Below are 121,896 nucleotides of genomic sequence, written 5' to 3'. Positions count from 1 at the left end.
CTTACAGAATAACCTCTAAATTGTAATTAAACACGAATACACGCAAGTCAAAGTTATTATTCCTATCACAAAATGGTATATGTTATTTAATTATTTCTAATAGCTTTTCTTTGACGCCGTAGTGGCGCTGTCAGCGCAAGACGGTATCCGCAAACGTAAAACCCTATTCTAAAACTCTTCAGTCCTACGTGCCCCAACGCTAACACCCGCAAAGCTCTTTGGGGCCCCAAACTATTGGGGCCCCTATTCTAAAACTCCCTAATGTCTCCACCCTGAACGGAGCGGCGGGCGAGGAGGACATCGAGGCACTCTAGGCCGACAGTGTCGCGCGCGCCACCCCGCGGGTGCGACAGAAAGGGGCCAGGTGCCGCGGCGGAGTTTGACAGCTGAAAGTAATCTAGTAACGTTGAGTCTGCTCTGTGTCAATAATTACTCTGCAAGTTTGCCATCTTGATGTGATTAGTGCAATAAAAATAACCTGTTGTTACTCTTAATAGCTTGTTGCCTTTCCCGCTTCTTTGAATTCTTCCCCCAAGGTTCCAAGAACCAGCACACTTGGCCTGCTGCCAGCAGCCGTTCATGCATTCCCTTGTATGAAATAAATTTGATCTAGAAGCTCTTGCATCTTGAATATTTTTCTACTTGCAGATTTGCTGCTACTATATAGCTGATTAGTCTGCGGTATGAATGAATCGTAAAAGTAAGCTTTGCTTAAAATGTGCGCATGTGAACATTTGAAATGCGCTTAAATCTGTGTCTGCACCGCATGTATCGAAAACATGCAGCTGTTGTGAACGATGGTTAGAGATAAATGACGATAACGGTCACTGACATAACTGCAGGCACGACAGCTCTCTTGGCGACGATCATTAATCGGCTGGTTTCGGCAGCCAAAATGCGCTAAGTGTCCACCTTACGTGTGTGAAATTTTAAACACTCCTTAAAACATTTCTTGCTTTCTGACAGTGATAAGACAACTTCATATGCATGCTGAAAATCGTTGCACCGCGTTTTGTGGCAACGTACTGCGCGTTTGCGAGCGAACTTTGGAGCTGTTCGAGCCACGGGAGTATTTTATTTTGAGGAATCGAAGGCGGTCCTACCCCCTATTTGTATGTTCATGTGTGTGTTTATATATGCGTGTTTACATAGGTACATACGATGTTTCGGTTGGTTAGAAGCCCACCCCCTCCGACTGCACGAATGACTCGTTCGAGCGTAGCCTGTATTAAGAAGTGCCCTTTGCTAAGCGCCTGCGAACAATTGGCGCTTGTAGCTCGCGACCACTAGAGAAAAAAGGCGGAACATCGCGCGGCATTGGGCTCCTGCGCGCACGAGGAGTGGCTTCGCTGCAGAGCTGGATCACGACGGCGGACCTAGGCGCAACTTTGCTCCCTGCGGGAGCATATTAGAATAATGTCCTAGTGGCGCGAGCAAGAGGGAGGGACAATGCGCCGGCTGAAGCAAATGCCAGTAGCCGGCGTCGGTGGCGCTGCTGTGCTTTTTTCTAGCTGCTGGCGCGCGGTCGAGCCGGCTCAGACACGCTCTGCGGCTGTTTGCTCCGTGTGTTTTCCGAGCCGTGTTACGTTCAACGTGGCCATGCTTGTGAAAAACAATGGATGATTTGAAAAAAGAAGGCGTATCCCTGCATCTACTGCTGTACAGGAGGTTCTATGCCAAAAAGAAAGACGGACACCCATTTATACGTTCCGGGCTGCTACAGCGATTATCAGGGCGCTCCGAAAGCGTCATTGTTCGCCGCACCAACGGAAAATAAACTTCGTAAGAAATGGGAGAGCGCAATCTGTGAACAGCAGACAAGCATCTCACTGAATATTCAGCGGTATTTCATTAAAACCTCTCTGGGCGAGTTGGTGCACACTTGACAAAAAAATGCGTGCTTGTGTCTCGTCCTTGATACTTTGTGGTTGCATGTGCTTGCGCTGTTACAATTTTTTTTTATGTTCAGCGGTATGTGAGCGCCACTTTGAGCCTCGATACATTTGGTATTTGGGACTCGAGCATCCAGTGACAGCCGCCTAATTTTCTATATCGCTGGCTGTGGCGAGAAAGTGCATTTTAAAGACAGGCTGTGAAGCCTGCCTGAACTTACTACTGATCACAAAATGGGCAGCAGGAAATTTGAGGTTTGCAGAGTTTACCATATGAAAGACAACGGTGGTGTGTCATATCCTGCCTCCCCTCTGTACAAGTCTATGATCAATTTGGACAAAGACTTCATAGTTTGTTTTAGTCTTCTTAATTGAGTTGCACGCAGTGTTTTAGATGTTTTAGGTGCAGCATCAACTTGGCTGCCCTGATCACTTCGAATCCATCACAGCAGAACTCACTGCTTCTACATCACAACCAGGCTACATTTCTTCACAAAAAGCGTGAATAAGTGTAATGAAAGAAGGCGCCAGGCATAAAAATATATTAAGCTCAGTTGATGTTCCTAGAACTCCATGCTACAAGGTGTTTTTTGTTCATGTGTTTTAACAGTAATAGTTACTTATAATGGGATTAGATGCTCGGTATCTAGGGAAGGTACACTTTAGGGTTCCTTTATAGTTGTGCTATTTTCATTGTGAATAATTAAAAAGAAATACTAACCTGGATTTTTTTCGAGCGTCACTTTGACAGTATGTGCTGAAGATGCGGCGGATTTTTTAGGAGCTAAAATTTCGGGAAAAATTGTGAGGTTGTATGTGTGCAATTGCATAGCCAAAAATGAATTCATTCCGGGGTTCAGTGTGTAAACTCACTAAGATCTAATTATTAGGCACGCAGTAAAGGGGGGAGGGACACATGAATAATTTTGACCAACTGGGGTTTTATAACCGGCAACACGGACATGTTTGCATTTTCCCAGTATGAAAGTGCAGCCAACAAGTCCATTATTTAATCCTACGCCCTCGGGGTAAGCAGCGCCACGCCGAAGTCGCTACGAACTTTCCTGTCATTCGCGATAAGCACGCGATTTAAATGGAGTGGTAAATATAGCTCCATAGAAGCAAGGCAGGCCCAGATATATTGGCTTTCGAGCAGTAGATGAGCAACAAGAAGCTCAGTGAATTGCCAGCTGGCACAGGCGATACGACGAGCGCAATGAAAGCGTCGGACTGTGCGAGAATACGCTAGCAGACGACATTGTCGATACCATAGTCTCGATGTGGCCTTCAAAATCTTCCTTTACACAATACTTTGTTAAATACATTCCTTTTCTGTTATAATGAAAGAACCATGTCCGTAAAAAACGCTTAATAAGGCGGACCGCCTCAAAAGCAGCGAATATGAGAGCAGCCGGTCTGCTAGAAAAGGTCGCAGTGGCGACACCTGGTGGCGTCAACGGAAAGAGGCACGCGCGCCCCTTTCCGGTCGTGTCACTAGGTCATTCTAGTACACTATACCACTGAGCGCAACTGCCCCTGCCGGGCGCTGCCTCCTTTGCTGCCATGTGCGGCGAGCCCCCGATCCATTTCTCACCTCTTTCTCTCCTACTCCCCGTCTCCCCTATGACGCTGCGCCGTTTTGATGGGCTGCAGAATTTAAAAAAGCGTCTCTTTCCCCCTTCATAATCACCATATATATATATATATATATATATATATATATATATATATATATATATATATATATATATATATGTTGGTGTTAAATACAGGTGTCACACGTACTGCGCACTTTTGATCGCGATCAACCCCGATGCGAATCGAATTTCTCGGTCGTCATAGGCTACTTTGCGCAAGCTGCCCCAGGGAGCCAACCGCAGTCGAGAACTTCGATCCGGATCGAGCTTCATCGCGATCAAAATAAGTGGTAGTGTGAATCGATATTAGGTACAACCATTGGCGCAACGAATGATCTAAATTATAAGTAATTTTCCAAGGTCTGTATACAGGCCTTATGTTCGGTTATTAAAGGGTCCCTGAAACGGTTCGGACAAATTTGGTAGACGCGTAGGGTACAGCTTAAGTAGAACATTCGCACCACAATTTAAGTGAAGCGTTACGTATTAATGGAGCTACAAGCGATTACAAGTTACCCTCCTCCCTAGCCATGCTTTTCCTCCTCAAGTCGTTCGCCGAGCGATGGGGCTAAGCTCCGCCTTCACTGGTTCTGTGTCACGATGCGACGTCACACCGTCCATTTCCGGTTGTTTTGGAGCCCGCCCCCGCCCGCGAGAAACCTCTGCGCTAGCCGCTTGGCCGTCGACTCCAAGCGAGAGCTATCGAAGCAGCGCGCGTTGCGAGCATTCTGTCGTAGCGCCGAACGTGTCTCGTATTCCGGTAATCACACACTACCTGAATATTTCGACGGAACGATTGAGGCATAAACTCAAGTGGATGAAGGAACTTAGCGTAGACGTACGTGAGCTGCCTGATCGGTCTGCACGGTCCAGCCACCCGTTGGCGCACAGCCAAAGAATGAGCTATATTGCTCTAACCAAGCGCAAAACATTTTAAACATTTACGAAAACAACGTGTTAACGATTACGCTCCTGCCATAAATGTACACCAGCAACAAAGAAAATTACATTTTGTTACTGCTACTCCGTGTGGTTGAGCTCTATGCCACCAGGTGGCTGCACCGTGCAGACCATTCACATTTGCGCTTCTGTTCATCGCCTGAAACCACACGCAAGGGACACGGCCAGGCCCTGTCCCCTTGCACTTGCGTTTACTCTAATACCGGACTCGCGAAGCGCTATTGCGTTAGTAATCTTCCGGTGTAAAGTGACGGCCGCAATCGCACAAATCCTGTCGCCGATCGGATAGCGGCAGTCCGATGCGCTGCAGCCAGTCCGCTCGTCTACTTGCTTGCAGAGGGACACGATGTCGCAGCTTGACATATTGCCAGTCGCTACGTTTGCAGTCCACAACGCAACAAAAGTGGAATCATAGCGCTCGCGAAAAGACAAACCGACACTGACGGCGGAGCTCTTGGCAAAGACGGCGCACGTTGTAACACAAGCAGACGACACTGGCTGTGTGCCGGAAGTGCTTAAGTGTACTGAGAAATCGTTCTTGTGCATTCTCTTTATACCACTTTCTTTTTATAAAAACAGATTAACTACCATTCCAACTATTACGAAGATCATTTGTTTACCATAAAGTTGGAAAAATTATCGATCACGCACCCTGTTCAGCCAATCGGATAGCTCGCCCCACTGACGTCATATGGGTGATTTCGGTCATATGAGTAGGGGCGGCTTAAAATTCCGCCGAGCAGTGCGCTGCGATCGGCAGCGATGTGCATTTTTAAAAGCTTATAATAAATTACACGCTTTACGCAGAGCACTTAGATGTGTCAAATAATGATCAGAAGGACCTACTCTAACGACTCAGTACGTTTGTAGAAAATCGTCAAAAGCGTTTCAGGGTCCCTTTAATTAGCTTAAAGGGACCCTGAAACGATTTTGGCGATTTTCTACAAACGTACTGAGTCGTTAGAGTAGGTTCTTCTGATCATTAATTGATGCATCTAAGTGCTCTGCGTAAAGCGTGTAATTTATTATAAGGTTTTAAAAATACACATCGCTGCCGATCGCAGCGCACTGCTCGGCGGAATTTTAAGCCGCCCCTACCCATATGATGCAAATAACCCATATTACGTCACATGGGCGAGCTATCTGATTGGCTGACCAGGGCGCGTGGTCGATAATTTTTCCAACTGTATGGTGAACAAATGATGCTCGTAATAGTTGGAATGTTAGTTACTTTGTTTTTGTAAAAAGAAAATAACTTAAAGAGAATACACAAGAATAGTTTTTTAGTACACTTCAGCACTTCCGGCACGCAGCAAGTGTCGTCTGCTTGGGTTACAACGTACTACTCCATTTTGGCGAGAGCTCCGCGGTCAGAGTCGGTCTCAGTCTTTTCGCGAGCACAATGATTCGACTTTGTTGCCTTGTGGACTGTAAACCTAGCGACCTGCAAACCGCGAGTCCAGTATTAGGGCAAACGCAAGCGCAAGGGGACAGGGTCTGGCCGCTTGACTGTGCCGGGATGAGCCACGAGATGAGCAGAAGGGCAAATGTGAATGGTCTGCATGGTGCAGCCACCTGGTGGCATAGAGCACAACCGTACATAGTAGCAGCAACGAAGTGTATTCTTTGCTGCTGGTGTGTATTTTTCGCAGGAGTGTAATCATCAACACGTTGATTTATAAATGTTTAAAATGCTTTACACTTGGTTAGAGCAATATTATCGCTTTGTTTGACTGGTTAAGCGCTGCGCCAGCAAGTGTCTGGACCATGCAGACCGATCAGGCTGCTCACGTACGTCTACGCTAAAGTTCCTTCATCAGCTTGAGTTTATGCCTCCAGTCATTTGCCGAAATGACTAGCTTGCCTGTTTTTAGCGGAGTACCGGACACGTTCGGCGCTACGACAGAATGCTCGCAACGCACGCTGCTTCGATAGCTCTCGGTCGACTGCCAAGCGGCTAGCGGAGAGGTCTCGCGCGGGAGGGGGCGTGCTCCTAAACAACCGGAAGTGAGCGATGTGTCGTCGCATCGTGACGCTGAACCAGTGAAGGCGGAGCTTAGCGCCGCTCGTTCGGCGAGCGAGTTGAGGAGGAAAAGCATAGCTAGGGAGGAGGGTAACTTCTAATCGCTTGCAGCTCCATTAATACGTAACGCTTCACTTAAATTGTGGTGCGAATGTTCTACTTAAGCTTTACCCTACGCGCCTACAAAATTTGTCCGAACCGTTTCAGGGGCCCTTTAAGGCAGAAAGCTGGGCTAGTTGTTGGTTATTCTTATAAGTTAGTTCTTTATTGTACGGGGACATTGCACTAGTGCATAAAACAGGACACGGACAGGAACACGAAAGAGATACCGCTAATTAGGTGTGTCTTTCATGTTTAAAGAAACGTAAGAAAAAAAAAACTAGCGTTCAGTGTGTCTCTTTTCATGTTCCTGCCCGATTCCTTTTTTACGCGTGCGATGTGCAATATACGTCTTAGCAGTGCCTGCATAGAGGAGGCACTGGCAATGCCTCCTTTGCACTGGTATTAGCAACAAAACCGAAACTGGGGGTGCAGCATGGCGTCGCTGCGATTCTATGACCGCGACTTGTGAACGAAACTTGTTATTGCGCCCTGTAACAGGAGATCTATTCAATTTTTTCTCTCGCTTGATGTTTTCGACTTGTTCCGACTGCGGGACAGCGTCAGTGTATTGTATATGTGGTTTCGGTTCCGGTTTTGGGATCACCTGTCGCCAGAGGCACCAGTGTCGCTATGTGTATATATATGACTGTATGTGGCAATAAACTGGGAATTGTTTGGTTGCTAGCAGTTCGTGTACATCGGCGGCACCCGCCGCTACAACATGTATGTACTGCATTCCTTTTCCAAAGTGTGAGCGAATCGAAATTGCGAAGTTGTGTTCCCACTTCGGCCATGTGACAGTGTCCATGTCCGCATCTGTTCGTCTCAGCCGATACAGAAGCGGGATTCAATATGTGGTCATGTGGGAAGTACGCTCGCTCGCGAGTGATCCTCTCGTTGCACGACTTGTGCCACTGGAGGCGGTCCGTGTCTGATGTTCGAGTGCGGTTTGCGCCCAGCCCCACCGGCGAGATGCACCTGGGAAGCCTAAGGACAGCCCTCTACAATTACCTATTCGCAAAAAAGTACGGTGGAAAGTTTCTCCTCAGGATCGAGGACACGGATCAGCAGGTGACTTTTATTGTTCGTGACTATCCTTTGTCGGCGTTACGCCATAAAATTGGCTGTGCCTTCATCAGAGATTGGCGACTTTATTGCTAGCGATCGATCTGTCAGTAGTAGCGCATAAATGTTTATTATAGAACTTGTATAATGTTTATTAAAAAATGCAGCACATAGCGTCACATACCCATTGACACAAGTTGCAGTGAAATATGTTCATTGAAGAGCACCATGCACATACGTAGCAAATGATCCAAGTTGGTACAACGGTTGGTTTTGAATCCAGTTCTCTCGATCGGCAAAGCAGCCCGAGGCACTAACTGTTGGACTATAAACTGCCCATTGTAGTGCAGTTGTAACTTTGATCTAAGTTGGCGGGAAAGAAGTTAGGCGTGGACATACATATAGATACACAGAGAGATATCCGAAACGGGGGGAAATTCCCAAAACGTGCTAATAGCATTAAAACGCATTGCACGCTACCGATAATCCATGCGCGTTTCTTATGGCAGCACGACGGATGTGCCCGAGATTTCTCTCTCTTCTATCTATGGGTTGACATAAAAAAAGTGAAGAATGGTGCACAGTTAGCTCAGACAACCACCAATTGTAGTCACATCTGATCACTTCAAGGCACCGGAGAGGATATTTTATTCTTCTTATTCAAGAAATTAATGATCACACCATTTGGCTTGAAATGTCCGTGCAGAGACACTGTTGGTCTGTGGTAAATCCTAGAAAGTGATTTAAGTCGAGGCCCTTTCACGAACATGAATAACTATATGGCCTTACCCTAAGGTGCCTAATTAAACTTACACTTCACCTCAGGTCTGGACAGTGCATATGAAAAGCTCCGGTTGCTGAAACAAAAAGGAGTGTGTGCGAAACGTTGTGGTGTACGCTCCTGGCAGTGGAGTTTGCCAGCGAGGGCTGCACCAGCTATCGCAGCAGAAGTGCAACTGTGGGATGGACGGGGAATAGGCATCTTATAAGGCAGCACAGTTCACAGCTTTGAAAACAGTTAGGGCACAGCATGACATTGGCGTGTTTAATAGCAGAACAAATCTTTTTGCAGCACGGGAGCCGACGCTTACGCTTTTCAGTCCGCTTTGTGGACCTTGTTTAGTAGGCAGTCCTCAACTCATCATACACTACATTTTCAGTGCTCATGCATTTACATTCCTAATGGCATTGCCGGACGTTTGTGTCGTTCTTTTGCGTGGTCGAAGAGGCTTGGTAAAGATGTCCTCGTTGCCATGTTAGGGTGTGAAAATAGCTTAATAAACTGAGATTAAGGTAAAACATATCTTCTCTAGGTCGTTGCTATGGGTGATCTAATGGCTCGCCTAATTCTACAACTGATGCTTCATTGACTTCATCGCCTCTCTGCTCTTATGCTAGTGGCCACAGCAGGCTCCTGTCACTTCAGCATCCATTGAAGCACACCGCATGCGAGGTGTTGTTCACATGGAACGATGGTGTCTGGCAAACCGGACCTTTTCACCTGGATTCGCAACTCGAGACAAGTTAATTCCATTTATATATTTCAATTACCTTTGGTTAGTGTGATTGCCGTCACCGAGTTGCAATAACGCTGCAATGCACAGTAATAATGTGCCAGCAGTCCATCTGAGGTGGTCCGTATTATAGAAAATCCAAATTTATGTTTATCTGAACGTGCCCCTAAAGCTTATTTATCTATTTCGCTTTGTTCAAAGTGTGGCTGCAGTAACAGTGATCCAGCAAAATGCATTAACATTTCAGTGGCAGGAATTTTATGAGCACACTTCATCATTACCTCTGTGCATTAGCTTGAAAAGAGGCAGTCAATTTGAGCACGCTAAGTTAGCGAAAATTGAGGACTCGCAAGAGCATTGAAGCAATGGCACAGTATTGTGAACAGCTCAGATACCGAGCCGAGTCATGCTCGCAGACTGTTGAATTGCTATGTCACGGAATGACTTCGTGTATGTCATGGCAACATCTGAAGGAACACTTTGGGTGTTTCCATCACTTTGAATGTTGCTACTTCACCAAACACGCACACAAAAAAAGATGCGTTCTTTCAAGCTGAAAATGTGCCCAGCAGTGTACAACATTTGTCGTAGGTGGAAGCAAATAATTTTGCTATTGGCTTGAAGTAGCAAAGCAAAATTCATGAGATTTCTGTTGCTCTAAGCAAGAGTGACCATACAGTTTTGATGTGCACTGATAGTTCTTGCTCCGACTCGCCACCTGGGCAGTGTCAGGAGCCTATACAGCAATGAAACAGAAAATTTTGAATGCTAATATTGTACTTCTGTGAAGTAATGCTTAACAAAAATGTGCAGAGAACGGCTGTAAAGGTAGGTGTGCCTAGCTGACAATTTAAATAATTGAGTGTGCAGGAGAACCATGAAACGCCCTTCACGTGAAACCATTATTTCATTTATTCAATAGTTCTATCATACGTTAAACATTAGATGGGTACAGGCAGGTGAATGTCAGAATAACTGTAGTAATGGAATTAATTTTTTTTTTTTTTTGCTGTCTGTTGAGTGGCCAATAACGGTGATGACAGCATGTGGTGCCAGCATGAGCCAATTAAAACACCAAAAAGAATGGACCAGAAAAGTGAGTTCTATAAAATCTGGCCCATGGAGAACATTTAGCATATTTCAAAGGGGGTAGCTCACATTTTTTAGCATATGTGTGAATGCACATTCTGCCCTTATACCGTTTAGTATGAGGATGTATTGGCACATGAAGAGCTTGAAGCCAGAGTCATTGTTAGAATAGCAGGTCAAATTCCCTTGAACAAAATGACAAAATGCCTTGTCATTTATGTCACATTATGAAAAAAATGCTTTGCCATAATGTGAAAGAAAATTGCATGCTACCATGCCTGCACTAGTGAGTGAGAAATATTGTGCTGTCTGCATAAGCTTCACTGTTTCCTTGGTCATTGTTCCGACTGGCTGCTGTGAAAATTATGCCATTCAGCTCAATTGTTGTCCAAGAAAATAATGTTAGAATGCTAATTCAGCCAATTGTGCTTATTCAATCAAACCAATTATAACATGCCCAGGTACAGCAAATTATGTCAAAAATGCAAAACGTTGTTATCAATATCCATGCAAAAGGAATCCCTTAGAACAAACTTAAGTATACTGAACTTTGGCTTTGTTAAGTGTGTTGTAGAAGCAACCCCCCTCCACACACAACACACACGCTTTCCAAGCATTTTCTTAAAAATTATCATCATCATCATCATTATTATTTAGCTGAGCATCTTGGCAGCATGTTCAGTGGCTAATAGAGGTAACCATGTAATTTGCAATTTGACACATAAACCAGTAGAGAGCCAGATCCTATAGGGTTGTGGTGTTACTCTACATGTGCTGCTGCGAGAGTCAGCTCACCATGAGGTGTCCAAGCACTGTTGTACAGTTCTGGTCTATCGTGTGTGTAACAAACTCATATGTGCTCATTATACCAAATCTATATATAATGAAAGTAGTAACGTGTCAAACTGTATTCAAATGCATGAATTGGTTCATTATAACTGGGTTTGACTATAGAACAATGAATCGGTATATTGTTTTCATGCATAATTTACCCACTGAAAGCTTGCACGAAAAAGCGGATGAAATTTCTTAAAGTGACCTAACCTGACGAAAGACAAAGATTCAGATTGCCAGAGAAGGGTGCACATAGAATGCATTCCAGTCTGAATACATTGGCCCTTCTCTTTATGGATACCCCCACAGTGAATGTTTCTACACATGGACATACAACTTGTTTCAATTTTTTTCCTGGCCATTAGTGGCAAGGAGAAAACAAAATGTGAGCGCAGCACCCTCTGCTAACCAACAGGGAGGCCACACGCCACATTTGTGCACCCAGTAATATCAAGCTCTGTTTTAGCCATGTTGGACAGAAAGCCCGACTAACTGCTGTCCTTCGCTCCTTCTAATAAGTATCCTTTCCTGTATAAAGATGCCCAAAGTTTGCAAAAACCTTGTCCATCTTTTTTCACACTGAGCCAATACTTACAGCATAGTGTCTGGAACTAATTGTCTGTAATCACGAGGATAGACTGGAAATACTAATGCTATAGGTTCTACTTTTTCCTTTGAAGTCTGCACTGCTGTTCCATCAAAACTGATATTTTTCTAGCAGCCACTCACAGTTCATGATCGAAGGAAGTAAATTTGGGTTCTTCCGCAATTCTGTCTTCCTGCTGTATATGCTTTCAAGAAGCTTCGTTCCTTATACGTTCCTGTTACATATGTTTTCCCGGCGCCAACGTTCGCAATTGAGAACACAAAAAATGACCTAGTAAACTTACACTTATTTTTTACTGGTTCATACGTTCCCGGAAAACATAATTTGCAGCACCAATGTTCAGTATGTCGCCAAACTACGATCGTATGATACGTTTTCCGGCAGCTAAATGCTATGTAAACAAGATGTGCTAGGTGCACGCGATCGAGAACAGCTGCACGCTGCAGCAGCTTCACCGCAATACTCGCCCGCTCATCTCGTGTGAAAACGCCGGCGTGCGCTTAGTTTCTCATTTCGGTACTGGCAAATCTTCTCCGGGGTCATCGCACACGGCATTCGCAGCTTTCACCGCCCATCCTATTGCAATAAGCATCTTCGCCAATCCGTTTCACAGTGCGTGGTGCCATCAGAAGCGTAGAGCACGCTTTTGATAGGCGATAACCGAAATGCGCCGCCGTTTTCTGCTGCAGACTGCGATCGTATATGTTTTCCCACTGCTAGATTCCATGTGAACAACAAAAGGTGCGATGTGCATGCGATCGAGAACAATATGTAGCTGCGCGTCTTGCATGAAAATGATAGCGCTCACGGTTTCTTATTCCAGTACCAGCAAATCCCCGCCCGGGTCATCGCACGCCATGTTCACAGCTATCGCCGCCAAACCTATTGCAATAAGCACCTACGGCATAGTGCCATTGGTAGCGTGCTGCATGGTTTAGTGGGTGATAATCCAAACTCGCCGCAGTTCCCTGCTGCAGGCGGCGCTATGTGGGCATCACATTTTGCGTTGGCGGCATCCGGCTTCGCCCACCAGCTCGATGTGTGTCAGCGTCTTGTGCCCCAATGATCCACGAGACGCTTCACATTACATAGATATCAACAGTAGTTGAGTCTGTCAAATTTTTTTCAGCTACTTCGGATCATACGTTTTCCTGGTTAGTATGTTTTTCGTTCATTTTTTTCCAATACGTATGAACAAGGTTCTGCTGTACTACATGCATTGTCTCGCATGACGTAAGGATCAGTGCTTATCCACAAATATTTAAGATATTCTAAGCAGCTTTCTTTTATAACAGTCACGGGTAGTTGAATCTGGAGCGGCTGAGAGGATTGTGGACACGCTGTGCTGGGCTGGTCCCTGTCCCGATGAAGGACCTGGTCTGGGTGGCAGTGCAGGTCCTTATGTGCAGGTGAGCCCTTGCATACCACATCACCGACACTTCATGTGCATGTTATGTACACTGTACACCTAGGTGCAATGAGAGCAGTGAGCACAGGTGTCCTTTCATGTTGAAATGTGGCTGTGCAAGTCAATTGCGTGCAGTGGTGACACCACATAAGTTCTTCAGCAGTTTCCCTAAGTAAAATTGAAGCTTACCAGAAAACAAAGCTAACATCACATTTTCCAGGTGTGCCATCAGATGCTTGTACACACAACAGACTACAGGGTACAATGTCCAGTTACGAGTAATTCAGAATACAGCATTGTATGAATTGTGAGAGTAGTGTACGATTAATATCTGTTGTGTTTTCTAGTCTCAAAGGCTAAAGTTCTACCAAGAGTATGCACACAGACTCCTTGAGGGACGTATTCTTGCTTTGTACCTTTTGCTTGATAAATTAACCAACTGCTGTAAATGATAAGTGCTAATAAAATATGAATGCCAATGCACACTGGATCAAAAAAAAAACTGGCTTGGTAAAGTGTTGTGCTCTGCTCATGGCTACATTGAGTAGGCTCTGAGCCCCCCGCAGGGGCGTCTGCGTAAGCAGGCGTTTGGTGTGTTGCGGCACCACGTACCCGAGCACACGAGGGTTGGACCCTCCCGCGTGTAGCCGTGCACGGCTTAGCCGTGTCCGGGGAAAAGGGGATCGTGGGGGTTGAGCCAATGTCGGGTGTTTGGACCTTTATGGCCCCTCGGCGGCGACAACACACCCCTTTGGCCTCGGCTTCACGCAGACGGCACCCCCGGACTGACCCACCCGGGGGAAATCGGTAGTTGCCTTTTCCTGTCTCTCTCTCCCTCCAGCCTTCGTATTTCTCTCACTTTCCACCTTTCCTGTCTTCCCCTAGCTTCCGTTTACTTCCAATTTTTCCAGGCAGCACGGGTTAACCTTGTGTGAATAACCAACCTAGGTTATCTCATATTTGGTTATAGTGATAACGTACAGCTGGCGTTTGCAGGACCTGTTTTTACAGTCCCTGTAACGTCCCCTTGTAGGGCTCCACGGTGGGTGGTTGGCGTTATCGCCGAAAATTACATTTTTCTATGGCAAGTTCCTTTCCTCCAATTCCTGATCGCCCTCAAAAAAGAGGGCGCACCGAAGATGTATTCCAGTTCTTTGGCCATCAAAAACCGAACTTCCCACGGTACCATGTCATCCACTCTGAAAAATCCGATAAACAAGTACGAAATATCTCCCCTTTTCTAGTTTCCAAGTCCCTAACTGATGTCCTTGCTCCAGGCTACAAGGTATCAAGGCTGGCAAGTGGCGATCTCCTGTTAGAACTACATGACCAGAAACAATACGAAAAGTTGCCCAGTCTAGTGTCATTTGGGGATGTTCCATTGACAGTAACTCCTCACCGCACTCTGAACACCACCCGCGGCGTTGTGTCTGATGACGATTTGCTCCAGCTGACAGAAGCTGAGCTCTTGGAGGGCTTCAGTGAGCAGAACGTTGTCAATGTCAGAAGAATTAAGATCAGAAGGGATGGTAAAGAAATTCAAACGAAGCACCTAATACTCACATTCGGTTCAAGTATTCTGCCCGAGTCTGTAGAGGCCGGGTACATCAAGCTCCGTGTCAGACCATATGTAACGAATCCCCTAAGGTGTTTCAAATGCCAGCGTTTCGGCCACAGCTCGCAGAGCTGCCGAGGCCGCCAAACATGTGCGAAATGTAGTGCCCTTGAACACGCCACTGAAGCATGTAAAAACTCTCTCCACTGTGTAAACTGTGACGGGGATCACGCCGCGTACTCGCGGTCGTGCCCCTCATGGAAAAAGGAAAAAGAAATTGTAACTATAAAAGTAAAAGACAATATTTCGTTCAAAGAGGCACGAAGGCGGGTATCATACCTGCCCAAGAAAACCTTTGCCGATGTGGCGCGTCAGGGGGCAGCGTCACAACGGCCTCCGGCGGCTGTCTGACCCTCAAGCAGTGAGTCGGCAGTTACGTCATCTGCCCCCGCGGCGGTTGCAGCTAGCGCTGCTCCGTCAATCGAGGAGAAGGGATCATCGACCCTGAAGGTGGGCGCAGCCGAGGCTGCCTCAACCTCCCAGGTCCCTTCCAGCGCTGGCAACGGCCGGCGCAGCCAAATCTCCCAGGGAACCCCATCGACCTCCGGGCTGGTGGGCGCAGGGGTCTTGCCCTCCAAGGCGGGACTCTGCCTGGTAACTTCTCGCTCGCAAGAGCAGGTGTCCGGCGCCTCACAAGAGGCAATGGACACTACACCTATCCTCCAAGGGCGCCAAGCGCCTAAGGAGCGGCGAGGTTCACTCGAACGCTCCAGAAAGGGCAAGACCCCTATTACAGGGCCTCGAAAGAACTCTGTAATCTAATCTCTGAAATCTCTGTAAATAATAGTTCTGTTTCCGTACACACAGCACCTATTTACTCCAAATATGGATACACAGATAATACAATGGAACGTCAGAGGTCTTCTTAGAAACCTTGATGATGTGCAGGAACTCGTCCACAAATACAATCCAAAAGTGCTGTGTCTACAGGAAACACACCTAAAATCCAAACATACAAACTTTCTCCGACAGTACATAACTTATCGCAAAGATCGCGATGATGCTGTCGCATCATCGGGCGGTGTCGCCATTGTTATCCATAAGAGCATTGCGTGTCAATGTTTACAGCTACAAATGCCTCTCGAAGCAGTGGCGGTTCAAGCTGTTCTCCTAAACAAACTCATCACCATTAGTTCTCTTCACATACCCCCACATTACAAATTAACGAAACATGAATTTCAATCCTATATAGATCAATTGCCAGAACCTTATGTTGTTCTTGGCGATTTCAATGCGCCTAGCACCTTGTGGGGAGACTCTCGCATCGATGCGCGAAGTCGTCTCGTTGAACAGTTCCTTTTTTCTTCTGGAGCGTGCCTTCTAAATAAGAAAGAACCCACATATTACTCTCTTGCAAACAGATCCTTTTCGTCAATAGATCTTAGTATAGTTTCCGCGTCTATACTGCCTGAACTCAAATGGGAAGTTACGAGCAATCCTTACGGGAGCGATCACTTCCCCGTACTGCTAAGAACATCTAAAGAAAATGAATTTCCCCCACTAGTTCCTAGGTGGAAAATAAATACAGCCGACTGGGAGAAATTTCGAAATCTATCTAGAATCTCATGGGCTGATATGTCTTCCCTAGAAATCGATGCCGCTGTGGAGTATTTTACAGCGTTCATAATAGATGCCGCATCTAAATACATATCTGAAGGAAGTGGTTTGGCATGCAGACGGCGTGTCCCGTGGTGGAACGACGAATGTAGGATTTCTCGTAAGAAACAGAACAAAGCGTGGGGGTTGCTACGCGCTTCCCCCACTGCAGAGAATCTTATCAACTTTAAGAAAGTAAAATCGCAAGGCAGGAGAACCCGCAGGCAGGCCAGAAGAGAAAGTTGGCAGAACTTTTTATCAAGTATTAACACGTTTACAGATGAGGCGAAAGTCTGGAACCGTGTAAATCAGGGTGTCTACCAACCGGGAAAACCGGCAAAACCTGGAATCCTCAGGGAATTTGAACAGTCTGGAAAAACTCAGGGAAAACTCAGGGAATTGGTGCTCTTATCAGGGAAAACTAGCTGTAACTTTATTGAAAGGGAACGACAGTCATGTTAATGCTGGCTCCAATAACAGAGGAATTGCAACGAATCGTCATTGACGCCATGTCATCGGCACGATGTATTGCCAGAGTAGTTAACGGCCGATTTTCTAGACCCCGATAGTTCAGAAGCGTACGGTGAGGGGCTAGTTGGTAGGACATTATGGGAACAAAGAAAAACTGCGCAAAAAAGGACAAGACAGAGAAAGAACCACACGACACAGGTGCAGACTAACAACTGGTTTAATGCTCCAACGCCTCTTTCCTACCAACAACAGAACGCATGCGCACCAACCACAAAGACCAATGCCGCTATCATGTAGTCGAGCCTAGAAACGCCAACTCCTTGCGGTACAAATGTATGGAAGCCTCACTAACACATTTATCTGGCCCTAATCTCGCGATTTCTAAAGCTTCGATTACTTCACGCTCTCTTATCCCTTGTGCGTCCGACAATCTTAGTCCCGCCGAAAAGTGGGGTACAAACATTGCCGTCATGCCTGCAGGTCTTGCAATGCTTAGGAAGATGCTGTCCTCTAGAATCATCTAGGGAATTGGCATGTTCTAATAATCTAATATTAATGCAGCGGCCTGTTTGTCCAACGTACACGTTGCCACAACTCAGCGGAATCTCATAGATGACATTCGCACTACAAGGCACAAACTTGTTCCTGTGGTTAGTGCTGCACTCGATTTTCTTTTTCCTATCAGGTCTAACTAAATTGCACAGACTGGACAGCTTACAAGGTGCCGAAAAGAGAACCTGTATGCCGAATTTGTGTGTTGTGTTTGTGTCGTGTGGTTCTTTCTCTGTCTTGTCCTTTTTTGCGCAGTTTTTCTTTGTTCCCGATAGTTCGCACGGCTTTGCGGCACCACCACGTACTCCATATAGTCAATGTATATTGCCCTGACTGCAGATCTGAAATGGCATTAATCAAAGCCGCCACCGCCGCTCTTTTGATTATCTCGCCGCCTCGAACCGGCACTCTCGCCCGCAGATCCGCTGGCAGCCGTAACCACCACCGCGGCAACGTTAGGCCTAGCTGCTTCCTTCTACGTTCGCTATTAAGCTTCTTGCCGTGCGGTGCCGTGTTTTTCATTGAAAAAATTCGCCGCTATCACCAATGGCACCGACTGCGCCTTTGTAATCCTCGCGATTGGCTTTGAAACTCGCAGAGCACAGCGCCTTGCGTAATGCCAGTCTCTGGAAGTTAACTTCGCCTGAGTACAGTAGTGTTAGGCGGTGAAGCAAAACAAGTGTGGGAAGGGACAATTGTCAGGGGACACAGTATGTATTCCTTAAATATACACACGTGCACTCCCATCTCCTGTCACGGTACAAGCACCGATATTCCTAGTAAGTGTACTGGCAGGCCTTAAGAGCTTTTTCAGGCGTGCCTATGGCAATTTTAGCCCTTAAGGGCAGTTAAAGACAGGCATTCATTATCTTTGGACTGCCCGATTTTCGCATGGTTTTGCAGCCTCTAGGGAATCCAAAAAATTGGACGTTGACTGTACAACTGACCAAGAGGATGCTTCAAATGATCCATGTGGCGAAAGCGTGGTAGAAGGAGGGTGGGAACAGAAAGGACTGACGCACTGAGGAATTAACGGGAAAGGAAGTGTGCCGCCGTCTTTTTGAAGGAGCTTGAGCTAAAAAAACTAAGTGTTGGCTGACGCCGAGATACAGGTGTCTCTCATCCAAACCAAAATGAACTGTTTTAAGCAGTGAAACCCAACACTGAGATGTTATGTACGGGCTGAGAGTATGTCAGGACAGTTGAGGTTGACTTCCCAGCTGCTAAGAGAGAACCTTAGTTGTGACGAAGTTCAGGCCTCATACAGATGAGCTTGCTATCAGTTGATAGAAATAGCTCATATTAAAAAATATACTTATGTATGCATCTCCTTTTCATTCGTATTTGAAAATGTTTGACCCAATTTGGAATGGGTTTCACCATTTCTTTCGCTGTGCATTTTACTAACACCTTCCTTCTGTTTTCTTTTTAAATAAAATAGATATTATTCCTTACTATTCAAACTGGATGAAGTCATTTTTTTTTGTTTCAGCATGCTTACTACAGAGTGATAGCATCGGGCAACGTGGTGTCAGCCTGTCTTGACATAAAACAAAGTTCTGGCTCATTCAGGGAATTTCGCAAAGGTGCTCAGGGAAAACCTGGAAAGCTCAGGGAATTTGGAAATGTCAACTTGGTAGACACCCTGTAAATAGAATTAGAGGGCGGCAAACATATTCACTCCCTCTAGTAAATACACAGGGCGATACACTGAAAGATCAGGCCGACTCACTGGGGGAACACTTTGAGAGTGTATCAAGCTCAAATCATTATTCACAACCCTTCCTAAAATATAAACAAATACCAGAATGCAAGCCACTCATCAATAAATGCCGACAGAATGAACGGTACAATTGCCCTTTTAGTGCTGCCGAGTTGAAAGCTGCCTTGAGCGCATGCAAGACCTCTGCACCGGGATCCGATAGAATCATGTATGAAATGCTCAAAAACTTACACAATGACACGCAAGTAACACTACTTACACTCTCCAACACTATCTGGGACGCAGGGTACCTTCCAACAGCATGGAAAGAAGCCATTGTAGTCCCTGTTTTGAAACAAGGGAAAGACCCTTCTTCAGTGGCAAGTTACCGCCCGACAGCCCTCACAAGCTGCATGTGTAAGGTATTTGAAAAAATTACGAACCGGCGACTCATCCATTTCCTTGAACAAAACAAAATGCTTGATCCCTTTCAGTGTGGCTTCCGAGAAGGGCGCTGCACTACCGACCATCTTGTACGTATCGAAGGACATATTCGTGACGCGTTTGTACACAAACAGTTCTTCTTATCGATATTCCTCGATATGGAGAAGGCGTACGATACGACCTGGCGCTACGGAATCTTGAGAGATTTGTCAGAAATGGGCATTCATGGTAATATGCTAAACGTAATAAAAAGCTACTTGTCCAATCGTACTTTCCGGATGAAAGTAGGCAATGTGCTGTCACGTCCTTTTGCACAAGAAACCGGTGTACCCCAGGGTGGCATGCTCGGTTGCACACTCTTTATTGTTAAGATGACAACACTTCGTGCTTCCTTACCACCGGCCATATTGTATTCCGTCTATGTGGACGACATTCAAATAGGTTTCAAATCCTGTAACCTCGCAGTGTGCGGGAGACAGGTACAGCATGGTTTCAGGGTGTCTACCAACCGGGAAAACCGGGAATTCTCAGGGAATTTGAACAGTCTGGAAAAACTCAGGGAAAACTCGGGGAATTTGTGCTTCCATCAGGGAAAATTAGCTGCGACTTATTGAAAGGGAACGAAAGTCGTGTTAATGCTGGCTCCAGTAACAGAGGAATCGCAACGAATCGTCATTGACGCCGTGTCATCGGCACGATGTATTGCCAGAGTAGTTAACGACCGATTTTCTAGACGCCCGATTTTTCGGACATGCCCGATAATTTGCACGGTTTTGCGGCACCACCACGTACTCCATATAGTCAATGTATACTGCCCTGACTGCAGGTCTGAAATGGCATTAATCAAAGCCGCCACCGCCGCTATTTTGATTATCTCGCCGCCTCGAACCGGCACTCTCGCAGGCCGATCCGCTGGCAGCCGTAACCACCACCGCGGCAACGTTAGGCCTAGCTGCTTCTATGTTCGCTATTAAGCTTCTTGCCGTGCTGTGCCGTGTTTTTCATTGAAAGAATTCGCCGATATCACCAATGGCACCGACTCCGCCTTTATAATCCTAGCGATTGGCTTTGAAACTCGCAGAGCACAGCGCGTTGCGTAATGCCAGTCTCCGAGAGTTAGGTTCGCCTCAGTACACTAGTGTTAGGCGGTGAAGCATAACAAGCGTGGGAAGGGGGCAATTGTCACGGGACATAGTATGTATTCCTTAATTACACATGCGTGCACCCCGTCTGCTGTCGCAGTGCAAGCCCTGATATGCCTAATAAGCGTACTGGAAGGCCTTCAGAGCTTTTTCAGACTTGCCTGTGGTAATTTTAGCCCTTAAAGGCAGTTAAAGACATGCATTAATTTTTTTCAGACTGCCCGTTTTTTTTTTCGTTCTTTTTTTTGCGGCCCCTCGGAAATCCGAAAAATGAAATGTTGACTGTACAACTGACCAAGAGGATGCTTCAGATGATCCATGTGGTGAAAGCGTGGATCATCATCATGTGGTGAAAGGAGGATGAGAACAGAAAGGACCGACGCACTGAGGAATTAACGGGAAAGGAATTGCCGGCGACTTTTTGAAGGAGCTTGAGCTAAAATAACTAAGTGTTGGCTGACGCTGAGACACAGGTGACCCTCATCCAAACCAAAATAAATTGTTTAAGCAGTGAAACCCAACACTGAGATGTTGTGTACGGGCTGAGAGCATGTCAGGACAGTTGAGGTTGACTTTCGAGCTGCTGAGAGAAAACCTTAATAATTAGTTGTGACAAAGTTCAGGACTTCATACAGATGAGCTTGCTATCAGTTGATGGAAATAGCTGATATTAAAAAAATATTTACTTATGTATGCATCTTCTTTTCATTCGTATTTGAAAATGTTCGACTCAATTTGGAATGGGCTTTACCATTTCTTTCTCTGTGCATTTTACATCTTCCTTCTGTTTTCTTTTTAAATAAAATAGATATTACTCCTTGCTATTCAAACTGGATTAAGTCTTTTTTTTTGTTTCAGTATGCTTACTAGAGAGTGACAGCATCGGGCAACATGGTGTCGGCCTGTCTTGACATAAAACAAAGTTCTGGCTCATTCAGGGAATTTCGCAAAGGTGCTCAGGGAAAACCTGGAAAACTCAGGGAATTTGGAAATGTCAACTTGGTAGACACCTTGGGTTTGAACAAGGTGTCAGGGTGGGCAGAGAAAAATGGATTCAATATCAATCCTCATAAGCGTTCTTGTGTTTTGTTTACAAGGAAGAGAGGCCTGGTTCCGGATCCCTGCTTAGAAGTGTGTGGAAAACAGATACCTGTAAACAAAGAACACAAATTTCTAGGTGTCATACTTGACTACAGACTCACTTTCGTCCCCCACATTGAACATATTAAAGAAAAATGTCTGAAAACAATGAACATAATGAAACTTCTATTCCAGACTACGTGGGGTAGTGACAGGAAGTGTTTAATGAATCTATATAAAAGCCTCATTCGATCGCGACTAGACTATGGTGCCGTCATTTATCACTCTGCCGCCCCGAGCGCACTAAAGATGCTAGACCCTGTTCACCATCTGGGTATCCGTTTAGCCACTGGAGCTTTCAGAACGAGTCTCGTACAAAGTTTATATGCAGAATCGAATGAGTGGTCACTTCATATCCAGAGAACATACATCAGCCAAACATATTTTTTGAAAGTCCACTCTAATCCCGAACATCTCTGTTTTAACGCCATTAATGATATGACATATGCTACACTATTTCGTAATCGTCCTTCCGTAAGACAACCTTTCTCGCTGCGTGTGAGGGAGCTTAGTCATGAAATGCATGTTCCAGTCCTCGAACTTCGCCTAATGCATCCAGCCAAGCTGCTACCTCCTTGGGAGTGGCAGTTGATACAGTGCGATACATCTTTCATGGAAGTTACAAAAAACGCTCCAGAGATTGAAATCCAGATGCATTTCCGGGAACTCCAGCACAAACACTCCTGCACGGAGTTCTACACAGACGCATCGAAGTCACACAACGGGGTGTCCTACGCAGCCGTCGGGCCATCCTTCTCGGAAACCGATGTACTGCATGCGGAGACTAGTATCTTTACGGCTGAGGCCTACGCACTACTGTCGGCTGTGAAGCATATCAGGAAATCAAAACTCCAGAAAGCAGTAATATATACGGATTCCCTTAGTGTTGTGAAGGCCTTGATGGCATTCTCTAACCACAAAAATCCGGTAATTAACGAACTTTATTCTGCTCTGTGTAAAGCGTATATAGGTAATCGGCATGTCATCATATGCTGGGTGCCAGGTCATAGGGGCATCGAAGGTAACGTTCTTGCGGACCAGATGGCCACGTCAGTTGCATCGCATTCAGCTAATCCCACCGCTGCAGTTCCTGGCACAGACCTGAAGCCCTTCTTACGGAGGAAACTACGGAACCAGTGGCAACGGCTATGGGACGCGGAAACAAATAATAAGCTCCACGTGATAAAGCCACAGTTAGCATTCTCGCCTTCCGTAATAAAATCACGCTGGACAGATGTCCTATTCTGTCGTCTAAGAATAGGACACACATTTGGCACACATAACTTTTTACTCACCGGAAACGAGCCTCCAACCTGTGGTAGATGCGGGGAGAGGCTCACCGTCCTCCACGTCCTTCTGGAGTGTCGGAAAGCCGAATCTGAAAGAAACATTTTCCCTTAGCATACCGCCAGCACATCCCCCTTCATCCAGTAATGTTACTAGGCCCAGAACCGCTGTTTGACTCCAGCGCAGTCCTGGGCTTCCTGAAAGATGTTGTATTACATGTTATTAGCCCCACACACTCGTAGCGTCTCCTCTGTTTAGAGGATGCCGCTGTGATATCTGTTTCATATAGCACATGCCTCTAGGCCCTTGTGTTTCAAGGGCTCTGGCGAGGCAGTGGTGCTCCAGGTAATTTCACCATCTAATATATTTTCTGTATTGCATCACTCTTTCACGATGGATTTTATTACACATAGAACACGTCATTTGTCATCGACATAATCTTATTACATATAGATTTTACGCACTCTAGAGCGACTATATTTAAGGCCCCTATACAGCCACTTTACATTAACCCCATAGAACTCATAATTACATTGCGAACTTATCAACACTGCCTTGGCGCTCTTTGGCCACACTTGGCCCTTGCGCCAATAAACACTACATATCATCATAGGCTCTGAGCCATCCATGTATTCCTGCTTTATATTAGAAATTCATAAAGGTGTGCTTGGAGATTTGTGTGGGGTACCACTGTTAATTCCATCCGTCTGTGTACGTGTGCATGCATACACATTACTATCGTGCCATCTTAAGAGACATATTTTATATTTATTGTTTTGAGGAATTCGCTTGTCATAATACGGCATGGGCTTGGCTCATAAAATAGTGAAGATGCAGAGGTTGTGAAAGGGAACCTGTGGGTGTATTTCTCATCAGAATTATTGTCACATCACATCAGTAATCAAGCACGCTGAAACACGAGGGCAGCAGAAACATTGTGATGCAGTGAACTTCAGCGGCCACCGTGGGACACTATGCTGAGTGTTGCAGAGCACAAAAGTAAAATTTTCACCAGAATATGGGCAGTAGGAAGAACATCATACTGTGAGCAACTGTATGCACACTGTGTACACCCGGCAACAAAATATTGCCGGGCATGAGATCTAAGAAAAATCTGAATATCGGCATATTAGCGGCATCATGAAACTGCTGAAATGTAAAAGCGCGGGTGGCACAGAGTGGGGAAAACGAAACCTTTCAACTGCCCGTGTAGTTGTCGAGAATAACATCAATGAAATCTTTCTAAATATCAAATACAACTGGACAAATACCATTTTCTTTCACCTTCTAATGAAATTCAATGCTCTTTTGATTATGAATGGTTTAGTGCTAGCGACAGAATTATGAGGAGCACGCCTTCGTTATCATGCTAGTATTGTAATGTCCCGAGGGAGTACCTGATTGTGTCCTGCATTCACCTCAATTTCTCGATTGCTAATGCTCTGTGCTCAATAATGTTGATACCTTAGATGTTTTCGAGAATCAATCTGTCACTTTAGCTTAACTTAATGTTTACCTCTGGTGTCCCTTTAAAACATATGGAACTTGATATTAAGAAGTACGCAGCTGGCTGAATTCAGAAAGCTGCATGCTTTCACAGCAAACATATCTCTTCAGTGTGGCCTGGCACTGAACAGGTTTCTGTAACACTGTCTATGTGCATCCATAGTATTTGAACAATGCTGCCTCTGTATGCATTATGTGCATGGATACAATATCGAATGTATTTCAGGTCATATTGTTTTCAGCTGTGGGGAAACACTGTTGAGTGCCTTCATTATGTCACATTTCATGCCATTTTTCCGAGAACTCGTGAGAAGTGATTTCTCAAAATAATCTTGGTTAGTTACCTTCAATGTTAAGGGGCTGGCGAATATTCAGTACTATGGGTACTGGTTCAGTGGACACTTGCCAAAAGAAGGGAAAAATAATTCGTGGTACCCCGAAACATGGTGTCGAGGCTTATTAAGAAATTGTTTTCCTTAAGCGGTTGCCTAACCAATTCTTTCATCTCTCTAAGGACAGATCTATTGCAAATGTCAAAAGGGTAGCTTCTTTGTTCATTTAATGCTCTTGCTGAAGTTTCAAAATTAGTGATCTGTTTAACCCATGCTTCTGAGCTCCTAGTTCCCATGTGGTAACATCGTGACTGTGGTGTGGCCACTGTGGTGAATGTGTGTTGTAGACTGGCCATGCCTACTGGTGTTACTGCTTGGAGCTATGGCTGGAAATTCTCCAGAAGAATGCCCTACGAAATCAGGAGCTGCCCCGTTATGACAACCGGTGTCATTTGCTGGAAAAGAACCCACCAGGACAACAACCCTATGCGATTCGCCTAAAGGTCAGTGTTTGCCCTTTAGTACTAATCTCTCTATATCCTTTTACTGCACTTTTATGCAAATAAGTGCTTCACTTGTAGAAAAAAATGTCGTGTAAGAAACTTGGTGCATCAGACATGCTTTCAACTAATGGCCTACATGACTTGTACTTAAATTAAATATGTAGCTTTCTACATCAAAAAAGAAATTCAATGGATCTCTCATGTATATGGAAATGGGTTATACAAGCAAAGCTTTCTTTGATATTTACTGAAATGTTTTCACTTCTTCACTTCGATGTAGCTCAATGCTCCTTGATCAGTGCACACTCTGGCCCCATTTTGTTCTCTTAACCTTTCTCACCACACACAGCTGCTTTTGATGTCGACTTCTTCAATGCTCTTGGGCCATCTTCTCCAATTTTCTCCTACCAGCTTCATTTCTTGTCTCTTGTACTGCTTGTCTATTTGGGAACCTATGCAGTGGCACATACTGAATATCTGTAGGATACCATATTCCTCCATTAACCCTTTCAGACGCCACTTTACCCCGTTGATTGAAAAGTTGCTTTCACCACATCTCTTGCATCTTCAGGATCGTAGAAAGTGTACAGCTGCAGAAAAGATTAAGAATTTTCAATTGTTTAGTGAGTTTTGTCAAGTTTACAAAATTTCAACTCCATGCGAAAACTCACTACAGGAACACAAAATATGAGAACATGCACTATTTCGTGTTTTGAAAAGCACTTATCCAGCAACTTGAAAATTATGCCTGGTGCATGACATTGTAAAAAACAATGAAAAAGTGAACCCGCTACATACAACATACTGACACAGAGTAAAAACACCCAGCCGTCTACCTTCCCACTCATTTTACTAAAACATTCTGCATACTCTTCAAAATTGCGGCGCAGTTCCAATAATAAGTGTTTCAAGATGTATAAAACACATTTTAAATACCATTACTTTCGTCAGTGTTTTTGCTATTGATGCACTCTCCTGCTGTGCACAATTGTGTAGACAGCGTCTCAAAGGGTTAAAATAATCAAGGATGCTTTCTTTGTCTCTGGCCCCCCACTTTTCAGCTGTTGGCTGCTGCTACCTTGCCAGTTGTACACTTTGGCAAAGAGGCAAAGAAAGCTTCACTTTAATATTTCTGTGGAGCAACATGGTATAACACAGATACTATCAAATAAGTGTATGTAGATCTATTTGAGATACTCTTCTGAACAATTCATGATCTTATTACTTTAAATGGCAGAATTCACCACATGCGTGCATAACCAAAATATCCTATCTGAACCTAAATGTACTTCCTGTACTAACTTTGCATTTTAACTTAGTCTCTTAAAACTTGCGTAGAGCAACTTGTACTTACTTTTTCAGCTGAAAATTATTTATGTTTTTCACTGTCATCGTAGTTGTGAAAGTTTCAGTTTCAGCCAAAAGGCAGCATATTGATAGCGATAGCAAAGTATTAGACAACTAAGTAAGGTCCGTAGTTCTATCAGTTGTATAAATTGCCGTAAACATTTGTTTACTAATTGGATTAACAAGTAAGGTGTCACAAGCGCAGAGGCAAACATGAGCAGAGCTCACTCGGCGACTGCGGACACTCGCTGTCACAGTGCTGGTGTGATGTTGAGCGGCAAGAGTGGTCACGGCTCGCCCTCGCACCAACAGCACATGGTGCGCAGCCCCGATTTTATTGCACTTAGACTTTACATGAATCCTCACGGCGATGTTGATACCGAAAATTCGCGTGGAGTGTCCATATATTTGTTATCGTGATAAAAAAAATTGAATCCTTTTTTGGTACTGAAGAACTCAATAAATTTGATACCACAAACGAGGGGTTTCAAAAACTTTTGATTATATTGCATAATTTTTTTTTTTTCTTTATTGTTTGTTTCACGGATTCTCTCCGTGTAGGGGGCAGAGGTAAAGGCAAAATGCCTGACAGAGCCTCTGCGCCCCTACAGTTCAAGGCAGCATGGCATATCATTCACATACATATTTGTCGAACATATCATTTACAGCACACAGCAACGAAAAATTCAATTATTCAGAACACATGTCTCGAAAGCATTACTTTTGATTCAACGGGATAGATTTCGAAAAACCAGAAGATACATACGCAATAGGTATTACATAACAATAAAATTGGCTTACACCAGAAGTCAACAAAGAAAATAAAACCATAGAATCACTTGCTCGAAAATAAATAGCACATACAGTAAGTAGATCAGTACATAGAAACATTTCAGAAAAAAAAAACGAAGGTTTAGACTGATACACAATGTAAATGCCGAAACAATGGCAAACATGAGTTACAAGCGCTGAGAAAAATCTGTAACATAACTGAGGTTACATGTGTTATCAGGGATGAGCACAAGTTACTCAAAATGAAAATGCAATGTCACTGCCCACTAATAGGTTTTTACAGTCATTTTTGAACCTGTGGAAGGATTGTGTGTATTGTACATTAAAGTGATTACTGTTTAATATATTAATCGTTTGATAATTCAATGTTTGCTTTCCGTAATTAGTTCTTGTGGCGGGCTTTACATAGTGTGGTTTACGTATTGGGTATGAGGTGCAACTGTCGACAGGTATTGTGTGCAGCCTATTTTTATATATCCACTGCAGTAGTTTGAAATAATAAACTTGATCTACTTTAAGCATGCTATATTTAATGAAGAGCGGTTTTGTTCGGAGTCCTCGTTTGTCACCCACATAGTTTTCACACATTCTCAATATTTTCTTTTGTACAAGGATTAGTTTGTTGTAGTTTGAAGCTGACGTAGTTCCCCAAACTAAAATGCCATAACTGAGTTTTGAATAGAAAAGTGAGTAATATAATGTTTGTTTCAACCAGGTGGGTAGTATATTTTGTATTTTATACATGCAGCCACAAACTTAATAATTATAATAATAACATTAATAATTATAAGATTAGCGTGAATTAATTTTTGCCAGCTCGATTTAATCTCAACAGCAATGTGCAAATTGTTTGCACGGCGCTTCAAATGTTTACTGTTAGTCATACTATGCAGAGTCATATTGCCGGTATAGTTATTGAAGTCTATGTATGTAATAGTGTAATTACCATGCTAATATGTCTCTTACCTTTTTGCATGTGGTCGTAGAACTGGAAAAGTTTGAAGCACGCACCATTATAGTTTAAAGCCTATAGTGCCCAAAAATTCATGAGGAAATGAAGACTGTCTATAGTGACGATTGTCTCATCAGTTGCCACTGCTGTGAGGTGGAAAAGAAATTTCCAAACTGTTCGCATGTCTCTCACTGATAAACTTAGGAATTGCCAACCCTCTTTCACTGATAATGCGGCCACAGTGAGGAAAGAGGGAAGACTTAATTTTGCAAGATCGACACGCTACCATTCAAATGATAATGCAAAAATTATGCTTAAACTATGGTAGCATTTGTAACATAGTTCATTACAAATTGCATGTGTCTAAGGTGTTTGCACGTTGAGTACCTCAACTGCTAACTCCTCTTCGGAGGCAAACATGATTCAACCTGTCAAGGCAGATTCTCACTCTTTTGAAGCACCATGAAGAAGATTATTATTAGTCGTTTGGCAACTATAGATGAATGTTGTATCTGCCTATATGATCCAGAGACTAAAGAGATCAGCAAAGAGTGGAAGCACTCCAATTCCCATTTGCCCAAAAAGGCCAAGGTGCCAAACTCTAAATGAAGGTCATGTTGTCAGTATTCTTTGATTGTTGTGAAGTCATCTTGGTAGAGCTACTTCAATAACCATCTGACTATCAGCAGCCCATAATAATGCTCACTACTGCACAAACTTCTACATGCACTGAAGCAAAAACACCATGGTAGGCTTTTCGATGGTGCCCGTCTTCTAGCCAATAATGCACCCAAACACTCATCTCAATCGCTGCTGTGGAAGCAAAACAATCTGGGCTATGAAGTATTTCTTCGCCCACCTCTCAAGAGATCAATAGTCATTCAAGAGATCGATAGTCAGTCAAGAGATTGAACAGTGTTCTTTCATAAAATCTGAGACTTCTACAATAAAGGCCTACAGAGGATTAAAAAAGGCTGACAGAAATATGGTAACTACGCAGAGGTCTAACTACAACGAAGAAAAAAGTTCTGCATTTATTTATTTCTTGGGGATGATCAGAACATCTTGATATGGCCTCATATAACATACTTATTAATTACATAAACATCAAATGTTGTGATGTCAATTATTGCTATTATTTTATTTTTGGTAGAGGAAGTTCTTGTTCCCACATCTTAAAAGCTGCAATAGTTTTAGCCCATTGTATAAGAAAACAGTTTGCCCTCTCAGTATTTTATTATCTACTCAAGTAATATTAATTATTGACTACTAGGTATTACTCTTTTCCACTGCTTTTATGGCTAATGCACAATATATTCTGATTTGACATGCAGCTGACAGAAGGCAACCTGACATTTCAAGATGGTCAGCAACCCTAAATTTTCATGGGCCAGCAACCCTAAATTTGGCTCAAACGGAAGGAGATCCTGCGAGTAAGGACCGCATGCCTGCACCATACCGATTGTGTGTGCAGTACTTGGAACTCAAAGAAAATTGTAAAAATTCATACTGGTCCTTGACCTGGATAAATTTCTTGTCACTTGTCTAGCTTTTCTTTTTTGAGGTGCCTGTGTAACTTTAAGTTTCACATTGTATTCGGGTGGATGCCAACTTTAGCTATTATACAAATCTACCTGCCCCTTGCAGATCTCCAGCGAACTGATTCGGTCAGCACAATGGTGTGCTCACATTTGTATGTGTTTATCCAAGAGATATATAGTATCATACATCATGTGCACTTGGCGCAGTTGAGGACTTCCAGAATACAAGCTGCAATACTCATTTTCTATCTTATCAATATAAATGGGCTTCGAGCCTCTCGCACTAGCTCTGCATTGTTGTCTCTTGCTGCCTACTTGAGGTGCTAGCTGCTCTTTGGTGCAGATAACCTGGCCACCACTCTGCTTAGGACTAAGGTGTATGCAAGTCACTTTTAGTGTGACTGCAGCCAGAAGCTTGTAATGGGGCTTGCTCTGTCTGTCCATCCAGTTCAGTTATACCACGACATGTGCGACGTGCTGTCATTGTCATCATGCTGTTATCGTGCTACTATCATTCACACATTTTGGGGATTTTGCACAACATTGCAGGAGTTTCAGAAACAAGAGTTGTGGGGGAGTCAGGGAAGTGACTGTTGTTGCAGTGAATGAGTTCAGTACTACTGTAAAAATTGCTGAAGTCTGCTTGTTTTTCTCTTGCAACTCTCCGAAGATTTCGGCATTGTTCTCGTGCAGATAATAGCGCAGTGTACCCATTGAGTATCACTTACAAACTGTGTCTCCTTGATTTCTGTGTACGTGTGCAGGCCTGACCCTTTTCCTTAGCTTTCTTTTTGGCTGTGCAGCACTACCATCTCATAAATAACAGTGCAGATCAGTAATTGGACTGCCTCTTCTTGCTTGTCCGGGTTGGCTGCCGAAGTATCATCACACTGTACAGCGCAGCTGCATGCGAAGCTCGATTTCATCTCAAGAGCAATGTGCAAGTTGTGTACACATCGCTTCAAATGTTTACAGCCATACTATGCAGAGTCATACTGCAACACTGACTACACATCACATAGTATTACACAATACTATCATTGCTTTGCATTTAAGGTGAAACTGCTGGTTCGGTAGGGGAAAACAGAACTTTCCCAGTGAGAGGATTGTCTGAACTGCGATTAATGGCATAATTCCTGATGATGAGTGTAGCCAGTCTGACAAAGTTCCTGTAGGGAGGCCCACATCCGTGCCAAACTTCTACGATGTTTATTTGCATTTTGTTTGCTAAATTCGTGGAGTTCAATTTGTGCCAAAAGTTGCATGCCCTGACAATCGTCACTAGGGCTGCCACATGATACATGCCACATCATGTCATGTACAAGGAGATGAGTCATGACAATAACTTTGGGCTGTACTTAGCTTAAACGGCATGTTTGACATTTGTACACCCCCAGCAGGAGGACTCATGTTGTGGCAAAGATGGCTTTTAGTACGGTATTTTGTGACATGAGGGCAACCCCGAGTGCTGCTGCTAAATCTCATCGACCTAAAGTGGGTTGATGAGTGCGGCTTGTTTCAGCAAGCAAAGCAAGGGAGCCACAGTTATCTTGTTTTGGGTGAACAGGGGTGTTGTGAATCAGTCAACTTCAGTGAATGCTGACTGGCTAAGCCAGAAAGAGGCCTCGGAGTGCCCGCTGCTCCAATAGAATGTCGCATTGGAAGCCACATTAAGTAAAAGTGAAAGTATCTGCCAAAGGAGAGAAAGAGAGACGGAGACAAAAACATTCGCTCAAGAATACGGCGCCCGGTCTCGCCTCTGGCAGTATTGGCACTAAATGCTAGGGCAAGTGCAGTTAGTGCTTTTAAAGACTAAAGTATGGGTGGCATTTCTCAGCTCACAGAGCCTACATTGCGACGTGCTTGCAGCCCTCTTTGTTTTCATCTTATGTGCTGGGCTTCACGCGTGTTGTAGCCAAATGTGGACTTTGTTTCAGGTGGTGGTGGTAACAACTTTATTGAGATTCTGCTCAGTTATGTTCTGGCAGGCCCGAGTCCTAGGATGGCCCCTCACGAGGAGTGACCCTTTCGGCCCAGGCAACGAGGGCTTTTTGTACTTTTTCATCCGGCGTTCTGAGCAGCTCTTCCCACGTCTGTTGTGAGGGAGCTGGCAGGAGCGACCTGGGAGGAGGTAAGCCCTCGCACCCCCAAAGAATGTGATTTTGGGTAGCCAATGTTTGATTTGTGCAATTTTGACATATTGGGTTCCATTGCCCGTTGGTAATTGTGGCTAGCCAATGTGGGCTGGGGAACGATTTAGTTTGGATTCGACCCTGAAAAGCGATGCTTTCCCAACATACCACTTGGCATGTGTGGTGGATGACCGGATGATGAGGGTTACCGATGTGCTGCGAGATGGCGAGTGGAGGTCTCAACCCCCAAGCACCTGATGCTGTACAGTGCTCTTGGCTGGGGGCCGCCCCGCTTCTGGTACCTGCCTCTTCTACTTAACAAGTGCGTTCACTATGCTTCATCATAAGTTGGTTGCTTGTAGGAGAGCTGGTTAGCCAAGAGTAAACAATTTGGATATAATGTGGCTCCTGTGGGTCAGGTGCACAACCTTGTCTGCATTGGTGGATGCCTTGGATGTGATGCTTTTACTGGCAACCTATATGCAGAATGAGCAATACTGCAGATTCTCTTGAGCAGTACATTATTATAGTAGGGATGTGCCTCACTTGCGCAAAACATTAGTAGCTTACCATCATTTATGGCCTGATGTGCTTGCTTACAAGTCAGATCGCAGGTTCAAGCACTGCAGAGAAACATATAGATCACAAGTTTTCGATAAGCATCCTACTGTATAGCCATGAACGACACATGCAGAGTTCAGCTGTCAAACAACAGAGAAACTAAGTGGATGTAACATAACATTATGCTTAGTCTACTCAGTAACAGAGCAAAGGTTATGCTAGATTGCCCACTGCTGCCATGAGGCAATGTGTGCACTTGCAATGCTATTCTCATGCAGAGCTCGTGTGCACCTTGTATGAATGTATAAGCACCTAAGTGGAACAGACAATAAATGTTCCATCCAAAAGTTCATTATTGTAATTTAGGATGATGCTCCATGCATATGCAGCTTTTGCCCAAGGAAAGAAAAATGTGTCTGTGAATGCAGCTTACTGTGGATGTCTAGTCAGTCTCCTGTTGCATCTACACTGTACTCAAAGGCTCTAGATAGGCAGATGTATATTCTTACTCTCTGGAATTTTCTAGTGCCAAGAGTGTGCAGATATGGCGCAACGTTAGAATAATTCTGGAACAACCACGCCTCTACTAGCTTTGTTTCTTTTGACAGAAGCTGTACACTTATCGCCACTATGAAACAGAGCGTTTGATGTGTGTTCAAGCATCAATTTTTCCAAATTTGGGAGTTGGAGCCTCGTTCGCTGCTATTTTTTTGTAGAGGGTGTCCCAGCCAACATAAGCCCAAATTTCAAAAATATGTTGGCAAACTATTTAATGACATGACTAAAAGCCTTTTACTTCAGCACAACAACAAAGAAATCACAAGCTTTAAATACAAATCTGGTTTCCCTTTCATGTTGTTGCTTTCCGTAGCTGCCATAAATGATAAGGGAAGGTGCTTTTTATTCTAAAGCAACAGTTAGTTGTAACAGATCATGTGCAAAATTGATAAGTGAAAAAAATTTGTCACAGTGCAAATTGGCGCTGCTGTTATCACCCTTGTTTGTGAGTACCTAGCACATTTTGCTCAACTTTGATTGCGCTGAAAGTGCAGCGATTGCTACCTCGATGTGCGAGAAATCCTACTTACAGAATTTCGCATCCTCGAATGTGTTGTGAAACTATGGCACAGCGGTGCTGTATTTCAGCCCGTTAACATGCAGCCTTTCATGCAGATGAAGCATATGTGCATGCATAATTTTATTGAGGTGCTTAACTGGAAATGCATGTATAGAATATGAACTTTTCTTTTAACGATGTACATCTGACCTGTCACTTGCAGTTTGCTTGCAGTATTATGCTAGGTCATTCTGCTTTAATGTCTGAAAAGGTCAAAGCACAATTTGTGCAAGAAGACGGCAAAAGCTAAGTCAAGAAAAACAAGGAAACTTGAAAACGACCAATTTTATCCTCAGCATCTACCAATTGAACGGAAAGTACTTGTTTGGGGTCTCATGCTGTGTTAAAAAGTGCAAGCAGCCTTTCTTGCAGACGAAATCATTTCCACTGATGTTGCGCAGGGATGGCACCAAGCTTTCCAAGCGTCAAAACAACATCCGTGTGGAAAAATTGAGAGTGAGTTCTGTCTTGCACTTTTGCCATGCAACATGACGAGCCCTCTGTTTTCTGCTGAATGCGTGTTCATTTGTGAGAGCTGCTCGAAGTTCTGTTGTAGCTTGGACAGTGCTGCTGTCATGTCAAATGGATTTTGTAGCTTGTGAAATGTTAAGAACTGACCAACCCAACAACTATGATTGATAGCTCATAAATAATGAATTACGCAAATTGGTTTTGCAGTATCTGCACGAAACAAGCTACTGTGCTTATACAGTCGAACCCACTTAAAACAATATTCAAGTGCCAGAAAAACTCCATTATTATAACCGGGTTGCATGAAAAAATCAAAATTCAACAAGTTCCTCTCGTCGTCGTCGCTCTGGCGCTAAGCCTCGTTCGCCGCAGCCGCAAGCAGAGCGCTCACGCGAGCCGTCCACATGTGAATTCTGCAGCCGCGCGCCTCATCAGCATTCAGACTGCCCAGCCTGTCGCTCCACCTGCAACTTCTGCAAAAAGAAAGGCCACTTTGCCGTAGTATGCCGCTCGCGGAAGTTCAAGCAGAACAAGCTCAGCTCCATTCACCTGCACGCCGTCACGACACTCGCCGCATCAAAGTTCGTCGATGTCACCGTTGACGACTACACTGCGCAGTTCAAGGTTGACGCCGGAGCCGAAGTATCTGCCGTTCCCAGCGACTTTCCTACGTTGCTCGACAAACTCGACCAAGTCGACACTCTGCTCACTGGACCGGGAGAACAGCCACTGCGCATGCTAGGCTCGTATGTGGCACGACTTCAGTGGCAAGGGAAAACAAGCTGTCAGCACCTCTATGTGATCCAGTCTCTCACTGTGCCTCTTCTGGTACTGCCAGCACTCCAAGCCCTCCAAGTAGTTTGGTTTCTTGATCTACTCAAGACTTCAAAAGCGACGCTGCACGCCGAGCTCTTCAATGGATTGGGCACTCTCAAGGACGAATACAACATCCGGTTGAAACCTGATGCCGTACTTTTCTCGCTAAGCATACCTCGCAGGATCCCCATCCCGCTGCTCGAAATCGTCCGCCGCGAGCTGGACAAATTGGAAAGCGCAGGCGTGATCCGTAGGGTCGACAAACCAACATGGTGCTCGGGTCTCGTCATCGTCCGGAAAGGCGATGGTTCCTACCGCCTCTGCGTCGACTTGACACAACTGAACAAGATCGCCCTCCGGGAACGACATATTCTACCAAATGTCGAGCAAGTCCTTGGCCTCCTCGGCGATGCAACAGTTTTTTCGAAGCTGGACGCAACTGCAAGCTTCCACCAGGTGAAGCTCTCTAACGGCTCCCAAGAGCTTACGACATTCATCACCCCATATGGCCGATACTGCTGCTGCCGGCTCCCCTTTGGCATCACCTCCGCACCAGAATACTTCCAAAAGCAGATTGCAAGAATCCTGGAGGGCCAAGAAGGAGTCGCCAATATGATAGATGATATTTTGGTTTTTCGACGCACCCGCCAGGAACATGACGCCATACTGAGCCAAGTGCTATCTCGCCTTGCAAAAGCAGGTATCACATTGAACCAGGACAAGTGTCGTTTTGGGGTATCCAAGAGAGGTCTCCTTCCTCGGAGTTGTCGTCTCAGCACAGGGCATCAGGCCAGATCCGGGCAAGGTCGAAGTAGTCAAAGCCATGGAAGCTCCAACGGACGTCGCCGGCGTTAGAAGACTGCTCGGAATGGTGAATCATCTTGCCAGATTCTTGCCATACATCTCGGATGTCACAGCTCCCATCAGAGCCTTACTGAACAAGTCTGCAAGTTGGGTGTGGCAGCACGAGCAAAAGGCAGCATTCGAGAAAATCAAGGAACTCTTGACGTCAGACAGGTGCATGGCCAAATACCAACCGTCTTACGCTACTAAGGTATCTGCAGACGCAAGCGCATTCGGACTCGGCGCAGTTTTGCTACAGACGCAACCCTCAGGAGAGCGCCACCCAGTCGCGTTCGCTTCTAGGTCAATGACCGAGACCGAGCAGCGTTACAGCCAGACTGAAAAAGAAGCTTTGGCAACGACGTGGGCTATCCAAAGGTTTGACGAGTTCGTCCGTGGCATCCCCTTCGACGTTGAGAGTGATCACCTGCCACTCGTTCCACTTCTGGGCAAGATGGAACTGGACATGTTGCCGCCTCGTATTCAGAGACTATGGCTGTAGACCATGCAATGCCAGTTCCATATGCTGCACGTGCCAGGAAAGCTGCTAGCCACAGCCGACATGTCATGCATCACCTACAAGACACCCACTCCTCTAGACACTATTGAACTTTTTGCAACACAGGCAGTCGGCTGCACGTCGGAAGTCTTGCCACTCAGCCCTAAAGACGTGCGACAGGCACAAAAGTCTGATGGCGAGTGCAAGGCCCTCGCCTCCTACTGCCAGCATGGTTGGCCACAAAAGACCAAGATACCACTGCACCTCTCAAAGTACGCCTCTGTGGCAGACAAGCTCTCTGTCTGCGACGGTCTTCTGCTGAAAGGCGCCCGGATAGTCATCCCATCGTCCATTCGACCAGCGATCTTGACGCTGTTGCACGAAGGTCATCAGGGCATCAACAGGACCAAAGCCCTAGCTCAGGAGTCAGTTTGGTGGCCCAGTATCTTGACAGGCATCGCCCCTCTCGTTGCCAACTGTGAACTGTGTGCTTCCACCCGCGTGAACTTTGCTGAGCCCCTGCTCTCCACGGCGCTGCCTGGACATCCCTGGGAATTCCTTGGAATAGACTTGTTCCACCTCAACGGCCAGACGTTCATCCTGGTGGTGGACTATTACTCAAGGTTCCCTGAGGTGGTGACCCTGAGGAGCACGACAGCTCAGGCAGTCATTGACGCTCTCAAATCCATCTTTGCCCGCCATGGAATTCTGCAAGAAGTCAGATCAGACAATGGCCCACCGTTCTCGTCACAAGAGTTCGCGGCATTTGCAGCATCATACGGCTTTAAACAAGGGGCCAGCAGTCCACACTACGCTCAATTGAACGAAGAGGCAGAGAGGATGGTGCGTACAAACAAGGACCCGTTTCGCAAGTCAAAGGATCCTCATCTGGCTCTGCTCAGCTATCGGGATACTCCAGGAGTCGACGGCTTTAGTCCAGCCCAGCTGTTATAGGACGTCAGCTCAGAACCAGAGTCCCAAAGCAAGACTCCCAGCTACGTCCCAACTGGCTGCCAACGAAAAATGTCGTCGCCAAGGATGTGACTTACAAGCAGAAGCAGGCCGACAACTACAACAGGCATCATGAAGCTCGAGACTTACCACCACTCCAAACAGGTCAGCGTGTCGGGGTGCGACCTGATCAAGTGCAGGCTACAGTCCTCAGTCCAGGGCAAAGACCAAGAAGCTACGTGGTCGAAACAGAGCGAGGTGGCACCCTACAGCGCTACCGGCGTCACCCAGTGCCTTTTGGGCCTATTGCCTCCGGAGAGGAACCACCACCACTGCAGCAAGTTCGCTGTCAGAAACCTCAGCCTGCCAACATCTTGGAATCAGCGGTCCCCTTCGGACAATCTGTGCAACAGTCCCCTGCAGCCAGGGACCGCAGTGACGGTGTGACACGAACACGTTATGACCGGCCTATTGTTCTACCGCGCCGTTTGAACTTGTGAAACTTTTGACGCGTTTGGCTTCCAGAGTCCCTTCCATCTAACCTTCAATGCTCCAAGGGGGGACATGTAGAGGTCGCCACAGTTCAGCCCTGTTTGTTAGGCTGCCACCACAGTTTGGCGCCCCCTGTGACCTGTGTGTGTCTAAATATGTTCGAGCCCAATAAAGGAGGGCCATTCCCTTTCCGTCTAAGCAAGTGGCGGTACGCGTCGGTCCGTCCCTGCGTGCTCGTGCCCCGCGCGGCACTAACCACGCGACAGGGGAAGGCAGAGCTGATGTGAGAAAACTAATATGGTGGGGAGGCCAATGCCCCTCCTCATCCTCCGTCCATTTCCTCCATCCGGCTGCTGATTGTGTTCACTCTTTAACTGCTTCTTGGGTGCACCGATCGCATGCAACAAGCCGCGGCTGTCGGCGTTAGAGAATAGCACTGCTATAACAACTGCAAAGAGGTGTCACGGGTAGCAAGCAATATGCGAGCACCGCCGAGGCATCATGCTGGTGGCCCAAAAAGGGGCCTTTTAAAAATTGCGAGAAGGCTGCCGCGGCAGCCTGTCAGCTTGAGAAATCCAGAAGAAATGCTGAGGAGAGATCGCTGCAAGCATCTCGCCATGTACTTCTCACTGGCTTGCACGAGAAAGGCCTATGTCCGTCAGCCTTGCACGCTATACGTGAAGCTTGCCGACATCCTTCTCCAAGGCATCCAACTGCTCCACGTAGTGCAGCGGAAGGTTCCTCGCGAAAACTAAGCCCCAGAGGAACTGAATCATCTGCTGGGCCTCCTGTGAGGACAACACTGAGGCAGCCTGCCCTACCGCATCATCGCTACCATCATTGCTGTCGCTGTCTGATGTAAGCACGTTTGTAATTGCTGATGCTCGGCAGCGAGTCAAGCGAGGCTGAGAAACTGCGTGGCCAGGAATGACTTCAACGCAGCCAACTACAATGAATGTGAGTGATTAAGCTGTTCGCTGAACTGCGCTGAATGAGGAGAGACGTGGTTCTTGAGGGAAGGAGGAAAGGCTAGCGCTATCCTCTGCAACCCTTGTGGGAGCACGGCTCAGTGCCAGCATGGAGGCGGAGGGGGAGCACAGGGTACAGGATGAATGAGGAGCCTGCGAGCAACATGCGAGCAATCTGCATGCGGCGCATTTGGCGCAGTCCATTCGTGTTTGGGAGGGTGGGGTGGCGTAGAGGTATGGGCGCAGCTCATTCGTGTTTGGAGAGGTGGGAGGGCGACGGGAGAGAGCCGCGCGGAGATGGCTGGAAAATGAGCGCACGGCGGCTGTTGGAGCAGCAGCCCATCGTGCAGCAGCTCGAATTTCTCGTTTTCTTTTCTTTTTTTCTTTTCAAAGATTTCGCACCCGCCGTGGTTCAGTCGCTATGGTGTTGGGCTGCTGAGCACGAGGTCGCGGGGTCAAATCCTGGCCACGGCGGCCGCATTTCTATGGGGGCGAAATGCGAAAACACCCATGTACTTAGATTTAGGTGCGCGTTAAAGAACCCCAGGTGGTCGAAATTTCCGGAGTCCCCCACTACGGCTTGCCTCATAATCGGAAAGTGGTTTTGGCACGTAAAACCCCATAATTTTTTTTAAGAATTTCGCATTTCACTACCTTTCGGCTCGAGCACTCGGCAGCCAGACTTCATCGTTATAACCGATAATGCCGCATCAGGGCATTGTAGTAAGTGGGTTATTTCACCATGGAAAACATGCAAAAGTTGATGATGCAGCAGTTTCTCATTGCTATAACTGCATGATATATTGTTAAAACTGATATCGTTATAAGTGGGTTTGACTGTAATTGTACTTCCACATTATGCTGCATGGCAGCCAACTGCAGCCAGCAGTAGTAGAAATATAATGTTCTCGTAATGTGCTGAGCAGACAGAGAGAAAGGGTTTCACTTAAAAATGACCAGAACACTGTTGGTCAAAAATGTTCTCACTTGGCACTTTGAAGGAGTGTCCAAGGGGTATTCTTTTGTAAGATTTATTTTAAAAAAGTGCAGTAGTATACAGGGATAGAAGTGGTGCACCAATTGCGTCATCTTGCCAAACCATCAAGCTGTGCCAGGCTGTGCCAGAAAACTAATTTCGAATGAAGCTGTCAAATTTAGCAGAATGTGTGTGTTCAGTGGCAGTAGAATGTTTTAGTAGTGCCAAGTTACCGTAAGGTAAGTGTGGTAATACCGTACCGGCTGAGGACGGTGCATGCACGCACTTTACTCTACAGAAGGGCTTTCCACGTGGCATACTAGACGGTAACGAGTCGGTAAGGTTCGACTCGCACCATGTTACGCGAGCCGCACCAAGCCAAGACACAGTGAGAAACTGGCGTCGGCCGCAGAGTCCATGCCGTGCACGTCCGTGTCTCACGTGTATGTTTGACCATGGTAGTACCAAGGCACGAGTTAACTTTAATTCACCTTTTGTGACGCGACGAGGTAGCAGCAAGCATGGCAGACCTTCTAACCTGAAGGTAAACTTGAACTGAACTAGTGATCGTACCGTTCGTAACAGGTGATTAATATACTCGGGCCGAATGAGACAGAAAAAAAGAATAATAAAAAATCTTTAAAAAGCAAAAATCTTCTAAAATAAAAACAGATAACAAAAAGTGGCAAAAAAAAAAGAAAAGGCGCTTCGGAATGGTGGCGCTATCTAGTGTCGCAGAGTTTATTTAAAGGAGCTGCAGGGTTTTAGTATTCCACTAACTAACTATATTCTACTTATCTGCTGGTGTAAAGTGCCGGCAGCAGTGCAATTTACAACAAACAGTCCTTTTTTGTATATTGCTTAGACATGTGTTGTAGGACAAAGTGTCACAAGATGTTGCAGCCAGCCTTGTGACTCGCATCTACGTTTGCAGTCACCAGGTGGTTCCATAAAGAATAATATATGTATGGACAAGCTAATGCATTCTAGTATTCGCCAAAATGAATATTTCGCGCTCAACACATAGTTATTGTATTCAGCAAAGTCTCAGTGTTAGCCACTATCATCATTATCATGTTACCATACACATCGAGCCACACACGCAGCTAAAACGTTTTCAGTCATCGCATTAGGTTAGTACAGAATGGTAATACCGTACCTTATACCGCAGACGCCGTACCCTATTAAGGCATTGCTAAAACTCTCTAATTACCCAGCCGTAGACATCTGTTGGCTAGTGCTTAGCCCTGCAATCCAAGCCTAAGCAATACATTTTAGCATCGGCGTCTTTAGAGTGTGGGTGTGTTTGCTGGCATAATTGTCACTAGGCCACAAGAAAATGAAGACCGTTTTGTGCTCTACAATGCATTTAGAATCTTTTATAAAAGTGATACGCATTTGCATAAATGTAGACCAGCTAAAGGTAATTTGAACTGGCACTCATTTCATTGGGCAGTTGGGAAGGAAAGTCATTCTGAATTAGTAAGGTCGGTATAGTCTGCTCAGCGTGTAGCTCATTAGTTTCGTTATACATTTTAGCACACAGCCTTGTGCCGTATTCGTACATCTGCGTCGATTCATGGGTGAATGCTGTGCATATGACGTTCTAAATCTGTTTTGTTCGTGCACCACGTCCATTTACTGGAATGATAGATTGGTACGCCAACAAATAACTTGCTTGCTTTCATGAAACTTAGTCGGCAATATTCAATGGCAACCGCAATTGTCACTGAAATTGGCACTTGGGCTGCACTCTATTCTCTGGCCGGCCACACCACACAAAATGAGGCTCTTTGCCACCGCAGAATGGAAGCCAAAGATGTCATATTTATAGTCAACCTTGGTGGCCAAATTGTGGGCGTAATTTACCCACAATGGTTGCTTAGTGGCTTGGTGTTACGCTGCTAAAAATGAGGTCATGGGATCAAATTCAGGCCACGGTAGCTGGATTTCGATGGGAGCAATGGGAAGGAAGTGAGGCCGTGTACTTAGATTTAGCTGCACATTAAAGAATCCCAGATGGTCAAAATTAATTTGTAGTCCCCCACTATGGTGTGCCTCATAATTAGATTGATGTTTTGGCACATAAAACCACTTTTTTTTTTTTTTAAGCGAAGCCGTCTATAGCTAGGATCTGGCGGATCACATCCGCGCGAAGACCAACAATTTTTCATACGTGGGCCAATCCCAAAGATAGTGCAATACCAGGCTAACCCACAGCAGAAGGGAAGCACTCACCATGCGTAGGCTGATCCCAAAGATAGTGCAATGCCGGGCCGACCCGCGGCAGAGGTAAAGCAGACGTTAAGCACTCTCCATACGTGGGCCGATACCAAAGATAGTGCAATACCGGGCCAACCCATGGCAGAGGTGCAGTTCACCATTGTCATCCTTCTTTACAGAGTGGAAGGGCACTGAGTTCATTTTTTTTTTTGTCGTAATCAAACGTTAAGGGAAACCGCAAACATCCGAAATCTCGTTCGCAGCAACTATGTTCACAACACGACTTGTGCAGATAGAGTCCAAAAATTTAGTTTAAACATCTCTCAACGCACGAAATATTCATTGCCATTTAACACTGCCTTTATGGTGCCTGGGGCGGAACCGTGAATAAGCCCGATTAATCGAGCTTATTAAAAATATTGGTCAATGAGGCAGACCAGAAAGCCACGGAACAGTTTTATCTCTTTATTGTATTCAAAAATATCTTTGAGCTACATCTCAGCTAGTGATGTCAAATATTGGCAAACGTGCAATGACCAGTGTACCCATTTATTCTGTGTTATTCTGCTATCTTAATAGAAGGTCGCCAAAGATTAAAACTACCTGAGGGCACTACGGGAATGGCGTTCACTGTACCTTGATGGGCGTTGTTCATGGTGGCTGCTGTGAATATTTCTCGTTCATTGTGCACGAATACATTTAATTAACTAAATTTACGACTTTACCGAATCGATGAGATGGCAATGAAAAAGTTGTGAAGGATGTTGACAAATGCCCGACAACAGCATTTAAAACAACCTAGGATTCGGGGAATCTTTGACAAGAAAGAAAGCCCATGAAATAAACAAATCAAATATTAATAAATAAATAAAAACGCTGTGAACGTGACAGCGTTTCTATGCGCCAAAGATTGCACCAATCTTTACGCAAACCTGGTCAAATAGAGGCACTGGGAACAACTGGCCGTGCTTTTTTCTTGCCGCATCAGCAGTTTTTGGCACACATCTTCAGTCCCTATCAAATGCAAAGTGGAGTGGTCTTGAAATGGTTCACTTTCCAAACTGTTGCAAGACGATAGCCAGGTTTGCATGTTCATAATGTACGCAATGCACTGATGATGATGTTTACGTCTGAGACCACTCATATTACTCGTGCGGGGACGCGTTGTCACATAGATTTTTAAACAAATTTGCTGGCAGGAGCAGGATGGAGGAATTTTCTTGTTTTTCTTGTCAGAAAAAAGTTTAGGGACCTTTCTATGTGGACAGAAACATTAAACCCATGCTTATTTCCCTCCAGGAGCAAGGCTTCTCACCTGAAGCTGTGATCAACCTGCTGGTGTTGGCAGGAGGTGGGTTTGGCAAGCAGTACAAGGACCAGTTTCTTCTGCTCTCCGAAATGGTTGACAAGGTAGACTGCATTTCCTCCTCTTTTGCCGCTTTGTTTGTTGCATCCAGTAGTTCTAAGGCTGACCATTTTCATGGTAGTTCTTGCATTGTGTTCCTCTTCCTGAGCATTGCAAATCGCAGTCACATTTTTAAGTTTGGCCTCATTCAGGTTACTCAACAAAGAGGTTCAGTGACTGCGGCATTCTGCTGCTAAACATGAGGCTGCAAGTTTAATTCCTGGCTGTAGAAGCCACATTATAATGTGAAGGGAATACAAAAATGCTCATGTAGCGAGGTGATGGGTAATTTGACATTCATTACAGTGCATGAGCATTGTTGTGTTCCAACCCCACCAGAGTGTAGCCTGCTAACTGGCTGAGAATCAAGCCTGTGAGCTTGCGCGCAGCAGAAGTAGCACAGTTCCGGTCACTGAACAATCATGGTGAGTGTACCTGTCTGGTATCAGTAACTTCCACTGTAGGAACCACCTCAAATAGAGTGCTGAATGTCAGCACTATCGAAAGAATTTCATGAACTCAACCAGCAGCAACATTCACTTGCTTGTGGCAGCAATTTCCGCTTTTATCACAAGCACAGGTTGAAAGATCAGGGTGTCTACCAACCGGGAAAACCGGGAAAACCGGGAATTCTCAGGGATTTCGCGTAGTCTGGAAAAAGTCAGGGAAAACTCAGGGAATTTGGGCCTCTATCAGGGAAAATTAGCGGCAATTTTATTGAAAGGGTCGAAAGTCGCGGTAATGCTGGCTCGAGTAGCAGACAGGAATCGTAATGAATCGTCTTTGACGCCCTGTTGTTGGCAGGAGGAGTTGCCAGTGTACAGTCAACGAGCGACTTTCCTGATTCCCGATAATTTGGACGGCTTCGCGGTGCCACCTCGTACCCCATAGTGTCAACGTATCAGAACGTGTGAAATTTCCGACGCTAGAACTCTTTGCCGTCCGATTTTCCGGACGTTTTGCCGCGACCGCAGGTCCGAAACGGCATTAATCAAAGGCATCACCGCTGCCGTCTTGATTACTTCGCCGCCTCGAACTGGCACTCTCGCACGCAGATCCGCTGGCACCCGTTGCCACCACTGCGGCAACGCTAGGCCTAGCTGCTTCGACGTTCGCTATGAAGCTTCTTGCCAGTGGGTGCCGAACTTTTTATTGAAAGAATCCGCTGCTGTCAGTAATGGCACGGACTCCACCTTTGTGGTCCTCGCGATTGGCTTAGAAACCTGGAAAACACGGTGCGTTGCATAATGCCGGTTCGTGAAAGTCAGCTTCGCCTCTGTACAGAAATGTTACTCGGTAAAGCTTACGGAAAAGTATTGCAGTGAAGCATAACAAGCGTTGGAAGGGGCTATTGCCACGGAATACAGTATGTATATCTTAATTATGCACGCGGGCACCCGGCATTTCCTGTCGCAGTACGAGCACAGGTATGCCTAATACGTGTACCGACAGGCCTTCAGAGCGTTTTCGAACGTGCCTGTGGCGGTTTGAGCCCCTAAGGGCAGTAAATGACACGCATTTATTTTTTTTCCAACTGGCCGATTTTTCGGACGTTTTTGCGGCCCCTAGGGAGCTCGAAAAATCGGTCGTGGACTGTGCAACTGATCAAGATGCTTCAAATGGTCCTTGGGGCGAACGAGTGGCGGAAGGCGGACAAGAACAGAAGTGACCTACGCATTGAGGAATAAACGAGAAAGGAAGCTTGTTGCCGCCGTTTTGAAAGAGCTTGAGCTCAAAAAATAAAGTTTTGGCTGATGCCGAGATGCAGGTGTCCCTCATCCAAACCAAAATACACTCTTTGAAGCAGTGCAACACAACACTCGGGTGTCGTGCGCGGGCTGAGAGTATGTCAGGACTGTTGAGGTTGACTTACGAGCTGTTGAGAGAGAATCTCAATTGTGACAGAGTTCAGGCCTCATCCCACTGAGGTTGCGATCAGTTGATAGAAATAGCTCATATTAGAAAATATTTGCCTTTGTATGCATCTCCTTTTTATTCGTATTTGATAATGTCCGACCCTATTTGCAATTGTTTTCGAAGACACTTTATTTGCTGTGCATTTTACTAATCCCTGCCTTCTATTCTCTTTTTGAATAACATCAACACTGCTCCTTAGTATTCAAATTGGATTAAGTTGCTTTTTTTCATGTGCTTACTAGAGAGTGACAGCATCAGGTGATATGGTTTCAGCCCGTGTTGATATAAAACATAGTTCTGCATCACTCAGGGAAATTTGCAATGGCACTCAGGGAAAACCTGGAAAACTCAGGGAATTTGGAAATGTCAACTTGGTAGACACCCTGAAGATATGTGCTTCATGAGATTTTGGACCAAAAAGATCCATGTATGTGGTGGTGTAAGCATGGTGCCCGCTGTTGGCTTGGCTTGCAAAGAGATACTTGCTTATACCAGACACTAGTGTGTCATGTGAGCAGCTCTTTTCGGTGTCTGAAGAAATTGTCACTGCTCCCCAAACATGTTAGGCAGCTATTCTTTCTTCATGTCAACATTAAATAACTGCAGTTCTGATACTGCCAAGCAAAAGTGTTGTACTAGAGAATATTGTTGACCACATAGCATAATTCTCCTGTATGTAATTTGCTGTTTTTGTACGTCTGGTTCATACCTCTGACGAAAAAAAAAATTGTGTTTCTTTAAAACCAATAGTATTTGTATTAAAAAAATATTCAAGTATTTGATTTGATTTGCACTTGGTTTTCATTATTTGAATTCGCTTTGAATTTGCAAATTTGATATTCGCACACCCATAATATCTTAGTGTGCAAACCGTAGTGCAATACAAAAATCATAATAGTGACAACATTTAAACCAGGTATGACATCTGGCTCTCAGCTTGTCATATGCCTGGCTCTTAGAAAGTTAGGTATGTGAAAATAAAGCCTCTAGGGTAACATATGGGCACATTCTGTGGAAGCACACAGGGAAATACATTGAAATCAGATCTCCAGCAGGAAGAGTTTTTACTTACCGTATTCACACGATTGTAAGTCGACCCCCCCATATCGCGTGACCGGGAAATAAAAAAAAAATGAGAGCATACCCAAGGGCGCATTCGATAACGAAAATTTATTAGTAGCTGACATGTTCACTGGACTACTCGTCTTCACTAGTGCTGCCATCGTCATCGTTGCTGCGGTCCCACAGCGCGTCGTTGTCCAGCGAAATTTCAAATTTGGCAAACGATTGCACCAGGACATCTTGCAGAACAGCCGCCCACGCCAAATGCACTGAACTACATGCAGCCGTCAGGGAGGCTCTTTTGACAGGTCCGGTTGGCGTAATTTCGCAGTCTTCTGCCGCCAGCCACTCGTTGTACTCACGGCGGAGCAGAACCTCAAAATTAAGGCGAAGGTCCGGGCTTGTTTAATGACCACGTCGCACTTCACTGGCAGGGACGGATCACGCATTTCAGCGGCGTACGCCGCAAGCTTAGCCTACAGCTCCGGAAAGCGTCCAGATTTTGGCACGTCGGACATTTCTCACTTGTCATCTCAGGTGAAAATTTCGCTTCGCTGCAGTCGCCACTCTCGCACCACCCGTTTAGAAACATTGCTGTGCAGCGATTTGTTTCTTCGGCGTAAAGGATGGCAGCCCTCTTGAACGCTGCTGTGAACGAGTGCGGAACAATTAGTGGGCCTGGAGCACTCATGACGACTGGGGAAGCATAGAAGTAGCACGTAGCCAGCAGTCAAGTAGAACGCGTCAAACCAATACCATGTCAATACCAATGCCTTCAAACAGAGAAAGAGAAACCAGCAAGCGGTTATGGTGGCCCTCTAGCCACCATAGAGCGGTGTCTGCTCTTCCATGAACTACCGATACTCCCCGCAAGCGCCGCCGTTCTGAGGGTGCCGCCGCAAATGGGAACAGTGGCGCTTCCATCAACTATCGACCCCCCCCCCCCCCATGAGTGTTGCATGTACTGTAAAACTCTAAAAAATGTTGAAAAACCGTTCGGAAAAGCGAACAAACACGCGGGATAGCGAAAAGATACGGGTAGGGCCATAGAGCAAACATAAACCTTGTAGCTCCCGTTGGTATCGCCTTCTTTTTTTATTATTTTTTTGGCGGGGCCATGTTTCGGTTTAGATTGTAAGTCGACCCCCCAACTTCACACTTTCAAATTTAAAAACAAGGGGTCGACTTACTATCGTGTAAATACGGTATTTATTGTTTTCTTTCACTGTGTCTAACAACACATCGTGGTAGGTTATCCACGTCTACTGCATTCTTGGACATAGTCATTCTCTTTCATGATAAAGTCGCCGACCGATAACTCTGACACCAATAATCCGGACATGCTCGGTAATTCTGACACCTTTGCGGCACCGCCAATGGCCCCATAGACTTAATGTGTAAAGATGACTGATATTTCAGACAGCCACCAGCTCTACGTTCGATTATCTCGACTCCATTCGTAGGTTTAGCATGCGCCAACTCGGCTGCCATTATCTCCCCGAGGAACCTTGCCAAGACATCAAGTATGGCCTCAGAAATTGCAGGCTAGACGATAATTTGTGAGGTTTTGCCTTGATTACTGCTCTACGCCTCTGAGATTTACCTGCAACTGCCAATCTTGGAGGCTTTGCCTGAATTGTGGGGTCACATCAACATCTCGATCATCACATCCTTTTCCAGCATTGCCGCGCATGGCCACGAGACAGTCAGGCGTGAGTAAGAGCGGGCGCGAGAGAGAAAATGTGGGGGCTTTTGCTCCTTGAATATATGACTCTGCCAAGGCACTACGGAGGAGGTTTCTTAGCGCGTGTTGTATGCGTTTGTCCCTAGGCATGCCGGCATTGCGGAGTGGGGTCGAGTTTGTTTACGCTCGGATGCTTGCTGCTGCCACAGCGATATAGATGAAGCAGCAGGCACTGATGCCCAATTTGGCGACCACTGTGTCAGACAGTTTGTCTTGCACTTGTGTGGCTCGTGCTAAGTCAGTTGTGCCGGATCATAGCTTTCTCGTGCCTTACAGCAGTGTGCCGTGAAAATGACATCACAGATGTTTCCATGGGAGCAATAGGGACTGTAGTAGAGGCCAGGCCGCATATACTGAAGATGTAGTAGTCAGAGGGCCTTAGCACTCGCAGTTGAATGCAAGTAGCTGAAAGGCTGCCAGTGACGCTCAACCCCTCAAATGACTGTCTCATACACTCGACGCACCTTCAACCACTATGAGAATATGTCACGCTACCCTAACGCCTCTTACGCTAACCTAACCTAATGCTAACTAAACCTAACGTTAACCTAACCTAACATGGCCAAGACGCAAAGACAAAAATCCACGGCGTAACCACTGTGAGAATACGTCGCGCCCCTCTAACGTCTTTTAAGCTAACCTAAGGTAACCTAAACCTAAGCTAACCTAACCTAACGTGGGCAAGACACAAAGGCAATAATCCTCACAGTGTGACATCAGTCAATGGCATTCAGCTGCAGTTGCTAAGGCGCTGTGCGTTTATTTCATACAAAGGGGACTGCTCAAAAATGCTGCTGAAAAGTCGCAGACAGCAGCATACAAAGAGCCTGCCAAGAGCGAAGATGCTGCACCAGGAGAGCAGGCTGGGCCTCTACTACGACCCCTACTGCTCCCCCAGAAAAATTAGTGATGTTTTTTTGAAGGTAGAGCAGCGTAAGGGGCAAGAAAGGTTTAATCCGGCGTGAATGACTCAGCACCAGCGCCGCAGGCATGAGAAAGTCTGTCCAATGTACCTTCAGACACAGCTATCACCAAATGGGGCGTCCATGCCCACTGCCTCACCGTGCGGGCAGCCAGCGTTGGAGCGTAAACAAACTTGGCCCCACTCCGCAAAGCCAGCATGCCTAGGGGACAAACGCATACAATATGTGCTAAGAAACCTCCTCTGTAGTGCCTAGGCAGAGTCATATATTAAAGGAGAAAAAGCACCCAGATTTTCTCTCTCATGTCTGCTCTTTTGCATTCCAGACAGCACTCTGCAGGCTCCAACAAGTCTTTCTCACGAAAGTATAGATAGGCCACGTCAAATGACACCAACAATGCCTTCATAGTCCGACTCCAAATGAACCTCAAGTTGCAGTCCGAGTGAGCCCGACTCCTCAACTGAAGAGGCTGAACTGCCGTCTGCCATAACGAACTCAGATGCGGACATCATTGATGACCTGCCGGGCTGCAGTGTGACGATTCCTGCCACCGTTAGGTTTGAATCCTTTGCAGAAGTTGACAATGCGGTTTCGTTGTGTGCCGAACTGAATGATGTCGAAACAATTGAGCCAGTTCTCCCACCGTCAAACAGCGACTCTGACTCTGATGATGATGTGTCATGTGCTCCAGAGCCTTCCACATGTGGATCTGACGCAAACCTCTGCAGTCCTTGCATCGGTGTACAGCGAAACTCAAAATTGGCTGAAATACAGGCAGGTTTAGTTACACGTAAGCGGAAGTGTGTGCAGCAACGCATCGACCACTTGTTCCATGCACAGCAGACTTAAAACGTAAATAAAGTGAGCTTTTTTGGATACATTCGTTTTTTTGGGCATTCGATAGTTTGGACTTACCGTATTTACTCGCATAATGATCGCACTCGCGTAATGATCGCACCCCTGAATTTTGTCGTCAAAATTCGATTTTTTTTATTTCCCGTGTAATGATCGCACCCCGAACTTACCGCAGCGATATGTGGTGTTCCAAGTCTAGCTAACAATGATCGCGCTTACCATCTGTCGAATGCTACGCGAACGACTCGCCTGCACGCACCAAACATTCTTAAGTGGATGCCTCATTTCATTACGTTCATCACTTTACGCACTTCCATGACAAAAAGAGGTACCACCAAACTTGCCTTTATTATGGGTAGGCTTTATAATCGTTGTGGTCAACAAAAACAAAAGATGCGCCTTTCGATTCTTTTCATCTGCACTCGTGAGCACGCAACAAATCGCGCGTGGCAATGATAGTAGCCACGTTTACACGGATACATTAAAAGTGTACCCTATTCATACGCCGACGCTTGTAACACGGCTAAGATATTCGCCCACCCTTAGCGGAAACGTGCCGTGTTAGGAGAGTAGTGAAACCGGTGCCGCAGTTTCCGCAGCACACCGGCCATGCATTTCTGTCACTGGCAGCTAAGTGCGCCCATCTGTTTCTGTCCCCTCAAAGTGGACATGGCTACGTTATTGCCGCAAACTTGCCGATATTAACGATATTATTCATCACTGATACGGAAGAAACTATTTCAATGCACGTAATGTACTCACGAGAAGAAAAAAAAATCGCGTTTGGCGCGTTCGGCTTGCTCCGCCGGCCGCCATTTTTGTTTTGGTGTCCCGCACCCGCATCCCGCAGCAAACGCGGGACGAAAAAAAAATTTTTTTTTTCGTTGGAAATTTAACCCGCGTAATGATCGCACCCCTGAATTTGCGTCAATTTTTCTGGCGAAAAAAGTGCGATCATTATGCGAGTAAATACGGTACTTACGTTCCCTACGGAGTCCGAAGTATTGGTTGTAGACTGTACCTAAACAACTTAGCTTGCAAGGTGAGGTTAACTTCTACAGTATGTTTATGTACTGTGTATGTGCTGTGTGTCGCCTGTTACTTTTCTTATGCAAGTTCTACAGCTGTGGCGTCTTGTCTAATTGGACATCAATTTAACAAAGTTACATTTTCAGTTCAAAACTTTATTTGCATACTTGCAGCTGAAATTTTTCCTCCACCTTTGAAATTTTTAGTCTGTGTAGTTGCTGAGCTATTAATGCAACAGAAGTGAGGCCACTGTCATGAAAGTGAGACAGCCTTGTTGATACTGAAGCAAGATGCCTCTTGTCATTGGTACTATCGCTACAATTTTCAACAATCGGTAGGGCTTATCCACAATATAGAAAAGGTTAAGGGAGGAAGGGGGAATGCACACACAAGCTTATGCATTTATGTGTGCCACGTCTCGCCACTCTATGCAGTTTTCACCTGACGACTTGAAAGCGGCTCCTGTCATCAGGACACTGAGCGGCTTCAGTCTTTGAACAAGCTGCACCTGCATTCCTGCCTTGGCTCAGAGGATGGTACACAGATGCTTGTCGGGCAGTTGCAGCAGCTTCTCGCTGAGCAGCAAAGCTCTGCACTTAGCACATCCTTTACTGAGCATGACATCATCCATGTTCTGCACCAAACAAAGGTACCTTCCAGCTTTTCTTGAGCCTTGGGCTAAGCTTGTACTAGGTGGCAGAGTAAACTTTGGGAAAGCACACACACACACACACAGTTGTGGCTTGTACTCCATGCTGCACCTAATGCATAGAATACTGCAAGCACACTGCACAGGCATCAATTCTGCTAATGCCAGGTCATCTGCTATTGTGCTAAAGGGTGCTACAATTTGGTATGAAGAAGAGTATGCTCACACACACACGTGAAAAGCAACTCTCATTTGATTTCTGCACATATGCAATGTATCAACAGTATTCTTAGCAGTGGGTACATGTGGCCTTTATTGAAGTGTAAGCCATGCATTCAAAAGTTTGGTCTGCTAAAACTAGTTCCGCTGGAACATCGACGCTCCACCACTCACCGATTTCACGCGACCCCCGCATGGACAGTCCTTTCTCCATGGACGAGCTCGAAGCTTCACTGGCCTTGTGCAAGCATTCATCTTCACCAGGACCCGACGGTATAACCTACCGTGCCCTATGTAATCATGGCGAAGAGGTTCGGAAAGTGCTCCTGCTCTTGTTCAACAGCTCCTGGCAGACAGGTACGGTTCCCAGGAATGGAAGACCAGTTGCCTAATTCTACTGTTCAAGCCTGGCAAGTCGCCTGTAGACATTGCATCATACTGACCAATTGCGCTTGCCAGTTGCATCGGAAAACTAATGGAGAGGATGGTTCTAGCACGGCTAGAATGGTAGCTCGAACATTACCAGGTACAGTGGAATCTCGATGATATGAATCTCACAGGGTCACGGAAAATATTCGTATTAGCCGAAATTCGTATCATCCAAACAATTAAATCTAGCTAAATTAAAGAGTGAGAGGTGAATTCACTCAGGCACACTTACGTAAAAAGCATTTATTTCTTGAAGGAAAAGTCTCCGATGTCCTTCTGCTTCTTTTTCTTTGTCAAGTCAATTAGCAGACTTTGTTCAAATCTATAAAAACACGTACACGTGTCGTCGCTGATTTTATCCGCGGCCATAGCACGCCTCAGAACTTCGAGCGCATGCAGCGTTTCAGCCGCCCATGATGGTCCTTTGCCGTCGCCCACGTCAAAGTCAAGAACGCGGCTAGAAGCACAGCAGCCACTCCGTCCGATGGCACGCGGAAAAGGAGGAAAAGCACAAAAGCAACAAAAGTGCCACCGCTTCAAACTCTTCGCGGCCTCCGCGCTGTCCGGCGCCACGTCCGCGCCTCCGCACCAAAAGAGAGAGGGAGAAATCGCGTAACTGCGCGCTGTTCTCTTTCACTGTGGTCGGTGGGGCTCGCGGTCGTGTCCGTCCGTGCGCTGGAATGGTGCCAGCTGTGGCCTCTTCTCCACACAGCGGCGCAACCTCCTCCCCTCCTTAGCAACCGGCGCGCCGGACGGGGGCGCAGCTGCGCATAGCAACTGTGACGTCACACAGTAGTGGTAGAGCGAGCACGCGGGCGTCGGCAGTGGCAGCTGCACCGCTGCTCCTTCATCAGACGTCTCGTTGCAGTCGAGTGAGACCCGTAGCTCCGAAGCGGCCCAGTGATTGCGCGCCAAGCGGTTCTGTAAGCGGCAGCGGACGCCGGATTCCCCCAACATCAAACGCCAGAACAAGGAGCGAATGCGCGTGCGACGAATGAACATGTAACCAGATGGGAAAGCAAGGGAGGCAGAACGGAAACGCCAACCGCGACTGATTAGATCGCCGGATACTAAAGGCAGGGAAGCAGAACGCAAGCGGCAGCAGCGACAGGCGATATCGCCGAACACCAAAGTGAATGAATTGGAGCGCAGACGGCAGCAGCGTCTGGCCTTCGCCAAGCACACTTTCAAATTTCCAAAGTGTCTTCGGTAATATTCGTATCAACCGATGCGGGTCGTAAATTGATTCGTAACAACCGTTCTCTAGCACATTGGAAAGTAATGGGGCTCGACCGAGACCACAGAAAAATACATATCATCCAGAAATTCGTATTAGCCGTGATCGTATCATCGAGATTCCACTGTATATCCAGATGCGGTGGCCGGTTTCAGGCGTTGCCGTTCTTCCATAGACAATGTTATCGACTTGGTGACATACGTCGAGCACCAGAAGTGCTGCAAAAGATTGTCTGCGGGCCTGTTTCTGGGTGTTAAAGGAGCGTACGATAACGTAATGCACAAATCGATTTTCAACACGTTAGAGGCAGTAGGACTTGGCGGCAAAGTCTATTTCTGTATAAGTAGCTATCTACGTAAGAGATCCTTTTTCGTACTTGCCGAGAATGGCCCGACCTCCCAGCATTACAGTAACCGTGGCGTGCCTCAGGGCGGAGTACTCAGCCCAACGCTCTTCAGTCTAACACTCATTGGACTCGCCGACATCCTGCCAGGCACCATTAGGCTCTCCATCTATGCCGACGACATTTGCATTTGGACGTCAGCTGTGACGCGACTGCAGCTTCGCGTGTGACTTCAGAAGTCAGCCACTTTAACATCATCCTACCTTCGAGAACAAGGACTTTATATATCATACGAAAAGTGCGCAGTGGTGGCATTTACCAGGAAATCAATGTCTCCCTACGTGATATCCGTCGACAGACAACTGATCTCGTACAGCACGAGTCACAGATTTTTGGGGGCGGTCATTGACAAAAATCTCTCCTGGACCCCTCATGTGAATTATGTGAAAAAACGCCTGACAGGAATTTGCCATATGTTTAAGTTCCTTGCATGAAAGACCTGGGGAGTGCCGATACACTATGCTGCAACTGTACAGGGTACTCTTCATTGGATTCCTGCGGTACAGCCTACCGGTCATGTCCAACACCTGCAGAACTAACCTGAATATAATCCAAAGGATCCAAGCCCAAGCCCTCAAGATATGTCTTGGTCTACCGCGGAGTGCGTCAACGACTAAAGTTATTACAGTCGCTCAATATTCCACTATTAGAACACACATTAGCATTAAAACAATGCGTGTGCACATAAGACACTTCGCCCAGACCCCTACCCATCACCTAGCAAGTCTCCCAGTAGATAGGCCCCACACGACATTCAATGTGACTGTATTCGTGCACCGGGACTCTTTCAGGTCAGGTTACACACCTGCGGCAAGGCCTTTGATTCCTCCCTGGTGTATGCGCCGTACTCAATTGAACCTTACAATCCCAGGGCTTCCAAAAAAGTCGGACTTGCCATCAACAGCGCTCAAGCAACTAACTTTACTTCTCTTGTATGAGAAATACAGCGACTGCACACACGTCTACACTGATGGATCCGGTGGCGCTGTAGTTATACCAGCAATGAGAATAACCAAGCGGTTCTAGACTTTCCATGTCGCTACGTCTACAGCTGCAGAGCTCACGGCTCTCCACGACGTGCTTGAAGGGATAAATTCTGAAAGTCCTAGAAAATGGGCAGTCTTCTGCGATTCAAGGCCAGCCTTGCAATGCATGCAATCGTTTCTCCGACATGGAACTCACGATCAGCTTACATGCGAAATCGCAGAACTTGTCCATCACTTAAGAGAAAAAGGCCATGATATCTCTTTTCAGTGGATACCAGGTCATTGCGGTATCATTGAAAGTGATGACGCCGATAAGGCAGCTCAGACGTCAAACCAAGAAGACCGCTGCGTCCCCATTCCTCTCTCAAGGGCCGGCGCCGCGAGACAACTTGGCATTCTAGCACGCACAATCTCCTTAGCGGAGTGGAATACCGTACATACAAGGCGCACAAGACTGCACAGACTAAACCCGTCACTTCAACTCAGACCTCCAGCCGGTCTGCACCGACGTGAAGAGTCTTTTCTGTGTTGGTTATGGCTTGGAGTTGCCTTCACGAATGCCTACTCAGCACTAGTTGGAATGGCTGATAGTCCTGCATGTGATGTTTGCGGATGCGAGGAGAACATTGACCACTTATTGTGCCATTGTCCTCAATTTCAAGCACAAAGACAATCTTTGTCCAACACATTGAGGAAATTAGATGATCGTCCTCTGAGTGAACAGACAACACTAGAGCACCGTCCCGACCGATCATCGGCTCAGAAGGCAGTGAAGGCACTTTTGTGTTTTCTCAGAACTTCTGGTTTGCACGAGCGGCTTTAACTCAAGTGCTGTCCGTGCACATATCTACACCTTCTCTCTCTCTTCCCCTTCACCCATCCCCCAGCGTAGGGTAGCCAACTAGACTGTTGACTGGTTAACATCCCTGCCTTCCTGTATTCCTCTCTCTCTCCCTTTTGGTCTGCTTTGTACATAAACAGAGCATAATGTTGTGTGCTTTGGCTTGCTTGTACACGCAATGTGTATTGATGAATTCTAGGAGATTTGAAAATTTATGAAATCTTGAAGAGTTAAAAAAATAGTAATTGTGTGGACTTGACAGGCTTCTAATAGCTTTCATGTACAAAGAAAGCAAGCTCTTGTTGCCCAATGCTTTTAACAGCTTCTTGTCTGCAGTCGACCATTGTCTTTTACGGTGACAAAGTGCTTTAAGGGGCACTAAAGGGAAAGGCCAAGTCAGTTTGGACAGATTCTCTTCATGAATGTCGCAGTGGTAGGTTGATTATTAAAGAGAAAGTGAAGGTCAAAGTTCAAGTTCATTTTTATTTCCTGCCTACGCCATGGTGCTTTTGCATCGATGTGATGTCACGGATTTCAAAGTATTTTTTGGTATTTGGCCTGTTGTGGCTCGCTAAATGTTTCTGAAAATCTCTAATTTCAACGTTTGGCTTTGTTAGAATGCGATTTAGCCCATTTTTACTGATAAAAAATAAACTAGGCCCAAGCAGTTTCTGTCAAAATCTGTGACATCAGTCAGCTGATGTGAGAACTTCACAAGGTGTCGCATGTATTTCGCTTTTGAGTCTTTTCTGGCCTGCCAAGCTTCCTATCTTCTTGGTTATGCAGAAGCGTAATTTACTAATACATCTCGACCTATGTTTCTCTTTAATTAAGGTGAAATTAACACACATTCTGTTTACCACCTTGGAGCTGATGAGGGCAGCGTCATTATTGTCGAGTGCAAGCAAGCTACATTTGACAAACTAGTTTCTGGACGTAGTTGCCTTTTTTAACAGATTCAGCAGAGAAGGTAAAAAAATAACAGCACACACCATGATGAGGGTTGGTAAAATGCTGATACTCTCTTTGTCCCTAGGCTTTGATGAAATCTCACTCCGGTCACTATTTTTGGCAAGATTATATATTGACACGTGTACTTATCTTTATCGGGCGACCACGTTTCTCCGCTTAACAACTGTAATCGCACAGCGAGGGACACGCCTGAATGTATCCGATGTTTCTTGAAAGTTATCGATGCTTCTACCTGGCTGTCTGTTGTCGCCGAACCTTGTGTTATCTGATTCCATCGCGTAACGCGAATGGTGTAGAACTTTGTGGAAGGCACACGGGTCCGAACGATTAGTCTGGAACATTCGACGACTGCTCTATAAAAGCCGACGCACTTGACCCGCTGATCAGATTTTCGCCGATCGCCGACTGTGTTCGCCGCTATCGTTGTGCTTTAAGTGTATCCTGTTTTGTGGGCACAGGTTCGCCCAATAAAAGCTAGTTTTGTCTTTCACAGTACTGCTACTGTGTTCTTTCTTCACCGTCAGTACCACGTGACATCTGGTGGAGGTGCTAGTGCGTTCATGTACCGAACGCCCCCGCAAAGCCGCGATCCAAGCCCGAAGCCCGAGGACAAAACCGACACCGCCCAAGACCAGCGTGCTAGCCGCAGACTGCAAGGACTGCCCCCAGAGCACGGACTTCTACCTGAGGCAACAAAGAAGATCGTGGTCAAGACAACCTCAATGGCTGCCCCATCGTCCCCCGTTATCTTACAACAACCCCGGGACCCACCGACCTTCCATGGAGCAGCGACTGAAGACCCGGAATCCTGGCTGGAGACCTACGAGCGAATCGCGACATTCAACAACTGGGACTCCGACGACAAGCTGCGGCATGTCTACTTCGCCTTAGAAGACGCCGCCAGAACGTGGTTTGAGAACCGGGAGACGACCTTAACGACATGGGACCTCTTCCGTAGCGGCTTCCTGCGCACCTTTACGAGCGTCGTGCGCAAGGAAAAGGCCGAAGCCATGCTGGACGCCCGAGTGCAGCTACCGAACGAGAACGTTGCTATCTTCACGGAAGAAATGAAACGTCTCTTCTGCCACGCCGACCCGGATATGCCCGAAGAGAAGAAAGTCCGCCTTCTCATGCGTGGTGTGAAGGAAGAACTTTTCGGCGCAATGGTACGAAGCCCACCGAAGACCGTAGAAGAGTTCCTTCGCGAGGCAACCAGCATTGAGAAGACACTCGAAATGCGGAACCGGCAATTCAACCGCCGTACGAGCCCTACCCACTACGCAGGAATTCAATCACTGGCCACGGACGATCTGCGCGAGACCATCAGGGCCATTGTGCGCGAAGAACTGTGCAAAGTCTTGCCTTCGTCGCAGCCTCAAGTGGCCTCGATCGCCGACATCGTGAAAGAAGAGGTGCACCGATCCCTTGGAGTTCCTGAGGTGGAACCAGAATCACCGCAGCCGGAGGCAATGACCTACGCCGCCGCCGTCGCCCGCCGTCAAGGCCCCCCTGCGCGACGGCGCCAGGGTCCTGCAACGCCGCAATTCCGTCGTCCGCCGCCGCAGCCAGCACGCCAATACGTCGCCCAGCGCACCTACGCGAGGAAGACGGACATTTGGCGAGCCCCCGACCACCGCCCGCTCTGCTATCACTGCGGAGAAGCCGGCCATGTGTACCGCCGATGCCCATACCGCGACCTGGGACTGAGAGGGTTCGCCGTCAACGCGCCGCGTCCACAGCTTGGCGAGCGCCCACGTGAAATCGCCGATTACCTAGCTGCCACTCTCGACGACTATCCCGTTCACTGTCACCAGGCCGCTACCTGTCACCGCAGCGGCGACCGTACACTGGTCCAGCTCGGGGCCGCTCTGCGAGCCCATATCCGGAGAACTAAAAGCAGCAACCGATGGAGGTGCGGTTGCTGTTCGTCGAACTGACAAAGATCCTCTGCCGCCGCCGAAGTCGATGAAGAAACCATCTCGACGACCTAATGACGACACGCCGCCGTCCCGACGAAGTCAGCAAGCCAAGACTACACCGACGAAAGACGACTTGACGATGCGACGTTCCAGTTTCAGTTCAACACGACGCAGCCGTGATCCGACGCCAAGACCTAACTGCAACGCCAGACAAAGAACCACCGACCTCGACGTGCTTCTCGACGGCCACGCAGTTACCGCCTTAGTGGACACCGGTGCTGATTACTCCGTCATGAGTGGACACATCGCCGCCCAGTTGAAGAAGGTTAAGACTGCATGGGAAGGCCCTCAAATTCGCACCGCTGGAGGACATCTGATTACGCCGACTGGAATCTGCACAGCAAGGATAACCATTCATGACCGGACTTACCCTGCCACCTTCGTTATCCTCCAACAGTGTTCTCGAGACGTCATTCTCGGTATGGACTTCCTGAACCAACACGGCGCAGTCATCGACCTGAAGTTGAAGTCAATAACGATGTCGGAAGATAAAGCGATACCGCCGGAGAGCCCTCGTAGTCACCATGCCTTGAGTGTGCTCAAAGACCAAGTGAGCATCCCGCTCCGCATTGCTCCAGCATTGTTATTTCGGTCGGCACCGAAATACCCGCTGACTTAAAAGGTGTCATCGAAGGCGACCAACGCCTCCTGCTGGACCGTGAAATTTGCGTCGCAAGAGGGATCGCTCGACTGCACGGAGGGAAAACTGAAGTGTTGCTGACAAACTTCAGCCCGGAGTTCAAGCACATCAACAAGGGCACGACGATCGCGTACATCGAGGAAATTGTGGAAACCAGTAATGCGTTTGTCCTCTCGGATTCCGCCACATCTACCCCGACGACCACGGTTCCCGAACCAGACTACGACATTAATCCAAGTCTCCCGGTGATTAAGCAACAGCAGCTCAGAAGTCTGCTCCGACGATACAAAGACTGCTTTTCGACGACATCGAGGATTCGACAAACACCAGTCGCCAAGCATCGCATAATCACCGAGGAGTACGCTCGACCACTCCGCCAAAGCCCTTACCGAGTTTCACTGCGAGAACGCGAAGCTATAAGAGAACAAGTCGACGAAATGCTGCGCGATGACATCATCCAGCCGTCGAAAAGCCCGTGGGCATCCCCTGTTGTCCTGGTGAAGAAAAAGGACGGAACCCTACGTTTCTGGGTCGATTATTGTCGTCTGAACAAGATCACGAAGAAGGACGTATACCCCCTTCCACGGATAGACGACGCATTGGATCGGCTTTGCAACGCTAAGTACTTCTCCTCGATGGACCTCAAGTCTGGCTATTGGCAAATAGAAGTCGACGAAAGAGATCGCGAAAAGACCGCCTTCATCACCCCAGACGGCCTCTACGAGTTCAAGGTTATGCCATTTGGACTGTGCTCGGCGCCTGCAACGTTCCAGCGCGTGATGGACACGGTTTTAGCGGGATTGAAATGGCAGACCTGTCTCGTTTACTTGGATGACGTCGTTGTATTCGCCGGAAATTTCGACGATCACCTTAGGCGGCTTGCCACAGTACTAGAGGCCATCAAGTCATCAGGGCTCACTCTGAAGCCAGAAAAATGCCGCTTCGCTTACGACGAGCTTCCGTTCCTAGGCCACGTCATCAGTAAATCAGGAGTACACCCCGACCCGCAGAAAACAGCTGCCATCGCAAAGTTCCCGCAGCCCACCGACAAGAAGGCAGCGCGTAGATTCCTTGGCATGTGTGCCTACTACAGGCGCTTTGTCAAGGACTTTTCACGCATCGCCGAGCCGTTGACACGTCTAACTAAATGTGATGTTGAGTTCAAGTGGGCAACGCCGCAGGCCGACGCATTTGAAGAACTCAAACGACGCATGCAGTCGCCCCCGGTACTTGCGCACTTCGACGAGTACGCCGATACAGAAATCCATACTGACGCCAGTAGCCTAGGCCTCGGTGCCGTTCTAGTCCAGAGGAAAAACAGAGTCGAACAGGTGATATCTTACGCTAGCCGGTCGCTGTCAAAAGCGGAAGGCAACTATTCTACGACCGAAAAGGAATGCCTCGCCATCGTTTGGGCTACAGCTAAATTTCGCCCTTATCTTTATGGCAGGCCATTCAAAGTCGTCAGTGACCATCACGCTTTGTGTTGGCTAGCGAGTATAAGGGATCCTTCAGGACGACTGGCGCGGTGGAGCCTCAGACTACAAGAATACGACATCACTGTAACCTACAAGTCCGGACGAAAACACTCCGATGCCGATTGCCTATCACGTGCCCCCATTGACCCGCCGCCGCAAGATGACGAAGATGACGACGACTTCCTTGGCATGATAAGCGCAGAAGACTTCGCTGAGCAGCAACGGGCAGACCCGGAGCTAAAAGGCCTGGTGGAATATTTGGAAGGGCACACCGACGTCCCCAGGGCATTTAAGCGCGGACTATCTTCCTTCACGCTTCAAAACAATCTCCTCGTGAAGAAGAACTTTTCACCAGTCCGCGCCAACTACCTTCTTGTTGTCCCGTCAGGACTTCGTCCAGAAGTACCGTATTTACTCGCATAATGATCGCACTCGCGTAATGATCGCACCCCTGAATTTTGTCGTCAAAATTCGATTTTTTTATTTCCCGTATAATGATCGCACCCTGGACTTGCCGCAGCGATATGTCGTGTGCCAAGTCTAGCTAATAATGATCGCGCTTAACATCTGTCAAGTGCCACGCGAACGACTCGTCTGCACGCACCAAACATGCTTAAGTAGATGCCTCATTTCATTACTTTCATCACTTTCCGCACAACCAAACTTGCCTTTATTATGAGTAGGCTTTATAACGGTTGTAGTCAACAAAAACAATAAAGGCGCCTTTCGATTTTTTTCATCTGCACTCGTGAGCACGCAACAAATCGCGCGCAGCAATGATAGTAGCCACGTTTACACTGATACGTTAAAAGTGTACCCTGTTCATATGCCAACGCTTGTTACACAGCTAAGATATTCGCCCACCCTTAGCGGAAACGTGCCGTGTTAGGATAGTAGTGAAAACAGGTGCCGCAGTTTCCGCAGCACGCCGGCCATGGGTTTCTGTCACTGGCACCTAAGCGCGCCCATCTGTTTCTGTCCCCTCAAAGTGGACATGGCTACGTTATTGCCGCAAACTTGCTGATATTAACGATATTATTCATCACTGACATGGAAGAAACTGTTTCAATGCACGTAATGTACTCACGAGAAGAAAAAAAAAGATCGCGTTCGGCGCGTTCGGCTTGCTCCGCCGGCCGCCATTTTTGTTTTGGTGTCCCGCACCCGCATCCCGCAGCAAATGCGGGACGAAAAAAAAAATTTTTTTTTCTGCGGGAAATTTAACCCGCGTAATGATCGCACCCCTGAATTTGCGTCAATTTTTTCTGACAAAAAAGTGCGATCATTATGCGAGTAAATACGGTATTGCACGCCCTACATGACGATCTGACCGCTGGACACCTCGGTTTTTCCCGGACACTCTCGAGGATACAACAAAAGTATTATTGGCCGCGCCTGACCGCCGACGTCGCCCATTATGTCAGAACATGCCGAGACTGTCAGCGACGTAAGACACCGCCGACAAGGCCAGCCGGATTACTACAGCCAATCGAGCCTCCTTGCCGACCATTCCAGCAGATCGGGATGGACTTGCTGGGACCCTTTCCGACGTCAACAACCGGAAATAAGTGGATCGTCGTGGCGACAGACTACCTCACCCGCTTCGCTGAAACTAAAGCACTGCCGAAAGGTAGCGCAGCCGAAGTGGCGAAATTTTTTGTCGAAAACATCCTGCTTCGACATGGCGCCCCAGAAGTCCTCATCACCGACAGAGGAACGGCCTTTACAGCGGAGCTCACCCAAGCCATTCTGAAATACAGTCAGACAAGGCACAGGAGGACCACGGCCCACCACCCGCAGACGAATGGCCTTACGGAGCGGCTGAATAAGACCCTCGCCGACATGCTAGCGATGTACGTCGACGTCGAACACAAGACCTGGGATGCCGTCCTGCCGTACATAGCATTTGCTTACAACACGGCGGTGCAAGAAACAACACAGATCACGCCGTTTAAGCTGGTTTACGGCAGGAACCCGACGACGACGCTCGACGCCATGCTGCCCCACGTCACTGACGAAGAGAATGTTGACGTCGCTAGCTATCTCCAGTGCGCCGAAGAAGCCCGACAGCTCGCCCACCTACGGATCAAGAACCAACAGAGGACCGACAGCCGACACTACAACCTCCGACGACGCTTTGTTGAGTACCAGCCCGGCGACCGTGTTTGGGTTTGGACACCGATACGCCGACGAGGACTCAGTGAGAAACTACTTCGACGCTATTTCGGATCCTACAAGGTCATCCGACGTATTGGCGCTCTGGACTATGAGGTCGTGCCAGACGGCATTTCGCATTCACAGCGGCGCCGCGCACGATCTGAAGTGGTCCACGTGGTGCGCTTTAAACCCTTTTACGGACGCTGACGAAATTCCTTATTTTTTGTTGTTGTTTTCTTTGCTACGGGTGTTTTTATTTCGCTTGTATGTAGCATCGGGTCGATGCTTTTTAAGAGGGGGGTATTGACACGTGTACTTATCTTTATCGGGCGACCACGTTTCGCCGCTTAACAACTGTAATCGCACAGCGAGGGACACGCCTGAATGTATCCGATGTTTCTTGAAAGTTATCGATGCTTCTACCTGGCTGTCTGTTGTCGCCGAACCTTGTGTTATCTGATTCCATTGCGTAACGCGAATGGTGTAGAACTTTGTGGAAGGCACACGGGTCCGAACGATTAGTCGGAACATTCGACGACTGCTCTATAAAAGCCGACGCACTTGACCCGCTGATCAGATTTTCGACGATCGCCGACTGTGTTCGCCGCTATCGTTGTGCTTTAAGTGTATCCTGTTTTGTGTGCACAGGTTCGCCCAATAAAAGCTAGTTTTGTCTTTCACAGTACAGCTACTGTGTTCTTTCTTCACCGTCACTACCACGTGACAATATCCATGGATCAACTAATCTGTCTAACCTTGTTTATTTTACCTACATGATCTGTTAAGCTAACCTATCCGATCTGGAAACAAAATGTGGTGTATTCCAGGACTGTCCTTGCCGTAAGCTTTTTTATAGCCTACAGCCAAACAGTGGTACCCACCCAGCGCACCATGTCCCCGAGCACATCAGTCATGATTTTACTGTGTCGTGTATCATGCATGTCTTATACTCATGGAATGAAATGCGACCGGGAAATTTTTGTGTAGGCCACTCCATGTGTGCAATTACTCAAGAGTGCTATGTTAGATCGCTGAAAATCTGGTCACTAAAGTTGTTGTGAATTATGATCTACGTTAACAAGCGAAATTTACGCCAACATCGCACAAACTGGAGCCAGTGGAAATGTGAGTACAGCCGACTGCCGTTTATTCGAAACTGATCGAATTATTCAGCAGGTCGAATTAAACAAATGACCTAAAAAAACACCAAAACACGCTGGTAATTCACTTAGTAGTGTTTGCCTTTAAAGTTAGCTTCGCCGCAATAATGCGCGTTTTGCGGAGAAGCATATTGAGCGAGACCAGGTGCTGTTATTACGAGACATAAGGTCCGTTCGATTTACCTTGCACTCCGTGAACTAGTTCCTGGCAGTTCTGAAAAAGTGCCACACTCATGCAGCGCCAGTTCAGCAGTGCAGGCATAGCGCGACACTAGCACCAAACTGAAACGAATGCTGAAGTGCAGGTAGTGCAGGCCTTCTGCTGGTCTTGGCGCTTCTCCAGCTGCACGTCGACTTTTGTTCATGGATTGATCCAGCCTGCCCGCGGTTGAGGCGAAAGTGTTTTGAAGGGTGTACAGGCTGGTTGATACGGTGGAATGTGCTATGGATTGCGCTGTATCATCTGCAGCCATCGTTCAAACAGTTATTGAGCTGATGGACTCGGACAGTGAAGACGAGGACTTCGACGATGTTGTCACAATTCTAGCGCTGATGCTAATTAGGTTGCAACGCAATAGAATTCCTAAGTACTGTGAAGAGGTCGTGAGTCGCTACTTTGATTTTGAATTTAAAAGACTTTTCCGCCTATCGCGCGAGACTTTTGATAGACTTGCTACCGCATACATGGCGTCGCCGTTCTTCCCGAGCGCGACAAGAGGACGTCCAAGGGTTAGTGCCGAAAAGACATGCTTGGTGGTTTTGTGTTACTTGGGTGGACAGTGCAGTATGTACTCTTTGGCTGACCGCTTCGACCTTGCCGTGTCGACTGTACACAGCTGTGTCGTGCGAATGTTGGATTTCCTCAGCAGTATCAGTGAGGAGGTTATTGCGTGGCCTGGCCGGCAGGAGCAGGAGCGCAGCAAGGCGAGCTTCCTCGCAAAATCCGGTGGCAAGGGGCCCCAAAACACAGTAGGCTTTATTGATGGCTGCCACGTCGAGATCAACAAGCCGACGGAATCTCCTCATCCTTACTACAGCCGAAAGAAGTGGCCTTCAATTTTGCTGCAAGGCATTGTCAATGACAGAAACAAGTTCCTGGATGTATTTATTGGATTCCCTGGCTCGGCACACAACGCAAGGGTGCTGCGTGAAAGCCCTTTCTTTGAAGAAGCCGCGTTGAAATGCTGCAATGGATATATCCTTGGAGATTCAGCATATCCCCTCCTACCATGGCTGATGACGCCTTACCGAGACAGCGAGGCTACTTTCCCGTCGTGGAAGAAAAAGTTCAACGTGGTTCATTCGCAGCAAAGAGTTGCAGTTGAGAATGCTTTCGGATTGCTGAAGCAGCGCTTCAGGCGGCTGTATCTCGTCGATGCTGTAAGCATCAAACAGTGTGTACTTACTGTCATGGGTGCATGTGTTCTGAACAACTTGTGCAATGAAGAGAGAGATTTTTTTGACGAACTGCGGCAGCTGCCAGTGCAAGAAGAAGTTGTCAATGATGAAGACACCGATATCTTCATTGACCGTAGTGTGGCAGGATTCAGCGAGAGCTTGCGAGAAAATATTGCTCAGAATCAGTGCTGATGCTGTATACATTTGAGTGTACACATCAAGCATTTTTTGTCATGGGCATGTGTGCACAAGTGCCAGCAGCAAAGAACAGTGTATTGAATAGCACATCCATTTCTGGTACCTGCAGGGCTGATACACTGCCTTTATAGCTATTCTAACTACTCTTATAGTCACTGCAGCTATGTACAAGGTGTGGATGCACAGTTTTTGAATTTGAACGCTGCTGAAAGTTAATGCCATTCGCTATTGACCCTATAGAGAAAGTCAATAAATGGTTAATGCATGTTGGGGTGCTGTGTGCGATTATAGCCGAAATGGGGGCTGATGCAGGATGTGTTGCAAGACACATCGTTATAGCACATGCGTTAAATGAGGCTTGAGAACCACTGCCAAACATATGCTTGTAGTAAAGCATGTTTTAGTCATATCAGTGACTGGTGAGAAAGCAACATGACAATCAATGTTTTTGGCAATTTATTCGACCTGGGTAGCTTTAGCTTCAACTGCTGTAACAAGCCGCTCCAGCAAAGCCATCTTTTTTTCAAAGCGCTCGGCCCGATCTTTTTTGGCCTTTTGGAAAACATCCAGGAGGGTGTTGATGGAAGTGTCCCTGCGGCGCTGCTTGTGGAGTACATCATCCTGGGGCTGTTGCAATGGCCCTGCCTCGTTGTTGCAACTGGCCTCTGTGTCTGAAGGTGTACTGGAACAAGAATTTTAGGTTGAAAACACTTTTTGGAACTGCTCCATAATTAAGCTCAGGCAGTCTTACCATAAATCTTCAGCCTGTATTACTTTTCCTGGGGCTAAAAGGAATGGGGGTGCAATGTGATGCTCGCGCTCCAGTACCTCACCTAGCTCCCTAAAAAAATATGTTCAATACATTCATGAATGGCAGCTCAAGTAAATCCACAGTGGCAAGAACCGCAGAACATTTCATGATGCAGCACAAAAGGTGAAATGAGCAAGGGGTTTTTGGTGAGCCTCTGTCTGCTAACCAACATTCCAAGAAGTAGACTTGTCTGTCTTGGTGAAAACAAGTCCACTTGTTAAATGTTGGCTATCAGGCCAAGGCTCTCCTCTACCTCTTGTTCAGTTTGCTACGATTTTGACCTCCAGTAAATGTACTTACTCTTCATGGCTGCAGTTGACATGCGAATGGCCTGAGGAGTTGTTCTTTGTCTTTGCTCGTTTGTATGCCCTTTCTAAGCTCTTCCATTTATTTTCGGCCTGAATTGGGCTCACATTGCAATTAAAGCGTTTGTTTATTGCATTGGCAAGGGCTTGCCACAGTGCCTTCTTCGTCCTGAAAAGATGCAGAGCATAAAAATATATTTTTCCATTTAATAAAGCAAAAGTCAGCAACAGGGGTTTCTCAAAATGTCTGCAGACCAATAAAGACCACTGAGAGCATTTAGAGGCTCCTGCACTGGTGTGATGACCTCTAGGGTGACTTGCAAGGAGCAAGGAAAATGATCTCGTTCAGCACAGTTTCTGAAATTTCATTACTCTCAATGGCCAAATTGGCATTACATAGGGAAGGAAGCTTCATCAAAACATAGGTATATCAGCATGTTGTGATGATCATGATGTTACTAACAGGTTAATACCAGTTATTTAAACAGACGAGCCAAACCTACCAGTGCTGGCAGCATGATGAGAATAAACATACACATGAAGGAATATTTCAACAGCGCTAAAAAAGATGCACACATAGACAGGGTCAGGACGGGCACGCCGAACTCCAACTGGCTTTATTATTTTTTTGAAACAAGTAAAAACGAGAACTTTCTGTGCGGGCTTCACACTGACGGTAGGCATCCGAACCTGTATACATACGTACAAATGTGCATAGTAGCAGCTATATATATTGCATAACATATATGAAAAGAACCAGGGAATGAAGGAGGGAAATCGCTAAAATTATGGTCAGTAAGCTTGTCTAATCACTCAGTAGCTTGGCCAAGCATGATAGAACCCCACAAAGACCTTTAATAAAAAGCTTACCGGAAGCCCCCTTTTTGCCCAAGAAGAGCCTTCTTTTCCTTGTAGTCTGAAATCGGGAACCGTGTCCTGCTTTCAGACCACAGTTCAGTGGTATCTGATTCCGGCACGTCCCGTGCCACTTCTGCAGGTGCCTCCTGTGCCGCCGTTTCTGCTGCTGCTGGCGACTGGGTGCCGGTAGGCGGCTGCTTATCCGCAAACACTACAGACATAACTGCCCCGTCTGGATAAGAAGTAGAAAATTACTCAGTGCAACATAATAATCTAGTCTGTGGCTGTACAATGCCGGATGTACAAAAGCTAACAATTTGTTTTTGTCAAGAGCAGTATATCCCAACAACGTAAACACAACTGTTTAGACGCAAACGTACCGCACCCGATAGCTAGAACACCATTGAGTGCACATGCGGAATCAATATAAGTATAAAAAGTTACCTTTAAACGCTAACCTACGCACCGATATTGCACCCCGTTAGCACACACAAAGAGGTATTAGTGCTAATACACACAAATAGGTATCAGTTTACTACAGATAGTCGTGGGCCAAGGAAAGGTAAGCTGTCATACAGAAACTAACTCGCAGCAGTTAATGATGCGATTAGCGCTCTGACTACAGCGAAATATTTCTCGCGGGTATGACGTTACAAGCACAATGCTTCGTGCACCCACGTGTCTCATGCAACATGGAGCTGCGCCCAAACATGCCTTCTGTCCTGTACGCATAGCCGTTCTCTTGCCAAACACGGTTCCCATCTTCATTGACGATCGGTGTCAGCTTCGTTGCCACGCCATCTATTGCAACGCAAATGCTGCCGTCGTCTGCTGCCATGGCTGTAGCGCTTGTGCACGACCGGCACCACCTCCCAACACGGTGCAGGGTCTGCCTGAACTAGCCCTGCACGACGCCTGCACTTGTTTAAAACGAACGCCGTAGTTCAGAGGGTGCCACGTTGCACTGCCAAAACGAATGGCCGAGTGTGGCACTACATGAACTAGTTCAGGTAGTGCAGATAAATCGAACGGAGCTATAGCATGTGTTCTTTAATTTACACACACATATGCATGCGTCGCCTCCGGTCATAGTACGAGCACCGAGATGTGTAATAAGTTTACTGATAGGCCTTCAAAGTTTAGATAGATCCCTGTTCTTTTGTTGGCTTTAGACGTCCCCTCGACTTTCGAAGTTTTTTAAAATTTTACTGCATTGTTTTTAACTAGCTTTTCCAAAACACAGATGGTTTTTCTCCGCTTCTCGGTGCAGGGCATGTGCACATGCGCATAATTAAAGAACGCATACTAGGCCCCGTTAAGTCTTAAATACGAGACACGCGTGGCACATGCAAAATTAGGGTTCAAATTGCCACAGAAACAGCTCTGAATTGCTGCCAGCATTCTTAGTGGACGTCGAGGTGCTTGTACTGCGAGTGGAGACTATGCATGCGCACCTGTATAATTAAGAAACATGTACTATGTCATGTGACAGTGGACCCTTTCCATTCTTTGTATGTTTCACCGCAATAAGTCGCATAGGCTTCACAGGACAACGCTGCTGTATTGCGGCAAAAGCTTGCCAGTGAAGTTCGAATTATTGAGCAAAGGCCATTATTGAGATCGAAATAATGAAGGTTTGGGCCCATAGAAATGTATGTGCGCTAGCTGGGACCTTTGGTGAGGATCGAATTAATTCAAAATTTGAATTAACCGAACTAGAATTAACGGATGTCGACTGTATGTACTTAAGTTAGCCGTAAAGGATGCACTTCATTCAATTAGTACAGTATAAACATTGTCGCACCTCCTATCTTTCTTTTTATGAACAGCTGTAAACTTAACGATCTTCCCACCAGCATTATTGCACTATACTACACATTTCGAAACTACTGTGCATGTTAGAATAAGCACAGCACGAGAGACAGGGACAAACGAAAAAAGACACGCACAACGCTGATTTCCAACAATTTGTTCAATTTCTTTCTTTGTAATGTTGATTTTGCAGTCACTATGTTTTCTTGTTAAACCTTTTCTTGTTGCTTGCGTAAACCATTCACATATTCCTTAGAAGAGCAGAGAATTGGCCGAGTTGGTTAGCAGCAGTGCAAGGGATGAAGACGAAGAAAGTGAGACGATAAACAATGCTGAGCTAGCAACTGAAAACCACTTTCTTTTTTTAATTTCTATAATACAGTTGACTTTTGTTAATTCAACCTTGATGAAATTGTTTTACTCGAATTATCACTTTATTCAAAATTTCTTCCAGTCCCAACCCAAACGCATGCATTTCAAATCTGATTACTCAAAGCCAGGCAATAAGCTGCTCCGCTTAGAGCGAACTCCAAGTGCCTTTCACACAGGGCAAGCGAGTGACCCTCTCAGTCTCCAGTTATGCCGTCATGTTGACTGTGCACCCTTTTCCTCCTGGCTGCGTCCACGTGTTATCATTGAGGAACTTGCCACCATGGCAAGTTCCTCAATGATAAGTTGAGTTCCTCAAGTTTCTCAAGTTCCATGGTGCCGTGGAAGTTGTGCACAACAGAACAGGCAAATATTACTCCGTGCAGTCTTCCGTGCGCCGGAGGTCACCTGAACCAAGATGGGCTATGCGACACCAGCGTTAAACTTCTGTAGAATTGGGCTATTCCAGCTCTGTCTTAGCTTTTATGGAGTAGTTGCTTTTATTGAGTTACCACAGATATGAGATATTATAGTGCAAACACAACCTTAAATTATTCATTGCATTTGCATTGTACAGTATACATCCATTAATTACATTGTTAATTTGATCACCACTATGAGTCCCGGCTGGCACTTATGCATTTCCATGGGCCTAAACTTTCGTTACTTTGATCCTAAAATTGGCCTACACCGGATAATTCAAACTTGACCAATCAGTATGCACACGCGTGACCTCTATGGAAGACCCTAATGGCGACCCCTTTAGTGGCAGCATGCCTCAGTGGAGCATAGGGGACAGCAAATGTGTCCAACACAGATCATGCCCCATCTGAAAATGCCTATTTTCAGCCTGTTCTAGAAAGATTTGTCCGCAATAGCAAAAGCTCACAATGTTCGATTACAGTATTTACCCGATTCTGACATGCGCCCCTTAAAAAAAAATATATTGGACCAAAAATTGCATGCACCATGCAATTGCACACAAACTTGAAATTCCAGCATCAATGCATTGCGGCGAAGCTAACTTAATGGAACCGGCTCACTTGTATTCTTGCTAAAAAATCGGGTGCATGTTACATCTCTTTGGTTAGCAGCTTTGAAGTAATTTATACATTAGTTTTATACTTTGAAAACATGCAAATTTGATTTCGGGTAGTGTCAGAGTCAGACAAATATTGTCCAATGAATCAGTGGTGTGTTGTGGCACTTTTTCTGCGTCTTGTTTAACTCAACCTGCTGTACAATTCAATGAAATTTGTTGGTCCCATCATGGTCCAGTTAATGGAAGTCAACTGTATTCACGTCTGTTCAACAGCCCCTGCATGGTGCTCTGTCCTGCTTCGATGGAATGCCCAAACTACACTCTTTCAAGACATTAAAACAGACCTGCGTTTCTCCAATAGCAAGCCGTGTATGATTACTGTTTACAAAATAAAGCTACATTACATTACTTTGGTCGATGGGCGAGAGAAGAGAACAAGGTTGACCTTGTTGATGCGTGGAAGGTTTATCAAGGTGTCTGAGGCTCCTGTGTGCTTTCAACATGGTCTCCGTGGATATAAAACCTCCACCTCCACCAATATTGTTATGACGAGGTGTTCATTTGAAATGCAAGGATGAACGATAACGGAAGGCTAAGCTGAGGAGCCACTCAGTCAAAGTCAACCTTGTTCTCTTCTTTTACCTGTCGGCCAATGTAATTCAGCAATATCTTTAAAAGAAGAAATAAGAAACCAACTTATAAACAAGAGGAAGCATGGCACAACATAGAAAGCTGACAATAACAATTAACGATTTTCTTGCTAAACAAATGGTGCTTACATAAGTAAAGGAAGGAGTAGAAACATAAGATGAAGGCGGTGGCGCACCCAGAAATCCTCGTGTCTGTGTAAGTTGACCAAGGATAGACCGGTCAAACACAGAGGTAGTAAAGTCGCCATAGTATGGGCTGCATGGCGTTTCGGCACGGTGAGCTGTTGGGAGTTGGGTTTGACTACCAGGGCTCAGAACACTGGAATCCTGCAAAACATGCCTAAAGAAGTTGGATATTGCAGGCATCAAGTTCCATTAAGCTCACCTAATGCCAATGCCTTTCGCTTACAGGTTATACTATACACTGTTGCTAAACAGCACATATATACAGTAGAACTTCGTTGATCCGTTTTTCAAAGGACCGTAGAAAAAAAAATTTAACAACCGTGGAAACACCAATTAGGAAGGCTGCAAATCGCCACAGCAATGCCAGAAATGGCAGTGAATGCTTGCCAGTACATTTATTAGATGTCTCGGCACTCATACTGAGACGAGGGACAGCACATGCCTGCATGTATAATTCAGGGACACATGCAATTTTCTGCGACAGTGGCTCCTTTCAATGCTTGATATGCTTCACCGCATGACACGGCTATCCTGCAGCAAAGCTAACTAAAGAGATGCGGCAATTATGCAACACACGCATGGCCCTTGCTGACCCCAAAATAAATGTAGCCCTGTGTTTGGTAGATTTGGCCTGGAGACCTTCTTTCTTGCATTTGCTCAAGTGTCATGCACATACATGAGCAGCGAGAGAGACATCTGCGGGCTTTTTCTTCCCAGAATCTGCTCTCCCCTAGGTACTTCAGTACTACCACAGAAGACACACTTTGCTGCGTTTGTTTCTATAGCTGAGCTTCACTTTGTGACCGTTAATAAATACTCTAAGATAAGCTCGTTATATTGGTTTTTGACATTCATATGGTTTCAATTTAAAAATTCGACAGCTACTTGCTTACGTGTGGGAATGCAAAAGCATTGTAGTCGCTTTGGTGAAATTTTTTCACTTAGGTATCATCCCTCTGCCGTCCCGCACATTGTAAACATGCACGGCGTTCTTTTTGAGATGTGATGGCAGTCGTACACCTCATTTTATACACTCAAGATTTGGAGTCGAGGGTGTTGTTGTTTCCTGCCCTGTGTGTGGCTCATACCAACTATGGGGGATTGGCCAAAAATGGAAACGCGGAGCGCAGCAGTGCCATTTCTTATTGAAAGATCATTACTACGTGAGAGAAGACAATGACAACTGTTACCCACCAACCATCAAAAGTGTTGCACAGCGGTGCCATTTCGGATTGAAGGATCGTTAGTGCAGGATAGAAGATGATGATGACAGGGACCAGCACGCCATCAAAAGTGCTGTGTGAGCTTTGGCATATAGGGAAGATACGATGCGGGTTCTGTAAGATACAGTGAAAGTTGATGTCAATCTAACATTTTTTGTATATGTTATTGTCCTGGTGGAATTGTGTGGTGATTGTGACTCGGTGTTTTTCTAAACAGTGTTTCTACTCTTTGCGCTGTCGGCCATTTTTGGTACCATGTTTTGGTCACGCCACCACCGGATTTCTGTGTAATAGGGCATATAATGCTTTCGCATTTCAATGTGACTCGCCATTCTGACCCTGTGAAAGTGGATGTCCAGCGAAACTGATGAAAATCACCTATACAGCTGCTGAAGAGGGTATGCGGTGCTTCATTGCCTTAGGGTGATGGTAATTTAGAGGAATGAGAGTAATGGTAATTTTGGCAGCAAGACACCGCGGGTCATGTTGCTGTTTCTTTTTCCCTTTGCCGCTCCCTGTATTCACGCTCCTCCTCAGGAGTCCTTGCTGTGTGTTACGCACCGATAGCGGTGCTACAACAATGAAATCACTTGTTAGGCTGATTGTTTTCTATACGAAAGGCAAGTGACGTCACTCTCAACCTCACAAGCTACCGTCGCTGCAGAAGCTTACGCAGCATTATTCTTTACGCGCTACATGCTTTGCATTATCAGCTGTGCGTTATTATCAATCATGTGGTTCGGATGCTTGCTTGTGCTTGTTCTTGAAAGGAATGCTGCTTTGTATGTTTTATACGCAATTCCAAAGAATGTATGCGCTTTTCACTTCACTTTGCTGAGTGCTTGAAGCCTTTGCCTTACGGAGGTACAAACCACTGCTCCTGCCCTGCATTGCTGCCAGGATCAGCCCGCATTTTTGCTAACGGAGGCAGACATGGAAAATGCCAACTACTGAGAGGCTAACAGCTTTGCTGTAAAAGCACTTTTTTGTGGTGCTGCGCCAAAGCATTGAGCCAATGACAGGCAGGTTGTCGATTCGAATTGTGTGTGTGATACTGTTTTTTTAATTTCCTATAATATATCACTGCCATTTTCTACTTCTGTGGTAGTTGTTCTTTTCTTATGCTTCACCACCAGGCCTAACACAGAGGGTTCCTGCCAAGGGGAGCAAAGCGACCCAGCGCATAGCACTGGGGGTGGTGGGGGCTTACGTTAAACAATATGCGACCAGACATTATCCGAGGAATCTTTTTGGTTCAACATCGTCCTTGAGTGAGCTCTCTGTCCCACAGATACAAGGAAGAAAGTGTCGCACAAACGGCATAAATGTGAACACAGTACACTGGAAGTAGATGGGAACATCTGCCAGAGAGAAATGCAACAAAAGTGTGAAAACAGTGAATGAAGAACCGCCAGCATCTGTCATATCCGTGGTGATGGCTACTTCGGTGACTTCCACGATGATGACAACAACGGCGCGATTTAGGTTTTGGTTTAAAGTTTACTGGGATGAGGCAGCATCAATGGAAAGAGGCTTTTATTTTTATGTTTCAGTTGGTGCAGGCTTGGTGCAGGCTTGGTGCAGGCTTGGTGCAGTTTTCCACTAAAATGGCTCTTTGGAAGAAGACAGCGCATAGGACCGCTCCTGGCGCAATTGGCACAGGTGTTCCACCGCTGCGTTTGGATGAATGTTTAAGCAGTACCTATAAACCGTTTTTTCGTAGGCGCCGCCATATTGTGAGCGCAGTGGCGCTGCCTATGAGCAGCGCCATACTGGCTTGGGTGAAAGCGGTCTTTTGCATGGCAGGTATGCGCTCGGCGGTAGGTTCTGGCGTTTGTTTTCGCGGTCGTGCGGTCTGTTTAGTATGACGTGTGTCTTTTATGGGTAAACGGTTCTGTGAGACGTGCTGAAGTGGTTTAAGGCGTCATGGCCGGAATTTCTGCTGGCGTTGAAGTGGACGGAGCATGCAGTGCGATGTGTGCGCGCGCGCATGCATATTCGTGCCTACAATCAGCCTCGGAGATCACTTGTGTATTTCTGAATGTTCCAGTCACTAATGGGACCGTATTGCAATATTATCCTTTATTTCTCAGCTGCGGTTTAGGAGCCATGAAACATACGCGACGATCGTAACAGCGTGAGTGTGGGTACCGTTCTACTGCGATAGGAGCTGTGATGTTATACTTCGACAAGCGTTCAAACTGTTCGCGGCAGGTTACATTGCGTGACTATTTGGTTCGATGGATGAGGTTTCCGCCCCTGAATAAAATAGTTTTGGCAAGTGATAGCAGCATGCCTTACAGTCTGAATTACGCTTGTCCAGCAAAGGGACTGTTTACGAACTGCGCGAGCGTCCTAAGCAGTGGTAGGTGCTGGATTATATATATCTTTGTTCTACATATACCGCATGGTCCAAACATACCACATCAGCGGTTATACATTTATAAACGTGCGGCGTGACCATGCGAGGCCCTATTGCGGCGTTAGCCCGTTTTCTCTTGCTTTTTCGAGAAAGAGGATGATAACCGAATTTTTTTCGGTTGTGTTCGTTCCGTTCTCTACGACGCACACACACGTAGTACGGAAATTTTGTCCTCAAAAACAGGCATCGCATTCTTTTTATGCGATCCCTCGTATATTATGGCTGTATGCAGGCAAAAAAGGCAATGTCGAAGCGCACAGCTTGCATATGTACCGTGCTGGTTCACCAACCGCAGTGATCGCTGTGTTGACCAGCGCCGTCGGCCTCATGCAGGAATCAAGGCTACCGTAGACATATGGTAATTTGAAGCCTACTAGACTTGAAATGCGCGAGAACGATGCCGGTGCATCACAAATATTTGATTGCGCCTGCCGCTTAGATGTTTCGTGGTATCCTTAGGTTGGCCGTGCACGAGCATGCGCTCTTATGCTTTATGTTTTACTCCCTACGCGAAGCGATCAGATATTGAGCAGATTTGCCATTTCATGCTGCTAATACAGAGACACCGGTTTTCTTTGTTGAATTAAAACCGATATAAGCAATATAGTTCACAACACATACACACACCGCGACTGATAATGTGCGTACACCGCGGCTGACAAAACGCGTCACATTTTTGAGCCCCCAAAAGATATTTCCACCTACTGTACTTACCGATGCACCGAAAGGCTTCCCTGACGACCTTATATGAACGGACATGGCGTAAATTTCCCAAAGTAGCATCTTAAACATCTCAAAATCGTTCCGCAGCACGCGACAGCAATACTTTCAAGCAGCGCCGCGCCGGATCGCCCAAGCCAGAGAGGAGGAAAGGCTCTCCGCGCGCCCTATCCTCCTCGCCCGATGAAACGGTCTATATGGGAGCAAAGCGTGCCATATTGATATAGTACCAAGGCAAATGCACATTAAAAGCAAGAGTCCCCAGAACTCAGAAAAGTCTCAATCAAAAGTTCTCTCTTGCAACTTGTGCATGACGCTCGGGCAAGTATGAGGAACAAGCTGTCACGGTTCGGCCCAGTGTGTGCGGTTCACAGTAGGTTTTAACCATCGGGTGCTTCAGCAACTACTCTTTGCACATTTTCTCTTGATAGGCTTGTGCAGCGCCTGGCTTGTGCAACTTTGGTTGTGCGTTGAAACGTATAGACTGGCCGCACAACCAAATTTACGTGACCACCGCATTCAAACACAACCTAAGATGCAGGAACATTATAGACGGCAATGCATCAGAGGGGAACATAATTTATGGGAGACAATGGGATTTAGATTAAGACTGCTGAAATGTGACCTGTCAACCAGGAAAGCGCTACGGCAAAAAAATGTATCAATGGGGTTCCCCTGTTACAGGCTTCTTTTCATGCAGAACGCTTTCCTTTAATAGAAGCTGTCATACCTAGGTTCTTGCTGTTCTTGCAGATAGGCCACATGACTAGTGCATGTCAGCAGCAAGAAAATGTGACAATTATATTACTAATGGATAAAAATGTGCTAATTAATGTTTTAATTATTCACTTTAAAGGTACATGTAATTGCAAAATTTAAAACTGACAAGTAGTGAAGTCATGTCTTCTTAGTGGAAATCCTTAGAAATAGTGCCGCATTTAAGGTATGCTGCTTTAACATGTACCATTAACTTGATTCACATTCTACTTTCCCAAAACTGTGCCTCTTAGCAGTTGGGGACGAACTTAAGCAGAATGTCAAGGAATTTTTCAGAGGGCTTTAGGGATGAATATCTCCAAACTGGTAGTATTCTAAGGATTGCTAAGCAGACATGACTTGGCTGCTCCACAGCTTCAATTTTGCAATTATGTGTGCCTTAAAGTGACAAAAAGTTCATTACAATATTTACAAAAATCTAACGTGTATGTTTTTTTTTTGAGCAAATGGGTCTGAAATTTGCCCACTCATTCAATGGTTTGACAACGATGGCATGTTGGTGTTGGAGCTCATCTCTGCACTCCTGTGCAATCACCTGGCACCCGTGGGCTTCCTTAATTTGCACTATATCCCCTTCAATCATAAATTACGATTTACTGTCGATAAATGTGTGAAACTGACATAATTTTATGCCAAGGTGCTTGAGATTTTATAGAAAGCAAGTCAAGGTGGGATGAGATTCGCTCTGTGCATTTTATAGTGACCCATCATAATGACAAGGTAATTAAATATTCATTTGTTGTACAGTCAGTCATGCTGCATTTCTTCATTAAAAATATTGAATCACCCGGTCAAATTACATGCACCGATTAATAATTGGTTGCAAATTTGACAACAAGGGCAAAAAAAGAAAAATCTTGTGCAATGACTACCAAAACGCCCCAGTTCAAATGTCATGTCAAACATGGCAGTGCCTTCACCAAAGCGGTTGTCTGAAGCAATATATTTCACTCGGAAGTGAAATGGGTGTGCATGCGAAAGCAGAATGTTCGATTTTCTCAACGCTTAAAGTTCATTGTCTATTCCTTGCAACCACTGCATAGTAATGGCAAAAATAAGTCGCATCCACATATGTGTACACCGTGACAGGGGGAAAGATATCTGGTGTTTGTTTGCAACGGCTGGCTAATGGGGCCACCTCAACTTGCACTAAATCAGGTGTTTGTTTGCACTGGCTGGTGGCTTTTCAAGTTGCACCATCTCCTAGGTCGGCCTCCATTTTTTGGAGACAGCATTGGCATGTTCTTGCGCATGGTCTTGCTCTGACCTTGGATTTGGCTAGGCAAAGGAATCCTTTGCATTTAAAACAGTCCTGTTAATTTTGAGCACTCTTTTGTACAAGATGTCAACAAACAGACACAGGTGAAACAAGGAACTTAAACCATTCTCTACCTTGAAGTGGCCGTGCTCTGCCCTCAACTAGACGTACTTGTTGCCCAGCCACTTCTGCTAGAACTTCCAGACGTCAACACTGTGACCTACTGTAATGACATCCATTAGCGCCCCAATGCCAGCGTTATATATCTGCATGATACTTAATTTCCATGTAGTCTCACCCACCTAGAAAGTGTTCTGCTTCTGAATATTCTTTTGGATATGGTTCCCACACTGGTTAATTAATTGCACCAAGCAGGGTTACTGTACAGCCTTCAATAATTGCTCATTCTGTGCAGATCAAGTTCTGTATTTTTACCCAGACCTTAACGCAACATGTCATAGCGATATTTGCCATGTGGGCATCCCACCCAACCAAGTACCATATTTTCAGCACTGCAAACATGGCCGAAACACCACTTAGTTCTCCACTTCATACAGGAAACATTCATTCCTAGCTCGGCCTATTCCAAGCCCCAGGTCACATGGGCAAATGGTGCAACTTTTTGGAAATTTCCTGACACTAAAGCAGTGGCAGAGCCACATGCTAAAACATGCCTACGCAATAGATTTTTACCAAACCATTTCAAAAAGGCTATAAAATCCAGCAAAAAGAACAGGTAAAAGTAAATGCACTAACTGTTATTTGCAAAAAAAAAATGCAGAAACTCTCAAATGCATAAGCACTCGAGAATATTATAAACCACAAGCTTCACAATACATGTATACTTTTTTCTTTGTCATACAAGTCTTCCTAGCAAGTGCAATGTACGACAGCTACGTACAGTAGATGTGATGCTCATATTTCACTAAGCATGTTTCATAGGCATTAAAGTTTCAAGCCACGAGCTTTATAAGTACGAGTTGATACCATAAACACTTTACATATTACCCTATAATAGCTCATAATATCCTAGAAGTAGAAAAGAAAAAAAAAGAGAGAAGGTATGCATGGACCCAACATTTATTGCTCATACCCTAAAAGAAAACAGGAAAAAAATTGGCTAACGCCTGTTGGTGGGCTATACTTGCGGACAGCTGTGAAAGGAACTTTCCAAACCCCTAAAATAAACTTACCATTAACTTTTTCAGTGTTAGTTTAAGGAAAATTGCAATGTAATTTTGAAAATGTATTTCTTACCTTGCAGCTACATAGTGGCAAAATTTAACATTTGGGAGGGAACGTCACAAAAAACTCACAAAAGTTAACATTTACGATGTGAAAATTTTAAAATGCCACCGTTACTGGGTGCCAGAAGTGATACAAAACCCCTACTATTACCAATCAGCATCATAGCAAGGAGACACTGAACAAGAAATTCTCCTCGGTGCTTAGGTATGAACAGCATGCATACGTGGTTCAAAGATTCGCGTCATATCCACTTGCCACCAGACACCCATGTTTTCTGCTAAGGTGTCAATAGGCTGGTAATTAGACAGTTGAGTTATTGCTATCCCTGCAGCTTTGCCAAGTTTAATTGTATATACTATTAATTTATAACCGGCAAAACTTTTTGTTGGGCTAGTTGTTGCATTACTGAAGTACTATAGCGCCAAACAGACGACACAGCAAGCGCCCGTCCGTGTCTCTTCTTCCTGTGTCGTCTGTTTGGCGCTATAATACTTCAGTAATTTATAACCAATTACGCAAAAGTGAAATTTAATTGCAGATAGCTTTTAATAACAGTAACTATGTTTTGTATTAATGTAATATAAACATGCCACAGTTAAAGTCGCATATGGTTACAATTTGTAGCAAGTAATGCTGTGCTAAGTACTCAAATTGAGAGGAAACACTCCCCACTGCCGCACCTCTCAATCGAAGAAAACCAACCTGAAAGTTCCAAATTGGAAGCACAGAAAGAGAAACCCTTACGAGTCTGGGGCTTGAAGTCACAGACTGCAGGGCTTTGAAACTTGTTTCTTTTGGTACATGATTGGCTAGAAAAAAAATGTTTAATCTTTAGCATCATCACTGTAACAATTCACATGAACACGTCACCCGATATAATTGTCCAACAAAATGCTGCCAAGCAGAAAGGTAAGTGCGAATTGTTAGCGCACATGCGCTATATGGTTTGGCTAGACTTGAAACCAAATCACTGGCTTTGATATAGTATAGCAATTGGAGCAAGCAGATGACAAAAGCAAGATTCTTTTTCATTTAATTCGCAGGTTCATTCAGGGTCATTGCGAGCAGCTTGCTCACAGGATACACAAATCCCTTTCCACTTTGAGATTGACTCGTAAGCTGTCCCAGGACTATCTAAATACGACAGTGAAGAGCCCCGCACACTTTTGCACTGACACAAACTGCCGTCTTAAAATTATATACGTGGGTTCATGTGCCCTTCAATCTGTTCATGGCACATGCATGAAACAGTGCAACCTTGATGCGGGGAACACATGTGCTTCGCTTCTGCGTACCCCCGCTCTAGAAAAGCAAATCCTGGCTGTTCGGCGTGCCCGCGACCGGGTCAGTGGGCTAGACCTGCCGGTCCCAACGTGGGACTAGCCGGGTGCGCGACGAGTTCGCGTCCTCGCCGGACCTGCAATAAAGTTTCTTCACTCACTCACACATGTGTTTGCATTGGCATGTGCTGTTGCTGCATTCAACTGCGCTGTGCGATCAGCATGTGACACGAGGTGAAAACTATATTTGAAGGATTGGCTTTAGCGTTACGCAACGTAGCATGAAGTCGTGGGTTCAAATCCTGGCTGTGGTGGCTGCATTTCGAAAGGGCTAAATACAAAAATGCCTTGGTACCGTGCCTTGATGAAGAAAAATTAATCTGGAGTCCCCAAATACAGCCTGCCTCATAATCAAATTAGGGTTTCGGCAGGTAAATTCCCAGTACAAGGAGAACATTGTATTCTTGAGCTGTAAAACTAAGAATTGAATTGAACTCCGGGGCCTTGCATCGTATAGCGTACGCTATACCATTGCGTACGCTAAAAAATAGCGGGCGTACACAACGCAAACGAGTTAGCGTTTTTGCGTGGTTTGCGTAAACATGGCGGCGGTCCCGGCTGCCCGCTTCGAATTGAATTTGGCGTTGCTTTTGTAAAATGCACTTCGTAGCTAATGTCTGTGTAAACGGTTTTCGCTTAGTCTCAAGCAGCTTCGACGACAGAGTATTATGGATAATCTCGTGGTTTTTTCGAGATCGCTTCTCGTTTCGAACGAGTCGAAGCCTAACGAAAGACACGTTCGAGATGTCAGCGCCACCAGTCGCTAAAAGCGCGAAATAGCCGCAACGACGGCATATGGCCTCTGAGATCCGAAGATATCGCCGGCCAACTAAAATTGTAGAAAACGTGCGCTGCTTGGCGTACGAATGAGCGACTCCATGAACACCAACGTGCCCCCAATGCACGGGACACCGGCCTTTTTGCATTCCGCCCGCATCAATGTGCGGCCACCGCAGCTGGGATTTGATGCCAGACCTCGTGCTCAGCAGCGTCACACCATAGCAGCTAAGCCGCAGCGGTGGGTAATCTGCAAAACTCTAGCTTAGCTGTTTGCTTGTCAGCACCAGTTTACCCAACATAAAGCACTTCTTTAAAGCTAATCCTTCGAACTGCATGCTACAGTACTAGCGTTATCTAAACAAAGAATCTCACACACCTTTGATGAATCACTATCTTTAAAAATATAAGAAACAAACACTGACACCAAGGACAACATAGGGGAAATTACTTGAACTTAATGAATGTAACAAAGAAACGATAAATTAATGGAAATTTAAGTGGATGAAGAAACAACTTGCCGCAGGTGGGAACCGAGCCCACAACCTTCGCATTTCGCGTGTGATGCTCTACCGATTGAGCTACCGCGGCGCTGTTTTCCCTTCCACTTTCTTGGGTATTTATGTGTCCTAGTAGAACCCTGGGAGTGTTAGCCAGCGCCACCACTCGCAGACCTTGGCGGCGCACGTGGAACGTCCTTTCTGCCGCAGGCGTTACGAGAACGTGATCTTTTTGGGTGAAGGCGACTGGTCAATAAACCCACATATGCTACCTGCTGGCATCAATGTTGCCGGATTCGAGACCCTCGTTATGTAATAAACGAAAAGAAAGGGAGTTAACCGAGGGGCCCGATTTTTATTAGTCGTATCATAAGAAGCCAACAAACACTGACACCAAGGACAACATAGGGGAAATTACTTGAGCCTAATAAATGAAACAAAGAGACTATAAATTAATGGAAATTGAAGTGGATGAAAAAACTTGTCGCAGGTGGGAACCGAACCTACAACTTTCGCATTTCGCATAGAAATAAAAAATAATGGCAGTTCCTAGAATGATAACACAAACAGCATAATGTACACAGCTGCCTTGAGAAATTGAAAATATTGAATTGTAATTTGTTGGTTAGTTACTTATGGTAATTACGAAATTTTATATAGTCATTCCTGGGGATAAGCTTATTTGATAAAGTTGCACAGTAATATAAGAAAATTGCTGATTAGTACTGCCTCTATGTGGTGCCCCTCTGCCTCCTCATCGCCTGTCCGCTCAGCGTGTGATGCACACTCACCAATTCCTCCCAGTGTGAGGCGTACATCTCCACAGTCACATTTTGTGCATGTCTCCTTTTCCATCAAGCGCCATCAACAGTTTTTCTGTTTGAAATAACTTCTCCCTCTCTTGGACACATGGTATGTGTTATGCCAGATTATGGCAAGCCAGTGCAATAGATATATGGCCATTTCCAGGAAAAACAATGCAATTTTAACGCATATCTTGTAAACACATGGCCTCGGAGTAAAATAAACAGGAGAGCCGGCTTATTTGATAACAGCGTTATCTTCTTATTGCAGCTAGGGGTACCTTCACCACTTGTACAAATAGCGACACTCTGTATTAATTAGTGCCAGCTGCTGGATTTGGCTCGTTTCTTTCGCTGCTCAAACAACAAATGAAACGCTACAGTATATTGTGACAACTACGTAGCATGACAGCAACTTAAGACAAGGCAGTATCAAATGAAAGTAATTGATTGAAGTTTGCAACCCTCATCAAACAACCGAGCAATGCAAAGTGCATTTTTGCAATCAGACAGGGACATGCAGCTTTATTCTATTGTCTGCTTGTCTGCTACATGGCCCCGCTTCAGCCGTATAAGAGTCAGTTCTCAAGCTGGGCTGTTTGTTATCCAACTTCATGGGCACATGGCATGTTGAATCAGTGCTGGAAGCCTAGAAAAGAGGAGGAGAGCAGAAGCACTAGCAAAGTTGTCGTGGAGGGAGAGCAATTGAGGTAGAAAGAATGGTGACCAGTTGCAAGCGGAGAGGGAGAGAAGCTTTGCTGGATTGTTAAGCATACAGAGTGAATGCATCGGCGAGTGCCAACGAATCTGCACTCCTGCATATCTTACTCCATGCACATTCACAAGCAAAATTGGCTGAGTGCCAACTATAGGGCGGTGCTCCGCAGATCACTGAGAGCAAATAATGAATATATGAAGTGCTTGAGCCGTAAGAAGGCCGACCTATGCTGGCAACCTCTTGGCGCTGGCTCAGCCATGGATTCTGGCCCGGATGTGTAAAGGTGCATAATGCCAAGTGTGAAAGTTTTGGCCGGCAGCAGATGTCGGCTTTGCAGTGACCCGACGCCGCTGGCCAACCATATAGAAGGAACCAATCGGCGGCGACTTTCCTTCTCCTCTTCGAGAAGTGGGGATGTTAGTTGAAAAAATGCTTAATCTGCTACGAGAGAGCACGTGTGGCAAAATAATAGAGAGCAGCAGGTCGCATCATCCATCTGTGGCAGTCAGGTATGGCAGCCCTCATGGGGGAGTGACCGGAAAGAGCAGCAGGTGTGTAAAGGTGTTGGTTTTTCTTGCGCTGTACTTCCCTCCTCTTGTCCACCGCTTCGGGCGTGATAGGAAAGAGCAGTAAGGAGATAAGGTGGATCAGGGGACCTTCTGGCGTGAGAAAGTGTTCTGTGACTGCTTCATTAGCGCAACTTTGCACGGTTTATTTGGTGCTGTGATTCTTGTTTGTGAGAAGTCTGCTATAAATGTGGATGTCCAGTTTTCAGCCTGCATATTTTCACCTCCAACGGGCCCCAGCATTTACACGCCATGTCTTATTTTCGTTATTCAAGCCTATATTTTCTAGAGTTAAATTGAAATGAAAGTGGGTAAGTGCTGTTGGCTCTGCATTTCTTTGCTTCGAGAGCTCATCTGGACGTTTCGCTCTGCAGAAATTCACATCTTAATAGCATGGTCTAAATTCGATACCACGTGGTCTTTGCAGCCGCAATTTATGTGCAAGAGTCTGCATGCCAGAGCTTGTTCGGCAAGTGAATTAAGAGACTGTGGCTGCATCATGAATGCATGGAACACTGGTGCATAAGAGGGGACCTGCAGTGCCTGCAGCCTATTTTGTGTATTGTAGTGTATTTAGTGTTCGTCATGAGAAATCACAGATTTGTCAAAACCTGCTCGTGAGAACAATGCTTAAACAGTTATTGCGAGACCACAAAGCTTCGGCTCTAACATTCAACACCCAAACACTAGTTGCACATGTTCCATTTTTCAAACTTGCATAATACATGTCCATTTCATATGTCAGAGTGGGACCATTGCAGAAGCATTCAAGTGACCTGGCTGCACAGTTTTCTGGTGAATGGCCCTATGCAGTCCAAGGAAGAAGGCTTTTTGGAATGCCCATACAACACTGTCATTGATTATTCTCATTTTATGTTTGACCAAACCACTAACCTGCAACATATCACAACATTCCGAAACAAACTTTTCCGATTTCTGTTGTTTGTATCTAAACAGTTTAATAAATTTTACAAAATATCAACTCTGGTGATAACTTGTCCATAACTATCTCCCCTGCTATAGCATAGACTTAAGACACAAATGCATGCATGAATTAAATAGTGAATTGCGCAGGATGGTTGTTTGTTATGTCAAACTATCTTTTTTTTAAATTACTGTTGTAGATAGTACCAGCCTTCTGTGTCTTCAACTTGGTTACATTTAACAGGAGTGCAGATTTTTGGGCTACTTGGTTCGTTGCATCAATTGAAGTCAACGCTGGATTGACACGCACAAGAAAGACGACAGTTGTCAGTGCTATGACTTCAATTGATACATTTGACAAGTGGACATTGCTTTCTAAATGGGCGGTAGTGCAGAAGTTGCTAATTGACAAAACCCTGCTCATTATCCTTTTAATGAATAACTTTTTAGAGTGCATGCTGCAATGGCAGAAATGAGCCCCTTAACATGTACAGCATATTCAGTAGGAAGCGATTTTGTAATCAGAACCAGTTTCTAAACATATGTCAAAGAGTGCGGTGAAAATGCATCGCTGTCCTACTATTTTTCTGCCAAAGCTCGAGAGAACTAGGACACCAATTCATTTTGCTGACTTTTGACTTCGTATGTCTCAATTGGTGCTACTTACGAAATGGGTTCAAAGTGAATAGGTCCTGCATGTTGACAGGCTCTTATTCTGCCATTACAACATGTGCCCTAAAGCCATTCATTAAAAAGATGATTATAGCACAATATTTTTTTTTTATTTAAGTACTTTAGCACTCTGACTTATCCAGAATGTAATGTCCATCAGTTAAGGTAACCCAGTAGAATAAGCAGAATATGCTGGTATCTGTGACAGGGACCTCACAAAAAAGAGAAGCACCTGACATAAGAAAAAGCACCCTCTATGTGTGACGAAAACAATAAATAATAATAATAATACCATACAAGCAAACAAGTGCTAGCTGAGAACAAACTACGCCGATAGGGTTGTGGTGAAGTTGGTCCATGTGTGTGGGTCAAACGCGGCCACAATGATTAACCAGTGGTTATGATGCCGACCCGGTGCTTCCTGCCGACCCTCTGCTGGTGGTTGGCATACGGACTAGACATTTCAGACCGGCGGACAGACCGACAGGTCAGACCGGCTCTTTTTTAACTTGCCATGGGCATCGGCCCGACCTTCCGCCGAGGTCATTTTTTGCTTGGGTTGCTTGTCAGCTTATATCCAAGTGCTATTCAAGTTGGAGCCTGGCATGCTGGAATGTCGAGCATTTTCACATGGGCTCACTTAGCCTGTGTGATCTGAAATCAAACAGCCCAGTCCTCTAGAAGAGGTCAGAATGGCCACCCATATAAAGGCTAAATTTGTATAAAAATAGACAAAAAGTCATCAGTGCAACTCCCTTTCGTCTCATTTGATTCTCATTTCTGTCTATGTCTTCACATGCAAAGCCTTGATAGTGTGACATACTTAGACCCCTTGCCTCCTCCCTGCCCACATAATTGACCATACCTTTTCAAATAAATTTGTTCTCTCTCTCTTAATTTCTGTGGTTTCTTAATTCATGTTGACTTCACCCCTGCATCTGAGTGGACATATTGGAAAGTATATCTTCCTCCATTTCAATCACATAATCAGTCCTACAGAACCTGGCAACCTAACAACAGGGAGACGGTGCCAGCTCATTATTGTTCAAGTATTTCCAGACTTCAACACTTATTCAAAAGCAAGGAAATGTTCCTGCAAGTCCAGCGTGAAATAAAAAAAAATACCTGAGGAAATGGGTCGGGACTGCCAGGTGGTAACATTGGTGCAGGACGGCTCAAAACTGTTTGGCTGGTGTCCATGGGCGATGACAGGCTCAAAGGGAACCTAACCCTGACAAAAAAATGTAAGGGATGATTGGAGACAACCTCCATTTGAACAAGTTACTTGGATGGCACAAAATTTCACAAGCTAGATTAACAACACAGAGTAAGCAAACAGTAAGCTTATCCATTGTCCTCGGCTCGGCCTTCAAAGGAGCGCAAGATGGAAGTGCCCCGTGCCTAGTCGCCTTTCCGTTGAGAGAAGCGACCAGTTTTCCACCATTATCTTACCCCTCCACGTTCTAAGCGCTGCCAAAGGCGGCTGAGACGCCTGGTTCTCGGCTTGCTACGCACGTGCGATTCCGCATGTGCGTAGCATCTACGAGGCTAGAACCGTCTAGAAATCATTCTACATTGAGTTACCCACCGCGATCAGCTAAAGGCATCTATCGCGGACAATTCAAGGAAATTTTTAGGCACATAGCGCCTTCGAGGCTGTACTTTTCGGCGACAAGGTAGCCTCGCCGCATGTGGGATTAGCTATGTCGAATGCTCGGTTGCCATAGTCGGAAGTTTGAACCCCGCTATAAGAATATATATATGTATTTACGATGGTGAGCTTGAAATTCACCTCCTTCAGTGCACAACTTCTGCAGGGTTGGAGGATGCCTGCCACCGGCAAAGGATGCCGAGAGCGAGTGGGGCGATATTAATCCAGGTACAACCAAATTAGGAAGGCCCACTAAGCTTCAACAAGACACTCTCTCACCAGAGCAGGAATTGGCCTCCCTGGTGCAGTATTCAGCCACCCCATCCCGCATGGCTCACTCAATTACCCAATGGCCCTCAATCCCCAGCAGCTGCGGAGCAGCTGACCAAGGCGGCGGTCAGACCTGTAACGCAGCAGAGGGTGTTAAGAATCTCTGGATCCGGACGAGCCGCCAATGGAAACTGATCCTTGCAACATTTAACACCCGAACCCTCTCGAGTGAGGCTAGCTTAGCAGGACTCTTTGAGGAATTATCAGACATTGTTTGGGATATCATCGGCCTTAGTGAGATTAGAAGAACTGGTGAGGCTTATATATTGCTGAATAACGGACATGTCCTCTGCTATAGAGGTCTCCTAGATAAGAAGCAACACGGGGTAGGATTCCTAATCCATAAGGACATAGCGGGCAACATTGACGAATTATACAGCAATAATGAGAGGGTAGCTGTAGTCGTAATCAAGCTTAATAAAAGGTATGGATTAAAGGTAGTACAAGCCTGCGCTCCAACATCCAGTCACGACGATGAGGAAGTAGATTAGTTTCATGAAGATGTTGAATTAGCGATGAGAAAAGTGCAAACTCGGTATACTATAGTAGTGGGCGACTTCAAAGCAAAAGTGGGGAAAAGGCAGGCTGGGGAACAAGCAATTGGCAACTGCGGCGTCGATTCTAGGAATGCTAGAGGAGAGATGCTGGTAGAATTCGCAGAAAGGAATAAGCTTAAAAAAATAAACACCCTTTTCAGGAAGCGCAGCAATAGAAAGTGGACCTGGAAAAGCCCTATTGGTGAAACAAGAAATGAAATTGACTTCATACTTTCTGCTGATTCCAGCATTGTGCAGGATGTAAAAGTGATAGGTACGGTAAAGTGCAGTGTTCATAGGTTAGTGAGGGCTAGGATTCACCTCAATTTGAAGTGATAAAGTGCAAAATTAGTCAAGAAAAAGCAGGTCAACTTAGAGGCAGTAAAGGTAAAAGCAGACAAATTCAGGCTGAAACTTGCAAACAAATATGCAACCTTAGAACAGAGAGATGGTGATGACATAGGGCTAATGAATGAAACTGTAACTAGGTTGGCTTCAGAGGCCGCAATTGAAGTGGGAGGCCAGGCACCAAGGCAACCAATAGGCAAACTCTCCCATGTAATAAAGGACCTGATAAAGAAACGACAAAAAATGAAAGTGTCCAACTTAAGAGATAAGATAGAATTCGTGGAATTGTCAAAACTGATCAACAAGGCGAAAATAAGTGATATTCGAAACTATAACGTGAGAAAGACAAGAAGCCGTAAGAAATAGACGCAGCCTGAACTCAGTGAGAAAAAAAAAACTTGGCATAGGACAAACCAAGATGTATGCACTAAACGATAAGCAGGGTAATATTATCAGCAATCTCGAAGATATAGTAAAACCAGCGGAAAATCCTATACTGACCTGTACAGTACCCAGAGGAGTAAGGATACCTCAATTACAAACAGTAATGAACAAGATACAGAAACTCCTCCTATAACTAACGATGAGGTCAGAAGGGTCCTGCAAGACATGAAACGAGAAGATGGAATAAGAGTCGATTTTATCAAAGATGGAGGAGACATATTCCTTGGAAAACTGGCGGCTTTTTATACGAAGTGTCTGTCGACTGCAAGGGTCCCAGAAAACTGGAAGAATGCAAACATTTTACCAATCCACAAAAAGGGGAGACGTTAAAGAATTGAAAAATTATAGGCCCATTTGCTTACTCCCAGTATTATATAAAATATTTACCAAAATAATCTCCAATAGGATAAAGGCGACACTGGACTTTAGTCAACCAAGGGAACAAGCTGGCTTCAGGAAGGGATACTCTAAAATGAATCACATACATGTCATTAATCAGGTTATCGAGAAATCCGCAGAGTACAGTAAGTCTCTCTATATTGCTTTCATAGATTACGAAAGGGCATTTGATTCAGTAGAGATACCAGCAGTCATAGAGGCATTACATAATCAAGGAGTACAGAACACTTACGTAAGTATCTTGGATAATATCTACAGAGGTTCTACAGCTACCTTAATTCTACATAAGAAAAGCAGGAAGATACCTATAAAGAAAGGGGATAGACAGGGAGACACAATCTCTCCAATGCTATTCACTGCGTGCTTAGAAGAAGTATTCAAGCTATTAAACTGGGAAGGCTTAGGAGTGCAGATCGATGGCGAATATCTCAGCAACCTTCGGTTTGCCGATTACACTGTTCTATTCAGCAACACTGCGGACGAGTTACAACAAATGATTGAGGACCTTAACAGGGAGAGTGTAAGAGTGGGGTTGAAGATTAATATGCAGAAGACAAAGAATAATAAATAGCCGGGCAAAGGAACAAGAGTTCAAGATCGCCAGTCGGCCTCTAGAGTCTGTGAAGGAGTACGTTTACCTAGGTCAATCAATCACAGGGAACCCTGATCATGAAAAGGAAATTCACAGAATAAAAATGGGTTGGATCGCATATGGCAGACATTGCCAGCTCCTGACTGGAAGCTTACTATTAGCATTGAAAAGGAAGGTGTACAATCAGTGCATTTTACCAGTGCTGACATATGGGGCAGAGACTTGGAGACTGACAAAGAAGCTTGAGAACAAGTTAAGGAACGCGCAAAGAGCGATGGAATGAAGATTGCTAGACATAACGTTAAGAGACAGAAAGAGAGCGGTTTGGATCAGAAAGCAAACGGGTATAGACGATATCCTAATTGACATCAAGAGGAAAAAATGCGCCGGTAAGATAACCGCTGGGCCATTAAAGGGAAGCTGAAGCGGTTTTCAATTTCCATGAATTGCTGGGATTGCGAAGAACAGACCTAATAATTTACGGTTCCGAATTTTTTTTCTTCGTTTTGTTAATATAAGGGGCGGAAATCGCTTTCTAAATCACCCCCGCGGACACGCCCCCATCGCTTCCCGGAGCGCCGGGTGAGGAGGTTACCGGAGGAGAGAACCGGCGAGAGTGACGTCACGGGCGGGGACCGAGCTGCCGGACCGGCGGGCTGGCATGCGCTGGCATGCCTCTTTCCGTCCTGCGCTTTACTGAACGACGCTACGAGAGATTTGCCGCCGCCTCCGCTCACGTTTGTTTTGCGATTTTCGTAAACTGTTCTTTCCTTCTGTGCTGCGTGTGTGCCTACAGCCAAGGGCGCCCAACATGCCCTCGTTCTGTGCAGCAATCGGCTGCGCGAACACACGCGGGCGAGTCGATGTGGTGTTTCACAGGTTCCCGAAGCACAAGAAGCTTGCAGCGCAGTGCGGTGAGGAGAGATAAGTTCGTGCCGACGAAACCAACTGTGCTGTGCTCGGACCATTTCCGCGATAGCCGGATAGCCTTACGACAAATGCGGAAACGCGTTGTTGCTAGCGTTGCTATACTCCGTTTCATACATCAGGTGCAACGCTGTGGAGGCTTGAGATATTTCTTGCAGTGGCTGCGTTCGCACTTAGAAAAAGTTCGGTGTTTCTTGACCCGATTTTTGAGAAAACTTTTCATATATAAGCTCAGTTCTGAATGAAAAAAAAAAGAATTTACCCATAGAAACAATCCGTGTACTTATACGGCTGCTAACACGTTCTTTTAAATCAATTTTCTTTTCGGCATTCTTTAATTGCAGCCCGTCGCGGCAGCTTCACGTGCATGCTCGCGCGAGCAAATGCCGCTGGCACGCTGCGAACCATAGACGGAAACGCGCGCAGTAATAAATTTTGGTAACCGGACTTCGTGCGTAGCTTCCACAGCGTTGCACCTGAGGTATAAATTGGAGTATAGGCTTGCCTAGTGACATTCGACGTACGGTTGCAGTTATCATGTTTACCACTCGGCGGTGCTAAAACTGCCTAATATCTTTATGTCAACACTAGCATGGAGCGCGCATACCGATTCTTGATCGAGCCACAATCGCAAAGTCGTCGAACCATATTCTGAATATTGCACATATAATCCCCCTGACCATCTCGATCTGGATGTGTATGATAAGCAACTTCCATAACTGTACCTCGCAGCACTGCATGTGCGCGCTTTGAAACGCGGCACTTATGTTCGCGATCGTGTATCAACGCTCTGAAAACCACGGGACTTCAGACAAGCAGCGGCAAGGTGCTTGACATCGCGGAATTGTACCCGTGTTTACAATCTAATGAGAAGTTAGTGCTTCGGCATTCTTCCAGCAGCAAGTTCCCAGTGACACTATAGCGAATTTTTTCTCCCGTCATTGGAACGTGCAGCTACATGAAAAAAAAATCATACGTAACAGCTAAGATATCCAGCGCGCGAGAAGGTGTACACATCGCTCTCGCTTTTGGCACACTCAACATCGTCGTTGCCGCCGTTGCCGCCATCGTTTTCCGTATCGGCTGTCAGTTCGAACATGTACGGCGAAAATACAAGCTGTCCGAGGCAGCGAGAACGTTCCATAATGCTTACAACTCAGCTATGCAGCCAGAACAGAACAGCGTGCTACGCTCTCAAACGGCGGCGCCGACCGGCGACTGCCGCCACTGACGTCACAGCGGCTCCGACCAATCACGGGCAACAGCGGCGTTCGCGCGATACCCTGAGGCGCTGGTGAGCGTTTTCATGAAAAAACAGCCGCTTGCGCTTGTTTCCGCCCTTTTTGAACGAGATATTCGTGTTCAGGGGACTCAAAACTGTAGAATGCCGCAGAGAACTCATTTATTTCGAAAAGTGTTTCAGCTTCCCTTTAAGGTTACAGAATGGGTACCAAGAGAAGGAAAACACAATCGAGGACGACAAAAGACTAGGTGGAGTGATGAAATTAGGAAATTCACGGGCGCTAGTTGGAATCGGTTGGCGCAGGACAGGGGTAATTGGAGATCGCAGGGAGAGGCCTTCGTCCTACAGTGGACATAGAACAGGCTGATGATGATGAAAAAAATAAAAGAACACACAATATACATTACTAACAAAAAGAGAGGACGATGACTTAAGTGCAGTGGTCGACCATAACCACAACAAGCAACAACCACTGAGAATCCAGCCTACAAAACATAGGTGCTGTGTATATATGGTTACTAGAGGTCCTATAAGACTGGCTAGCCATTACTCAACCGCTGCATTTCATTAGCATCAACGACCTAGGCAGAACACATCAGCAACATCAATTTTGACACTAACCAGACATACAACACAGGGACGGAGCGAACGCTGGCTCACTGTGACTGGATTCACTAACTGCAGAAAAAGGAGATATCAACGCATATATGCGAGAGGTGTGGAAATTGATATCACCAGAGAAAAGTGAACCCATGGTTAATTTTCCTCTCAAACTGTGGTTCCACTGTAGACGTTATTCAGGATGTGTTTGCAAAAATGAACCTTTTAACATTTCCGTGTCGTTTGGTCACCCCCTTTTCTTTGAAGCCATAAAATAAGAAAACAGCTTTGCTGAAGATTGGACTTGATTCAGCCAGGTTGCGCAAGGTCAATTTTTGTCAATGTCACACTCTCAACAAGCTCACTACCATAATGTACTTTTTCTTACTGTACATAGACTGTTTCACTGAACTCCATTTCGTGACTGCAAATCAGTTAGATGAAAGCAGAAAATTCAACACTCATGGTGCATACAGATGAGCTGTTCGTGCCAGCCTATTACTCTTAATATTCACCATCCATAGAAGCCCCTTTTTTATCTCTTGGAAATGGAAACATTTGCCAGCCATTTTTCTAACGATCTCTAACGATTGGAGCACTGTGAGATGCTGCACCCAGTCATATTGCAAAAGTTACAGCAAGGCCGGCAAGGCATACAGTAGCTGCTGACCATGCACACGTACAGCGGACATCTGAGGTGGGCTTGAAAACAGTGAAGCGTGCCGAGCTGAGATAATTGGTTTTGAGGGAGTATTGTCAGCATCAACACCTTCAAAGAATGTCGCCACCCTGCATGGAGCGGGGGAGGAGGTGTGCTTTGAGGCACCCTATTTGTGGCAGTGCAGAGCATGTGTATGTAATTTTTACCTTTGTTTCCGTGCCTCGTATTGGCATGGCAAGATGCTAACAGCTCGTCAAAATCAACAGGAGACCCTTTGGTCACCTACTGAGGGCACCCCACTTGTGCTTATTTTGCATAAACCAGGTCGCATTTTTTTTTCCTTTCTTGCCAGTATCTGCGTGAATGTAGGCTATAACGAAGGTATTTTCACATCCGATGCGACTTTGTTATATCGAGCTCTGAGTTTATTACATTATGCTTCATGGTTAACAAGAAACATTTTATGCTTTTAAGCTAAGCTGTAATTTTGGAAATTTTTTACAACTTTGCTTCCTTAAGCGGACGCTTTAGCTCAGGGTCTCCATACATAGAAATGGAGAAATCACATTTCTCGGCAACCGCTTCACAAAATTTGATTAGGTTCGTTGCATTTAAAAGAAAATGCTAAGGTCTCGTGATTGATGGAAGCGAAACTGCATTAGGCCAGCAATTTTTTAAACTATCAATTAGGTTTACTACTCTGTGAATCGTCTCTAATAGTACATCTCAAGCAGATAAAATTGATCTATTATAGCATGGCTCTCAAATAAACCACTCTTACCCGAGTAGGATTGACTTTTGCAAAATCCCTGTAAACACTGTAACAATTCATGCAATATATAAACTGATATATCAAATTTGTCCGCATTAGATGCTCTAATGGATGCAGTTTACATTACTGCGGTGTCTGTTCTAACTGCAGTTCAGCATTGGTAAACTTTATGCTTCAATTTTTTTACAACTTACCAATTGTCGTTAAGTATACAATCAGTGCATTTTACCTGTGCTGACATATGGAGCAGAGACTTGGAGACTAACAAAAAAGCTTGTGAACAAGTTAAAGACCGCACAAAGAGCAATGGAATGAAGAATGCTAGGCATAACTTTAAGAGGCAGAAAGAGAGCGGTTCGGATAAGAGAGCAAACGGGTATAGACAATATTCTAATATACATTAAGAGACAAAAATGGCGCTGGGCAGGTGATGTAATGCGCAGCTTAGATAACCGCTGGACCATTAGGGTGAGAGAATGGGTACCAAGAGGAGGGAAGTGCAGTAGAGGACGGCAGCAGACTAAGTGGTGCGACGAAATTAGGAAATTTGTGGGTGCTAGTAGGAATCTGTTGGCGCAAGACATGGGCAATTGGAGACCGCAGGGAGAGGCTTTCGTCCTGCAGTGGACATAAAATAGGCTGATGATGAATTGTCGGTAATTCATGCCAAAAAATCCAGGCCCTAAATTGAAATTCTGCTTCTTACATACTAGAATTTACTTTGTTCACACAAATGCAACAAATTTATTTGAAATCGGTCCAACGGTTGCCTCATATGCAAAAATCCCTTATGTACATTCTGGGGTTTTACGTGCCAAAAGCACGATCTGATTATGAGGACCCAAGTAACCACGGATATCCGGGCGACGTCCGACGGACGTCCTTTCTGGATATTCGGGATGTCCGTGGGATATCCATTAATGTCCGACGTACGTCCGAGGGACGTCCCTGGGAAATCCAAAGGTAATCGCTTTGGCATCCGTAGTACGTCCGACGCGGACATCCAGCATGGACATTCAGCGGACGTTCAGGACATATATATATATATATATATATATATATATATATATATATATGTGTGTGTGTGTGTGTGTGTGTGTGTGTGTGTGTCTTCCCGGGGATATTCCAGATATACACATGCCTTGAAGCGACAATAGTGGCCGGGACACATTCAAGCACCGGACCATTATATATATTACATTAGTCTAATGCTTGAATGCATTTTTGTTTTAAATAAACGAGAAATGAACGTACACCAACTTCCACATACAATTAAACGTTTATTGTCACCTTATACATATACATAAAAAGACCAATAAGCAGATATATGCGTACTGTTCAAAGAACAAATAAATACACGGATAAAGAAGAAAACTTGCAATTTCAATGGCACAACACAAGGTAGAGAACAGCAGAACAAAAATACTTATTGCCCACCCTGCTTTGACATTTGAGTTTGCAGCATGGAATAAAAAGAAAGAGCAAAAATACATCAATTAGCATTATTAAGCAGCGAAAGCAACAGAAATGACAAGAAGGAATTAATCTTGACTACATCACTTCACTAGCACTCTGCGACACGGGCACAAAAAATGACATTAACTAGCTAATGCCTTAAACTTTAATGTCATTCGCGGGGTGCCACACGGACATGCTTAATGGTATTGCAGCTTAAATGTTATTCGCGACGTAGTGCGTTCTCGTAAGTCAACTTGCCGTCAAATGCGTACTCTCGTTCCCAATGTCTCCACATTCTGACGTGGCTAAACGAACTATTAGTGAAGAACAATCAATATATTCTTCACTTTCTTTAAACAATAGCTCTTTCTCGTGGCGTAGTGCGTTCTTACAATTATTAAAACTCACTTGGCCATCGAATGCGTACTCTCGTTTACAATGTCCCCGCCCTGGCCGTAGTGACCATATTCTCACGATATTAAACAAACTTGTAGATAAAAACAACTAATATATTCTTCAATTTTTTAAAAGGAGCTTTTTATTTTCGCAGAGATCAGCAGGCGATCTTGCCCCTACTGACGGCTACAGCTCTGATCATGAGCGCATTAGCCAGGAGAAGCTGTTTGCCAGGAGAATCAAAGGGCGCCGATGAAGAGTCCGCGGTAGCTAAAGCAAATGTAGACTCCGGGGTCCTGCTTACCAGAAAACCCGCATTGACTTGTGCGTACACCTCTCCTAAGGGATCCTGTTCCGTTCTCACAGCGAAGTGAACCATCCGAAGCGTCATGTAGAGTATATCCATCAGGGAAGCAAGGCACATTGTCCTTAGTGCGCGTAGTCTCACAACCACCGTCCTGAACTTCCGATGTCGCCTCGGTGCAGCGACCAGCATCACAAGGCGTACAAATGTTTGCAGGGACAGCCCGACCGCACATGTTAATGCATGCGTGCGGGGTATACGCGCCACTGCACAGCTCTAGACTTGCGAATTCTCGAGCTGTTGACTGCTGGCTGCCGGTGCGAGATCCGAAGTCCTCGAATATCGTCTTTGTTTCCAGCGACGCTCGTTTTCGCGCGTGCGGCTTCTCCCGCAGTCTAGGCATCCTGGCACCTGTGAAGAAAACACATTTCAATACCCAAACGAATTAAAAAAGAAATCGATGTAGCTGTCATACCTTGGTAGCTGAGTAGGAGACTTCAGCAGGCACGGAAGGTGACAAACGCTGCTCCGCTGCCCTCACAACGATCGCAGAATGAAAAATGGCGTGGCGACGATGGCTAGAGCTTGGATTGGATTGGATGACTGCAGCGTTCTGCTTTGCCAAGGTTCTAACACTTCCACGTGCATCTACGCAAACATAAATAGGTTTTTAAAATATTCTATTATTACACAGTGAAATATTTACTTATTCTGGGAATATTCGGTATCTGATTTTCGAGTTTTTAGTTTCTGCTAAGCTGTCGGCGCCAGAAAAACATAGCCTTTGAGATTACTGTCAATGCATGGCGGCTCTGACGCATTATAGCTTTCGTAATCGCTTTCAACGCACGCAGCCACCAAAAGCGTAGCCTTTGAGATTTGTTTTTGTTACCTATAATGATATTATTGTATGCACAATTGAACACTGCAGACAACTTCCTGTTTTAAGAAACCAGTCAAAAACAGGCGCACACAGGAAACATACGAGAAGACAGAAAAGAGGCTGGAAGAGGCCTGTCTTGTGTATGTTTCCTGTGTCCGTCTTTTTTTTTTTTGCTGGTTTTTTCCTAATACAATGCACCAACTAGCCCAACAACGTGTTTTACTTCCTGTTTCAATGATAAACCTGAACCTACATAGCCTAAGTCCAAGTTACATGTTCGGAGGTCAGGACCAAAACTCTATGATCAGGAACTTTTCATAATGAGGGGTAACTTGAGTGCTTGGCTCTAGGTCGAATAAGTGGCTTCAAATGGGCGCTTATATATTCTGCTAGTCATCCACAAGCATTTTTTTAGAGCAAACTACAAATTGTTTGTATGACCCATCGATAGAAAAAAAAATCGTATTTTAATACTGCGATGTTAAAGTGGGCAGAATTTATATCAAGTTGGAAATATATTTATTTTGCTTTGAAAAAAGAATGAACTGTGTCCGATAGAGAACAAAAATAAACAAATATAATATGAAAAAACTAAAATTTCCGGCAATATATTTATGCTAGTTTATATATAACTCACTAGTGTATATCCTGGGCATGCCTATTTATGGACAGCCAGCGGACGTTCAAAATGGGATGTCCCATGGACATCCCGGTGGGATGTCCTTCGGACATCCAAACAGGATATGGACTTCTCCTGTACGTCCCACGGACGTCCATGTTGGATATCCGGATGGATGGACGTTGGGACTTATGGTGGACGTCCCACGGATATCCGTGGTTACTTGGGGAATGGCGTAGCGGGCGACTCCATGTTAATTTTCACCATCTAGGTTTCTTTAATGTGCGCTCAATGCAGGGTACAGGAGCGTTTTTGCATATCGCTTCCACTGAAATGCGACCATGGCGGTAGAAATTCGGTTCTTTGACCTAATGCTTACAAGCACAAAGCCATAGCCACTAAGCTACCCTTGTGGGTGAGGCTGCAGGCCTGCTCCACCATCGGCTACCCCAACCTATCAAATGCAGTACTGATGTTGCTCTTCATTGCAAATTGTAATTGTGATGTCAACAGAGGCTTGTAATTACAAGCAACACATCTCTAGCTAACCTTGCCTGTGTGCCCTATTGATCGGGCTTTCTTTCTTTGTTGAAAAAAGTGTGAAGAAAAATTAAGCAAGGAATCACTAAGCATGTCGCCATTTAATTTTATGGTTTGTTTAAAAAGTGCTAATAATGCATGCAAACAAAAAGCTGCACAAACAACCATGTCAAGTGACTTGGAACCATTACTTCTCGTTAGTCTGCCTCATTTTCTCCAAGAAAGAAGGATGTACCCGACGTTGGTTGCTTAGTGGCCATGGTGTTGGGCTGCTAAGCACAAGGTTGCGGGATTGACTCCCAGTCACAGTGGCCGCATTTCGATGGGGGCGAACTGCGAAAACACCTATGTACTTGGATTTAGGTGCACGTTAAGGAAACCCCAGGTGGTCCAAATTTTCAGAGTCCCCACTACGGCATGACTCATAATCAGATCGTGGTTTTGGCACGTAAGAATTTAGAATATATATATATATATATATATATATATATATATATATATATATATATATATATATATATATATATATATAAAAACGAGAAGAAAGGGGGTTAACCGAGGGGCCCGATTATTATTAGTCATATCATGAGAAGCCAACAAACACTAACACCAACGACAACATAGGGGAAATTACTTGTGCCTAATAAATGTAATGAAGAAACGATAAATTAATGGAAATGAAAGTGGATGAAAAAACAACTTCCCGCAGGGGGGAACCGAATCCACAACCTTCGCAATTCGCGAATGTTGTCCTTCGTGTCAGTGTTTGTTGGCTTCTCAGGATATGACTATAAATATATATATATATATATATATATATATATATATATATATATATATATATATATATATATATATGTGTGTGTGTGTGTGTGTGTTTGTGTGTGTTTTCTGTGGCAATTTGAATGGAAAGCTCCAAGCTTCTGCACATGTGTTAGCACTCCAAATGGTCCGGCAGCGTTCTTGCATAGCTTTTTGTTTCTCAGAACTGACGCTGAATGGACGCTGCTTTCACGTGGGACGGTTTCTCGTTGGCTTAGAGTCGGACGAAGGAAATAAAAAACCCGCGAAATCAGTCAACACTCAGTTTTGTGTTTTGTTTCATTCAGCTGTTGCAAACACGGTGTTTAGGTTTTTTCTTCCCCAGCCTAAACTATAACGCGTATGAATAATGTGGGACTCTTTTCACAAGCGCTTTCGCTTGTGTCCGGTTTGGTCCCGCATAGTTTTTCCTTCAATGACACAGGAAGTTGTCCGCGAGTATATAGCCTTTGTGCCTGTGTCAAAGTTTGGTCGAGGAGTCGCGACAAGTAAAAAAAAAAATCTGGAATTCATATGCGTTGTACAAGTGATGTGTTGCAAGTGATAGCCATTCGTGCTTCCGCGTGTTCTTTTTCCAGTCGTAGTGCTTCACGGTAAGTATACTATATCTATGCTTGGAGCTAAAGAGAGACAGAGAAATGGTTCTTTAAGAAGTAAAAGGTTAGCACTTTTTTCAGCAGCCCTTGAGGGAGCACGGCAAGAGCTACATGTATCTGCATGTGAAGCCAGTCGTCATATTAATAATACGATATTAATAATACGTATTTGTCCGAACTTCGTTCGTCTGGCCTCAGACAACTCTTTGCTATCATACGCCAAACTCCTTAAACCTGATTTGTTATTTCAGCTTGGCAATTTTTTCATAACTATGAGTGAGTGAGTGAGTGAAACAACTTTATTTTGTCCACTATAGACGTAAGCGAACTCCACGCCACCTGGCTAGGCCCACTCGGGCACCATCAGGTGGAACCTGACGGCCCTTTCGAGAGCCCTCTGGACTGCCAGGATTTGAGAGGTCTGATCCTGGGCCCTAATTAGCTTCATCATTTCCTCTTGAGTGAAAGGGGGACCGGCAGAGGCGCAGCCCCACAGGACATGTTCGAAGTCCGCATAATCACCACACAGAGGGCAGTCCGGGCTTGGGAACCGTTCGGGGTACATTGTGAGCAGCGCCGAGGGCCTCGGGTAAGTGCTTGTTTGCAGAAGACTGAGAGTGACTGCCTGGGCCCTGCACAGCGAGAAGTGTGGTGAAGGTAGAACTCTTCTTGACAGATGATTGTATTTGCAGATTTCGTTGTACGAGCAGAGAGGCTCGGGTCTCCCAGGAGAGGACGCGTTGCCCAGCGCATGGTCAGTCAAACCTCGTGCAGCCGAGTGCGCCTCCTCGTTGGGGTTGATCGAGGCACCCTCAATGGTTCCAAGGTGCGCAGGGAACCAGGCCAAAGAGTGATGTTGCATGTCTTTGGCACTTTGGATGATACGTAGGGCCTGGGGAGCCACCATTCCCATCTGAAAGGCCCTGACAGCGGCCTTGGAATCCGAATAAATCGTGTCATGTACACTGTCCGTCAATGCAAGAGCAATAGCAACTTGCTCTGCAACGCTGGAATTAGAAGTGCGGACGGTAGCGCAGCTAAGGATTTTAGAGTCACAGTCGATGACCACTGAGGAGAAGGCCTCTTCTTGAACGTACGAAGCAGCGTCTACGAAGCATGTTCGGTCCTTATTCAAGCGGGCACTGGCGAGCAGAGCTTTACCCCTGGCTCGTCTTCGTCCTTCGTTGTAGGTGGGATGCATATTTCGTGGCATTCGGTGTATGTAAATCTTGGACCTTACGTCGCTGGGCAGCTTCACAGCGTCGAGACTGATGACAATGGGGTTACGTCCCAGCTTGCCAAGTATAGCTCGGCCCGCTGGGGTACCGGAGAGTCTGACAAACTGGGAAAATTCTTGGGCTTCAACGATTTCTTCGAACGTGTTGTGAATTCCCAAATTGAGGAGGTCTTTTGTGTGCGTTCGGATGGGAAGGCCGAGGGCAAGCTTGAAGACTCTTCTGATTAGGGCATTGATTTTGTTGCGCTCCGATACGAGCCAGTTGTGCATAGCCCCTGAATAAGCGAGGTGGCATAGCACGAAGGCGTGGATAATCCGGATCAGATTGTCTTCCTTGATTCTGCGGTACCTGTTGGCGATTCTTCGGATCAGGCCGAGGGCGCTTTCGGTCTTGGAACAAATGCGTTTGAGGGCGGCTCCATTGGCCCCGTTCGACTCGATAAACATTCCTAGGACCCTGATAGTGTCTACCCGCGGTACTGGGGAGCCGTCACCGGTGAATAATGTAATGTGGCTCTCTGTTGCTGGCTTCCAGGACCGGTAAGAACCGCCTCTGGGCCTCTTCTTGTAGAGCAAGAGCTCGGATTTAGCGAGCGAGCACCTTAGCCCGGTGGGGATAAGATACCGCTCCGTCACATCGATGGCCTCTTGCAAAGCACCCTCGACCTGCCCTTCACATCCATTGGAGCACCAGATGGTGATGTCATCCGCGTAGATCGTGTGGTTAATGTTGGGTATTTTGTTCAAGGCCCTCGACAGGTTGATCAGGGAGATGTTGAACAGCGTCGGGGAGATCACCGCCCCCTGAGGTGTTCCCTTTGGCCCAAGCTGAATTTCGTTGGTCAAAAACTCGTCAATCTTGAGTCTAGTGGACCTTGAGGAAAGGAAGGATCGCACGAAATTGTACGCCCGTTTGCCGACGTTACACTCTGTCAGGCTCTTGAGAATAAAGGCGTGCGATATGTTGTCAAAAGCCTTTTCCAGATCCAAGCCGAGAATCGCCTTAGCGTCGGCGGAGGTAGAGTGATCTGGTGCTTGATCAGTCTCATGGCGTCCTGAGTCGAAAGCCCCGACCGAAAGCCAATCATGTTGTGTGTATAGCATTCGTTAGACTCGAGATGGTCGGTGAGGCGGTTAAGCATGGCGTGCTCAGCCATCTTTCCAACACACGACGTCAGGGAGATGGGCCTTAGATTGTCGATGCTCGACACCTTACCTGGCTTCGGTATGAGTACTGTTTAGGCTGCTTTATAGCTCTTGGGAATGAGGCCGCTGCACCAGATATCATTCATCTTGCGCGTAAGAAACTCGATTGAGGCGTCGTAGAGATGCTTGAGCATTTTGTTGGTGATCCCGTCGGGCCCAGGGGCAGATCTGCCGTTGAGGGATGCTAGAACTCGCTTGACCTCAGCCACGGTGAAATCCTCGTCCATAGATGGTACGTCACGCCCTTCGTACTCGGGAAACGGGGGGTGGGGGCACCGGATCGTCCATGGCCGCCAGGTACTTGTCTATGAGGTGCTCCGTGACTGCCTCATCTGGAGTCGAGTCGGTGGCCAAATGGACAGCTTTCGCCAAAGCTCTCTTCTGGTTGGGCTTGGTGTTGCCATCGTGCAGTAGGTGCTTAAGGAGACCCCAGCTTTTACCGTTTTTGAGCTGGCCCTCAACCGAGTCGCACAGCTCGTCCCATTGCTGCTTGCATAGCACCTTGCAATGAGCCTCTATCATCTTGTTTATATCGGAAATTTTCTTGCGTAGTCTTCTGTTATGGCGCTGAGTCTTCCATCTCGCGAGCAGTGCCTGCTTGGCTTCCAAAAGATGCGCCAGCCTACTGTCCATCCTGTCCACCTCCAGATCGGTTGTCACCTCCTTGGTGGCTCTAGCCGCATCCTTCTTTATCTCGTCGCACCAAGAGTCTAGGTCCATATCATCGTTAAGGACGCGCTCGGAGCGGTCGGCTCGGAACAAGTCCCAGTCAGTGAACCTAAAGGTCCTCGTTTTGTTACGAGCAGTCTTGATCACAGCTTCGATGATGCAATGATCGCTACCGAGGTCCATGGCTGTGTTGGTCCACTTGACGTTTTCCAGGTTCTTCACAAAGGTAAGATCCGGAGTCGTATCTCGGCACACTGAGTTCTCTCTCCTGGTTGGAAAGTCTTTATCGGTTATCAGCGTAAGATCTTCCTCCGTTGCCGCGTCCCATATGTCTCTACCCTTCTTCGTATTGGTACAATAGCCCCACGCCTGATGCTGGGCATTAAAATCCCCCATGACGACTAGGGGCTGACAGCCGGCCAAATGCACGGCCTTCTTGAGAATACCACCAGGCCTGGCTCTGTGAACGCTGGGTCTGCAGTAAACATTCAGTATGAAGATACTGTTTCTTCTTAAGCGCTGCGTAGGGGGGTCGACAAGGAGTTCGGCCATGACGTACTCGATCCCATTGTCCGCGGGACCAAGGTCTCGCTGAAGGCACGTGAACTTTTTACTGACCAGGATAGCGACCCCCCTTCCTCCTTCAGTGGAAGCCACCGTAAGGAAACCGGGGAGCTTGATAGGTGATGATGTGATTGTTTCTTGCAAGGCGATTACTTGGGGCTTGTCCTTTACGCTTTTAGGTATTGTCGCAGGGTCGCCCGTTTGCTGGCGAACCCTGCGCAATTCCACTGCCACATTGTTATGACGTTAGTTCCGTTATCCATGTTTGGGCTTGGGAATGGATTGCGAAAGTGCCGCATTCATAATGGCACCCTCCGTCGGTGAGGCAATGACGCTGTGCAACTTTGGGACTTGTGCTGTAGATGTGCTTGGCAAAGATCCGTGGCTGGTTCCCTCCAGCCTCAGTATTCTAGCGCTGAGGGCGACCAGGCCCAGCTGAGGGTGCGCGATCATTTCTTGTACGTGAGAGAGACCTGTCTGCATGTTGGAGATGGCGTTCTTGAGGTCACACAGGAGTTCTACCATCTCGTCTCCTCTTGAGTGATCCAGGGCACGCCGCTTCACTGCGACCGTCTTGGGAGGGGCTTCCACTGTGTCCATGGCCGAAGAGCGTGCGGCAGCCTGAGAAGCTGGCTGTGTGAGCGCCAATCTTCGTATTTCCGCCATCTCGGCGGCTAGCCGACTGATTTCCTGCTTGAACAGAGCGTTTTCCTTTCTAAGACTATCATTGGCACGCCTAAGCTCTTCGAGCTCATTCGTGAGACGCAGGTCGTGCGAGTCTTGAGAGTAGGACGCCTGCGTTTGGTTGCCACGGGCCCTATCGGCCCACGTTGGAGAGGACTTGCCTTTACCGCCATTGGGGGTCTTCGAACGTGAGCTGTTGGATGAGTCGCTCGCAGTACGAGACTTGGAGCAGCTTCTGGAGCTGGAGCGCGCTGGAGAAGGCGATGTGAGTCGCGATCTCGAGGTAGCGCGATTTCTGGAGCCCCGTCGGCTTGTAGAGCGGCTTCTCGAGCGCAAGCGTCTTCTGCCCCTACGGTTGGTGCTGGATGGTGCGGTTGGTGCTGTTGATGCTGGCGTGGGGAGCTGCTCCTGCTGCCTGGCACGCTCGAAGCGTCGTCGGTGAACAATGTACGGCGTCTTGAATCTATGCGCACACTCTTTACCGGCTGTAAGGTGCGAACCACCGCAGATCTTGCATTTTGGGGTGCATTGATGCTGCTCATCGGGATTTGGCAGGCTGCATCCCCGACAGATGACGTCGCTCGGTGTTGGACATACATCGGCGCGATGCCCGAGTCTTCCGCAGGCGTGGCATACGTCCACTTGCTTTCGATATAGGGAACATTTCATCAGGAGCGTTCCGTACCTGACAAAATTCGGTACCCGCTGCCCGTCAAAGGCGATGATGATGGTCCCAGTCTGAACGATTCTCTTGGCTGCTAGTGCAAGAGCGTTGTTCTGGTTAACAATCTTGCCATCCACCGTCGCTGGGTCCTCTTGTAACGGTATGCCACGTATGACCCCCTTGCACGTGGAGTGCGGGGATGTCTCGTACGCGCAGATTTCGTGAATCTTGCCCGTGATTCGGATTTGCTTGATGCGGGCATAGCGATCGGCATTCTCCCGTCTGGGAGTGCTGGCCACCATGATGTTTTGCTGTTAGTTCGGGCACAGAGTGTCTTGTGTGAGCTCGTGCTGGCTGATGCCGGAGGCTGCAAGTATTGCGTCAGCCACCGTGGCCGCTCCAATTTTGGAAATATTCAGCCCACCTCTTGGTCTAATAACGATCTTCGTGTCTTCTTTGGGAAGAACAGGCATTCGGCTCGCCCTAATAATCTTGGTCTTCAGCGCTGTGCCGCTAGACTTGTAGCTATGGGGAGCCAAAGGCGTTGCCATGGCGTTCGGGTTAGCTCCCCGCGATTTGGCGCCAGCTCTTCTAGCACCTGCGGTTTGCCATCCATGCTCTTGAGTGATTTCCTCCGGGAGAATATTTTCTCCCTCTACTTGATATTCCATGATGGTAGTGGACGAGTGGCACTGAGCCGCCGAGGAGGCCAAGGCGTGGTCTCCGAAGTGCTCGTTAGACACCGCCAACGGATGCACAGGAATGTCCGTAAAATGGTGAAAAATCACTCACTGTGGCAAAAAGGGTATCCACGTGGTCCTTAAAACTTCACGGAAAAGATGTGCACAAATAAACATTGGCTCGCGAAGAATAAATACAAGAAAAGCTGGGAAAATGCGGGAACCGAAGAACGCTTCTTGACTCGCCGCCTTCTTCTTCCTCTTCCTCATAACTATGAAAAAAAAAATTTTTGGATGACGCTTACGCTTCGCCTTTAAGAGTGGAACGCGATAGCATTCAAAGATCCCTGACTGATTCTCACGCTTCCCGGCAACTTGAGCGTATGTAACCGTAATGTTTACCAGGAAAAGCTTGCCGCGAATGCTATGCACTGTGGGGAGCACACGCGCCCATCTTCCCCCGCGCCGTCTCGTCGAGAGCCGGCATAGACAGGGGAGAGGCGCACTATGCCCTCTCCCGATTCTCCCTCGCGACGCGCGCGCGCCCTTCCTCCGCGACTCACGGGCAGGTAGCTGACGGGCGAGGAGGACATTCCTCTCGCCCAGGTAAAAAGGTACAAAACAGCGCGACCGAGGGAGACGCTCGCTCTCTGAGGCCGGACCCCTAACCTGCCGGACTGGAGTACCTGCTGCAACCCGTGAGTGACCACGTTGCCTGACTATCCCGGGCAACGAGGCCAGCCTATTTATTACTATTACAGAGAGGACATCCCTCTGCCAGTGTTCTTTATTGCCAGTAGCAATAAACGTTGTTACCGTTGACACCGCTGTTTGCCTTATTCGTCCGAACCCGGCGTAGCCGCGATTCCCGCGCTACGGGTTGGGAGTACCACGGAGCGACTGCGTGGGGCTAGATCCGGAGCTCGCCTTCAGCCCTAGCCGCACGCAGAGTGGAACCCCCACATCTGGCGCTACCAACGTGGATCGAATTCGGCAACACGGCGCGTCTTCTGGTGTGTGTTCGCGCTAGGACTACCCACGTTTCAGCGAACAATGGCGGCTGGCTTGTCTGACCTCTCAGATTTGTTCATGTTGTCGAATGTAGCGACGCAAAGTCAGCAGCCTATTGCTAACGCGGCGGCAGCTGCTGAACATACCAGCAGCTTTGGATTTGAGTGTTTCACGCGGAACAGTCAGGCTAGCGCGAAGGCCACGTGGGCAGAGATTAACCCCAATACGAGGCGTACCTCGTCGGGCGCCTCGCCGCATCGCGACGCGGACACAGAGGCACACATGCCACTAAATAACTCAACCCCGACGGCGGAGGCATCCGGCCCTTTGGGCGAGAGTTTGCCGTCTAGCGAGGCAATGCTGCGAAATGCGTTGCGAATCATGCAGAGCTTAGCCGGCGCCCTGCAAGGCACAATGCAGGCCTCGTCGCAGAGCGAGCGACCACGGATTAAGGTAGACATGCCTACCTACAGTGGGTACCACGATCGCACGAGTGCGAGTGAGTACCTCGAGCGTCTGCTGTATTACCAGCAGGCAACCGGGCTTTCAGACGCCGAACTTGTCGCGCGCGTGATCCCGGTTTCACTGACCGACCAGGCGGCTCGATGGTTCCGACTGACCGGACACCGATGCCGCACAGTAGAAGAGTTCCGCGCGAACTTCCGCGAAGAATTTCTTCCGGCCAATTACGAGTGGCGTTTGAGGAGAGAGTTGGAGCTTCGTACCCAGCATCCAGACGAGTCCCTGCTGGAATATGTTCGAGCGATGGACGAACTTTATCGTCTCGCGAACCCTCACGCCACCGATGCAGAGAAAGTTGAGCGTGTCACACGGCAGGCACACCCCACTTTCGCGGCCTACTTCAGAGGATGTAGGTTTACAGACCTAGACGAACTCGCCGCCGAGGCGAAGCGCATCCAGGGGGACATCCTCGCGGCGCGAGCATACCGCCCGCCTCCACCCGCGGCGCTGTCACTCGAGCCTCGCTGCCCGTGGAACGGCGGCGCGATCACTTCCCACTCGTCTAGAGTCGACGCGTCGGCATCGTTCGCGGAGCAGCAGGTCCAGCGTAGTTGGGAGTTATCAGACCGCGCTTTGGACCCGTACGCCTACGCGCTGAGAACGGCACCGACTAATGCCGCACTCAGCGCGCCGCGACAGGAACGAGAGGCCGATGCGAGACTGGAGGAGCGGCACACGCCGACCGCAGTTCAAGGAGGCTACGGCGGGCCGGAGTGGAGCGACGGCCGCCCAGGCCACCGAGGCTTCAGCGGCCGCTGCTACCAATGCGGCCGGCCAGGGCACATCGCCCGGGACTGCGGCCGCACGCCGGGCCGAGGCCGAGCGCACGACTCGGGAAACGGGCGAGGCCGCCGGTGATCCACCTTGGGTCCCGTGCGGCGATGTCAAACATAGCCGGCGGTATCGAATTACTTGCGCCTTCGGCTTGTCGCGTAGGAGGTGTTGCGGACTCGCAGGCGCCGTTCATCGAGCTCACGATAGCCCGAAAGAAATTCGCTGCATTATTGGATACCGGAGCAAGCGCTTCATTATTTGGTGACGAGGTGTTGCATCATCTCCGCGAGAACAACATCCGCTTGAGAGATAATGGCACCACCTTCCGACTTGCTTCCGGCACAGCACAATCCAGCGGTGCAGCTCGGTTAGTGATCCGCTGGGAGAAACGCGTCAGGCGACAACGCCTCGTACACCTCCCGGGTTTATCAGTGCCTGTTATTTTGGGTCGAGACTTTTTCGTCAAGTCGGGCATCGTAATAGACATCGGCAACGGAGGTTACCGAGAGAACGGAACGGGTGCTTTAAAGCTTTTCGCAAAAGCGCCCGTGGCAGCGGAGACAGGACAGTCTCCGGGCGCAGCGCGAGTGGGCCACACCCGGCCACAGCCAAGCGAGCGAACCGTAATCGGCGCAGGCGAGGAGAGAGACACGGTGGCACAACAGTGCGCCACTGTTCTGCGAGGAGTAACGCACCCGCTTTTGTCAGATGTCAATATGCCGGAGAGAGAACGGACACGACTGTCGTCGCTGTTGTACGAATACGACGCGATTTTCACTGACCGTCCGGGCCGCACTACGCTAGTCAGGCACAGGATATACACGGGTGACGCTGCGCCATGGAAATGTAATCCTCGGCCGATTAGCTTGACTAAGCGGAAAGCACTGGCTAGCGCCTTAGACGAACTCATCGACACAGGCGTGGTGGAAAGGTCGAACAGCCCATGGGGCTTCCCGGTAGTTCTAGTCCCGAAGAAGGACGATACCTATCGCCTTTGTGTAGACTACCGCAGGCTGAATGAGGTTATGAAGAAGGATGCGTACCCTCTACCCTCCATTTCCTCTTTAGTGTCTAACCTAGGCGGGGCGAAGTACTTTACGACGCTCGATGCCAGCCGTGGATACTTTCAGGTCGAAATGGACGAGCGTGACAAAGAGAAAACGGCATTCACTTGTCACCGGGGGCTCTTTCAATTTAAGAGAATGTCTTTTGGTTTGGTCGGAGCTCCCGCTACTTACCAAAGATTGATGGACCGAGTGCTCGGAGACGCGAAGTGGCAACATGCCCTCGCATATCTGGACGACATAGTGGTTTATTCGAAAACATTCGAGGAGCACTTGCGCCACTTGAGAGACGTCCTAGACAGGCTGAGGTCCGCGGGTATCACGCTGAACCCGAACAAAGCTCAGATAGCTGCGAGCAGAATAGCGCTGTTGGGATTCACGCTGGACAACGGCCGCATCCTGCCGAGTAAGGATAAGCTCGAGGCTATACTGAAGTACCCGTCGCCGAAAGATATCGGCGAACTAAGGCGCTTTCTGGGATTGGTGAACTTTTATCGCCAATTCATTCCAGACTGCGCGGCAGTGCAAGCGCCTTTGACGAAGCTCTTGAGGAAAGACGAACGGTGGACTTGGGGACAAGAGCAGGAGGCGGCACTGCGGGCCCTCACGAAGGTGCTCGCTGACACGGCCGAATTGCAGCTGCCCGATTTGAATAGGGAGTTTGTGATTCAAACAGACGCAAGCGACCTAGGCTTAGGTGCAATTTTGCTTCAGGAGCACGGAGGCACTCTCCGACCGGTCGCGTTCGCGAGTCGTTCGTTGACGCCGGCCGAAAGGAACTACTCGGTGACAGAGAAGGAGTGCCTCGCGATAGTTTTCGCTCTGCGAAAGTTCGACTATTACGTCGATGGAGTGGCATTCAAGATTGAGACTGACCACATGGCTCTCACTTGGTTGAGGCGCCTGAGCGAGCCGAGTGGCCGCCTGGCGCGTTGGGCACTGCTGCTGCAGCGTTACGACTTCACCGTGCGCTACCGCAAAGGAAAAAGCAATGCCGCAGCTGACGCACTTTCGCGAGCGCCAGTCCGAGGCGATGGAGAGGCCCAAGTAAGGGACGCGGAACAACCGTCGATCCTGGGCGAGAGCGTGAACCACGTAGATGTTGTCGGTTCCGCAGGAGTCGTCTTCAGCAGAGAGGAGCTGTTCGAGGCTCAGCAGAAGGACCCGTTTTGTCGAAAAGTGCTCGACGAGCTCCGGGAGCAGGGTGGCGCGGCCGCCGCGCACATGGAGGCAGCTGGTATTGCTGTCGGTGCTAAGCGCTCGGGATCAGTTGGTAATGCTGTGAGTGCGCTGGATTCTTATCTGCTGAATTCCGACGGCCTCCTGCTGAGATATATCCCCACCGAGGACGACACAAGTGAGGCGTTTAAGGTGGTGATACCGCGCGTGCTGCGAGGAGCACTGCTACGCTACTTTCACGACTCGTGTATCGCTGGGCACGCGAGTGGCCCCAAGACTTACATTTTGTTGTGTCGCCTCGCTACCTGGCCAGGCATGAAACGGGACGTGATGCGCTACGCCCGCTCATGTCATGTGTGCCAAAGCGTGAAGCCCCGAGGTGGACGACCGCCCGGCCTCATGCAGCCTATCGACAGCCAGACTCCCTGGCAAATCGCGGCGTGTGACGTCATGGGACCGTATCCCACCACACCGAGCAGGAACAAATTCTTGCTCGTAGTCACAGATCACTTCAGTAAATGGGTCGAACTTTTCCCCTTGCGAAAACTGACGGCACGAGTGATCATAGATAAGTTGATCGAGGTTTTCACCAGATTTGGCTATCCGGAGCAGTTGATAACGGACAATGCGTCCTACTTCACTGCGAAGGTTTTCGTCGACTCGTGCGCTGCACTTGGCATTAAGCACAAGAAAACGACAACTTACCATGCTCAGTCGAACCCCACTGAACGGGTCAATCGCAACATTAAGCACATGCTTGTCGCGTTCTCTGAAAGACATAAGGACTGGGATACCTACCTTCCAGAGATCGGGTTTGCATTGCGATCGACAGTGAACCGCTCGACTGGGTATGCGCCTTCTTCTCTCAACCTGGGGAGAGAGCTGCCGAATCCGATGGATAGAGTTCTCGCGGATCGCAGCGGAATGTCGGTCGCGCCGGCAGCACGAGCTGAATACGCGACGCACCTACGTGAGAAGATGACGGAAGCTTTACGCAAAGCACGCCGTAATCTTCGCACTGCTAGGGCGCAACAGAAGGCGCAGTACGACCGCTCGCATCGGAACGTCCGCTATGAAGTGGGCGACCTGGTGCTTCGACGCCAGCACGTTCTCAGCGATTCTAGCAAACAGTTCGCTGCCTCGCTGGCGCCGAAGTGGACCGGGCCGTATCAAGTGCGAGAGAAGGTTTCCTCGCTTGTTTACCGGCTCGAGAGCATGAAAGGGAAGCCGATCGGCGGGCCGGTACACGTATGCGACCTGAAACGCTACGTGCCGCGTGATGAGCAGTGGGATGAAGATCAGACCCTCCCTCAACCGCGGTCGGTGAGTGAGAGCAGCCAGAATCGAACGGTGAGCCCGCAGCCGCGCTACAACTTGCGTAGCAGGCGGAAGTGATCCGACTGCTATATTTGCGTAGCCCGATGACTGCGAGGACTATTCGTAAGTCCGGGCCGTGCTGGCACCTTGTTAGTTCCTGCCGGGGAGCGAACGTCTAGCGACAGCAGAGCGCCGAGTATTGACGACGAGTCGTCGTTCCAGTCTTCAAGCAACCACACAGACCACGACGGGAATGTGTCGTGAACAATTCAACGTGTTTGCATGCGGTGTGCAGTGACCAAATACTTTCAAGGGCCAGTGCGGCGATTATCCTGTGCTGGGAATCGTCGATGGTGCGGACGACCTTTCCCGTCGTAACGGGCGTTGACGGTGTTCCCGGATCCGGCCAATCATGCTGCTTATCACAATTTCGGACTGTGCAGTGGACTAATCCAATTTTCTGAAGCAGGTAACAAGACACAGCCGTGCGAACTGCCTGCAGTACCCGCTGGTACAACTGACGCACCGGCGGCGCTGACGGCGCTACGCTGGCCTTGCAGCCGCACGAACCACTACCCGGCGCCCATCAAGCGACCTTCCGGCTTGTGCAGCCGACACCTGGGGCGCGGCACGGGGAGCCGCCTCGCAAGCTCGAGCAGTGCCGCTGACTGGGCACCTTCGAGTCGGCATCAAGTATCTGCCAACTGAGGGCTACAGCAACGCAAGCCCGACGCTCAAGGCCGGCGTGTGCAACGCTGCCTTGATCGCGAACCTTGGCGGGAACTTCAGCAAACGGGCGCCCGAACCCCTCGAGCGTACCTAGGTGCCAGCATCAACGTACGGGGGGCGTCTTAAGGGGAGGAGGATGTGGGGAGCACACGCGCCCATCTTCCCCCGCGCCGTCTCGTCGAGAGCCGGCATAGACAGGGGAGAGGCGCACTATGCCCTCTCCCGATTCTCCCTCGCGACGCGCGCGCGCCCTTCCTCCGCGACTCACGGGCAGGTAGCTGACGGGCGAGGAGGACATTCCTCTCGCCCAGGTAAAAAGGTACAAAACAGCGCGACCGAGGGAGACGCTCGCTCTCTGAGGCCGGACCCCTAACCTGCCGGACTGGAGTACCTGCTGCAACCCGTGAGTGACCACGTTGCCTGACTATCCCGGGCAACGAGGCCAGCCTATTTATTACTATTACAGAGAGGACATCCCTCTGCCAGTGTTCTTTATTGCCAGTAGCAATAAACGTTGTTACCGTTGACACCGCTGTTTGCCTTATTCGTCCGAACCCGGCGTAGCCGCGATTCCCGCGCTACGGGTTGGGAGTACCACGGAGCGACTGCGTGGGGCTAGATCCGGAGCTCGCCTTCAGCCCTAGCCGCACGCAGAGTGGAACCCCCACAGCACGAAGGCGAGCTTTGTGTTGTAACCACGGCCTCTTGCGTGGGCCGCGATGCGGCGGAGGCGAGCGCCAGCTGGAATGCAAGGAACTGGGCGCGCCGCTCCGTGGTCCCCCAAGACGCCCATCGCGCCGGCTTGCGCAAGATGGCGGACGCCGCGGCCGGTCTGTGAACGCCGCGGCTGGTTTTTTTTTTGTGTGAAAGGGTTTATTTGAGTTTTTGCATAGCAGAATTATATGTTCTCGGATAGTCAAATTACAATCCGAGAGCTATCATGTCTGCAGGTTGTATGTAAGTCGCAGTTTACGTATTTTTCTACATATTTTAGCTTGAGAAATTCAATTATTTCAGTCGATTCCTTGCATCATATGGAAGACCTCGGGCCCTATAACGTAAAACTATTCCGATATGGTTTATAGCAATCCCCTGACGTCTAATTTGCGTAACTGCTGACGCAAGCATCGGGCGGCAACCCTCAGGGTTATCTGAACAGACCAACTAAACGCTATCCTCGTTCATAGGAGGTCACTTTCGTTTGCTTGAAAAAACGAATAACATTGCCTACACTGAGCCGCTTGTCTTATCTAATTGGCCGACAAGAAGCCAGGAGCACGCTCAAGTGGAAATGGATTCGATGGGACAGAGCCACTGCACTGAAAATCGATAACCGTATGAAGAGGGTGGTGCTGGCGTCTGCGATTGGTCCGCTTTCCCTTACTTAGCTTGCGGTGGTTGGTCGAAAATCGTGGCGGCATGCAACGGAAGCTTAAGAATGACGCTCAAACGGATCCTCAGCAAAGAATAGTTGGCAGAACGAGGTCGTAAACGTGCCGAAAGTGCTCGAAAACGTTACACGGATACGCAAAAAGTTTTATTACACGCAAATAAACCCATGCTCTTCGGCAGGTGCGAGTAACCAGTGCCTGAGCGATCGGCGGCAGCCTTACTTTATTCCTTTCGTAATGGGGCAGTCTGCGGCTAATCAGAAGAAAATTCAGTTTTGGTCGGCATATTAATGCACCTTTAACGCGTACACGTCACTTTCACGCTCTGAGTTTTTGCGGTTTTGTGGCGTCGCGTGACAGACAGGAGAAGTGGGTGCAAGCCGAAAACTTTTGACCAATAGCCGACGGCTAATGGCGAAAAGGCGTCGAATCAGAAATAACTATTATTTTTTTGTTCGGTCAAATCATGCATTATCAGTGTGTACACGGCATATCATATGAGATGCTATCGCGGTTTTCGTGACGTCGCGTGATAGACAGGTGAAGTGGGGGTGGTCCGAAAAAGGTTTTGACCAATTGTAGAGGGCTGATTGCAAATTGGACTAGAAAAGTTTGTTGTAGTTCTACGTTAGAGCGCCCCTGGGCATACGTGGTTCGAAAATCTTTTTGTCGATGCGACGTCCGATGCCGGGTGTGGGACGTCGTATTTTCTGCGACACGGGCTCCTTAACGCTTTCGCATTAAAATGTTTAGAATCTCAAAAGTATTCACGGTGAGCAGATCACTGCCCACACGTCATCCAGATTTCGCGATACGCATAGTAAAAAATTGTCGAGCTCTGCAGGACTATAAATAAAGTTGTTACCAACCAATTTATTTAAACGTTGAAAATTGCTTGATCAAGTGGTGAAATGAAATTACCTAAACTTCTGCGAGGCTTGCACGCGCCACAGGAGAACCACAAATAGCAATAAATGAAGCCGCATTGTGCACAATGGAGCTGCTCCAAATAGAACGATCCACATCCACGTCCCACCCACCACTTCCCACGACCACAGTGCCATATTTCTTGCATGTAAGGACAGTACAAAACTACACTTTAATCGCTGCCATTTAACTCTATTAGTACCAAAACCACCAGATCGCTACTGAATCCGATCGCGTAGCGGCATGCAAGAACGCCCGTGAAGTGGTATTTTGGCGGCCGTTAAAGGAACCTCAAGAGGTACAAATCAGCCGCAGTCAAGACCTCCAGTCAGACCACAGTAAAATACTTAGCGTGGCCATTCCCATCGTCGTTGGAGCTTTCTGGGGGTCACGCTCTTGAGTGCTTCTCATGCATAGACTACCACCAGTAGAAGTAGAAAATGGGCAAAGTGGGCTTCTCCTCACAATGACTGCTGATACAAAGAAGCCAGCTTTACCGAACTCTTCTTTCCTAATTTTTTAATTCCCTTTTTCTTATTCTTGACGCGCTGCGCAAATGTAGACGCATGTAGGAACACATTTTGAGGCATGTTGCAGTCATAGCGTGTACGACCTGTGCCCTGAGCGCTGTTCAAGTATTGCGACATTGCCTCGCAGGTAAGTTTGTTCGTTGTCCAGCTCCGGAATCGCACGTGTTGGCTCCTTGCTGACCCTGGACGGAATAAGCAGGGTACGTGTGTTCGAAACACCCGCGCGTGCTGTTTCCGCACTGCCGTCGTTTCCTTTTTCATTCTTGCTTGACCGCTCGATACCTTTGCCGCGTCGCCGCGTGCGCTTTTCGGGTCGCGGTGGTAGGCAGAGGACACGCCGCCGCTCAGCCGCGGCCAGCGTGACTCACGTCGGAAACGCTGTCGTTGCTCGCTCTATAGTCGGCAGAGGGGGTCGAGCTTCTTGTTTTTATATCTTGTTAGACCGCGGTGTTCCTTGGCTGCTCACTTTTTTATGTGCTTCGGTATACGTTTGCGGCAGTCGGAAGTGGACCCAGCGCGAAACATCTTCGCCATAACGAAGCTTTTTTTTTTAAGTTCGTAGTACGTGCGTGTTAAGTGTTAGAGCCTTTGTGCAGCGTCGTATCGTAGAGCGCACCGTGTTTTTTTATTGGGCGTTCTTCCTCCGTAGCGACTATCGTCTTGGCGTGTCTCGTTTTTCATATTCTCCGTTTTAACTGGCCACCCTGGCGATTAATCGCGTTCGCGTGTGTTGGGCTTACATTGAAACACGAACAGATCAGAACGAATGGAACACTTTTTTTTACTTTTCATTTTCGCCAGCGCGTGCCTGATAACGTGCGTGTGTGTGTGCGATGTGGGGAGGTGTTGAGATGGCAGCACTCCTTCGAGGTTTCCAGTAGACCCATCCGATAAATGTGCAAGTTCTTCAACTGTTATCAACAAATCGCTCCAGTCGTGCATTATCCCTGTGATTTCGAAAAGGGAAAGAAACGCAGCCGTCTTGGCACCGCACAGCTAATCGCTATTGTGCTCGATTTTCTTCATAAGTCTCGTCATCTTCACCCTTTTAATCCTATCTTCCCCTCCTTCCTTTCCTCTCCCTTTTTTTTAGTTATTACCGTGAAACATCTAGGTCGTAGGCCCGCGCATGCCCGTGAACGCAAGCACGTATTCGGAAGCCGTCTTTCGAAATTACGGCGTTATGCAATGAGAAAGTGAACTCGGCTGGGGGGTCTCTATTTCGGTGATGTGTGGAAAACAAGCTTGATGAAAATAACTAGAACAAAAGGGGAGGAGGGTTGAGCAAGCGAGATGAGAACCGCGATCTTAAGGAAAATGAAGTGCAGTACCGGTACGTTGACGTCATGTGTCACCGTTGTCTGTCGGGCCCCTTTTTGATCATACGTCGGCGCGGTTTGCCGTGCGTGAAGAAAAACAAATAAAAAAAAAGAAATACGGTGGCTGGACCAGGCACACCAGCAATTCCCGCGCTGCGCGGCCCCTTGCGGTAGTTTCCTACATTATTAAACAGCAGGCATCATGCATGCATGCACACACGTTTAACTCTCGTTATGTATGTCTGCGCGTACATGCTTGGGAGGTGCAGGCTTGGGAGCTACATGCTTGGGAGCTTCGCGTAGACTCGAATTTCCCTGTGACCGCAGTGTGCGCGCGCGGCTCGTGGCTTCAAGCCGAAGGTGTGTTTGTTTATGCGCGATTGTTTACCTTTCGCGGATAGCAGCTTCGCTTCCGACTCCGTACCTGGGTACAGCGTTGATTCGCCTTATACGCAGCATGCGTTAGTGGTTGTCAGGGCCGCTGCTGCGTATTGCATCTCATCTTAAAGAAGCTATCGTGGTTGGTTCAGTTATGTGGCGGTCCAATACGAGATGCAGCACGGAAGCCAGGAGGCGCTGCGATTGCATGCGACGTTCCCAGGAGCGTGTAATCTGTAGCGGTGGCCTTTCGTATACGTGTTCAGTCAACGCCACCTAGACTATGAAAGCCCACGCATTCCTCCTCTGCCGCGGTCTGACGTCACGCTACCCTGCCCGAGGAGCCAACGCCACCTGTAGGAAAACGCGAGCCTCCATGGTTAGGCGATCTGCGTCAGAGGGCGCTAGTTGCAACGTTAATGGCATGCCCAGGCTGCCCAGGCATGCTCGTGGCTGCCTCGTCTCCACGTTTCTGAGCTGAGGCGCAGGTGCTATTCTTTGCCGCTGCTGTTCATCTTGTGCCAAACATCGCTGTTTTTCGTGCTGGTGTACCACCGATACAGAAGAATGGGACGTTGCTGTGTACCGAATTGCAAAGGAAATTACGACAATGGGCCAAAAGTGCGACTGTTTGAGTTCCCCCGCGATCCTGAGCGGAGATCAAAATGGCAGCGTGCTGTGCGGCGCGACGACATCGACGTCGCAATGCTTAAGAATCCACTGGTAAGTGTTAGTTTTTTGCGTTGGTCACCTGTAAATATTTGTGTGCAGGAGATGACAAAGATTTATTGTGTATTATTTATATATAACTCTTTGCAAACTTGCGGTACATAGAAGGCTATGTCGACATGTGAGGAGGGAGCTTCTTGTGAGCACGCTTTTTGATGTGTAGCCTAAGAAAGTACTTGGTTATTTACCTATTTTATATAAACGTAGCTGCCTCTCATGTCGGTATGTTTCACCTACTAGAGCCGCAAATGTTACTTAAGCAAACATAAGCGGCATTGAAGCATTTTATATTTTCTGTGCCCGCAGGCATCAGCGCAATTTTCTTTTTCCAAGCACAGTGCTTTGCTGCAGCCCCTTTAGCTACAGAATTTGCTACGATACCCTTTTATACCCAGTGGCATGTGCGATTGTGTTTTTTCCATGTGCTTCTCGTTGCTACTTTTGTTACATGTGCATACATTCACCACAATTCACACTTAAACCAATTGGATTTTATGTGTCTTTGGTGCAGGTATGCGAACGTCACTTCAAAGAAGAATATCTCCGCACGACGACAAAATATACAGATCGTGACGGTCGCACCATCGAAGTTAAAATGAATCTGACGCGACTCACGCACGATGCTCTGCCAACAATTTTTCCGGACAGCCCTGGCTACCTCTCAGACACTCACCAGTCGAGACAGGAACCGGAAATGAAGAAAAAACGTAGGGAAGATGAGCAACTTCGGAAAGCGATTGAGGAGTCCGTACTGGCACACGAGAAAGAGCTACACGAAAACAAGTTGACCTGCCTTGACGACGTCGTGTCTCGCCTACACCTGCTACAATCAAAGAAATATTGGTCACCTGTGAATTCTGAAAACCACGTGATCTTTGCTCACATCGAGGCAGCAATGGAAGCCCCAAAGCTTCTCTCTTCTGTGGTCATATCATCAGATATGTCAGTGCGCGTGTTTTTGGAAGGTGCGCGCCTCACTTCCGACGAACGGCTTACAATTCCAGAAGAAATTCACGACCTCCGTGTGTTGGTGCAACTTCTGGACAGCGTGGAAGAGTATTGTCGTAGAAGTGAACCTGGACAGTGTGACAAAGTGAATGGTGTGCTAAAGCTTGTGGTTTCTCTCCTCAATGACATTTCCAGGGGAGACCTGCTGGATGATGACAGAGTGGAAGCAATAATGTTTCTCAGAGAACAGTGCCAGCTTCTGATGAAAAGGAGCAAGAGGTATTCCGCTGAACTATTAGTTCTGTCAAGTGTATTTTACACTATTTCACCCCATGGGTATAACTTTTTGCGAAGCAGTGGTAATATAGTATTGCCTCACACTTCGACAATCAAACGTGTATGTGCCGCTCATGATGTGAGTCCTTTGAAGGAACAAAATGAAAAAGGGTTCCTAAGGTACATGGCAAGACGGGCCAGCCTATTGAAGCAGCATGAAAAAAATGTCACGTTAATGCTTGATGAAATACACTTGCAACAATTCTTTGAATATAAGGCAGGCAGATTAACAGGAGCTTCTGTTAACAGCACTGAACCAGCTAAAACAGCCCATGTTTTTATGGTTCAGAGTTTACTGTCATCGTTCAAAGATGTAGCACATATCTTACCAGTGTCGAAAATCACAGCGGAAGAACTACATAAGGTCCTCAAAAAAGTAATAATCTGTCTTGAAGATGCTAACCTTCACGTCGTGGCTGTAATAACAGATAATAATTGAATTAACAGGAAGGTAATGTCACTGTTTGCAGGAGGCAACAACCTCGAAATTGTGTATCCTCATCCGGCAAATCCGCAGAAACCTTTATTTCATGTTGTCGACACAGTACATTTACTGAAATGCATTCGAAATAACTGGCTGAACCAGAAAAACTCTGACAAGTGCCTCTATTACCCTCATTTTGACTCTTATGACGAGCGGAACAAAAGGTTGGAGGGTGCATCATTCACTACGTTACGAAAACTGTATGAAGCTGAACAAAATAGCGTCGTGAAAGTTGCTCATGGGCTCACATACAAGGCACTGAACCCAAGCAACCTAGAGCGCCAAAATGTTAAGCTCGCTCTCAAGATTTTTAGCACCTTTGTGTCTTCTGCTTTAAGAATTCAAGGTGAAACAGTACATTTGGTCCTTGCTGATGGGACAGCAAATTTCATTGATTTAATTGTAAAATGGTGGAGCATCGTGAATGTCAAAACTCCTCAGAAAGGCTGCAGGCTGAAGGATGTCTGGCAACAGCCAGTGCGCAACATCACCAGCGAGCAGCTGCAGTACCTGGACAAGTTTGTTAGCTGGCTTGATGCCTGGAAGGACAGGTGCGTGCAAGTAGGCGCTCTGACAAGAGAGACCCACACTGCTTTACGGCTAACTACATATGCCCTGATCGAGGTGTCTAGGTATTGTTTGGAGGAACTTGGCTTTAGATACGTACTCCTCGGCAAATTCCAAACCGACTCACTTGAGGCTCGCTTTGGGAGGTATAGGCGGCTATGTGGTTCGCATTATAACGTATCCATAACACAAGTATTCGAGGCTGAGGGAAAGATCCGCCTGCAAAATACATTGATTCTGTCAGACATGCCTGAATCATCCAATCAGGATGAAACTGAGCCTAATGCTGAGGAGACAGTCAAGAAGTATGACATCCGCTTGACCAGCACTGAATTAAACAAGCCCCGGCAGGACATGGCAGCGCTGGTCTACATTGCCGGCTACTGTGCACACGTAGCTCTTAAGCGCAAACCATGCGATGATTGCCGCGATTTATTGACAGTCACGGAACGAGGGCTAGAAGATAGTGACTATGTGCTGATTGAGAGCATCAATCGAGGTGGACTGAAGTTCCCACAGCCAGCTGTGATTCACGCAGTCCTCTGCGCGAAGATTGTTTTTGACTGTGTCACTAGTAAAGAGCATGAGCCCCTGTTTCATGCTGAAGCAAACCAGCGAGCGACACTACTTAGTGTGCTTATGTATTTGTTGAGCGATAGCGAAGAATTTGGTGCCTGTGGAGTTGGCCATACTCCAGATTCCATAATGAAAAATGTTTTGCTTCCAGCAATAAACATCCTGCTTAAAAACTATGCTGCTCTCAGAAATGAAGAACTAAACAAAAAGAAATGAGTTGGAACGAAGAGAAAGTTACTTACTCTGAAATGATGTCTGTATTTGTGTATCTGTATATATGCATTTGTATTTGTGTGTGCTTATGTTTTGTTTGTATATACAAGCTGAGATGTATACAATCATTCAGTCCGGCAATAAAATGTCTTTCTTATTCTGAATATATTTGCCCGTTGGTATCACTCTGCTTGAAGATGTGTGTAGCGTATACATTTGAAAAATAGTGATAACAAAATCCTCCTAGCTGCAATATTTATGTTTCGTAAATTGGTGCGCCCCCGGGCAACGAGAAACAGCAAATCATAAAGCATATTCCGCCCTGTAAACTCAACTGTTCAGTGGCCTGACACAGGACAAAAAATTACAAAACTGTAAGGTGTCTTCAAGGTATGCGTGACGTACGACGCATTTGACGACAACCACCAGCTGTAATGTTCTCCACACCAGCAACAAAAGAAAGAAAAAAAAAACACGACAGCACACACTACAAATATATGTGCGAAATATATGGTCAAAACAAAACGCAAGCTTATCGCGCAATGCTCCTTAAAACATGAAGTGTATGGCTTTAGCCCCCATGGCCACCGTATTGACTTCTTTTATGTTCATTAAAGCTACTTCTAAGTTTCCTTCACGTCAGAAAGAAAGCTATGCGTAGCGAAAGCGGCCGCCAAGTCATCTGCTAAACGATGGCGAAGGGCTGCATACGGGCTGAGTTTGGTGACGTCACGGAGGAGTGCACAGGCCTTCTTAGTCTAGGTGGCGTTGGTTCAGTTCGACTTGCGACATGGAAGCAACGAATGCCATCACGCACTGACGAATTCGACGCAGTTGCGCCAGGTCTGCTGCGTTATACGATACGTATCTTTAGCTACGGTACGACCTTTCGTCGGTGTCACTCAGAAGCTCTATACGCGTGCGCCGGAGCTAAGGGAAGGCGGGCTTCCGTTCGACGCCAGCTTTTGGACTACACCGGAACGGGCAGACCATAGGAGCAGTGTGCTTTGACGATGAATCCGGCTGCATAGAATCGTCATTAACGGCGCATCATAGTCGTATCGGCTGCTGCGCCATAGAAATCCAAATTCGCTCGTATTGAACAGTCAATCAAATAGTTGACGTTCTGGTGAAATAGCTTGGCTACGAGGGTCGCCACAGGGCAGGGTTCCGGACCGGTTTTCAAGGCACCTTGGTTTCTACATGCGCAGGTGAATCGAAGTACGCGAAATCTTTTATCCCCCCCCCCCCCCCCCCCATTGTTACGTGGAAAAGCGTGCGCCCTTCCTGTGGAGCTGTGGCCCCATTTCATA

The 121,896-nt window shown here is 46.9% G+C and overlaps 2 protein-coding genes and 1 long non-coding RNA gene across 10 annotated transcripts; 2 read left to right on the top strand and 1 right to left on the bottom strand.

Annotated features, from left to right (window-relative positions):
* The first annotated feature begins 7,278 nt into the window (after nt 1-7,278).
* On the top strand, nt 7,279-71,345 carry LOC135913017 (nondiscriminating glutamyl-tRNA synthetase EARS2, mitochondrial-like). Of its 8 annotated transcripts, none has more exons than XR_011509457.1 (8): nt 7,279-7,685; nt 13,019-13,132; nt 25,266-25,421; nt 31,991-32,184; nt 34,265-34,319; nt 43,402-43,512; nt 51,472-51,686; nt 71,254-71,345. XR_011509457.1 is itself a non-coding variant. In XM_070528574.1 (4 exons), the coding sequence occupies exons 1-4, from the start codon at nt 7,467-7,469 to the stop codon at nt 29,889-29,891; spliced, it is 534 nt and encodes a 177-aa protein (XP_070384675.1). In that variant the 5' UTR covers nt 7,282-7,466; the 3' UTR covers nt 29,892-30,814. The 8 variants fall into 8 exon arrangements, 1 of the variants encoding a protein (XP_070384675.1); XR_011509458.1 differs by lacking the exon at nt 71,254-71,345 and adding an exon at nt 67,897-68,095 and having other exon boundaries at nt 51,472-51,573; XR_011509461.1 differs by lacking the exon at nt 71,254-71,345 and adding an exon at nt 29,847-29,945 and having other exon boundaries at nt 7,281-7,685; nt 32,091-32,184; nt 51,472-52,160.
* Nucleotides 64,632-65,777, top strand: LOC135913018 (uncharacterized). The gene has a single exon (XM_065445657.1). The coding sequence runs from the start codon at nt 64,632-64,634 to the stop codon at nt 65,775-65,777; it is 1,146 nt and encodes a 381-aa protein (XP_065301729.1).
* A 24,189-nt stretch (nt 71,346-95,534) lies between the features above and the next one.
* Nucleotides 95,535-96,985, bottom strand: LOC135912967 (uncharacterized). The gene is made up of 2 exons (XR_010567840.2): nt 96,901-96,985; nt 95,535-96,836 (listed from the first exon to the last, which is right to left on the bottom strand). It is a non-coding gene; the product is annotated as an uncharacterized lncRNA (long non-coding RNA).
* Between the last annotated feature and the right edge of the window lie 24,911 nt (nt 96,986-121,896).

This window comes from Dermacentor albipictus, unplaced genomic scaffold (assembly GCF_038994185.2).
Source record: "Dermacentor albipictus isolate Rhodes 1998 colony unplaced genomic scaffold, USDA_Dalb.pri_finalv2 scaffold_13, whole genome shotgun sequence".
In the NCBI taxonomy this organism is placed as follows: domain Eukaryota; kingdom Metazoa; phylum Arthropoda; class Arachnida; order Ixodida; family Ixodidae; genus Dermacentor; species Dermacentor albipictus.
Note: the sequence above shows the minus strand (reverse complement) of the source record. Positions and strands in the feature narration are given on the sequence as shown.

Coding starts and splice junctions, on each gene's coding strand:
- LOC135913018 (XM_065445657.1), top strand. CDS start 64,632: ATGGATTGCGCTGTATCATCTGCAGCCATCGTTCAAACAGTTATTGAG.
- LOC135913017 (XM_070528574.1), top strand. CDS start 7,467: ATGTGGTCATGTGGGAAGTACGCTCGCTCGCGAGTGATCCTCTCGTTG. Junction 7,686..13,018: donor TCGAGGACACGGATCAGCAG/GTGACTTTTATT, acceptor CTTTTATAACAG/TCACGGGTAGTTGAATCTGG. Junction 13,133..25,265: donor GTGCAGGTCCTTATGTGCAG/GTGAGCCCTTGC, acceptor TGTGTGTTGTAG/ACTGGCCATGCCTACTGGTG.